The sequence below is a fragment of the Phacochoerus africanus genome, chromosome 15, assembly GCF_016906955.1.
Source record: "Phacochoerus africanus isolate WHEZ1 chromosome 15, ROS_Pafr_v1, whole genome shotgun sequence".
In the NCBI taxonomy this organism is placed as follows: domain Eukaryota; kingdom Metazoa; phylum Chordata; class Mammalia; order Artiodactyla; family Suidae; genus Phacochoerus; species Phacochoerus africanus.
Genome location: NC_062558.1, coordinates 41,942,430 through 42,051,763, shown reverse-complemented (window position 1 = coordinate 42,051,763; position 109,334 = coordinate 41,942,430). Strand labels below are relative to the sequence as shown.

The following is a 109,334-nucleotide window of genomic DNA, read 5'->3' as shown; positions in this document are numbered from 1 at the left end:
TTTTATTGGACTCACACACTAAAAAGTTTAAATGATCCAACACACGAAAATTAAAACAGATTTTGATCCACCATACCAAAATTTGGAGATTTCACATAAGAATCCAGATTCCTGTCTTGAACATCAGGAGAGCCAATGGTACAACAAAATCAGCTGGAGCCGAGGAGCAGCCTCCCTCTTTGAACAGGGCCTTTGTCCCCTACTCTGCCACTGTCTTCCCCTCTTCCTGCTGCTCCCTACACTTCCATTTCCCCACATTTATATTCCCCAGCTGTCCCCTATAGGAAAATAACTTCTGTTCCTAGCCTTATAATAAAGCTGTACTTTTTTTTTTTTTTATGGCCATGCTTTCATCATGCAGAAGTTCCCAGGCCAGGGGTCCAACCCATACCACAGCAGTGACCTGAGCCATAGCAGTGACAATGCTGGATTCTTAACCCACTGAACCACCAGAGAACTCCAAGCTGTGCTTATTAATTTGAATTAACTGGAGTACAATTTCTTTTTGTCTTTTCTAGGGCCGAACCTATGGCATATGGAGGTTCCCAGGCTAGGGGTCAAATCAGAGCTATAGCTGCCAGCCTATGCCAGAGCCATAGCAACAGGGGATCCTTAACCCACTGAGCGATGCCAGGGATTGAACTTGTAACCTCGTGGTTCCTAGTCGGATTCATTAACCACTGAGCCAAGAGGAGAACTCCTGGAGTACAATTTCTATTCCTCACAACTAAAACACTTTTTCTCCTTGCCTTTTTTTTTTCCAATAGCTGCACCTGTGGGATATGGAAGTTCCTGGGCTAGGGGTGAATCAGAGCTGCAGCTGCCAGCCTACCACAGCCACAGCAACGCCAGATCTTTAACCCACCGAGCAAAGCTAGGGATTGAATCTGCATCCGTACAGAGACTAAGTCAGGTTCTCAACCCACTGAGCCACAACGGTTCCAGAACTCCCTAAAACAGCCTTGATGGAACCCTGTGCCAAGGTTTCTATCAACCATCTCTCATCCCACCATCATCGCCTTCCTTCTCTGAGCTAACAGAATTCCAATTTTGTGTTCAAGAGGCTGTGGGGAGTCCTTCTGTGGGAGTAGGCCCTTCCTTCCCCAGCCATAGTAGAGGACTCATGCTGGGATGGGCATGTGACCCAGGTTTGATCAATGTGGAATGATGGTAAATCTGCTGGAGGACTTCCCTTTCCAACTAAAAACAACAGACCTTTCAGGAAGACAACCTTCTGTGACTGTTCCTTCCCCATTTCACATCCTTTGGAAAAAAAATTGATGCTCGGCACTTTGGCAGCCATATCGTGACCATGAGGTTTCACACATAGGGTCAAATGGTCAGCAGGCAGAGGATGGTGGAGAGGAAAGGCAAAACCAAGCTGGGTTCTTGGAGTTTCCATTGTGGCTCAGCAGTAATGAATCTGACTAGTATCCATGAGGATGCAGGTTTGATCCCTGGCCCCGACTCAATGGGTTAAGGATCTGGCCTTGTTGTGAGCTGTGGTGTAGGCCGCAGATTCGGCTTGGGTCTTGCATTGCTATGGCTGTAGTGTAGGCTGGCAGCTACAGCTCCAATTTAATCCCTAGCCTGGGAACCTCCATACCTCTCAGGTGTGGCCCTCAAAAAAAGAAGAAGAAGAAGCCGGGTCCTTGATGACAACTGTTGAGCTGCCTAATTCTCTAGGCTTGTTGTTAAATGAAGAATTAATATTCTAATGGTTTAAGCTGCTATTGACTGGTTTTACTGTTTCTCACAGCCCAAAGTTATCCCAGTCCTTTGATGTTTATTGTAGTAACCAAGGGAGACTGCTGATCTCATCCTTCAAGGCTCTCTGTCGCTTAACATTATTTGAAAATAATGAATACCTGGAGTTCCCTGGTGGCTCAGTGGGTTAAGGAGGTGGTATTGTCACTGCTGTGGCTCTGGCTACTGCTATGGCTCAGATTTGATCCCTGGCCCAGGAACTTCCCCAGCCAAAAAAAAACAAAAAAACAAAAAGAATATTCATTCATATTCATTTCGAAGTCCATCTCTAAGATATTCTTTGGTCTTGCTGCCTGCACATCTCATTGATACTGAACATACTTGAAGTAAGAGAAAGAAAGTAACCATATAACTCTAGCTACCTTTTGACATCTTTTGCCATTTTCTAAAATCTTTCCTAACACCGAGAGAAACTGATGACATTTCCATTAATAGAAAGGGGAGCCTTTGGGTAGTTCAAAAATTAGACACAAGGTCTTTAGCTAAAGGCCTTGTGCATATCAGATGCTTGAGCGACTTTTGTAGCAGCTTTCATATGATTCAATAATATTGATTTTACAAAAGGGCAGGCAATTTAGAAGGCAAAGAGTTTTCAACTTTCATTTCCTCAAGAAACAAAGCCCTCAACTACAAGCCGCTTTACTCCAGCCCCTAGAAAACAATTCTGCCAACCAAGCCCTCCTTTCCCTCTGCAGCCCTCAGCTCCTCCAGGTTATTTGAGGGTGAAAAAGAGTGGACTTGCTCATCCGGCAGTGTCTGGCCAGCTGGAAGGCAAAAAAGACAAGCAAAGGTTGTGGGTTACCCAGGAGAGCTCAGCAGACCAGCAATAATTAGTGCTTTAGCCACTCAGGGTGCAAGGAAATGTGGGTGTCAGAGAGCAGAAACTCTGCCAAACTGCCCCCCTCCCCACTACCTGCCTGCCTGGGCCAGGGGGGCTGCAGCCCATATATTTAGGGACATGAGACTGTTTGCAATCAACCTAGGGCCTGAGCCTGACAAAGTCACCCACTGGGACCTCTTCACCATTGGAATGTGTTGTTTCCAACAACTCAAAAGTCACAATTGGCAGCCAGCTGTGCAACTCTTCCCCCTTGCTGGAAAGATTGTCCCATTAAAGCATATTAAAACACTGAGCTTACCCTGAACAAAGTTGGTGAGACCATTAAGCTGAAGCGTCACTAGGATGCTATGACAAATGGACAAACTTCGACCCTTGCAATGTCCATCACCGATATGTTTTAATAAAGATGAACGTACACGTTTGGCTTCTTTGCAATGTTCACTCCAAGCAGATACCTCCAAGCAGAGGGTCGGTCTTCTCTGGCCTTTGATGGGATCTGGCATCTGTCCCTAGGTTCCTGCCTTCATGATGGGTAAAGGCTCGTGGAAACTAAATCCTAGAGGTGGATGTTGTCTGCTGAGATGCAGGGTCAGCCCTTCCTCTTGAGGCCAATCCCCAAAGCTGGTTGACCTCCCTTCTCTTACTTTGAAAATGCACTTGTTTCATACCTCTGGACCCTCCTGTTCCTCCCCACCTGCAGCATCCCTGCCGTGCGGTCCACCACTGGAAACCCCGGAGCGTCCTCTGTGTAAAGACCAAGCTAGCCCTTGACAGCAGGGGCAGCAGAGAATCTAGGGAGAAAGGATTCCTGGTCCCCTACCCCGAGCGGGTGGTTGGTGTAGCATCTTTCCATTTCTCCATCCACTTGGCCACACACCACGCTCAAAATCCAAAGCGCTGAAACCTGAGTTAACTGTTTTCTTGCCCCAAGAGTCACCAACTAGACTGACTGAGGACGGGGCCAGAAGAGAAGCCCCCAGTGCAGCCTTTGCTGCTTCCAGGGTGTGGGGGGCTGCTTTGGCTGTGGGCTTGGTCCTCACCTCTATTTGCCTTCACCCCCAGTTCCTGGCAATAACAGCTTTCTGAGGTTGTCATCTGGTACAAGCCCAGTCATCTTCCTGGACACATCTGGATCTCCTGGAACCAGGGACAGCAACTCCAGGAGGGGGCCAGGTGGAGGCATGCGGCTCAAGTTCAAATTCATGTCCATCCGCCAGAGTCCCCACTACTCAGGCCCTTGGGGCAGGGGCGCAAACTGAGGGGCCCCTTCCCTGGGAGCTTTTCTCAGACCCAAGAAAAAGCTGCTCAGGCTACACCCAAGTCACCTGCAATTTCAAAGAAGAAAGCCTGGGGCTGGGGGTGCAGGACAAACCTAAGAACAGGTGACAGGTGTCACCTTACTGGGCGACAGGTCTCACAGGGTTTGGGCCTGGACTGTACAGAGATCTTTGGGTGGTTGTTCACCGAGGGTGTGACCAGCTGACTCTGGATGGTGTCTGGCTGGCTACTGGCGTCACCGGGCACTCCTGAAGTGGCAGTTTTCCCATGCAGATCCACAGGTTACTAACAAACCTCCACACACATACAGAAGACCCCCCAGAGCAAAAGCCTCCCCATCCCCGGGTGGATCTCGATGAATATGAGCAGAGTCAAGACACAAAACCTCGTCGGTCCAGGTGGAGTTCTAGGGTGAGTTCTTGATGTCGGCAGTGACGGCTGGTGCCCCAGCAGGGCTCCACCAGCTCCCCACGCTCTACAGCTTCCAAGACCAGCTCAGCCCCGCCATTGGTCACTATTCCTGAGAGCCTGAGTTTGACCTGGCGACACCTGTGCCGTGTGCCCCTCGGCCGACCATCTCCTGGCCCCACTCCCGGTGGCTGGACTCCTGCAGTCCACGGCCTTTGGTCTCGATGGGCAAAAAGCAGGAGGCCAGGGCAGCCAGGAGGCAGCAGCCGCTGTAAACAGCCAGCGTCAAGTACACGGAAGATTCCAGCATCACCTGAGGGAGGGAGACACATGCCGGTGAGGGCATCTCTTCTGAAACACAGGCGCTACCAACCATTCTGATAACATGGAGGATGCCAAGCCCTCTTGGAAGCCCCCTCTATCATTGTCCCATGGAGCCCTCATGACCGCTTTATGAGATAAGCACACCATGCCCCTTTTACAGAAGGAAGAACTGAGGCTCAAAGAGGGTTAAGTAGCATATCCAAGATCATACAAAGACAAAGGATGGCTCAGATTTGAACCCAGATCCCATTAGGCTGAAGAATCTGTTTATAACTACCTTTTATCCCAAAGCAGTGTATCTGTTAACTTCCTAGCTTTATGGCCCCAGGGAAAATCCTGCAGCAGCACTAACTCTTATTCCAAAGGGGCAGAAGAGCCAAAGCCACCTTCTAACAAGAAGATGCCTCATGCAACACCATCATTAGCAGGCACATGGCAAGCTGTTAACAGGTGCTAGTTAATAGTGACACACACTGGCCAAATGCCACGGCAGAATAGAATGGCTAAAACAGGTGTTGGAATTCTACTTCCCCAACATATCCAGAGAGGTGAAATTCTTATAGACAGAATGCTGATGGGCGGTTGCTGGGGGCTGGAGGATGGTGAGATAGGGACTGGTTGCTTAATGGACACAGAGTTATATTTGGGGATGAAGAAAATGTTTGGGAGCTAGATAGAGGTAGTGGTTGCCAGCATCATGAATGCACTGCACGCCACCCTATCATTCAACGGTTAGTTTTATGTTATGTGATTTTTTACCTCGACTTTTATTTGTCATGCCTGTGGCACACGGAAGTTCCCGGGCCAGGGATCAAACCCATGTCTCAGCAGAGATCTGAGCCACAGCAGTGACAATGCCAGATCCTTAATCCACTGAGCCACCAGGAAACACCTACCTCAATTTTTTAAAAAGTGATTAAAAACAGGAACCAAATGAATTGGATAGTAAAAAAGCAAAAAGACCTCAAAATAAGATTCCCCCCTTTACAAAAGGTTTTTTTTTTTTTTTTTTTGTCATTTCTTGGGCTGCTCCCGTGGCATATGGAGGTTCCCAGGCTAGGGGTCGAATTGGAGCTGTAGCCGCCAGCCTACGCCAGAGCCACAGCAACACGGGATCCAAGCCGCATCTGAGACCTACACCACAGCTCACGGCAACGCCGGATCGTTAACCCACTAAGCAAGGGCAGGGATCGAACCTGCAACCTCACGGTTCCTAGTTGGATTCGTTAACCACTGCGCCATGATGGGAACTCCCACAAAAGGTTTTTGTAAAGACACAAAGAGCTGCAAAATCCTGCAATGACACCTCATTATCCAATTCAGAAACCAGGGACAGGATCATATGTTTCCAATGGAGGCATGGGGGCCTGCTTGTTCTCAATCAAATTGGTTTCAGCCATATCATCAGAAAGACAGGAGTTTGATTCCCAGCTCTTCTACCTCCCAGCTGTGTGACCTTGAACAGGTCTCTTGCCCCTTCTGAGCCTCAGTTTTCTCATTTGTGAGTGATACTGCTTCTTTTGTAGGATGGGCTGCCAGGATGAGAGAGGAGGACGCAGACCAAGGGCAGAGCAGCAGCTCAGCTTATAATAACGGCTGCCCTCTCTGTATTTGGGGTGACACCTACCTGAGCAATGAACGGGGTGATGAGAGCGCCCACCCTTGCCATGCCGCTGCAGGTGCCCAGGCCCAGCGCTCGGGTCGCCGTGGGGTAGACCTGAAACACAGCCGCCAAAGTGGCCACACTGAGAAAATGCAGGCCTCTCCTCCCCTCTGGCCCAGGAACAATGGGATTATCCCCTGACTCTGCTGTGGTTGGGCGTGAGTTAGGATGAGTCCTTCAAGGGTTCGGGATTTCATTAAGGGGTGGAAGAGGGGGGTGGGGTGGAGTGGGGGGAAGAGTGGGGTGGGAAGTCTCACCCCAAAGAGGAAAGGAAACTCAACTGAGAAAGAGGGTAAGAGCCAAGCTGGGGGTGGGAACTTGGCAAGAGGGTCCTTCTGCCCTGGCTGGTTCTATCCAAATGGATGAATATATAAGTACTAAATTCCTATTTTTCCCTTCTGTCATGAAGAATTTCAAGCACAGACTGAAGCAGAATAGTATAACCAATCCTCTGTGGCCTGTGCTTCTTTCAGTCACATTCTCTCACTTCCTTCCCTGCCTAAGTTATATGAAGGCAGATTCTAGAGATATCATTTCATCAACTGGGTATTTCAGTACGTGCTACTTTGATTTTTTTCCCCCTCTTTGAGAAAGATTGTGGACTTTCCCGTGTCCATCTTTGAGCTTTTCTAACAGTGTGATTTAAAAAATTTCTTTTGGCTGCACCTGTGGCCTTTTGGAAGTTCCCAGGCCACAATTGAATCTGAATCGCAGCTGTGACCTATGCCACAGCTGTGGCAATGCCAGATCCTTAACCTGCTGCACTGCAGTGGGAACTCCCAGGACGATTTTTAATTTTTATTGATTTTTTTTAGGGCCATACCCACGGCATATTCAGGTTCCCAGGCTAGGGGTGGAATTGGAGCTGTAGCTGCCTGCCTACACCACAGCCACAGCAACACCAGATCCAGACTGTATCTGTGACTACATTACAGCTCATGGCAATGCTGGATCCTTAACCCACTGAGCGAGGCCAGGGATCAAATGTACATCCTCATGGATACTAGTCAGATTCATTTCAGCTAAGCCACGACAGGAACTCCCCAGCATGATTTTTTTTTTTTTGTCTTTTTAGGGCCATACCCTTGGCATATGGAGGTTCCCAGACTAGGGGTCTAATCGGAGCTGTTTCCCCCAGCCTACGCCAGAGCCACAGCAACACCAGATCTGAGCCATGTCTGTGACCTACACCACAGCTCATGACAACACCGGATCCTTAACCCACTGAGTGAGGCCAGGGATTGAACCCACAACCTAGTCGGATTCATTTCTGCTGCACCACAACGGGAACTCCAACCCACCATGATTTTTAATTATTGCACAGAATTCTATTATTTGGATCAATCATCATTTATTTAACCAATTTTTTATTGTTAGGAATAGCCGTCTGGATTAATTTAAGCCAGGAGTCAGCAATTTTTTTCTTAAAGGGCCAGAGTGAATAATTTGGGCTCTGGGGGATTTCTGGTCTCTGGCAACTAAGCAGTTCTGCCACAACAGCACTTGAAGGAGTGTGGTGTGTTCCAATAGAGCTTTATTTTATTTTATTTTTGGTCTTTTTGTCTTTTTAGGGCCGCACCCATGGCATATGGAGGTTCCCAGGCTAGGGGTCGAATCGAAGCTGTAGCAGCCGGCCTACACCACAGCCACAGGAATGCCAGATCTGAACCACATCTGTGACCTACACCACAGATCATGGCAACACCAGATCCTTAACCCACCGAGTGAAGCCAGGGATCGAACCTGCATCCTCATGGATGCTAGTCAGGTTCATTAACCACTGAGCCACGATGGGAACTCCCACCAATAAGTCTTTATAATGAACACTGAATTTCATATAATTTTCCATATTCTTTCAATTTTGCTTTCAACCATTTAAAAACATAAAAACCATTCTTAGCTCCTGGCCTGAACAAAAGAAGGCAGCAGTTTGGATATAGCCCTGGTGTAGATCTTGAGCCTCCCAGTCCCTACAGGGCAGGCAGCCTTTTAGTGTTTCCTGAGGCCCTTCTGGGAGGCTCCAGCAATCAATTCATAAGGCTTTGTTGAGGGGACACCAAGCTAGATGAGACAGTTAAAGAACAGGAGATCCAGGCCTTGTCTACAGGGACCCTGAGTAGGAGTCTCCTTGAGGGTGGCATGTGGCATGACTGAAAATACCAAAGTGGGGCACAGATGCAGAGGGCAAAATGAAGTCAGGAGAGGGGGAAATCTGGGAAGGTTTCCTGGAGGAGGCAGGCTTGGCACTGGGCCTGGAAGGTGAGCTGGAAGACTCTGGAGTGCTATGCAGACCTGAGGGCATGAGGGACAATCTAGACGGCTCCTCCTCCTGGAGTGGCATCTGGTACATACTATTTCTTCCCTCCCTTTGCCCCTATCTAAAATAAGATGAGATAAAATAAATACCAGGCATAACCCATAATTCCTGACTGTGGGAAAATGGTCACGCTCAGACACCATTGTATGAAGTGCCATGTTTGTGCCATGTTTTAGAGGGTGAATTTTTTTTCAATCTCTCTCAACATTTGCAATGTTTATTACAGGTTTTAATTCAGCAATCCTCCACCTTATTTATTCTAAAGAAAGCACACATGGTGCACAGAATAGGTGAAGCTGTTTTCCTCTGCACCGTAATGGTGAAGTTTGAAAACAATTTTGGAGTTCCCGTCGTGGCGCAGTGGTTGGCGAATCCGACTAGGAGACATGGGGTTGCGGGTTCGGTCCCTGGCTTTGCTCAGTGGGTTAATGATCCGGCGTTGCCGTGAGTTGTGGTGTAGGTTGCAGACGTGGCTCGGATCCCGCGTTGCTGTGGCTCTGGCGTAGGCTGGTGGCTACAGCTCCAATTCAACCCCTAGCCTGGGAACCTCCATATGCCGCAGGAGCGGCCCAAGAAATAACAACAACAACAACAACAACAAAAAGACAAAATGAAAACAATTTGAGTATTGATTGATAGGAGAATTGTTATAAGGTTATGATTTGCCCATACTTTACTATATAGTATAGTATATATAATACATATGATATAGTACAATAAAGTATACTGTATAATATATGCCATATAATGTGTATAATATGGTGTATATTATGTATGATCCTTTACTATGCTATATGTTATATATGACATATAATATATTACATACGCTGGAGTTCCTGTCATGGCTCAGGACACTATATAGCATAGTAAAGAACTGTACATAATGATATAGGATATAGATTCACCATATAGTACCGTACAATATGGTATAGCATAGCAATAGTTAATAAGAACAAAGAAGTTCCCTATGTCCTGAGTGCCTTGTCTTCTATCCTCCCTTCCAGAACCTCTCTCTACCCTTCTCCACCTGATTCTCTGCCCTGGGGGCTGACCAGTGTGGACCACAAAGGATTTCTTGGCTCTCTGGCTTCCAGTTGGGTTCAGCTAATGGGAAGCCCCGTGGGAGGGGGGAAGAAGGTGGAAGATGGAGGCCACCATGGTATTTATTCCCCTGCTTCTGCCCTCCCAGGCTGCCTCAGGTCATATTTGTCTCTCAACTAAAGGTCACAGCTTTTCTCCTCACAGCTCCCTCCTGGGACCCTGTTATACACCCTCTGCTCACCCCACAGGCCTTGGGTGGTAGCTGTGTGCCTAGCCTCCTGCACCCCATCATGAGCTCTGGGGCGCTGCTCCAACACTTTTTGGTTTCCCTGAGCCCTACCCCACACCATTGTAATTAGCCCCTTTATTAAACTCATCTGAATTGCTCAGTTGCCCAATGTGATACATGCACTAATATAAATTAGGAAAAAATCTGGGAGGTTATACAGTGAACCATTCAAGAAGGTGGTCTCTGGGAAGGCAGAATGTGGGGGTCCTTTAGACTGCCTTTTTAAAAAAATTTTTAATTATAGTTGACTTACAATGTTCTATCAATTTCTGCTATACAGCAAAGTGACCCAGTTATACATATATATATACACACACACACACACATTCTTTTTCTCACTTTATGCGCCATCATGTTCCATCACAAGTGATTGGACATAATTCCCTGTGCTGAACAGCAGGATCTCATTGCTTAGCCACACAAATGCAATAGTTTGCATCTGCTAACCCCAAACTCCCAGTTCATCCCATGCCTGCCCCCTCCCCCTTGTCAATCACAAGTCTGTTCTCCAAGTCCATGAGTTTGTTTCTTTTCTATAGATAGGCTCATTTGTGCCATATATTAGATTCCAGATATAAATGATATCTGGTATTTGTCTTTCTCTTTCTGACTTACTTCACTTAGTATGAGAATCTCTAGTTCCACCCATGTTGCTGCACATGGCATTATTTTATTCCTTTTTATGGCTGAGTAATCTGAGGTTTTTATATAGCCCTGTAACATTTGGAACTTGCACACTGAACATGAGCTTTTATAAGCAGAAAATAACGATTGAAAGAAAGCCTGAAATAATGAAGGCCTTCAGAGTTCCCACTCAGACTCAAGGACAAATTTCATTCGAAGGAGCCCAGCTGGGTGTTTCTGGAAACAGAGCTACCTCCCACTCTCTGCCCCCACTGCTCCCAGACATCTCTCCTACCTCAGGTGTGTAAACATAGGCTGCTTGGAAGCCTCCAGAAATAAACGCTCTTGCAATGAAGAGTAAAAGAGTGAGCATATTTCTAGAGAGAGAGAGAGAGAGGAAAAAAAAAAAGCAGATGAGCAGGTATTCTTTCTGTCAGCTTCTTTCAGTGATGTCTTATCTGCTCATGTTGACTGTACACCCTAGAAATCGGCCAAGCCCACCTCTACCCAATACGCACTCACACAGGCATGCAGACCCCCCCGCCCCATGCCCTCTCCAAGGGCCTACTCTGATAAGCTTATCATTCTCCAAAGCTCTATGTGGAGACAGAAACACCTGTGGTGCCCAGGGTAGGGACAAGGTTGGGGAGATGTAATATAAACAATCCAGAGTCCAGATAGGACCTAGTGGGAGCAGGAATCGAGCCAGGAACCAGTTGAACCAGGGAAAGTAAACTTCTATTCAGGATTTTCCAAATAATCCTGATTCCCAGTTTTCTGTTCCATTGTTCCCATAATGTCTTTGAACATCGGCTTCTGGATCTAGGCTGCATCTCCAGACCTTCCACAGATTGCTCATCTGTGATTTGGTCTGGGGCCTCTCTGGTCAAGAGAGGCCCAGGCCACTTGCGTATTTTGAGGCTCTTGATAGATGGAAAAGATGGAGAAATGCCAAAAGAGGATTATAAAACAGAGCCTTGAAATATGCAACAGATGAACACTCAATTTAACATGAATTAAACAGCTATGTGCACGACCTCATTGGGAGATGATGTCAAAAGTCTAAATGTGATGATGCAGGAGCAAAATTTGGACCAAAGTGCCCTGGAACCCCTACCTGCGTCAGAGGCCCCAACTTTGAGCCTGATCTTTTGGCCAGTTATGAGGTAGCCAAAAGCCTCAGTCCTAGTGAGGGGCTGGGGGGAGATCCCCAAGGGTTGTATCCACAGCCTGCAGACCCCAAGCTGAGAAACAAGCCTGCTGGCCAGAGAGAGCTGGTTTCACAACCCACCTTCCGACACAGATAAACAGCAGGAGACTGCAGAAGGAGAAAACGACGAAGCACAGGGCCATGGTCTTCTTGCGGCCCAGGCGGTCGATAATCCAGAGAGTCACAAGGACACCTGCAAGGGAGCAGGGGCGCCAGGGGAGGTCGCTTTGACGTGAGCCCCAGTGACCCCTACCTCCTGGTATTCACGCCTTGTGTCATTTCCTTCCCCTGACAGTGGGCTGGACCACAGCCACTCACTTCTAGTAACTAGGATTTGGCAGAAGTGATGGGATATCAATTCTTTTTTTTTTGAGTGAAAAAAAAATTTTTTCTTCTTTTTACAGCTGCACCTGCAGCATATGGAAGTTCCCAGCCCAGGGGTCAAATGAGAGCTGCAGCTGAGGCCTATGCCACAGCCACGCCGACACCGGATCCAAACCACATCTGCAAACTACGACACGGCTTGTGGCAACACCAGATCCTTAACCCAATGAATGAGGCCAGGGATTGAAACCACATCTTCACAGCCGCTATGTTGGCCGTGACACCATATATTGTTCTTAACCCACTGAACCACAACAGGAACTCCACGTCAAAAAAGTTTATATCAATATTTGAATTGATTAGGATGGAAAGACTTAGATGTAAGAGCAATCACCTTTGCTTTACATGCAGGTTGGGCTTTTTAACACCCCACTGATCCTTTCCAGCGTGACTGGTGTTGAGGAACAATTCTCCACAGGGATTTTGTATTTCTGTACATCTTATGAGCAGAGGCACTAGCTGTCCCTTTTTGTTCCAGGCTAGCATCTCAAGGTTGTTGGTATAGCCAACAGCCTTGGAAGAGAGCAATACTGTCTCCTTCTAGAGCAAGATGAAAGTCTGTTTACTGTCCAACATAATAAAGACAATGCCACTCTTCAGGGCAAAGGCAGAGCAGGTTTTTGGCAGCCCATTATAAAAGATGTGGGTTCCCTAGCTTGAGATGTCTCAGCTATGCTGTAAATCCATTGCATGTGTAAGATTCACCCGGATCCTTCCTCATCCTCTCCTTGGGACTCGGGGGGCAAGAAGAGCCAGCACTAACATACTAGGCAGGCTTCTGGCCATGCCTTGAGTAACAGTCTTTGGTCTCTGACCCAGGGGTCTCCTGCCAGCCGGTGTGAAACCGGGTAGCTTCACGCGTTAGCCTTCAAATAGACTAAAATGGCAGCCCTTTTGCAGGTCTCATCAACTTGTAGCTAACGACTGAAAATAAACCCCCGGCTTCCCTCAGCAATGGTATTTGCACCAGGCGGTACCAGGTCGAGCCACATTTCCAGGCTGCCCTGGTCCAGCCCCACCTCGTACAGGTCCCTCACCTGGGAACTCAGAGAGCGTGGTCCACAGCAGGTCCATGTAATCCTCCTTACTCAGGTACTCGCAGGCCAGGCTGCATTTTGCCTCTACGGCCTTCTTCCGGCTGGAGACTGGGAGGTGGAGACAGAGAGGAAGAGAGGCAGAGGCATGCGCAGTCTTGAACCGCACCCTCCTCCCCGCACCTCCTGCCTTGGGTAGGATTTGGCTGGAGCGTCAGGACTGGAGGACAGGCTCAGGGGTCAGACTCGGGTGTGCATCCCAACCAGCAGTGTTACAGCTGCATCTTTCTAAGCCCCAGGTTCCTTGTTAAACTGGGGCTATGGAAACCACAGGGCGAGGTGGCTGAGACTCCGAAAGCAGGTTATGTATAGGAATGTGCTTAGCCTGGAACTGGCACATCTAGGTGCTTAGGGGGCAGACAGATTCTAGGGTGGCCCCAGTGACCCCCGCCTATATTATTGGGCTTCCTTGATCCCACCTTCTCTCTCCCACACTCTGCTCATGCTACTCCATCCACATGGGTCTCCTTGCTGTTTCTTCAGTAAACAAGGCACATTCCTGCCCCAGGATCTTTGCACTGGCTGCTCTCTTCCTCAATTGCAGTTTACATATCCCCATGACTGATTTCCTCACCTCTTTCAAGTCTTCCTTTAAATCATCTCTCCTTCTCATTGAGGCCATCCTGACCACCCCACTTAAAACTTTGACTTATCCACAGCCCTTTACTTTGCCCCACAGTCCTGACCTCCCTTACTTTATCTTTTTTCCATCCCATATCACTTGTTAGGGAATAGACTGAAGGATTTTGAAATGGGCAAAAGGTCCTTGACCCCTTTATAGGTTAGCTCACCTTTCATTATCTTTAAGCTTTTTTAAAAATATAACTTCACCCAGGTTCACAAGGATGGTTCAACATATGCAAATCAATCAACATCATATACCACATTAACAAAAGAAAAGTCAAAAACCACATGATCATCTCAATAGATACAGAAAAAGCATTTGACAAAGTCCAACATCTATTCATGGTAAAAATTCTTACCATGGAGTTCCCATTGTGGCTCAGTGGTTAACAAATCTGACTAGGAACCATGAGGTTGTGGGTTCGATCCCTGGCCTTGCTCAGTGGGTTAAGGATCGGCATTGCCGTGAGCTGTGGTGTGGGTTGCAGATGTGGCTCGGATCCCGTGTTGCTGTGGCTTTGGCATAGGCCGGTGGCTACAGTTCCGATTAGACCCCTAGCCTGGGAACCTCCATATGCCGTAGGAGCGGCCCTAGAAAAGGCAAAGAGACAAAAAAAAAAAAATCTTACCAAAGTGGGTATAGAGGGAACATACCTTAACATTATAAAAGCCATTTATGACAAACCCACAGCAAATACAATACTCAATGGAGAAAAGCTGAACGCCTTCCCACTAAAATCTGGAACAAGACAAAGATGCCCCCTCTCACCACTTTAATTCAACATAGTATTGGAAGTCTTAGCCACAGCAATTAGACAAACAAAAGAAATAAAACATATCCAAATTGGAAGAGAAGAGGTTAAATTGTCACTGTATGCAGATGACATGATACTATATGTAGAAAACCCCAAGGACTCAACCCAAAAACTCCTGGAACTAATCAACAAATTCAGCAAAGTAGCAGGATATAAGATTAACATTCAGAAATCAGTCACATTCCTGTAGACTAATAATGAAATATTAGAAAAGGAATAAAAAACACAATACCTTTTAAAATTGTACCCCCAAAAATCCAATACCTGGGAATAAACCTGACCAAGGAGGTAAAAGACATATGCTGAGAATTATAAAACATGAATCAAGGGAATTAAAGAGGATTCAAAGAAATGGAAAGATATTCCATGCTCCTGGGTTGGAAAAATTAGTATTGTAAAAATGGCCATACTACCCAAAGCAATCTACAGATTAAATGCAATCCTTATCAAATTACCCATTACATTTTTTGAAGTTTTTTTTTTTTTTTTTTGGTCTTTTTGCCTTTTCTAGGGCTGCTCTTGCAGCATGTGGAGGTTCTCAGGCTACGGGTCTAATCGGAGCTGTAGCCGCCGGCCTATGCCAGAGCCACAGCAACACGGGATTCGAGCCGTGTCTGCAACCTACACCACAGCTCACAGCAAGGCCGGATCGTTAACCCACTGAGCAAGGCCAGGGATCGAACCTGCAACCTCATGGTTCCTAGACAGATTCGTTAACCACTGAGCCACGATCGGATCTCCTCAAATTACCCATTACATTTTCACAGAACTAAAACAAACAATCCAAAAATTTATATGGAAGCACAAAAGACCCAGAATTGCCAAAGAAATCCTGAGGAACGAAAACCAAGCAGGAGGCATAACTCTCCCAGACTTCAGGGAGAAGCCACAGTCATCAAGACAGTGTGGTACTGGTACCAGAAAAGACATACAGACCAATGGAACAGAATAGAGAGCCCAGAAAAACACCCAGACACTTATGGTCAAATAATCTTTGACAGAGGAGGCAAGAATATAAAATAGGAATAATATGGTCTTTTCCGCAAGTATTGCTGGGAAACCTGGACAGCTGCATGCAAATCAATGAAACTAGAACACACCCTCACTTCATGCACGAAAATAAACTCAAAATGGCTGAAAGACTTAAACATAAGACAAGACACCATCAAACTCCTGGAAGAGAACATAGGCAAACATTCTCTGACATCAACCTTACAAATGTTTTCTCAGGTCAGTCTCCCAAGGCAACAGATACAAAAGCAAAAATAAACCAATGGGACCTAATCAAACTGACAAGCTTTTGCACAGCAAAGGAAACCATGAACAACAACAACAACAAAAAGACAACCTACAGAATGGGAGAAAATAGTTTCAAATGATGCAACTGACAAGGGCTTGCTCTCTAAAACATACAAACAACTTATACAACTCAATAGCAAAAAAGCCAACAACCCAGTTGAAAAATGGGCAAAAGACCTGAACAGACATTTCTCTAAGGAAGATTTACAGATGGCCAACAAGCACATGAAAAAATGCTCAACATCCCTGTTTTATTAGAGAAATGCAAATCAAAACTACCATGAGATACCACCTCACACTAGTCAGAATGGCCATCATTAATAAGTCCACAAATAACAAATGCTGGAGGGGGTGTGGAGAAAAGGGAACCCTCCTGCACTGTTGGTGGGAATGTAAATTGGTACAACCACTATAGACAACAGTATGGAAGTACCTCAGAAAGAACCACCATATGATCCAGCAATCCCACTCTTGGGCATGTATCCAGACAAAACTTTCCTTGAAAAAGACACATGTACCCACATGTTCACTGCAATATTACTCACAAAAGCCAAGACATAGAAACAACCTAAATGTCCATTGAAAGATGAATGGATTAAGAAGATATGGTACATATACACAATGGAATACTACCCAGCCATAAAAAAGAATAAAATAATGCCATTTGCAGCAACATGGATGGAACTAGAGATTCTTACTCTAAGTGAAGTAAGTCAGAAAGAGAAAGACAAATACCACATGAGGTCACTTATATCTGGAATCTAATATACGGCACAAATGAGGCTTTCCACAGAAAAGAAACTCATGGACATGGAAAGCAGACCTGTGGTTGTCAAGGGGGAGAGGGAGGGAGTGGGATGGACTGGGAATTGGGGTTAATAGATGGGAACTATTGTCTTTTTATGGATAAGCAATGAGATCCTGCTGTGTAGCACTGGGAACTATATCTAATCACTTATGATGGAGCATGATAATGTGAGAAAAAAGAATGTACATATGTATGTGTGACTGGGTCACCTTGCTGTACAGTAGAAAAGTGAAAGAACACTGTAAACCAGTTATAATGGAAAAAAATAAAAATCACTAAAAAATAAAATAAAATATAACTTCACATTATGGAATACTAATACTAATGCAAATGATTCTTGTCTCAAAACTGTATCTGGTGGTGATGCAATTGCTTATTGCCTTAAGCAAGCTGCCAAGTTTTGCCTCTAAGTGTAAATCCATTTCAGCTTTTCTGATTGCCTATACACGTGTCCTTTATTTTAGATTTTTTTTCTTTTTTTTTCTTTTTAGGGCCTCACCTGAGGCATATGGAGGTTCCCAGGCTAGGGGTCTAATCGGAGCTGCAGCTGCTAACCTACGTCATCGCCACAGCAATGTCAGATCTGAGCCACGTCTGCAGCCTATGCTGCAGCTCTTGGCAATGCTGGATCCTTAACCCACTGAACAAGGTCAGAGATCAAACTCTCATACTTGTGGAAACTAGTTAAGTTCTTAACCCTCTGAGCCACAATGGGAACTCCTACATGTGTCTTTTGAATGCTCCTTTGAACCAGCTGTAACCTCTTACTGGTGTTAGCAGACAATTCTCCATGGGTCTCTCACATACTCTGCATGTTTTATAAGTAGAGGCACTTATTGCCGTTGTCCTGGACTATCTTTTCAAGGATTTTAGTTTAGCAAATAGCCTTGAAAGACAGAGAGCATCCCCCTTTGGAGTAAAGGGCAGGTTTGCTTATGGCCTTTGAAGATACAGCTTCTTTCTGCAGAACAAAGAGCAGGCAGGCTTATCATCTGGTATAAAAGATCAGAGTACCTTAAGCTCAGGGTTCCTCTCATAACACAACCCACTTCTCCTTCCCTATCACTTTCCCACCCAAGTATAAGAATGAGATTTTAACACAGGTTGGCAAACATCTGCTTGCAGGCTAAGTCTGGTTCCCCCTGCTTTCTGCCTGGCCTGCAGGCTAAGAATGGTTTTTACATTTATTTATTTATTTATTGCCATACCCAAGGCCTGCAGAAGTTCCTGGGCCAGGGACTGAATCCAAGCCACAGCAGTAACCAGAGCCATAGCAGTGACAACACCAGATCACTAACCCACTGAGCCACCAGGGAACGCCTAAAATAGTTTTTAAAATCAAAAGAAGAATAACATGGAGTTCCCGTCATGGCTCAGCAGTAAAGAACCTGACTAGTATCCATAAGGACACGGGTTAGATCCCTGGCCTCACTCACTGGGTTAAGGATCTGGTGTTGCTATGAGCTTCAGCATAGGTCACAGACATGGCTTGGATCTGGCGTTGCTGTGGCTGTGGTGGAGGCTGGCAGCTGTAGCTCCGATTCAACCCCTAGCCTGGGAACCTCCATATGTCAAGAGTGCAGCCCTAAAAAGACAAAAAAATAAAATAAACAAGAAGAATAACATTTCATGACATAAAAAAGGATATGAAATTCAAATTTGTGGTCATAAAAAAGATTTCCTTGGAACAGAGGCAAGGCTTGTTTCCATATTGTGCTCAGTTGCTTTTTGCCACATGGCAGAGCTGTTTGGTCCATAATCCTAAAATATTTCTTATCTGACCCTTTATAGAAAAGCTCTGCCAATCTTTGCTCTATATATAACATCCAATTGGAGCCCCTGCTTTGCTTAAAAAAAAAATTGCCCTATTAGGGGCAAACAGTTTAAGCTCACTCAATACCAATCCCACATTCACAATGGAACAGCTTCCTCAGGGCGGCTGATTTAAGACTCTCCCACACCTCCCTGTGAGGTGTGACTCTGCTCTCTCATTAAATCCTTATACCAATAAACCAAACCATTAACTCAGATTATAGAAGCTTAACAGGAAAAAGATAATTGGACAAGTCCCACAAACAGGCAAGAACTTGATCCCTCAAGCCCCCATCCTGGGTTCAATGTATTCCATTAAAGACAGATTGGTTTGAAAGCCTAGACATCTCTGTACAGACTTCGCTTTTTACTCATTCCTTTTGTCCAGTGGTTCCCACCTCCGGCTGCACAAAAGAATCACCTGGGGAGCTATTCAAACCCACTCCTGCCTGGGTGCCACCCCCAAAGATGCCACATAAATTGGTCCATGCATTTTTTAAATGGTACCGCCTTGGTTAAAAGCTCCCCAGATGGTTCTGTTGAGTGGCCAGGATTGGGTGACAGTCTGCTCCTCAGACTTAATGAGCATATGAAGATTACTGCTCAGGGTCAGAGCCATAAAACTCAGTGCTGTACATTATGGACCTCCTTTGGGGAAAGAAGATGCGACTCTGCCTTAATGACACCGTTCTCCTGACAAGGTTGTCCAGGTCTCTACAGAGCGTCTTGGAAACCACAGCCCAGCTCTCGCATGTTCAGATTGCACAGAAACGTTCTCCTGGGACCTGTGAGGGCAGACCTGGGGGTTGGGTGCGTGTGTGTGACCTTGTAGTTGGAAGAGGAGTAGGTTAGCTGACAGAAGGCTGTGCTACTCACTGCTGCAGACATCTCCAGCCTGGAAGAGCTCAGTGGTGAGCAGAACTAGTCCATAGTAAGAAAACGCATTGGAAAACCTGCCAGGAAGGAAGTGAGAAAGGTAAGGAAATGAGGGCAGGGATGCAAGCCCCCATTCTCTCTCCCCTCAGGAAGGACTTGCATCGACAGCAGGAGTGGCAGAGACGAGTCTTTTGGCTCAGGCCACGCTGGACCTTTTGGGGGCTGTCCTGGACCCCTTGAGTGAGAAGATGGCAGATACCAAGCACAGTGATGTGCTAAAGGAAAGTGACCTTGTGTCCTTTGAAAGATCAACAATTATATCACAGACAGGCCACCCCTAAGGCTGTTTATTGGCAAAAGGAGGGGAAAAATAGGGGACCAAAATTTGGCAGAACACAGTCATTTTGAGAGATGTCCATAGATGTCAGGGCTTCCGGGTTGAGTTGATCGAGTTGGATAGGGAAGAGGAGGGAAAAGCTTTGATAATCTAGGTATCCCTCACTTTCCCAAAGTTTAATTACTCCACTTTTACAAAAGACCTACATTAGTATGTTTTTGCTCACCGGAAAAAGTCCGAAGGGGATTTTACCTTTTATAAAAAAAAGGCGAAAATCAAAAATAGAATTCAGCCTTTATAGAGGCAGCACTTGACCCAAGCAGTGAGAGTGGCGCCACCAAGCTCCTTCCCCAGGAACTACACTCAGCATATCAACATCAAGCCGCCATAGTGTAGTGTCTGTGAGCAGCTGTGCTTGATCTTCATTTATTTTGTTTCTTTTGTTAGCAAGAGGTGTCCTCAGGTAATTGCTTCTTCACTTTATGCCTCAGCTTATGAAAGGTTTCCTTGGAATACTCTACTTTTGAACAGCAGGGGAAAAAGTGTATGTAGAACTGGGCTCCAGCTCTGTCCCTGCATTCCTGGGAGCTGAATCAACGCACCACGCATTTATTAAACACCTGCTGTGTGTCAGGTCAAGTGTGGAGTCTGCAGACTTCATGGGCATTTCAGATAAGAATGACACAATTAATGCCCAACTGCCCTAGGAACCAGAACACTTGAGTCTATAGGACCAGAATATTCTTATCCTGTAGTACAGTTACATGGGAACGCAGTTATAAGCAGAAGCCAGTGATTCATTTCTTTGGGTTTCAATACGTGCTTGCAAATATAATGATTTCTATGGTATTCTCAAATTCATCTATAATTAATTGCTTAGTGTTTGAGTCACATCAGCCCAACAGAATCACACACATGCAAAGATAGATGCCCTCGATTCTGTTTCCCCACCTTTTAAAAATATCCTGCTGACTCCATCCTTGTACTGGGCACACAGCAGGTATTTAATAAATGCTTGGTAAGTTGATGCAGAATGCGGGGGCAGAGCTGGAGCCCGGTGCTGTGTATTATCAAAGCTTTCCCCTCCCTTTCCCTGCAATGGACCCCTTGGAGGACACCTCCCTGCTGATTAGCACCTCTGCTTGAAGGTGAACAGGAAAAGCGAGAACTGGTTAAAACAGCAGAAAGCCTTAGCTAGACAATTTTTTGTGCACTGTTAACGCTGTGTACATGACTTGGTAGAAAGAGTTGAAAGAAAAAGTTGAAATTTGACCAGTTGTAGTGTAAGGTTACTTACTTACTACAAATGCCCTCGGGGCACTGTGATGGTTGTATTTTAAGAAAAAGCAGAAAGAGGAGTTCCCGTCTTGGCGCAGTGGTTAACAAATCTGACTAGGAACCATGAGGTTTTGGGTTCGATCCCTGGCCTTGCTCAATGGGTTAGGATCCGGGATTGCCGTGAGCTGTGGTGTAGGTTGCAGACATGGCTCGGATCCCCAGTTGCTGTGGCTCTGGTGTAGGCCGGTGGCTACAGCTCTGATTCGACCCCTAGCCTGGGAACCTCCATGTGCCGCAGGAGTGGCCCTAGAAAAGGCAAAAAGGCAAAAAGACAAAAAAAAAAAAAAAAAGAAGAAGAAAAAGAAAAAGCAGAAAGAGATCAGAAGTGAAAGCTCTAAGAATGCCCCTGTTGACCAAATCAGGGGTTCCCAAAATATGGGCCCTGTGCTGCTGGTGGTACCCAAGGCATGGTAAGGAGAGAGGGGGATGGAGATAGCAGAAGTATTAAATCTCACTGTGGGAAAAAAAAATTCTAAGTTTCCTTTCAATTTTTTGATCATCTTTCAGCCTTACGTATGTGCTAATGAGTCCTTACCACCTTCCCCCCTGTCTGTCTCTTAAATACAGCAGCTCAGTGCCTTGGCAAACCATCAATCTATCTACTTTTTACTGTACAATCCCCCCTCAGTGTCAGTGGGGGCATCGGTTCCAGGACTGCCCCCACCCCCCAAAAAAAATCCATGGATACCAAAATCCTTGGATGTTGAAGTCCCTTATATAAAGTGATGTAGTATTTGCACATAACCTGCATCCTCCCTTTTACTTTAAATTGTCTCTGCATTACTTATCATACCTCATACAATGTAAGTGCCACGTAAAGAATTGCAACGACAATGTAAATGCTATGTAAATAGTCATAACTACAATGTTGGTGCACAACAAATTCAAGCTTTGCTTTTTAGAATTTCCTGGAATTTTTTTTCTAAATATATTCCATCTGTGGTCAGTTGAATCCCTGAACGCGGAACCTGTGGCTAGGGAGGGCCAACTGTATTTATTTTTATAAGCAACTTTGAAATATGGTTGGCTGTTAAAATTTTTCCTTAAAGCAGATAAAGTTTCCTTTTGAAAGACATTTATCTGAAAACACTAAGAAATAATAATACGGGCAATAACACAGAAATTGGGAAAGAGATGCTCAGTTTTGCAAATGTTGCCCAAGCTGGAGGAGTTTTCTGAGCTCCGAGTTAAAGCAAAACTAAAATAGGGTGCAGATGAGGGAAATCCAAGCATTAATGAACAGCTCTTACCATATAAACCACAGCAACAAGGTTGTCCATCTAAAATGGGGTGTGAAAAGGTCCCTCATTTTGCCTCGGTCTTCCTGTTTCAAGACAAAGAATGCCATTTACTCTCCTCCCCTACAGATGTGTGGGCATCAGTTGGTGGCCTCTGACCAGCGGATACCCTGAGGCTGGGAGGGGGGTTTCTGGTGGCCTGGACACTCAGGATTGGAAAACTCAGGACTCAAATCCACAGCACTCAGCCATACCCTACCCCCCACCCCCAGCCCAGGGAGGACTCCAACCAGGACTCAGCAATGACCAGAGGTTTGATTCCCCATCCCCATGCCAGCCTGGAATCCTGAGCTGGGAAGCAGACCCCTCAGGCATGGCCTCTCTGAGGCCTCTTGGGTGATCCCATGGACCAGGGAGCAAAAAAATCAGTCCAAGGATTTCCCATCTTATCTCAGAGGTAATGAACCCAACTAGTATCCATAAGGACTTGGGTTCGATCCCTGGCCTCACTCAGTGGGTTAAGGATCCTACAATACTGTGAGCCGTGGTGTGGGTCACAGATGTGGCTCTGATCTGGTGTTGCTGTGGCTGTGATATAGGCCGGCAACTGTAGCTCCAATTCAGTTCCTAGCCTGGGAACCTCCCTATGCCACGAGTGTGGCCCTAAAAAGCAAAAAAAAAAAAAAAGAAAATCAGTCCATAGACGCCTCCCACCATTTCACACCTTCCTCACCCAAGCCAGCTCTAGGTCAGGTGACAAAAATTAATTGACCCACTTGCCAATTTTATTTTATTTTTGCTGTATTTTAATTATTACTTTTTGTCTATTTTTGCTGTATTTTTAAATTATAGTTGTCAATTTTATATAATTTACTAATTTATAAAATCTTTGGTTTACAATGTTCCATTTTTAAAAGAAATATTCTATGATTGTGATTATCTTCTTAGATATATTCAATAAGCACATTTTTCTTAGTAGCAGTTTGAGAAGTGATCACTTACTTAAATGTGCTAAAAGTTATTTTAAGAAGAGTATGGGGGAGTTCTGTTGTGGCTCAGAGGTTAATGAACCCAACTAGCATCCGTGAGGATGCACATTTAATCCCTGGCCTTGCTCAGTGGGTTGAGGATCTGGCATTGCCATGAGCTGTGGTGCAGGCCACAGATGCGGCTTGGATCCCGAGTTGCTATGGCTATGGTGTAGGCTAGCAGCTACAGCTCCAATTTGACCCTTAGCCTGCGAAATTCCATATGCTGCACCTGTGGCTCTAAAAGGACAAAATAAAAATAAAAATAAAATAAATAAAAAATTATGGGTTATAGGTGGTTTAATATACCTGTGAATATTGGCTTCATGAACATAGCTATTTTCATAATATATTCTTTTTTTTTGGCCATTCCCATGGCATGTGGAAGTTACTGGCCCAGGGATGGAACTCGCACCACTGCAGTGGCCTGAGCCACAAGCAGTGACAATGCCAGGTCCTTAACCCACCGAGCCACCAGGGAACTCCCAATATATTCCTAAATAAAACGACAATGCTCATTAATATGCTTAATGAATATATTTGAGAATATGAGGCTCCTGCTCTTTGGGATGTTCCTGACATACCCTGGTGCTTCCCAAAGCAGATCTAGGATATGCCTCCTGGCTTCTATGTTGTCAGACAATGCCTAACACTTTCCTTCAATCTGGTGAAATCCCATGCAGTTCTTTTTGCCTAATATAGAAATAATCAGAAATATAATTTAAAAAAATTCCTTGTAAGGTCTGTTATTTGTTTAAGAGTCTTTGTGATGTTTCTGTAAGCCACTTGGTTCATTGTCAAGGGCAAGGACTGCAGGCTTTAATCTGGCTCCCTTCTCCCCACTTGCACCTGTGGTAGGTGCTCATACATTTTCACCCTGGCAGATTCCCTGATGGTGTTGCCATGGGGAGTGAGGTACCATCCATTAAAGACGTCTACCTAGGCGCAGCTTGGTGCCCTGGATCTAAGCCTATCTTGGCACTCTCTACTGTGGTTTTATTGTCAAGCCTTTGCCAATCAATCACATCAACTAATCCAACTTCATGGGTGCTGAACGACGAAATCGAAGCAGGAGTAATTACAGGACCCATTATCGGATTTTACATCACATTTCTCTAATCATTGGCTGCGTTCTCCAGTGGTACTTTTGGGATGTGGCAGTGAAAACGCACAGATCAGAGTTGCTAAATTCTCCTTGCAGATCCTGCCCACTGCATTCCCACACCCATTCAATGCATACCCGTGAACACACAAACATGCATGCCCCACTTTTTATACACGCTCCCCCATGCACAGGGACACACATACCACAATCAGTCTTCCAGGCACTGACCTGTCTGGAGATGATGAGCTTCCCCAGAGGCATGGGGGCTCCGTTTTCCGTGGCTATCCTCTTTAAGGTGGCAATGGCCTTTTCCTGGTTTCCAGAGAGCACATCATATCTTGCACTCTCTGGCAGCCACTATGGAGACAGGAGACCCAGACATGGCTGGTTAGGACAGAATAGAATGCTTGGTCCCAGACATAATGCTCTCATCTGTGTGTGGAGCCCTTAAGACTAGAGGCTCTGGGGCTCTAAGCCTGACTTCAAATCCTGGCACTGCCATTGATTATAATGGCTCTGTGACCTTGAGCAATAACTTGACCTCTCTGTGCCTCCATTTCCTCACCCATAAAATGGGGATAATAATAGATCCTCCCTCTTAGGGTTGTTGAGAGGATTAAGTGGGATAATCCAGACAAAGTGCTCAGCACAGTGCTTGGGATGGGTTAAAAGGTAGCTGTTATTGTTGCCGGTGCTACTTCTGTAATTTGGTGCTGCTTCAGAGTTCTGGGTGACTGCTGAATTAAATGAAGACTGCCACTAAAAGAAAAAAGTCCACTACTCTTACCACCACCATCACCACCCCTATCTTTCAAGAAACTACACCTCACCTTAGTTTAGCATCATTTTGCAAACTCAGTCTAAGAGGTACAAAGAAATCAGAAAAACCTTTGGGCCTAATAGAATCCCAACCCCAAGTGACTAGATAAAGAGATTTCCATAAAACAAAGAACATCAATCTGTGAAATGAGAGACGGTGAGATTTGGAGTCAGACTATCTGGTTCAAATGAATTCTGTTATTTGCTGTGTGCCTTTTGACAAGTCAGTCAACCTCTCTGGGTCTTAGTTTCCTCAGCAGTAAAATGAGAATGTAGCAGAGATTGCTAGTGCCAATTAAAACGCATGCTTCCCTTTCCATAGTAAAGAGTTGTCCTTGGATCTGGCTTGCCCAGCCAGAAACTACATCTCCCAGCACCTCTTGCATCTAGGCGCTGCCATGCAATATGCTTTCACTACTGGCATATGAGCATTTACTTGGAGGCCCACTGGTTGTAAAGTGTTTCATGGGTTTGGTCTACACATGAAGTGATAAGAGTGTGTTTTGAGCTCATTGCAGGGGAAGTAGGGGTAGTCTATGTAGACCTGACATGGAGAGATCATTTGAGCCCCTGGACCCAGCTGTGCCTGAAGCCAGATATTTAATTTTCTATATCTCTTTTACTCAAACCAGTTCAAATTGGGTTTTTGTCATTTGCAACTTAAGAATCCTAACCATCCCAAATAGAGTCACCTTAAGTGAAGATCTTACAGTGGGGAGGCAGGGTACCACATCCTCCTGATGTCTCCCTCAAAAACACTTCATCAATCTGTCTGGAGGAAACCTGACACCCCATACCGGGTCTACCTCAAGCCCTGCTCCTTTGTGTCATTTCCTGATTTAAAAAGGAATTTTAAGGAGTTCCCTTGGGGTGCAGCAGGCCAAAGATCTGCCATTGTCACTGCAGCAGCTAGAGATAGCTTGGGAAATTCCACATGCCGCAGGCATGGCAAACAAACAAACAAACCAAAAAAATGCCCAATTTTAAAAGTTGGCTTTGGGGAGTTCCTCTTGTGGCTTAGCGGGTTAAGAACCCAACTAGGATCCATGAGGATGTGGGTTTGATCCCTGGCCTCCCTCTGTGGGTTAAAGATCTGGCATTGCTGCAAGCTGCAGTGTGGGTTGCAGATTTGATTCAGACCTGGAGTTGCTGTGGCTGTGGCATAGGCCGGCAGCTGTAGCTCTGATTTGACCCCTAGTCTGGGAACTTCCATATGCTGCAGGTGCTGCCCTAAAAAGAAAAAAAAAAAAAAAACGGCTTTGTACCCTTCTCCATACCCTCCCCACCAAAATACAGCAAATGGCAGGAGATCAAGTAGCCAAAGCTGAAATCTCTTAAGGGATACCTACAAAGCACAGGACAGCGAAGAGGAGGAGCGGGACAGCTGAAAGAAGGAGCAGCCAACGCCAGCCCAGGCTGGGCATCACAAACACAGCCAGGATGACCTCGAACACTGTCCCGATGGCCCAGAACACCTGGCATGGGAGAATGGCCGTCAGTAATGGGGCAGCATTGGTCACCACGGTGAGCAATTCCAGGATCATTGTAGACAAGCTTATCTACATGGGTGAGAGGTCCTTAGGGTTGGGAAAGTCTGAATGGTCATCACTTTTCCTGTGGTCCATATGGGTGGGCCAGGGCCTCCATGTTGTCCATCTCCTGAGGGTGCCATCCACACTGTATTATATTTGCATGGCGCCCCCTGCAGTGTGCTCTTAACCAGTGGGCAGCTCTGGTTAAGGAGATCAATGTGATCAATATTGTGCAAGTCAATAGAGTGATGTACCCAGTGCTTTTTGTCTATTGACATCCACCTCCCTTGCCCAACAGTGCCCCAGCATCCTTTATCAAGAATTGCCTCTTCTCTGTGGTGCTGAATATCTTCTGTCTGCTTCTCTGAGTCCTTCTTCATCCTTTTCAACCTCCTCTTTGTATGGACTGCATTCAGGCTCCCTGTCCTCTGGTTTCACATTGGGTGTAGCCAAAGGGGAGCCCCACAGGAGATTGGAAGAAAGGGGGATTGGGGTGCTTGTTCCTTTGGCTCCTTCCCCACAGGGTGGTCATAGGCTGGCTGGGCTGCTAATCACTCCCTCGCTTTGCCCCCTCAGGGACCTTATAAACAGTCCCTTTACGAAACCCTCTTCAAAGTGTCCTAATGTGAGTATGCTGTTTCTTGCTGCAATCTTGAATCTACAAGTATTGTCCATTCCAAAATACTGTCCTTCATCTTTCCTGTCTGGGAGCCCCCAAGAGCCTTTCCAAATCTCCTTTTGTTTAAAGTAACCACAGTCCATTTCAGTTGCTGAAAACCAGAGCTGACAGTCAAAATGGCTAACAATTTATAGCACTGGCCAGTCAGAATCAACATGGGTTACACACCTCCCCTACCCCTACCAGACTGTACCAGGTGTTAACTCTTTAGTTGCTGGATCACGAGGAGTTCTAGGGAGTCCTTAGAAAGGACAGGTGTCAGGTGATGAGGGCTAGTAAGTGATCAGAGCCAGCTGGCACAGATGCATTTCAATATCTGAAAAACTGGTTCATCCGTACCAGTGTGGACCAACTGACCACCACCCTGATTGGTCAGGGGCAGATGCAATCAGTATGGCTAAGATGGGCTGTGGAGTCAATATGATCCATATAGTTGACATGATCATGGTGATTGGGGAGGGTTGTGACTGTGGACCTCAGTGTCCTACAGGGACAAATAAACAGTACTGCCATTGCATGGAGGAGGGCCATTGAGCTGCTATATATCTGCCCTGAGATCTTCTAGATCATGGTTCAAAAATAGGTCATGGGACCCTGGCAGAGAGAGGGCTTGAGAGAGACTGGCTGGTCCAAGAGACCTTTAAGGCAGCCCATTGGCCACAGAGGTGGACATGAGTGGAGATCTCACACAAGACATGGGTGAATCTGGATACAAATAGAGGTAAAGAAGAGTGATATGGTTAGGGGACGGGAGTTTGGGCCACTCAAGCTACACTGTTCAGCATCAACTCTCAGATAAAAGTCATTTCCAGTTCAAGAAAGATATACTACCTGCCTGTCACTTTTCTTTTTTCAGGGATGGTTGGTTGAATCTTCTTGTCCATCGAAGAATTAATCCATACTGCCTAACAACCATGTTGAAATCAACATAACTGATCCATTTAAATCCTTGCCTACTGAGTCTACTGTATTTTTCTAAACCCCCTTTTCCTTGTCCTATGGCTCAAGATGCCTGGGAATCTCTTGCTCAGAAACAGAGTAATCTCCAGAACACAGACCATCCTCCTTACCTCAATCAGCAAAATGCACTTAGCTCTGGCTTTCATGGGAAGGAATTCAGCGTACAGCGTCACCCTGGGAAAGCAAAAGACAGAAAGGGGGCTAAGGTCAGGCCTGAGTGTGAATATGGCTAGTTTTCTGAATTCCGTGGCCAACATTCCTCCTAGGGTGATCTGTGGACCATTTCTGGGGATGATGGCTAAATATGTAGATCTCCACCCAAGAACTTCAGAAACAGACTCAGGGATGGGATCCTGGCATCCATGTTTTTAACCAAATGATTCTCACATTTAGCAACTCCTGTCATTGAGTATTCCCCACAACCCAGTGAATCTAGGTGAAAAAAGAGGGGTGGGATGATAGGTTACTTCCATCTATTTTCCTATTGCTCAGGTCCTGAATAGTCTTGGAGAAGAGGTCTTTCATTCCATAGGATGTCCCTCATCCTGGGTCCATCTGATGTCTCCTTGTGACCAGACTCAGCCCATGTCTTCTTGTCAGGAACCTCACAGAAATGATGCTGCACTCTTTCCCAGTGCCTCACAGCAGGGACATGATGTCAACTTGTCCCATCACTGGTGACATTAATTTTCACCACTTGTCAGGATCAAGTTTTCTGACAGATGTTTCCATCCGAAAGTTATCAATTTTCCATTTGTGATTAATAAATACCTTGTGTGAGAACTCACCATAAAATCTGAACTCACCAGCTTTAGCATTCCATCCTTTGATGATTTCTGCCTGAATCTACCACCATTACAATAGCAAATTGTATTTATTATTCCATAGCTCCTTCTTCATTTATTAGTTGTCATTCTACTATAAGGAAGAACTTTCTTTTCATCTATCTATCCATCCATCTACCTACCTTCCTATGCATTCATTTCATTAATATGGACTTGTAGGTTCCTGTTTTGTGCGGTGGATTATAATCCATTACTGCTTTTATTTTTTTTTAGTTTTTACTTTTGGCTTTTTAGGGCTGCACCTGCAGCATATGGAAGTTCCCAGGTTAGGGGTCGAATGGGAGCTACAGCTGTCAGGCTACATCACAGTCACAGTAACACTTAGATCTGAGCTGTGTCTGTGGTCTACACCCCTGATCATAGCAAAGGCAGATACTTAACCCATTGAGTGGGGCCAGGGATTGAATCCACACCCTCATGGATACTAGTTGGGTTAGTTACTGCTGAGCCACAATGGGAACTCTGCCTTTATTATTTTGATACTCAGACTTTATTATTTTGATACACAGATCTGGTCAGTGGAAGCCCCTTTAAGCTGGTTCCTATGTCTTTCTGACACATGTCCACCATTCCTTTAGCTCTTTCTTGCCTTCTGGTACAATGAGGTGTCCAGGCTCATAAGTACTTTCTTTGCCCCAACCAATGAGATCAGTCATTTTTCTAAGAAGTTCTGATTCCTTTTGGCAAGGGACAGTATTTAGAAACCAAGATCTGAATGCTCAGTGTGCTCATTGCTATGGGGGTTACCATTGCTTCTAGGCCCTCTCAGTAGAGACAGGAAATCTATCTATCCATCCTTCCTCTGGGTACCTCTGTCTCTCTATTTCTTTCTCTCTGTCTCTCTCCCTCTCCCCCTCCACATGCATACCATACATCTAAAACTATTTCCCTATCTGTGTATATATATATTTTAAAATAATGAGTTCATTCTGATACTTTTAATTCCAACACTTTAGGGTTTTTTTCTAACCTTTACAATTGCCATGTTTGTACTTCTCTTCTCCAACATTGAGAAATCCTGGTGTCGTTATCTTCAAAATATTTCTTATTTGCTCAATTGATTCACTTGTTCACTCAGTATAACCAATGTCTCAACCATAGTGGCTGCCTCATCCATCTACTGCCTCCTCATCCCCTCCCCTCCCTTTCACTTGTTCAGCTAACAGACATGCTGGGAAGAGAAGGAAACTTCCAAACTACTCCCCCATGCTGCCTTCCATTTTGAAAGAAAGATGAGTCCTTCTCTTTCACCTACCACCTAAGCCAGGTATCCGAGCTATTAGATGAACTTGTTACTCTCTTTGCTCCTCATAAGGTAGATGGAGTATAGAGAAGTTAATTTCCAGTAACCATTTTGATGCAGAAGCTGCTGGATCCCTTTACCAGATTATCATAACCACCTACCAGCTGCTGCTGCTAACAGTTCATAAATGCAACCCTCTCTTAGGATTGCTTTTGAGCAATTGGAGCTGCCTCACCCCAGAGGTATCTGAGTTAGTTATACCCTTTCTCTCTAGGGCAGGCTGCAGACTACCCTGCCTCAAGGTAAAACAGACCTTATGAAACAATGAACACTCTAGAGCTCCCTATGGAATCAGGCTGAGTCTAGACATCACTTGAAACAACATCACTTAATTTATTCCCTTCACCTGTCTTGCCTCTTTCACTTTTTTACAGTTTCCTCCTGAGAGCATTTCCCAAATACATCACCAATACAAAAATCTCTGCCTCAGTCTGTCTGCTTCTATGGAGCCCAACCTATGACACCTTTTCCTGCAAAGCATCTAACTTTTTCAATGCTGGTCTCAGCAATACCATTAAGATGTAGAAATAGTTCTATTGCTGGTAAAAGATCTTAGGGTTACAATAAAAGATGCCTCTGTCCAGAGAAGGGAGAATTCTCAGGAACCTCAGAGGAAAGGCTAGGGCTTTAGTAGTTCAGACATACTCCATTTAGAGAAAAGTATGAAGAAAAGCCAATGTCATCTAGTCTTCCTTCACAGTATGAGTGTTTTAGTAAATCCCCTTTCCGCTTTGGTGGTTTGTTTTTTTCCTATCCCTTTCTCTTTTCTTAATCTTGCTGTCTCTGTTTGAACCCCTGAGATCATATGCAAGAATTTTGAATCCTATTTTTCTGTCTTTTTATTGGCCACACCAATGGCATATGGAAGTTTCCAGGCTAGGGGTCAAAGAGGAGCTACAGCTGCCAGCCTACACCACAGCCACAGCAACGCAGGACTGAACCACATCTGCAACCTACGAACATGCATCCTCATGGATATTAGTCAGGTTCTTAGCCCACTGAGCCACAATGGGAACTCCTTGAGCCCTATTTTTTATTGGATTTATAAACAGTATATTTCCACGCCATTTTAAATCCTTTCACACACATATACTCCATCATATTCACAAACTAAATTTTCCTTAATAATAGCTGCTTTTTTTTTTTTTTGGACTTGCCATGTGCCAAACAACTTCTAGATATTTTATGTGAATTTTCTCCCTCAATAAATGTTGCAAGTCATTGGGTAGGTAATTTTAATTCCCACTGCATGTGTGTATATCTTTAATCCTTATTTTCATCTCTAAATCCGTGTCAGATAAGTTGTGAGTTGACCAGGATCATACGGCTAGTAAGTTAGTAAGTAGAAGAGTAAAAAAAAAATTTTTTTTTTTGGCTGCATCCACAGCATATGGCAGTTCTTGGGCCAGGTATTGAATCTGAGCCACAGCTGTGACCTATGCCACAGCTGTGATCTATGCCACAGCTGTGGCAATGCCAGATCCTTAACCCACTGCACCACAGTGGGAACTCCAGAAGAACCAAAATTGTAACCCAGATCTATCTATATTATGCAGCCCATCAAACACTCCCCTATTTGGGTGGTTTCACAATTATAATACATACTTCAGTAGGCATCTCTAGGCTTAAATCTTTGTCTACATGTGGTTTCTTTAGGATAGATTTCCTGTAGTAGAATTTGAGTTAAAGTGTATGCATATTTAAAGCTTTTGATATATATCTCCAAAGTGCTTCCCCCAAACAGTTGTTCCAATTTATATTCCTGTAAGTACCTCTCAACAAAACCCATTAGGAATTTCCTTACGTCAGTTCTGAGAATGGAGACCAAAACTGCAATGGTTGTAAAAGATTACAGTGATTACCATGAATGACTCTGAAATTTTATTCTATTCTCCAAATGGTGTGCTGATATTATTATTATTATTATTATTATTATTGTCTTTTTGTCTTTTTCTAGGGCCACACCCACGGCATATGGAAGTTCCCAGGCTAGGGGTCGAATTGGAGCTGAAGCCGCCAGCCTACACCAGAGCCACAGCAACATGGGATCCGAGCCAAGTCTGCGACCTACACCACAGCTCACGGCAACGCCGGATCCTCAACCCACTGAGCAAGGCCAGGGATTGAACCCGCAACCTCATGGTTCCTAGTCAGATTTGTTAACTGCTAAGCCACAATGGGAACTCCTACTTTTTAAGTCAATAATAAAATAAGAAGCATGTTTACATTTCCTCCACAAATTAAAGTCAAACTACCAACCATGAAAAAATGTGCAGGAGCATATTCTAAGGGCCAATATAATCCTGTCCTTAGATGTCAAGGATTTATTTTTATAATGAACTTAGAGGATGCAGTCTTTATTTTAGGCACAGAAGTAGTACCCAAATGCATTCTCATTGTAAATAATCCTGCAATAGGCAAAGTATCGCATCAATATGGAATAGTAAAAAAATAAATTAAAAAATGCAGAATATATGATGAATCTTCCTCTTCCTCCTTACCCCTACTTCTAACCCCCTTCCCCAAAGCCACAACTAACAGCAATTTGCCTTGTAACCCTCCAGCCCCTTCTCTCTGTACATGAATATGCAAATTTAAAACTGAATAGACATTTTTCCAAAGAGGACATAACAGATGGCAACATACACATGAAAAGATGTTCAACATCCCTAATCATCAGGGAAATGCAAATCAAAACTACAACATCTCACCTCACACCTGTCAGAATGACTATCATCAAAAAGACAACAAATAACAAGCATTGGCAAGGATGTAGAGAAAAGAGAACTGAGCTGTTGGTGGGAATGTAAATTGGTGGGGCCACTATGGAAAACAATATGGAGGTTCCTTGAAAAATTAAAAACAGAACTGCCATATGATCCAGCAATTCCACTCCTGGATATTCGTCTGAAGAAAATGAAAACACTAATTTGAAAAGATACATGCACCCCTATGTTAATGGCAGCATTATTTACAATAGCCAAGATGTGGAAACAACCTGAGTGTCCATCAACCAAAGAATGGATAAAGATGTGTACATACATACACACATACAGTAGAATATTAGCCATAAGAAAGAATGAAATCTTGCCACTTGCAGTGACATGAATGAACCAAGAGGGTGTCATGCTTAGTAAAATAAAGTCAGACAGAGAAAGACAAATACTGTATGATTTCACTTACACATGGAATCTAAAAACCAAAATAAATGAACACACAATAACAAGACAGAAACCCAGTCATAGGTAAGAGAATAAACAGGTGGTTGCCAGGTGGGAGGGGGTAAAGGAGAGGAGAGAATTAGGTGAAGGACCTTAAGAGGTACAGACTACAAAATAAATGAGCCATAGGTATGAAATGTACAATGTGGCTAATACACACTGGAATAATTATATAAAAATAACAATAAATTTAAGCAACATGATATCTTTCTTTTTCCTTCCTTTCCCTTTACTTTCCTTCCTTCCTTCCTCCCTCCCTCAACTTCCTTCCTTGCCTCTTTTCTTCACGCATGTGGTGGGGGTACTGCCAGTGCCTCACCCACCAAAAAAAATGCCCCAATGCTTGCCACTTCCAGGCATGCTGGTCCAACTTCCCATTGCCAGCATCTGCAAATTCTCCCCAAGTGCTTTATCGGGTCTTTAAAGCTTGCTTTACCAACCTGTGTGGCAGACCAGATGAATCAAGGAATTAAACTTCTCCAGAGCAGCTCTCAGCAAATGACAGTTCCCTTGTCCCTCAAATGGGACAATTTTGGAAAATGTGCAGCAGAGAAAGCTACCTGCTCTTAAATCTCAGTGTCAGGATCTATTCCTAATAGGACAATTGGAAATCTTTCCACAGTAATATATGTAGGTCTACCGGATTATTTTTTAACAGCTGCAAGTCCACTGATTAATACTTAGATTGTTTTTAATTTCTTGTTTTTGCAGCTAGTGCTACAAGAAACATCTTTACTGTAATTCTTGCAGCAAATCTTGTGGGATACATCTGGCCATTATTTATAGCAGGTCATTATGAAAAAGAGTTGTTTGAGCTTCATCCAAAGTATGATGATTATTACAATCACATTGAAGAGTCAAAGAATGAGCAATGAAATGAGCAATGCCAAGAAGCAGCTGATACAGGCATAAAATAAATTCCCACTGCAAATAATCTCATTTACAGCTGTTGGCAATTAGAGATTTGCTATTTGGATCACATGCTTGGAAAGAAATGACCTGTGATCTGTTTGGTGTTTCTGCTTGGTCTTTGGGGGAAAGAGCAGTGCCAAGGACAGATTTGCGGGCAAGCTCATTTTAGATACCAATCTGAAGAAATTTCTGAGGCAGTTCTCAGGGTAGAACAGGTAGGCAGCTACCTGGTCTGGTCTTTTAAGAGCGGCTAACACACTACCAAGATGCCAGGGTTGGTTTTTGTTTGTTTGTTTTTGTCTTTTTAGGACCGCACCCACAGCATATGGAAGCTCCCAAGCTAGGGATCAAATAGGAGCTAGAGCTGCCGGCCTATGCCACAGCCACAGCAATGCCAGATCCAAGCCACTTCTGTGACCCACACCACAGCTCACAGCAACGCCAGATCCTTAACCCACTGAGTGAGGCCAGAAATCAAACCTCATCCTCATGGATGCTAGTCAGAGTTGTTTCCACTGAGCCATAAAGGGAACTCCCTAAGATGCCAGTTAAGGCAAGCTTCCATCCCGACCCTGTGGGTAAGTGGCATTTCTGCTGAAATATACAGCCCTGGAAATAAGAAACCATCTGCCCTGGTGCCAGCCTGTGCCCTGTATGTTTTTTGTGAGGCAGTACATGCAATTAGAGGTGATTATTATTGTTTGGCACCTATCTGCATTTTTAAAATTTTCTAAAACAAGTACATATTGTTTGTGATGATAAAAATAAAGTTACTCTGAACTCCTTTGCTTGGATTAAAGTCTCTTCCTTCCTGATGAGCTTCAATAGGCAGAAAATATAACTATTTGGCCACCTAAATGTGATTCCTCTTTATTGTCTTTTTTTTTTTCTTCCTTTTTCTTTTTTGGCTGCACCTGCAGCATGCAGAATTTACTAGGCTGGAGACAGAACATGAGCCACTGCAGTAACAAGCCTGGATCCTTAACCTGCTGAGCCACAAGGGAACCCCTTTTTTCCCTCTTTCTTGTCTTAATTAAAGGGAACAGAACCTGCTCAGAATCACCAGCTCTACATCTCCTGAATCACCTCCAAGTCAGGATCCCGTGGACATTCATGATTTACCAGGACTTTCTGACTAAATAAACTTATAATGCTTTCAAATAGCTGGACTTGGATTTGAACCCAGTTTTGCCATCGGTAGATGGTTTGCAAAAGTGGCCCCGGAGTTCCCCTTGTGGCGCAGTGGTTAACGAATCCAACTAGGAACCATGAGGTTTTGGGTTCGATCCCTGGCCTTGCTCAGTGGGTTAACGATCCGGCGTTGCCGTGAGCTGTGGTGTAGGTTGCAGACGCGGCTCGGATCCCGCGTTGCTGTGGCTCTGGTGTAGGCCGGTGGCTACAGCTCCGATTCAACCCCTAGCCTGGGAACCTCCATATGCCGCAGGAGCGGCCCAAGAAATAGCAACAACAACAACAACAACAACAACAAAAGACAAAAAAAAAAGTGGCCCCACTGTTTTTGCTGCCTCTGTCTGGGCTCCCTTGTGACTCAGCAGCTCCCTCCATCCAGAGTCTATTTCCCATCCCTCCACTCTGGGCCTTCGGACTTGCTTTTGTCTGATAGAATGTTGCAGAAATGTTATGGTGCCGGTTCCAAGCTTTTTGGCTTCTGCTTGTGCTCTTGGACCCTGCCCAGGTGCCATCTGACCTGGTGGCTGGGCTAGCCAGCTGGAGGATGAGAGGCTTGTGGAGCAGAGATGAGTCAGCTGTGGCCATGCTAGCCTAGCAGTTCCCCATCCCACTCACCAGTTGACACATCCTGCAGAGACCAAGACAGCTTATTGAGTGAACTGCAGAATCATGAATTAAGTACATTGTTACTGTTTCAAGCTGTAAGTGCTGGGGGCGGGGGTTGTTACAGAGCAAAATTAACTCTATACTCCACTTATACTATGTGACTTTAAGTAGGTCACTCAGGATCATTAAGTCTCTGTTTTCTCATCTGTAAAATGGGGACAGTAGGGTTGGTCAAAGGACAAGATGAGATAGTGTAAAGAGAGCTTAGCATGGTGCCCCGCACTTGGTAAGCATTCCACTGACATTATTATTATCAGCATCACTATTAATGCCATTGCTTATCACCAAGGATCAATGTGAACACCTACTTTGGGGAAGGAAGAAAAGAAAGAAGAAACAGGAGTTCCAGTCATGGCTCAGTGGTTAACAAATCCAACAAGGAACCATGAGGTTGCAGGTTCGATCCCTGGCCTTGATCAGTGGGTTAAGGATCCAGTGTTGCCATGAGCTGTGGTGTAGGTCGCAGACGTGGCTCGGATCCTGCGTTGCTGTGGCTCTGGCGTAGGCTGGCAGCTACAGCTCTGATTAGACCCGTGGCCTGGGAACCTCCATATGCCGAGGGTGAGGCCCTAGAAAATATAAAAAGAAAAAATTAAAAATAAATAAAAAATTAAAAAAGAAGATTGAAAAAAAAAAGAAGAAACAGAGGGAAAGAAGGAATTAGAAAGGCAAAAATCAGGGAAGAGGATGGATTCCTCCTTGGCCGTATTTGTATTACTTACTGTAGTAATCATTTTATAAGATATGTAAGTAAATTTTTTTTTGGCTGCACCAGCGGCATGTGAAAATTCCAGAGCAGTGCCATAGCAGTTACATGAGCCCAGCAGTGACAACGACAGATCCTTAACCCACTGATCGAGGGGACTCCTGTACACTATGCTGTACACCTTAAACTTATACAGTGCTGTATGTTAGTTACATCTCAATAAAACTGAAAGTGGAGTTCTCTGGTAGCTCAGCAGGTTAAGGATCTGGCATTGTCACTGCTGTGGCACAGGTTTGAAACTTGGCCCAGGAACATCCACATGCTGAAGGCATGGCCAAAGGGGGAAAAAAAAAAAGGAAAGAAAAACATTTTCCATAATATCATTTGAACACAACTTTAATAATTTGTATTTATACTAAAAATCAGAGTACACAATAAGGAATTCTGATGTTTTTTTTAGGGCCACACCCACAGCACATGGGGGTTCCCAGGCTAGGGGTCCAATCAGAGCTACAGCTGCCAGCCTATGCCACAGCCACAGCAACTCGGAATTCAAGCCAAGTCTGTGATTTACACCACAGCTCAGGGCAATGCCAGATCCTTAACCCACTGAGTGATGTCAGGGATCCAACCTGCAATCTCATGGTTCCTAGTCGGATTCGCTTCTGCTGCAGCACATCTGGAACTCCAGGAATTCTGATTGCTGAGCTTTAAAAAAATTATATAGTAAAATCTTCTTCACTTGGTTTTGTGAGGTAGTACAACTGGGTAAATTCCGAATGAATGGAAACTCTTAGTTACATTTAATTACACAAAAATATCTTTGACTAAATGTTTCCAAATAATGAATTTAGGGAAGCCCTTTTTATAACTAGATAAGAGCTTTGCATAACTAAGACATGATTATTTTGGAGTTCCCATCGTGGTTCAGTGATTAACGAATCCGACTAGGAACCATGAGGTTGTGGGTTCAATCCCTGGCCTCACTTAGTGGGTTAAGGATCCGGTGTTGCCCTGAGCTGTGGTGTAGGTCACAGACGCGGCTTGGATCCCGCATTGCTGTGGCTCTGGCATAGACTGGTAGCTACAGCTCCGATTAGACTCCTAGCCTGGGAACCTCTATATGCTACGGGTGTGGCCCTAGAAAAGGCCCCCCCCCCCAAAAAGACATGATTATTTTTACTTAAATAGTTGGAGTGCAAGTGTTGGAAAACCACTGGCTCTCCTGAGTAGCTAAATATTTCTTCTGTAATTTTGTTTGTGGCTTTTATTTGCTCTCCTCCTGGGCAAAATAGCTACTGGGTGGAGTAGTTAAGAGACTATATTTGGAGGGTCAAGTGATATATAAATCTGAGCCATTTACTGTGTGACCTTATATATGTTACTTCTTTAAAGCCTCAGTTTTCTTACCTGTAAATGGGAGGTAATCATATCTACATCTTAAAGTTTGTGAGTTTTAAAACGGTCATGTGTAGGAGTTCCCTGGTGGCCTAGAGAGTTAAGGATCTGTCATTGACACTGCTGTGGTGCAGGTTCAGTCCCTGGTCTGGGAACTTGTGCATGCTGTGGGCGTGGCCAAAAAATGGTTATGTATGTAAAATACATGGTTCAGTGCCTAGAATGTAGCAACATCTCAGTAAACACACAGAAGGGCTATAGGAGCATTAAATAAATGAACAGCTAACTGGGGAGGCATGACATTTGGGGTGTGGGGGTAGGGAGCAGGTAAGCAAGCATGGACCCTCAGATATAGGGTAAAGGGTAAAGGCCTTCCCAGCTGCTCTCTGTCCTTTATTTTATTTCCCTGGTGTCCTGTCCTCCCTCCCTGAAGGCCCCTTCCATTTGCAGTTTTAGGAGGTGGTTTTTTTCTCTTCTAGTTACCCTGCCATTGGAGTCCCATCTGCCTACAATCTTCCAGAGGGTCCTCCACATTTCTGTTCTAGGAACAGCACCCTTTTCTTGCTTTCCAGCACTGTTCAAGATTTATTTTTTGTCTTATACCCTTTATGTCATTTTCAGAAAATGTGGAAGAAGAGGGCATAGAAAAGAATGTTTCTCATGACACCGTCTTGAGCAAGTATCACTGTGGATATTCTGAGTACCTGGTTCCTTTCCCTTCCTTCATATGGAAAGAAAATCCAGGTCGCTCTTTGGAGGCTGGTTCTGCTGCCATCTCCCTGAGCATCCCTGGGAAAGGAATTTATGTGTACTTCTTCTTTTTTCAAATGTTCCAGGGTCAGGGATTGAACTGGCACCATAGCAGTGACAATGCCGGATCATTAAACTGCTGTGCCACCAGGGAATGCCTAATGTGTACTTCTGTGAGCTCATTCCTTCCAGCCGCTAGGGGAAAACTGTCTCCTAGTCAATGAATGGCTCACGAATGGGGCAGTAGCTGTATCTGCAAAAATTCCTGGTGGTGGGCCAGCAGGAGTGGAGCTCATTGGCCGCAAGTCCCTGCCAGCCCAGATTAATGGGCTTGGCTTAATGGCCTCTGCTTTAAGCTCCAGTGGTTTTTAAGCTCATCCCAGATCCACAAGTTCACATCAAATACCTACTCTGCACAGTCCTGGGGGATCACTAATGAACACAGGAGGAAGGGACGGAGTTGAACTGAGAGCCACTCACTGTCCTTCCAACCTTTAAGTAGCAGAAGGAGTCTGGATTTGTTACTGTGTTAGGTCCACACACATCTCCTTTCCTCCACATTTGTTGTTTCCATAACTACACACCGAGTCCATCGTCCATCTCACTGACACCTGAGCCTCTTACCAAAGCTTTCGCCAGATGGGATGCATGATAACATTTATTGTGTGGCTACTAGGCACCATCCTGGGCACTTCATGTGTGTCGCCATTTCATATTCTAAGTGACCCAAGGGGTCGGCATGTTATCATCCCCATTTTAGAGATAAGGAAACTGAGCCATAGAAAGGCTTAATGACTTGTCTAAGGATACACAGCTGTTATGCGATAGAGCCAGGATTTGAACCTGGGTAGCCTGGTTTCAGAGCCTATGATCTAAGCACCCTGCTTTAGCACTAGCATTCTCCTTTGAGATCATCTCCCCCAGACTTCCCCCATTGTGACACTCCAGAGGTTCAAGAAATTAGTCACTGAACTACTGACCCTTGGAAGGCGGGGACTGCAGTAGTGCAACAGCCTGATCCTAGCCACCAATGCCACTCTCACCATTTCTGCTGCCAAAAAACCAGTCTTCTAGCAACGGAGACCAACATGGGGCCCCCAGGATGGAAGCTTCCCTTGTCACTTGGGGGCAAGTTATTTACATCAGACATCTTCTATTTGGGAAGGAGCAGTGATTCATCTTGACTGGAATTGGCATGCGTTCTGGGTATTGGTTTGCCTTTCCTGCCCACAGATCTCAGGCTGCACCATTATCTGAGGGCTTTCAAAGTACTGGACCCACTGACACAGGATCCCTCAGTGCAGAGGACTAAGGGAGCTGATAGAAAACAAAGAAGATGCAGCAGTGGGTGTACAACTATGAGACCCACTGGACCTTTCACATAACATGCCACCTTGAAGCTGCTGGCCTTGGAACAGATCAGGACCCTATGGTCCTTCCCACCCATGTCCTCTGCCTACTTTCTGTCTGTAGAAAAACTTCAGTCAAAGAATAAGCTGAATCAGAGAAGTGAGAAAATGCAGAAGCAAATGAAAACGATCAAACAGGACAAAACAATAGTAGTTTGGTCATTAAGCAAAGTCAAGGAACTTTAGTTCCCCCTCAAGGGCGATAGACAATATTCTGAACCACTACCTGTGAGCTGTCTTTAGATACTGAACTCCCCCATCCCCACCCCAGGAAAAAGTTAACTACATGATGGAACTGCATATCAGACTGCAGCTGTGACAGAATGACAGAAGCTGCCACAATTCTGAGACCTGGCCTCAAAGAAATGGGAAGAAACAGACCTTGAAACCAAAGATGAGCTTTCCTTAAAACAATCAAGATGCCACAGATCAGACCACCGCATGACCAATTTCAAGATGACTGCCAGAGCTGACTGTCCTGTTTTTGCATGTAGCCCCCTTCCCTCCACCTATAAAAGCTCTTCCCCGCTGATTGTCAATGGGGGAACTGGCCTTTGGACAAGAGTCTGCTCCCCGACCCTCAGCCTCACCCCATAGCCGGCCTTCAGAATAAACCAAACTTTCCTTTCCACCAACCTTGCCTCTTCATTAGCTTTGGAAGAGCAGGGAGCAGCCAGACGCCACTCTCCCTAAGTTTTTGGCGCCCAGCGTGCGGCTGTGCTCTCGCGACATCTGGCTCTCCCGGGTTTTCCTCCAGAAGAACTGCCGCCATGACAGCGCCGGGCTGGCCGCCGTGAACCCGCTGCTTGAGGTTACTGGCCCCAACAAGGCGGAGTCGGGGGACGTTCCTAGTAGCTGCCAAAGCCATTTGTTTCAGGGATCCCCCCCCGCTTCTCCCCTGATCGGCACTGGCTGCCAACTTACGCTTTTCTTGGTGGAAGGAAAAAAGATGCACCTGGACCAGCGGACCAGGCCCAAGACATAGTAAGCCCGCCGGTGCGCCCAGCTAACTTCTCCTTTGAGCATGAAGTGCTCTTTGGGCGTTTTTGCCATTTGGTTCCAATGTTTGTCTGCCATTGAGGACTGTTTGTGAACATGAAGTGCTATTTGGGCATGTTTGCCAATTGTTTCTGACATGGGTCTGCCATTGAGGACCATTTGTATTGGAGGGAACTTTGGGACTCCATATAGGTCATCCTCTCAGAGGATTTGGGAAAGTTCTGCCTTCTGGTATGTGAGTGTGTATTCCATCTGTGTGATTGGTATTCTTGTTGCCTCTTGTAAAATGAAAAGTTCAGGTTCAACTCATTAGAAAAATTTAAGCAAAGAAAACTATGACTAAAAAAAAGAAAAAGTTGTTTTTTGTTTCTTGTTTTGGCCTTGCCACTGCACATGGAAGTTCCCAGGCCAGGGATAGAACCCATGCTATAGTGGTGACAACACTGGATCCTTAACCCACTGAGCCACAAGGGAACTCCAAGAGATGATTTTTTTTTTTAACACTGTAAAGCAACAATATTCTTTAGACACTGGAGAAAATTGGTTAAAATGAAACTTTTTGAAATTCTAAAGCTGGTTCTTTTTGCATATACAATTAGAGAAAGCTGGCTTGATAAATTACTATTTCCAGAATTCTGACCTTGAGTGAACAAAAATATGCCTAGGAAAAAAGCTTGAAGTTAACTCTTATCATGTCGAAATACAAACACAGTCCACTCTCTGAGACTTCAGCCTTGGGTTAATTAGTAGAACTTCAAGCTAATCAAAAAAAAAGACTTTTGTCTGTAAACTTATTCCAACCGTTATTTATAGACTAATAAGTTCTATATTGAAATATTTGCTTCATAAATGTTTTAAGACAAAGCTATGAGACCTGTCTGTCTAGATGCATGTATATCTATGTGTGATATTATCATAAATAATAAAACAGAGATACATGGGGTAAAAGCTTTTGGTTAAACACCTTTGCAATATTATGTTTCAGGAATGTTTACTTAACAATAGTTTTTACAAATGCTGGTATAACAAACAATTCAATTATTTTTTTTCTTGGTTTTGTTAAGATTTTAAGGTTTAAAAGTTGTAATGTGTAAAAATGATAAGGGAAGCATTTTGGTGTGTAAAACAAGTAGGATATGCATTGTTGGCGAGAGGAAATATAAGTAATGGAGTTTTTTTTCCTTTTTTGGCCACCCCATGGCATATAGGGTCCCTTGGCTACAGCCAAGCCAGTTGCGGCCTACACTGAAGCTGGAAAAACGCCGGATCCTTAACCCACTCTGCTAGGCCAGGGATCGAACCTGTGTCCTCTTGGAAGCTAGTCAGATTCATTTCCACTGAGCCACAACAGGAACTCCATTTTTGTTGAAAGATAAAAGGAGAATAATTTTAGGGAGTTCCCTGGTGGTGCTGCAGGTTAAGGATATGGTGTTGTCACTGCTGTGCCAAGAGTTCAATCCCTGGCCCAGAACTGGGAACTTATGCAAGCTGTGGGTGCAGGAAAAAAAAAAGTTCCTTTGAGAAAAGAATTTTGTGTGTTGTTAAGATTAGGATTAGATTGAATTTGGGAGTTCCCATTGTGGCTCAGTGGTAACGAACCTGACTAGTATCCATGAGGATGCAGATTCAATCCCTAGCCCTGTTCAGGGGGTTAAGGATCTCGCGTTGCTGTGAGCTGTGTTGTAGGTCACAGATGCGGCTTGGATGTGGCATTGCTATGGCTATGGCTGTGGCCAACAGCTGTAGCTCCAGTTCTACCCCTACCCTGGGAACTTCCATATGCTTCAGGTGTGGCCCTAAAAATCAAAAAAAAAAAAAAAAAAGATATGGGGAAGTTTTCTGGCTTTTGCCTTATTTAATTTGAACTCCAGGCTAACCAAAACAGCCTGTTTATGGCCTATTAAACATACGTTGTACAGGAAGTTCCTGTGTGGTATAGTGGGTTAAGGATCTGGGGTTGCCACAGCTGTGGCATAGGTTGCAACTGCAGCTCCAGTTCGATATTAGGCCTGGGAACTTCCACATGTCGAAGGTGTGGGAACAAACAAATGCATTGACATGCTGTAACATTAAGAAAAAATACATTTGGAAAATAATACAAAGATTCACCTTATTATCCTCATTTGTAACATGTCTACTAATTTTCAACTGTTTGCCTAGGTTAAAACAAAGAAAAAGATAATGCCCTCATAATGCAAAATATTGGTACTAAGTTGGAACTTGAGATGTTTTCCCAATTCTGTGTCCGTTCCCCAAATCTGGCAAGACTATGTCCCATTTCAGCAGAAAGTAGCCAGAGTAGTCATCATCCCACTCCTTCAGAGATGGAGACTAAAGCTAAGTTCCTCTGCCAAGTTTATGATTAACCTCTCTATCCCAAACTTTATTCCCTTCCTTGTTCCATACTTATTCTTCCTCAAGACTGAGGAGTATCAAAGAAAAGGGGGACTAGAGATGGAGGAGGACCCTATGGTCCTTCCCCCACTGCCTTGTCTTTGGAAAAGTTTAGTCAAAGAATAAGTTGAATCAGAGAAGTGAGAAAGTGCAGAAGCAAATGAAAACAATCAAACAGGGCAAAACAATAGTAGTTTGTTCATTAAGCAAAGTCAAGGATCTTTAGTTGCTTCTCAAGGCCTATAGATAATATTCTGAGCCATGTCCTGTGAGCTGTCTTACAGATACTGAACTCCCCCGCCCCTTCCCTGGGAAAGACATTAACTACATGATGATCAGACTGTAGCCATGACAGAAAGACGAAGCTGCCACAATTCTGAGACTTGGCCTTAAGGAAATGGGAACAAATAGACCCTGGAACTGGAGATGAACTGTTTTAACAATCAAGTTGCCTTTGATCAGACCACTGCATGACAAATTTCAAGATGACTGTCAGAGCTGACTATGCTGTTTCTGCATGTAGTCCCCTTCCTCCACCTTTAAAAGCTTTTACCCACTGATTGTCAGTGGGGGGAACTGGCCTTTGGACATGAGTCTGCCCTCCCAACCAGTTGCCAACCTCCGATTTAAAGCATATTTTCCTTTCCAACAACCTTGCCTTTTTATTGGCTTTAGAGTAACAAGGAGTCAGATCCCACTTTGGGTAACAGCCTGAGTGATGGAACAGCCTTTTGGAGGTGCTGTGGAGGCATCAGCTGGCGATGAGGCCCTGTGAGGACAGGGCACTAGCTTTCAGGACGCAGTACACTTTTAACTCAATGACTATGACATGGTCCTGTGGAGAAAGAAGACATGGCTCTAGAAATCAGAGTTGAAGTAGGAGTGGGCTCCACTGCCATCATTCCAGCAACCCACTTAGAAGAATTGGTACTCCCCTTTCCTGCATCGTCTAGGCTCTGTGGGTTTAGACATCTTGGTTCCTAGAGAGAACATGCTTCCACCAGGGGACACAGCAAGCATCCCATTTGATTTTAAGCATGGCTTCCACCCTGTAACTTTGGGTTCCTTGTTTCAAGAAATGAGCAGGCAAGAAAGGGAGTCAGCTTTCTGTCTGAGGAATTGATCCTGAGCATCAGGAGGTGGTAGGGTTACTGTTATCTCCTGGGACACCCACCCAAGTGATACACTGGACATCTCTTGATAATCCTCTGACCAATCTTGGCATTAAATGGGCAAACAGTAGCAATGGCCTGAAAAGGGCGTGATGACTAGGGACCTCAGGCATGGGGTCTGGGTCACCCTACCTCCCTTCCTGTGAGGTATCCTGCATTTCCCCATCTCCTCTGGGTCTTTCCAAATCCTTTTTATCCTTTATAGCAAGGCAGTGAAATGCAGTAGTTAGAGCCCCAGCTCTAAAGTTAGAGGGAGTGGGTTCAGATTTCGACTCTGCCTCTTCTAGCAGTGTGGCCTGGGCAAGTTATCTAGATCAGCAGAAGTGCCAACCAAAGGTGAGGGGGATCTAGAATGGGTGGCAGAGGACAAAGATAATAGGCATCAGTTGTAACCACGAGGCCAGCAGCCACAGTAGTGGCTATACCTTGTCTCACTAGCCATCTTCTTGCAAGTCTTTTTCAGGAAAAAGACCAACCAGAATCCTGGAGGAGCTGTTCCCAGGTGGGGTGAACTTATTATATGATGCAAGCACATCGAAAGGGTACAGGGGATGGACTGTAGTAGACACTGTGATGCATCATCTGGATGCCCCCTTCAGAGCTGAGGCACACAGGCCCTCTGGAATGACCAGGAGTGTCGACTGCTAAGACCTCCGAATTGAGTGCCTTACAGGAGTTGCCTTGGCCAAAAGTAGCTGACTTCCTCAAGGGCATGCTCCCTCCTTGAGGGCAGCCCACATACAATGTGGTTGATGGGAGGGTACAAGGGTCTAGCCACCATGACTCAATTTGAAACAACTCTAAAGGGTCATTCCCACTTTTGACCCCTTACAGAATCAGCTGAGGCCCCAATTAGCTGTTGTAATAGCATTGCAACTCAGCTTCTCCCTCTGTCCCTCCCTGTTTTTCTCACCCCCTTGCAGTTATTGATCCTGATCACGTCTTAACACACAAATCTTTATCTCAGTCTGTTTTGCAGAATGCCAGCCTGTAACAGGGACCCTGTCTGTTTGGCTCACTGCTACATCCCCAGTACCTAACACTGGCCTGTGCCATAGCAGGAGCTCAAGAGACATTGATTGAATGAATGAATAAACTAGAAGGGAACCACCTGGTCCTCATGTAAAGATTTCCTGCATGATTGCAATAAGATTCCTCACCTCCAACCTATCCAGCCCACCTTGCCAGATTAATATTTCTAAAGTACCTCCCCTTCTCAAGAACTTCCTGTGGCTCCTCACTGTCTTAGACAATCTCTTTGGCCTGGCTCAAAACCTTTAATAAGCTTGCCCTGGCCTACCTGTCCCATCTCTGCTTTCAGTTCTCACACATCTCAGCCTAACAGGCTACCTGAGCTGGACCATTAGCCTTTCTCAGACTCAGGACAGCTTCCTCTTTTCTTGAAATTCCCTTCCTGTGAGGTATCCTACATCTTCTCCAGTCTGCTCTGGGTCTTTCCAAATCCTTTTTATCCTCCATAGCAAGGCAGTAAAATGCAGTGCCCCAGCTCTGGAGTTAGAGGGCATGGGTAGATTTCCGTTCTGCCTCTTCTAGCTGTGCCCTCTGGGACAAGTTACTTTACCTCTCTGTTCCTCAGTTTCTTTATCTGTAAAATGGGATTGATAATAGAACTTATTGGGGGGACTAAATGAGACAATCTGGGCAAACTGTTTAGAACAGCACCTGCCCCCTGAAAAACACTAAATATTGGCTATAAACCTCATCCTTTAGAATGGGGCAACACACTTTTTCTGTAAAAGGCCAGATAGTAAATATTTCAAGTTTTCAGGCCATAGAGTCTCTACTGAGACCACGCAACTCTACTGCTATAGCATGTAAACAGGCATAGATAATATGTAAATGGATAGTGTGGCTGTGTTCTCTCTTTAGAGACCCAGTCAGCAGGTTAGATTCAGCCCACCTGTCACCATCTGCCAATCTCTGCTTCAGGATTCCCTTGCCTCCCAGGAGACTTCTTACAACTGACTACTCATGGTATCTTATCAACAGTAGCAACAAAATAACACCTAACTTCGAGATAATTATCTTCATCCCATGTCTAATAGTTAGGTTAGGAGGGGTAAGAGGCAGCAGGCATGGTGGTTAAGAACACGGACGCTATAGGCAAACAAACTTGGGTTCTCAGGTTCACCTGAACCCTGTGTGACTGGGGCAAATGATTTCACCCACGGAGTCTGTTTCCTCAGCTGTAAGACAGATTGCAGTAACTCAATAATGCACCTCTTCTGGGGCTCCTGCACCGTGTCAAAGAGAAATGTCCAATCAATGCTAGATCTATTGTCTTTATTATTATTTCACATCTGTGACCTTCCAGCATTTGTGTTGCTTTTGCTGTTGTTAGTCATGCCAGTGTTGACAATGACGCTATTCTCTGGCTCCATCAGAGCTCCTGGACTCTGTAAGCCCTAGCGTATGTACTATCTTTGCATCCTTCCAAGGCCATGAACATAGTTGACTGGCTGCCTGGCTGGGTGGCCAGAGCGGGGTCTTTACTTACGACTGGGGGACCCCTCCAATCCCGAAGCCCACCAGGCCCCGGAGCACCAGGATCCAGCTGTACACAGGCGCGAAAGCACTGAGGATGCCGTAGTAAAGGGTCCAGAGCACGCTGATCTTCAGCCCCTGCGGAAAAGGAAGACATCCAGTCATAGGGCTTCTCAGCACCTCCGGGCCACATGAACCCTGCCCTTGTTTAATGTCACCAATAGAGTCATAGTAAAGGGTAATCCACACAGCCAAGGGGATGCCAGGAGTTTCCTGCGTGGGTGGTACCAACCTCTAGCGGGAATGTGTGAACATTGTGGGGCATTCTTAATTGCCCCAATGATTGGCACTTAATGAACAAGTCCCAGAGACGTTAGATGTTCCACAGTACACGAGACCGGTTCTGTGTCCTGCTGCACCAGCTCGAATCAAACTTCCTGCCGAACCACCCTGCAGTTGAAAACTGTTTAGGATTATCTGCACTTAGACCTTCACTGTTGTTTACAGATAAACAGGATTTTGGAGGGTGGGTATAGTTTGAATATACACTTAAGTTTTAGGAATGTGACCTCTAGGTAAATCAAAGGAAGATATACCTTGTTTTATCTGGAATTTTACAAAATTGTTCATCATTTCAGAAAACTGTGTCGACAATGGCAACACTGCATATGATATTTGAGTGGCAGAGGGAACACTTCAGTATCCATCTGCATTCATAGGACTTCTATGTGTATCAATGAATAGACTGATCTGCATCTTGTTTCAAAATGCCATATATAGGCAGGGAGTTCCCATTGTGGCTCAGCGGTAACAAACCCAACTAGTATCCATGAGGACATGGGTTCAATCCCTGGCCTTGCTCAGTGGGTTAAGGATCAGGCATTGTCTTGAGCTGTGGAGTAGGTCGAAGACATGGCTGGGATCCTGAGTTGCTGTGGCTGTGGTGTAGGCTGGCAGCCACAGTTCTGATTTGACCCCTAGCCTGGGAATTTCCATATGCTGCAGAGGTGACCCCCCAAAAAAATCAAAACAAAATGCCAGATATGAAGAAAAAGCATCAACAAGATTCCATTAAATCCAAATTTATTTATAATTGGGGTAAAATTTTTCTTTTCTTCTTTTTTGACTGCCCTGCAGCATATGGGCCAGGAATCAGATCCTAGCTACATCACAGTTGTGACCTATACTGCCATTGTGGCCTACACTGCAGTTGTGGCAACACTGGATCCTTAACCCACTGTGCCAGGCCAGGGATGGAAGAAACACCGTGGGAACTCCCAGCTGGGGCAAATATTAACTACTTCTTTTTAGTATCTAGGCAGAGTTGTGTGTAAATATTTGTATATTGAAAGTAAATTTTTCTTTAATTGAAGTGTAGCTGATTTACAAGGCAGTGTTAGTTTCAGGTGTACAGCAAAAAGACTCAGATATATATACACACACACACACACACATATATGTATGTGTGTATATATATATATTCTTTTCCCTAATAGGTTATTAAAAATATTGAATATAGTTCCCTGTGCTATACACTAGGTCCTTGTTGGTTATCTATTTTATATATAGTGCTGTGTATATGTTAATCCCAAACTCCTAATTTATCCCTCCCCACCCCATCCACATTGGTAACCATAAGCTTGTTTTCTGTGTCCGTGGGTCTGTTTTTTTGCTTTTTTTAAGATATAATTATTTTTATTTTTTTCCATTGTAGCTGGTTTACAGTGTTCTGTCAGTTTTTTACTAGACAGCATGGTGACCCAGTTACACATATATGTATACATTCTTTTTTCTCACATTATCATGCTCCATCATAAGTGACCAGACATAGTTCCCAGTGCTACACAGCAGGATCTCATTTCTAATCCATTCCAAAGGCAATAGTCTGCATCTATTAACCCCAAGCACCCCATCCATCTTACTCTCTCCCCCTCCCCCTTGGCAACCACAAGTGTATTCTTCAAGTCCATGATTTTCTTTTCTGTGGAAAGGTTCATTTGTGCTGTATATTAGATTCCATATTTAAGTGATATACAGTATTTGTCTTTCTGACTAACTTCACTTAGTATGAGAGTCTCTAGTTTCATCCACTTTGCTGCAAATGACATTATTTCGTTATTTTTTGACTGAGTAGTATTCCATTGTGTATATATAACACATCTTCCTAATACAGTCATCTGTCGATGGACATTTAGGTTGTTTCCATGTCTTGGCTATTGTGAATAGAGCTGCAATAACATGTGGGTGCATGTGTCTTTTTCAAGGAAAATTTTGTCCAGGTATATGCCCAAGAGTGGGCTTGCTGGTTCTATAGTTAGTTTCCTGAGGTACCTCCATAATGTTTTCCATAGTCGTTGTACCAATTTACATCCCCACCAACAGTGCAGGAGGGTTCCCTTTTCTCCACACCCCCTCCAGCATTTGTTATTTGTGGACTTACTAATGATGGCTATTCTGACTGGTGTGACTCATGGTAGTTTTGATTTGCATTTCTCTAATAATCAGGGATGTTGAGCATTTTTCCATGCGCTTGTCAGCCATCTGTATATCTTCCTTAGAGAAATGTCTGTTCAGGTCTTTTGCCCATTTTTCAACTGGTTGTTGGCATTTTTGCTATTGAGTTGTTTAAGTTGTTTGTATGTTGAGAGATTAAGCCCTTATCAGTTGCATCATTTGAAACTATTTCCTCCCATTTTGTAAGTTGTCTTTTTGTTTTCTTTATGGTTTCCTTTGCTGTGCAAAAGTTTGTCAGTTTGATTAGGTTCCATTGGTTTATTTTTGCTTTTATTTCTGTTGCTTTGGGAGACTGACCTGAGAAAACATTTGTAAGATTGATAACAGAGAATGTTTTGCGTATGTTCTCTTCCAGGAGTTTGATGGTGTCTTGTCTTATATTTATACTGTGATTTTGTTGCTGTTGTTGTTGTTGTTGTTGTTGTTGCTATTTCTTGGGCCGCTCCCTCGGCATATGGAGGTTCCCAGGCTAGGGGTCGAATCGGAGCTGTAGCCACCGGCCTACACCAGAGCCACAGCAATGCGGGATCCGAGCCGCGTCTGCAACCTACACCACAGCTCACGGCAACGCCGGATCGTTAACCCACTGAGCAAGGGCAGGGACCGAACCCGCAACCTCATGGTTCCTAGTCGGATTCGTTAACCACTGCGCCACGACGGGAACTCCTCTTGTCTTATATTTAAGTCTTTAAGCCATTTTGAGTTTATTTTTGTGCATGGTGTGAGGGTGAGTTCTAGTTTCATTGATTTGCATGCAGCTGTCCAGGTTTCCCAGCAATACTTGCAGAAAAGACTGTCTTTTTCCCATTTTATGTTCTTGCCTCCTTTGTCAAAGATTATTTGACCATAAAAGTCAGGGTGTTTTTCTGGGCTCTCTATTCTGTTCCATTGGTCTGTATGTCTTTTCTGGTACCAGTACCACACTGTCTTGATGACTGTGGCTTCTCCCTGAAGTCTGGGAAAGTTATGCCTCCTGCTTGGTTTTCGTTCCTCAGGATTTCTTTGGCAATTCTGGGTCTTTTGTGGTTCCATATAAGTTTTTGGATTGTTTGTTCTAGCTCTGTGAAAAATGTCATGGGTAATTTGATGGGGATTGCATTGAATCTGTAGATTGCTTTGGGTAGTATGGCCATTTTTACAATACTAATTTTTCCAACCCAGGAGCATGGAATATCTTTCCATTTCTTTGAATCCTCTTTAATTCCCTTGATTCATGTTTTATAATTCTCAGCATATGTCTTTTACCTCCTTGGTCAGGTTCATTCCCAGGTATTGGATTTTTGGGGGTACAATTTTAAAAGGTATCGTATTTTTGTATTCCTTTTCTAATATTTCATTATTAGTCTACAGGAATGTGACTGATTTCTGAATGTTAATCTTATATCCTGCTACTTTGCTGAATTTGTTGATCAGTTCCAGGAGTTTTTGGGTTGAGTCCTTGGGGTTTTCTACATATAGTATCATGTCATCTGCATACAGTGACAATTTAACCTCTTCTCTTCCAATTTGGATATGTTTTATTTCTTTTGTTTGTCTAATTGCTGTGGCTAAGACTTCCAATACTATGTTGAATTAAAGTGGTGAGAGGGGGCATCCTTGTCTTGTTCCAGATTTTAGTGGGAAGGCGTTCAGCTTTTCTCCCTTGAGTATTGTATTTGCTGTGGGTTTGTCATAAATGACTTTTATAATGTTAAGGTATGTTCCCTTTATACACACTTTGGTAAGAAGTTTTATCGTGAATGGATGTTGGACTTTGTCAAATGGTTTTTCTGCATCCATTGAGATGACTATGTGTGTTTTTGACTTTTCTTTTGTTAATGTGGTGTATGATATTGATTGATTTGTGCATGTTGAACCATCCTTGTGAACCTGGGATGAATCCCACCTGGTCGTGGTGTATGCTCTTTTTTATATGTTGTTGGATTGGGTTGGCTAAAATTTTGTTGAGAATTTTTCCACCTATATTCATCAAAGATACTGGCCTACAGTTTTCTTTTTTTGCTGGTATATTTGGTTTTGGAATTAGGGTGATGGTGGCATCATAGAATGTCTTTGGGAATGTTCCTTCTTCAACCTTTTGAAAAAGTTTAAGGAGAATGGGTATAAGTTCCTCTATTGTATGGTAGAATTCGCCTGTGAAGCCATCTGGTCCTGGAATTTTATTTGTAGGAAGTGTTTTTATGACATTCAATTTCATTTCTAGTTGTCAGTCTATTCAGTTGATCTGTTTCTTCTTGATTCAGTTTTGGCCGGCTATAAGTCTCTAGAAAGTTGTCCATTTCTTCTAGGTTGTCAGATTTGTTAGCATAGTATTGTTCATAGTATTCTCTCATGGTTTTTTTGTGTTTCCATAGTATCTGTTGTGACTTCTCCTTTTTCATTTCTTATTTTGTTTATTTGGTTTTTTTTCTCTCCTCTTCTTGGTGAGTCTAGCCAGAGGTTTGTCAATTTTGTTTACCTTTTCAAAGAACCAGCTCTTGGTTTTATCGATTTTTTCTATTGTTTGTTTAATCTCTATTGTATTGATTTCCTCTCTGATCTTTATGATTTCCTTCCTTCTGCTGACTTGAGGTTTTGTTTGTTCTTCTTTTTCTAATTCATTTAGGTGGTGGGTTAAGTTGCTGATTTGAGATTTTTCTTCATTGAGGAAGGCCTGTATTGCTGTGAATTTCCCTCTGAGCACTGCTTTTGTGGTGTCCCATAAATTTTGAGTGGTTGTGTCTTCATTATCATTTGTTTTGAGGTATTTTTTAATTTCCTTCTTGATTTCCTCATTGACCCATTGGTTTTTTAGTAGCATGTTGTTTCATCTCCATGTAGTCAGTTTTTTCTCATTTCATTTCCTGTGGTTGATTTCTAGTTTCATGCCATTGTGATCAGAGAAGATACTTGAAATAATTTCTGTACTTTTAAATTTGCTGAGGTTAGCTTTGTGCCCCAGTATGTGATCAATTCTTGAGAATGTTCCATATGCACTTGAGAAGAATGTATATTCTGATTTTTTGGGATGTAATGTCCTGAAAATGTTGATTAAATCTAACTTTTCTAGTGTGTCCTTTAGGATCTCTGTTGCCTTATTGATTTTCTGTCTACAGGATCTGTCCATTGATGTGAGTGGGATGTTAAAGTCCACTATGATTGTATTCCCATCAATTTCTCCTTTTATATCTCTTAGTATTTGTTGTAGATATCTGGGTGCTCCTATATTAGGGGCATATATATTGATGATTGTAATATCCTCTTCTTCTTTTTTTTTTTTTTGTCTTTTTGCCTTTTCTAGGGCTGCTCCTGTGACATATGGAGGTTCCCAGGCTAGGGGTCTAATTGGAGCTGTAGCTGCCGGCCTACGCCAGAGCTACAGCAATGCGGGATTCAAGCTGCTTCTGTGACCAGAGCTCATGGCAACGCCGGATCCTTAACCCACTGAGCAAGGCCGGGGATCGAACCTGCAACCTCATGGTTCCTAGTCGGATTCGTTAACCACTGAGCCACGACAAGAACTCCTGTAATATCCTCTTCTTGAATGGATCCTTTAACCATTAAATAGTGTCCTTCTTTGTCTTTCTTTATGGCCTTCGTTTTAAAGTCTATTTTGTCTGATATGAGTATTGCAACTCCTGCTTTCATCTTTCCATTGGCATGAAATATCTTTTCCCATCCCCTCACTTTCAATCTATATGTGTCCTTTGCCCTAAGGTGAGTTTCTTGTAGACAGCAGATTGGAGGTTTTTTGCTTTTTTATCCAGTCTACCACTCCATGTCTTTTGATTGGCGCATTCAGTCCATTGATGTTTAAGGTGATTATTGATAGATATGTATTTATTGCCATTTTAAACATTGTTTTCCAGTTGATTCTATGTTTCTCTTCTTTTTTTGTTGGATGGTTACCATTTGTTTTATGCTTGAGTACTTTTCTTTTCAGTTTTTTTTAATGTAATGTTCGGTTTTGATTTGTGGTTGCCCTGTTTTTTAAGTATGTTAACCCCTTCCTATATCTGCTTGCTTTAGCCTGATAGTCATATATAGGCTCAAACACATCATTAAAATAAAAAAAGAATCTATATTTTCTTACTTTCCTTCCCCACATTGTATGATTTTGAAGTCTCTCTTTTTTTTTTTTTTTTTTTTTTTTTAGCATCTTCATGTTTAGATCTGTATGCTGGCTTATTTAAGTGATTGCTTTCCAGTTGTGGTTTCCTCCATCTTAATTCTTCTTACTTTTTTTTTTTAATTTAGAGAAGCCCTTTCAGTGTTTCTTTTAAAATAGGTTTAGTATTGCTGTACTCTTTTAGCTTTTGTTTGTTGGAGAATTTCTTTATTTCCCCTTCAATTTTAAATGATATTCTTGCTGGATAGAGTATTCTAGGTTGCAAATTTTTTCCTTTCAGCACTTTAAATATATCTTGCCACTCCCTTCTGGCCTGTGTTTCTGTAGAGAAATAAGCTGATAGCTTTATGGGGGTTCCCTTACAATTAATGCTTTGCTTTTCTCTTGCTGCCTTTAGAATCCTCTCTTTATCTTTAATTTTTGCCATCTTTATTACAATATGTCTTGGTGTGGGCCTGTTTGGGTTCAACTTGTTTGGGGCCCTCTGTGCTTTCTGTATCTTGATATCAGTATCCTTTAGATTTGGAAAGTTTCCAACCATAATTTCTTCAAACATAATTTCAATCCCCTTTTCTTTTTCTTCCCCTTCTGGAATTAGGCATAGATTGGCCCACTTTATGTTATCCCATAGGTCTCTTATATTGCTTTCATGTTTTTTCATTTGGTTTTCTGTTTGCTGTCCTGATTGGGTTATTTCCATTATTCTGTCTTCCACATCACTAATTCGTTCCTCTACATTATTCATTCTGCTCATTATTGCCTTAAGCTCAGTTTTCATCTCTGCAAATGAAATTTCTAGTTTTTCTTGGCTCCTCCTCATATTTTCTAGTTCCTTTCTAAAGGAATCTGCAGTACTCTTTGTATCCTCTCTTAATTTCTTCAGTATTTTCACTGTCTCCCTTTGAACTCATTGTCTGTCAGACTGCAGAGGTGTGTTTCATTGTTGACTGCTTTAGGTGAATTCTGTTGCTTTAACTGGGAATGGTTTCTGTGCTTCTTCATCTTGCTTGTGTTTTTCTTTTTCTGTGAGTTTGGATAAGCCAAACTGTAGTCTTGTAAGGCTACTTCTATGCAAGAGTACCCCTTTGTATTTTTTTGGGGGGGTTACTATTTACTTTTGGTGTGGGAGTTTGAACATTTGCTGTCTCTTTCTTTGGTGTGAGTAGGCTGTTATCCCCAGGATGCTCAGTGTGTTTTCAGGGAGAAGGAGGCAATGGGTAGGGCCAGCAGTCAGGGCCTGGTTGTTGGGCTCTCAACAGCAGCAAGGACCTGCAGGAAGGTGGCACAGGCTATTCCTAGTTGCAAGGCCGTGGGAAGTGGTAATGAGCTCTAGGCAGAGCATTTGGCAGTAGCAGCAGCAGGGTGCATGAGTTCCCAGGGGAGTGAGAGCAACAATAGCTTGTGTTTGATAGCAGCGCCCTCCTCTGAGGTGATTAGAACCACAGGTGGTGCCTGTTCAGGGACCCCCAGTGGGAGCAGGCCATGACCGCTCTAGAATCGGTGACAACTGTGGTGGTTTGCCCCTGCCACCTGCAGACCTTGTATGAAGCAATCAGTCTCACTTAGTCCACATAGGAGGTGCTGCACAGGCTGCTCCTAGTTGTAGCATCCTGGGAAGTGATAGAGATCAGGCGTGCAGGTATTGCCCCGAGTGTTTGGCAATGGTAGCTGCAAGGTGGGTGTGTTCCCGGGGGTGCGAGAGCAACAACAGGTGGTGTTCCGTCACAATGCCCTCCTCTGTGGTGCCCTTGAGGTGAATGGGGCTGCAAGTGGTGTCTGTTCACGGACCCCTAGTGGTGGCGAGCCCCTCCCACCTCGGGAGCCAGAGATAACTGTGGTGATTTGCCCCCGCGTCTCCTGTAGGCCATGCCAGAAGCACCTCGTCCTGCTTAGCCCCCACAGGAGGTGCTGCACAAGCTGCTCCTAGTTGCAGGTTCCTGGGAAGGGACAGTGATCAAGCGTCTGGGCACTGCCCAGAGTGTTTGGCAGTGGCAGCAACAGGGCGAGTGTGCTCCCAGGGGAGCAAGAGCAACAACAGGTGGTGTTCTGTTACAATGTCCTTCTCTGTGGTACCGTCTGAGGTGGTTGGGGCTGCACATGATTTTTATTCAGGTATCCCTGGTGGCGGTGGGCCACGCCTACCTCTGGAGTCAGAGATAACTGTGGCAGTTTGCTCCCACCACCTGCAGACCACGCAAGAAGCACTCTGTCCCACTTAGCCCACACAGGAGGTGCTGCACCAGCTGCTTCTAGTTGTAGGGTCTTGGGAAGGAACAGTGACCAAGTGTCTGGGCACCACCCAGAGCATCTGGCAGTGGCAGCTGCAGGGCAAGTGCATTCCCAGGGGAGTGAGAGCAACAGCGTATGGTGCTTGGTTGCAGCGCCCTCTTTTTTTCTTTTTTGCCAACCCCTGAGGTGACGGGTTGCCAACCCCTGAGGTGGCGCCCACTCACAAGCTGCCAGTGGTGGCAAGCCACGCCTCCCTCTGGCCTCTGAGACGACCTCCGCTGTCTGTCCCTGCCACCTGTAGATCGTGCAAGAGGCACCACGTTGCACTTAGCCCCCTTATGCCCTTAGCCCACACAATAGGTGCTTGGCCTCGGTAGCCCGCACAAGAAGCTCCCAGTCTCCCCTAAACGAGCAAGAGGTTTCTTGCTGCCCTTAGCCTGCGCCAGAGCCGCCTCGCCCTCTGAGAGCCTTCTCTGCGCACGCTCAGTGCAGTTTCCTATGGCCTTCCACCCCTCCTCCTCTTGCCCTCCCCAACAGTGGCGTCTTGCTTCTCCTGCAGGTCCACACCTTCTCCCGGGTTCCCTCTGCTGTGGCATTCCCCTCCTCGGCCCGGTGGCGTACTGCTCCCCTGCCCATGGCGCACTGCTCCTTAGCCCCTCAGGCTGTCCTCACACAGCCAGCCCCAGTCCTCTCCCCTGGACTGACCTCCAGAGCCTGAGTCTCAGCGCCCAGCCCCCACCCAAGCGTCTCAGGCTGTGGTGTCTGGGCCCGTGGTTCAGATGGTCTGTGCAGTCTCACTCTGCTTTGCTGTTCTCAGTCCAGCTGCTGCGCTTTTCTCGGCGACTTATGGTCCCTCTGACTTAGCTGATCTTTCTGTCAGTTAGGTGGCTTCCCAGGATGTGGGTTCCTTTTCTCCTTCGCAGCTCTCTCTCAGGAATGCTATCCTGTCCTGATTCCTTTCCTCTTTCTCTCTTTTTTTTCTTTTGTTCTACCCAGTTATGTCAAGAGTTTCTTGCTCTTTTTGGAGGTTTAAGTTCTTCTGCCAACATTCAGTTGATGTTCTGTGTGAGTCATTTTACATGTAGATGTGTTTTTTTCATATGTTTGTGGGAGAAGGTGAGCACGACCTCTCACTCCTCTGCCATCTTGCTCCACCCCTCTGGAGCAACTTATACATAAGTTCATTTGTATCTCTTTTTTTATATTTCACAGATAATTATCACATGATATTTGTCTTTCTCTGCTTCACTTACTTTACTTCTCTAGGTCCATCCATGTTGCTGAAAATGGCGTTATTTTATTATTTTTCATGGCTGAGTAATATTCCATTGTCTCTATATATCAAATCTCTTTTATCCATTCATCTGTTGCTGGAAAGTAAATCTTATTTTATTAATTACTTCCTTTAAAAATTTTGTCCCTTATGTCACAGGGTATTATAACTGATTTTTTTTGTCTTTTTTTGTCTTTTTTTTTTTTTTTTTGTAGGCCTGTACCCACAGCATGTGGAGGTTCCCAAGCTAGGGGCTGAATCGAAGCTACAGCTGCTGGCCTCCGCCACAGCCACAGCAATGCAGGATCCGAGCCATGTCTGCAACCTACACTACAGCTCATGGCAATGCTGGATCCTTAACCCACCAAGTGAGGCCAGGGATCGAACCCTCATCCTCATGGATAGTAGTTGGGTTCTTTAACCACTGATCCATGAGGGTAACTCCCTGATTTCTTTTTCTTTAATTGTGTATGTGGCCAGGTTATTTTATTTTTGAAATTATTTCTAGAGTATTGGGGCACTATTTTAAATTTTTATAATTTTTTTAAAACAAAGGGGACATTGTACATGATGGGCTTGAGAACCTAGAAACATGATACAGCAGGACAAATAGGTGCATATTCCTGGCATGTTACTTACCCTTAGAGAGTGAGAAAAAATTAAGGGTGAATATAATTTAAAATACAGTTTTTCTATCACAGTGAGCACCAAACATATTATGGAGAAGAATGCAAATTTAATGTGAATTCTTCCACATGAGATCTCATGGGCCTCCCTTTCCAGCACCCCTCTGACATCTGCAGAATTGAGTTCACCCACATGCCTGCCTGGGGATGCTTCAGGGAGAAAGTGTGAGACATACTAATTTTAGCTTTAAAATGAAAATGAACTAAAAAGGACTAGAGAGGAAATGTGGAGGTCTACCAGATGATTTCAGGTCTTTTGGAAAATGATTTTAGAAGGTGGAGAGAATATTTCAAATAACTTTGCACCACCTTGAGAGAAAGTGATTTCATTTTAATCTTCATTCTTCTAATTATGCCCCAGAGAAGGTATCCTCGTGATGCTGGTCTGTCTTTAACACATTTTTAAACACCTGCTAATCTTTCTCTTTAACAGAGAGGGTGGAAGGGCAATCATACCAGCTAAAATTTTATATTGTTTTGTTTTCATTGTATTTATTTTTGCAGATGTTTCCTACTTAGGGCAATTGCTATTGATTTCCTACTTAAGATTCTATCAACTTTCCTCTTCCAAAAACATGCATTTAAGGTTTTTGTTTTTACAAAAAACATGTTGATATAAAAGATATTAAGGTTATTAAGAGAACAGGTAGAGCAGGAATTACTTAAGTCTAGGCAGATCTGGATCTATTGTGATAATAAATAATAAGGCAACCTTTCTGTTCCTCTAAACCCGGGGCTATGATATTGGTAGCTGCCACATATATACTTAGTTCCTTTCTTTGGGCTTAAGTGAACTTAATAGAGACTTTCTTCCTTGGAACACAAGGATTCTTGAATCAGAAACAAGACATCATTAGCTGCAGAGAAAATAAAAGGACAGAGGAAAACAGGGTAGGAGAAGAGGAAAGGTGAGAGAGGAGGGCACCCAGACTGGCACATGGGAGCTGAGACTCCCTCGTGGGGCTGTCTGGGAGCTGTGTTATCCCAGTAAGGTCACCTGGTGCCCTCAGGCCCGGCAATAGGCAGGCAGGCTGACCTGTCCTGTTGGGTCACAACAGACTGCAGCTGGCTCTGCATTTGCCCACTGATGCCAGGGCTTTCCAGCTGCCCAGAAAATGAGGACTCAGCACCCATTTGGAAGTACTGTCATGGCTATTGCAAAGGCATGGGCACTGCCAGCAAAACCCATCCAAGCACGGCTGGGGGACTCTGCAGAAATGTCCTTTGGGCTTCTCACTAACTACACTTGTCATTCAGCCTAACATCTGTTCTGCCTTTTAGATTGTTACCTCTCCTTTCCTCCCTTCCTCCCATATTTATTAAGCACCTCCTATATACCAGGCTCTAGAGATAGATGCATAGACATTATACATTCATTAATTTGCTCATTTAATTATTCATTCAACAATAAACATGTAGGAGTTCCCTTCGTGGCGCAGTGGTTAACAAATCCAACTAGGAACCATGAAGTTGTGGGTTTGGTCCCTGGCCTTGCTCAATGGGTTAAAGATCCGGCGTTGCCGTGGGCTGTGGTGTAGGTTGCAGACGCAGCTTGGATCCTGCATTGCTGTGGCTCTGGCGTAGGCTGGCGGCTACAGCTCCAATTAGACCCCTAGCCTGGGAACCTCCATATGCCACAGGAGCGGCCCTAGAAAAGGCAAAAAGACAAACAAAACAAAAACAAACAAACAAACAAAACCCAATAAACATGTACTGAGTGCTTGCAGTATGCCAGACACTAGAGATACTGATATATATATTATTCATTCATTCAGTATACATGTATTGAACACCTGCTGCATGCCCAGCACTCCAGGTCCTGAAATATGTCATGCATTCATTCTCCATGCACATATTGACACCTTGCTCTTTGCTAAGCACTTGGGCTTTGTCCTGGGCTACAGCAAACAACATGACAGCCAGAGTCTCTGACTTCATGAAACTTTCATTTGCATTTTATTTTTTTTTAAATTTTTTTATTTTGGTCTTTTTTTCTTTTAGGGCTGTGCCCTTGGTATATGGAGGTTCCCAGGCTAGGGGTCCAATCAAAACTGTAGCTGTCGGCCTACATCACAGCCACAGCAACTCAGGATCTGAGCCTCATCCGCAACCTACACCACAGATCACAGCAATGCCGGATCCTCAACTCACTGAGGAGGCCAGGGATGTAACCCATGTCCTCACGGACGCTAGTTGGGTTTGCTAACTGCGGAGCCACAACAGAAACTCCTTCATTTGCATTTTAAATCACTGGTATGTCATTACACTGGATCCTCACAGTGGCCTTTGGAATGAGGTTATTATTTTCATTTTCACTTTACAAATCATCACAGAGAGAGTCAAAGGAGTTGAGTGATTTGTTCAGGATCAGCAAAGTCAAAACTGGAGCCAGGATTTCCCCAAAAGCTGTACTTTTTTTTTTCTTCTTCTTCATTTTTGGCCACCCCTGAGCATATGGAGCTCCTGGGCCAGGGATCAGACCTGAGCTGCAGCTGTCACCAGAGCAGCAGCTGGGAGTTCCGCAAAGCTGTACTTTGAATGAGCCACTCCCCTCCTCCAGAACCTTTGATGGTTCCCCATTACCCCTGGCAGAGAATGTACATGCACAATGCAGGTGTAGTGCAGGGAGAACAGGTGGGCTTGGATGAATGAAAGAGAACTCACCCTGCTTTGCCAGCCCCAGCTCCAGCCAAAAGTTAACATCACCGAGTGTGGATCCCAACCTGCCAGATAATCCAGCTCTCCAAAAAACTGCAACTCTTTTTATTTTTTACACAAAACATGCCTTTTTTTGAAAGGGAGGCAACAGATTCAAAGCATTGCATCAGATAAATCAAACACATCTGGGGACCCCATTTGGCTCATGGACCACTTGTTTGCAACCTGTAGCCTGAGAAGGGTTCACACTCCTGCTGGAAGAAGCTGAAAGTCTTGCTGCCATTTGGATGCCAGGCCTGCAACCTCAAAGGCGCGTGCTGATCTCATTGGCATGAGCATTGCTCAGTCACCTGCAGGGCTGTCTGACTTAAGCACTGCTCAAGTACAAGGAAAACAGTCACAGGAGGAAACCTGAGGATTGTGACATGAGAGGCCTTGTGCCTTCCATCTACCTCCTTTTCCTCCTTAGAGATAACATGGTCCTATATAGCCTTTGAACTAGGTGACAACCTGATCATATTCTAAATTGTTTTTCTTTGAGTCCCAACCAATAGTAGTTAACCACTGATCACAGGCCAACCATGCCTCAGTAAATACTGCTCTAAGTGTATTATATACATTTTCTTATTTAATTCTCCCAGCAATCCTTTGAGCTCCTACTATGGTCAATCCTATTTTGCAGATGGGAAAACTGAGGCTGAGGGAGGTGAAGCAACTTGCCCAGAGTTACCTCACTTGACAGGGGGCACTAGGATATGAACCTGGATGCTTTTATCTCCATCCTAGCAAGGCCACACAGCCACAGTTGCCTTTCCTTTCAAGTGCCCAGGCAGCAGAAACTTCTGTAGGAATCAAAGTGGCTCACTGAGTCCTAACCCCATATGTGATTCTCCTGCAAAGTCACGCAGCGGACACCCTCACAGAAACCTCCCAGCTGGGCCAAGGCAGATCAAGGAGCTAAGAGGAGGTTCTCCCAGCTTGCCAAGGCTCTCCAGCTGCCTGGCTCACCCGCTGATCCTGGAGGAGTTCTGGGGAGGGAGGCTTTATAATTAGAGCCAGATCCATCCTCCCTGAGGTTGGGCCAGAATTACATACTGGGGAGGAGGTGGCTCTGCAATCTGGGGCCACTTTCTCTCTCTCTCCAATCATGGTCACACAAGTTTTCCACTGGGCGTGGAATCTAGCAAGCTGGTCAGGAGAACTGGAGAAATCCTCCACAGGCAGCCCCTCGGGCTTCATCTATTTGGGGCGAATGAATGTTCAACTGATCAGCTGAATTCCCGGGAATCATTCCATTACATCTCCTAGCAGCCAAGGTCAAGGTGAAGGATGTGAACTCTGGAGCCAGCTACATGTGCCTTTTAACTCTGTCCTTGCCATTTATTGGCATGGTGAACTTGGCAAATACTAGGAAGAATGATGGAAATTGATGAAATATTTCCTCTGTGCCAAGAGCTTTTGTTATAAGCATCATTTACTCCCCACAAAAGCCCTGTGGGGGTAGACTATTGTCCCATTTACAGATGAGGAAACTGAGGCACAGAGAGGCTGAGTAACTTGCCCAAGGTCATGCAGCCCGTAAGTAGAAGAGCTGGGATTTGAACCCAAGCAGCCTGACCTTATAGTCCATGCTTTCCCAATGATGTTATAGTAAGATTCCATTTGCCAAATGAGTCCCTTAGGTAAATACTGAAATGAGGGTTGAGTGGTCCTAGGTGATGGAATAAGAAGATAGAGAACTAACTCTTCACAGCACTGCACCGTGGCACTGTCTGTGCATTCACTCTGGATACCTAGTTTCTCAACCCTGGCACCACACATATTTGGACCTGGTGTTTCTGTCTGGTGGGGACCGTCCTGTGTACTGTGGGTTATGGAGAACAATCTCTGCCCTCTACTTGCTAGATGCCAGTAGCAAACCTCCCCCAGCCAGTTGTGACAACCAAAAACATCTCCAGATATTGCTAAGTGCCCCCCGCCCAACATCCTCCCCCCCCCAACGCCTCCCCCACCCCACATTGAGAACTGCTGTTCTAAAGGGTGCCAAAATGTGTTTAGAACTCAAGATTCAGTAAATGGCATTACTGAACACCCATCTATGAATCTTTTTAAAATCCAAACAAAGAGCTTTCTCCTCTAACATGAAGACATCACTATTCTATGGGGCTACCTCCTGGGAACACCTTAAGAAACACTGCCCTTGGTGGCAGAATAAACATTCTTTTCCAGGGGAAATCAAGATCCTATGCTAATGATCTTCTTGGACTTTGGGGGTAAACAAAGAACATTCACCAGCAAAGTCAGCTGCCAGTCTGGATAGGACAAGAGAGTGGCAGAAAATGGAAAAAAGGAGATTTCTTATCCATCCAGCTAACTCAAGAAATATTTATTGAATTCTTGCTATAAGCCAGGTGCTGTGTCAGGCACTGGGGCCACTTCAGTGAACAGGCACAGCCCCTTTTCTCATGGAGTTTACTAAATTTACTGGCCACCATTCTGTCCTGCACCCAAGGCAGACATCACTAATCAATCACAGTCCTGTCCCATTGAGCCTTCTGACTCCTCAAATCCATGTGCCCACTCAAATGATTAAAACAGATACAAGGGATAAAAACCCATTTGCCCTTCATTTTGGGGATTCAATAAATGATAACTGTTAATATCAGCTATTATCTCATCCACCATCCTTCAATACAAATAAGAAAACAGGCCCAAGAGGAAAGAGTGGTTTGCTTTAGATACACAGTGGCAGATCCAAGGCCCAGGTTAAGGTATTTTTACTCCTTTCCCTCTGTGTTCCTTATGGCAATTGGATAACAGAATCGGTGGCACAGTAAAATTCCTCGTTATGGTTTCCTACATTTTTGGGGTGCATATGCATATTTGCCTCAGGAGAAAGTAAATAAAAAGATATTTTTTAGCCAGAGATAGAGGAGTGGGTTGCCCACCCCCACGCCCAGTCTGCTCAAGAAGAAGCCACATTAAGATCTTAGAAGAGCTTTTTCCTTTGATTATTTTAAGGGCCTGATGATTAATGAGGTCCAGCCTCAGACAGCTGCAGTTTTACCGTTTCTTTAACTGCTGTTAGTTCCACCAAAGAAATGGCCCTATTTTAAGAGATGCCTCCCTTTTCTCCCTTCCTTCCTCCTCCCTCTCTACCTTCCCGCACTTTCTCTCCCTTCCTCCCTCTCTCCCTTCCTCCACTTTTTCCCTCCCTCCCTTCCTCTCTACAGCTCTCTCACTCAGCTCTTTCTTCCAACCAGAAAATCACTACAGCAGTGACTCATACCTTCCAGAAATAAGAGGTGGGTTGTTGGGCAACCCAATCGAAAAATGGACAGAAGACCTGAATAGACATTTCTATAAAGAAGATATACAAGTGGCCAACAGGCACATGAAAAGGTGCTCAACATCACTGATTATTAGAGAAATGCAAACCAAAACAACAATGAGGTACCACCTCACTCCAGTCAGAATGGCCATCATTAACAAGTCCACAAATAACAAATGCTGGAGAGGGTGAGGAGAAAAAGGAATCCTCCTTCACTGTTTGGAAATGTAAATTGGTACAACCACTATGGACAACAGTCTGGAGGTACCTCAGAAAACTGAAAAAAATATATAGAACTACTATATGATCCAGCAATCCCACTCCTGGGCATATATCCAGACAAAGCTTTAATTGAAAAAGATACATGCAACCCTATGTTCATTACAGCACTATTCACAATGGTCAAGACACGGAAACAATCTAAATGTCCACTGAGAGATGAATGAATTAAGAAGATATGGTATATGTATGCAATGAACTACTACTCAGACATAAAAAAGAACAAAATAATGTCATTTGCAGCAACACGGATGGAACTAGAGATTCTTACACTAAGTGAAGTCAGAGAGAGAAAGACAAATACCATATGATATCACTTATATCTGGAATCTAATGTGTGGCACAAATGAACCTACCTACAGAAAAGAAACAAACTTATGAACATGGAGAACAGACTTGTGTTGCCAAGGGGGAGGGAAAGGGAGTGGGATGGACTGGGAGTTTGGGGTTAGTAGACACAAACTATTGCATTTGGAGTGGATAATCAATGAGATCCTGCTGTTTAGCACAGGGAACTATATCTAGTCACTTGTGATGGAACAGGATGGAGGATAATGTCAGGAAAAGAATGTATGTATGTATTTGTGTGTATATATATACAATGGAGAGAGAGGGGGTTAGAGAGAGAAAGAGAGAGGTGGGTTGTTGAGGGAAGAGTCTATAAAGCTGCCGTCTAAAAATCAGAGTAATCCAGCCTCTCTTCTCTTTGGAAGACCAGGGGAGTCTTTCCTACTGACCTCTCCAGCCCCTGAAACCATCCAAGATCCTCTGGACTGCAATAGCTACTGTTTCCCAATCTTGATGCCTCTGTCCCTGCCACAGCCACTTCCTGGCAGTTTTGTTTGTCATCGTCTCCCAGGTCTCTGCAGGCCCACGTGTTTTCTGTCCAGTTATGGTAGGAGGGGCTGCAGTCGAAGTGCACTTCCTGGAAAGAACTGTTCAAACACTCATTCATTCACTGAACTAAGATACATTGATTAAGCACCTACAGATTCAACCCACAAGACAAGGATGTAGCAGTTCTGGTGCAGCAGAAATGAATTTGACTAGGAACCATGAGGTTGCAGGTTCAATCCCTGGCCACTCTCAATGGGTTAAGGATCCTGCGTTGCTGTGGCTTTGGTGTAGGCCAGCAGCTGTAGCTCCGATTAGACCGCTAGCCTGAGAACTGCTGTGGGTGCAGCTCTTAAAAGAAAAACAACAGCAACAAAAAAGACAAGGGTGTAGACTTAGAAGGGGTGAAAGAACCCCGCTCTGTGACATACAAACCAGGTGGTGGCCTTGGACAAGTTGACCACTCTCTGTGTCTTGGTTTCCTTTTCTATAAGATCATGGTGCTAATAGTACTTACTTCAGTGGTTGTTATGGGGGGTGGATGAGCTAACTCTATAACATGCTTGGTGTAGTGCCTGCCGTACAAAGCACTGTTTTAGTTTTCATTTATGGCATGCTGACTGAAGTGGATTTCACCTGTCATCTACCCAGCCTCCATGTCTCTCTTTCTCCTTCCTAACAGAATTCAAATATTGTGCTTTCTGGCTCCAGTAGTAGGTTTTAATTAGTCCAAGCCAATAGTTCTCAAAGTGTGGTCCCTGGACCAACAGCATCAGCATCACCTGGGAACATGTCAGAAATGGTATCATTGCAATGTCAGCTCACATGTGATCTGCACCTAGGATATGCCTGGCACCATACAAAGTGATTCACACGTGTGACTTCAATTAACCCTCCAATGGAGAGTCTGTTATTTTCTTCTTTATGTATGAGAAAACCGGTGCTCCGAGAGGTCAGTTCACTTGCCCAAGTTCACACAGCTAGGAGTGGCAAAGTCGGGACTGAATCCAAGTCTATTCGACTTCAGAGCCCAAGCATGTAACCACTACATCATCCTGCCTCTGGAGAAACTGAAGGCTGAGGAGGAGAGTCCAAGAAAGAGAACAATAAAACAATTGGGGCATGCAATAGTTCAGAACGTGCATGCCTAGAATGGTGGCACTTCCTGAGCAGGATGCTTAACCAAGTACAGCTTGCCTGAATCTATAGAGATCTTGTCTCCCATAAGGCCAAGTTTATAGTGTGAAAGACCATGGCTTCACATGCAGAGAGGATCAAAGAGCCCAAATGCACTCCAGTGAAACAAGAGTCGCATAAAACACCAAGGGGACCATCAAAGCCACGACGTAACAGGTAAGACAGAGCTCAATGCAACTCCAGACCTGTAAGTTCCCTTCTTCCTTCTTGCTTGCAAACCCCTTTCATGTCATATCTCAGGCTGGGCTTCCCCCAAAGCCTAAAGACAAGGAATCTAGTACACATAGTTGATTTAGGTGGTGCTCCCAGGAGAGGTGGGGAAGGCAGCCAATTCAGAGAGCCTTAACGAGCAGGTATCTCCGGTGGGCAGTGGATCTCAACCCCTCTGGGATTGAAGCATTCCCTTACATGAAGGGAATGGGGATGTGCCAAAGGGATGGGGGTGGGTACTATCAGGTTCTTCGACCCTCTGAAATGCACATGCTTGGGCCCCACTAGGAGTGTGTGACTTCAAGAGTCTATAACCTCAGAGTAATGTCTTTTCTCTGTCCTCAATATCCCTGTGAATTAGACCCTGACTCGGTGGTCAAGTTTTGCTATGTTGTCAGTGTCATCACGGAGATAACCCAGAGGACACCCACTCAGGAGAGGTCGCCTTACTGTTTTCCTGCCATACTGGTCCGAGATGTTTCCCCAGAGAGTAGAGCTGGACATCATACCGACAAAGACCACCTGTGGGGGGAAGATAGTTTCTGTTAGACAATGACACGGAGCAATGCAAAGAAAAGGAACACCAAATTGAACCCATGATGTCACACTCTTTTAAAAAGTGAACCAACACTGACTGAGATTTTTCTAAGATGTAAGCACTGGTCTACGTGCTTTCTGTTACTGCTTAAGCCTCACAACAATCCTTAGGGCAGATGCTATTATTATCCCCATTTCATAGATGAGGAAACTGAGACTTAGGGAAGTCACAAGGCCAGGTACACAGGTCTAAGTTTTGCAGCCGGAACTGGAATAAGGCTATATGGCTGCAGAGCTAGTATTTTACCAATCTCTCATAGAACCCAATAAATGTCTTGCCCTATGGCTAAGGAAATGTTCAGGGTTGCAAGGTAGAGTTTGGAAGATATGAAAACAGGAGACAGGGGGTTGGAGTGGGAGCTGTAAGCTATTAGCAAGAGAAAGCACCCACTGTGTGCTGAGCAAAGTCCTTGTTCTGTTGATAATCCTTGATCAGAACTGCTGAGGGATGAATGACCATGCACATTTTGTAGATGGGCAGCTTGAGGCTTAGAAGGGGTAAGAAACCTGCTTTTAGTCCAGGGAGGAGCAGGGAGAGACAGACCTTAAACCCAGGGAGCCTGACCGGAGCTTTCATTACTGTTCTATCTTTAGCAGGGCACACAACGTTAAATGGTTTGTATACACGTCTTACCCAATGCTCACAGCAGCCCTACAGAGTGGGTGGTATTATTATCCCCATTTTACAGATCAGGCAACCGAGGCCCAGAGAGGGGACAGCACTGCCTAGCATGGTCTGAACCCAAGAGCATTCCTTCAGGCACATCCCACGGGGGTGGGCTCCAAACAGGCTGAACAGAAGCATTCCAAGGGAAAAGCAGATTTGGGTTTTTGTTGTTGTTGTTGTTGTTTGTTGTTGTTGTTGTTGTTGTCTTTTTAGGGGTGCACCCACAGCACATGGAGGTTCCCAGGCTAGGGGTCCAATCGGAGCTACAGCCACTGGCCTACGTCGCAGCCACAGCAATGCAGGATCACGTCTGCAACCTACACCACAGCTCACGGCAACACTGGATCCTTAACGCACTGAGCGAGGCCAGGGATCAAACCTACAACCTCACAGTTCCCAGTCGGATTTGTTTCCACTGCACCATGACGGGAACTCCAGATTTGGATATTTTTAAAGGCATTAATTTCCACATCCTCAACTTCCATATAGACTCTTTCTAGAGAACAGGTTAGGCGTTCTCTGCCCCAGGCTCCCTTTCTCAGCCTCCCCTCCCACTCTCCTCCCTACCCCATCCTTTCAGCGCACCTCACAGCACATTTCTTTGAGGCTAAACCCCCCAGGATGCCTCCAAAAGGACACGGATGACACAGTTACTAATCCTCTCACAAGTCATCTAGATTCAGTGGCCATTTTATTATTTTTAACCAAATTGCAGGAGAGCCTGATCAAGCTGTCAGCAATTTAGATCACTAAAAATAATTTTTCATAAGCGACTGCTGTGCTCTTCAGCATAAAACTTGGGAGTGTTGAAAAAATCAAGTGGCATCAGTTTATTGAATTATTACACAACTCCTTCAATTTCCCCCCACCAAAACTTTTTATATGAGAACAAAGACTATCATATTCATATCTATTCAGTAAAAATGAAAAATAGGAATACCATTGCGGCTGAACCCTGTCTCATTTTAGCAATAATTAATGATTCAGGAGTACATGACATAACTGAGAAACAGTCTGTACCCCTCATTAAGAGGTGCATTCCTGATCAGAAATCACTTAAGTTGAGCAATTGTTTATCAGTTAATTATATCTTGTTCTGATCTGTTTATTACCAAAATCACCATGATAACTTACTGCAGGAGAAAAATTTTAATACTTAGAACCTTATGATCTCAGAAAATTAAAAACAGTAATTTAAAATGTATGTATTCTGTCATAAAAAATTATGATAGGATGACACATGAAATACTTTCAAGCACAGTAAAATATAATATAAAAATTGTATGGAGAAATAGAATGAAAATACCAGTCCAAGAGGAAAACAACACAATACAAACTTTCTAAATCCTTCTGCAGAGCTTATTCACAGTATTTTTACACAAATGATGATGTGTAGCAGATAAATATTTCAATTCCATGGACACATTCAAAAGAGTGATACAATTTTATTTAAATTTTTAATATTTCAATACACCCGAGGGAGTTCCTGTCGTGGCTCAGGAACAAATCCAACTAAGAGCCATGAGGTTGCAGGTTCTATCCCTGGCCTTGCTCAGTGGGTTAAGGATCCATTGTTGCCATGAGCTGTGGTGTAGGTTGCAGACGCGGCTCGGATCCCACATTGCTGTGGCTCTGGCATAGGCCGGTGGCTACAGCTCCGATTGGACTCCTAGCCTGGGAACCTCCATATGCCGCGGGAGCGGCCCAAGCAATGGCAAAAAGACAGAAAAAAAAAAAAATTTCAGTACACCCAAAATTATATCACCTGTAACTATAATTTTAAAATTTTAATGTCAATTTTAAAACTTGTAGGAGTCCTGGGGGCTGCATAGTTTTTTCGCAATTCCTTTCTAGATTAGCTCAAGCAAAAGTATTTGATGTTTACTGTTTTGGGGTAAAGTGTTGCCTTACATGCTAGGTGATATCCTTACATTCCTAAAGAATTAAGAATTCCAGAGGAGGATTAAGATGGCAGAATAGAAGGACTGGAGCTCAACTTCTCTCCTAAAAACAAATTCACAACTAAAAGTTGAGCAATCCCCACCCAAATGGACCGGAAACCTTAAAAAAGATACCCTACTCCAGAAGAACAAGAGGAGGCCACATCAAGAGGTAGGAGGGGCGATTTTACGATATAAACAACCCCATATCTCCCAGGTGGGAAGCTCCACAGACTGAAAACTAACTGGTTCACAGAGAGAGACTCACCTACAGGAGTGAGAGTTCTGAGCCCCACATCAAACCCTCACGTGTGGGGATCCGGCACTGGGAGAAAGAGCCCCTGGAGCATCAGACATTGAAAGACAGTGGGGCTTGTGCGCAGGAGCTCCACAGGACTGGGGGAAACGGAGACCCCATTCTTAAAAGGTGCACACAGACTTTCACGTGCACTGGATCCCAGGGCAAAGGAAAGTCTCCATGGGAATCTGGGTCAAACCTGACCACAGTTCTTAGAGGACCTCCTGGGAAAACAGGGGTGAATGTGGCTTGTTGTGAGGGAGGGACATTGAAAGCAAAACTCTCGGGAATATTCAGCAGCGTGCCTTTCTCTGGAGGTGGCCATTTTGGGAAAATCTGGCCCCACCAGATCTTCAGTGCTGAGAAGCCCCAGGCCAAACAACAATCCAGGTGGGATCACAGCTCCACCCATCAGTAAATAGGCTGCCTAAAGACCCCCATGCACACAGCCACCACTAAACTCATCCAGAGGCAAAGCCCCACCCACTAGAGAGATAGGAATCAGCTCCACCTACCAGTGGGCAGGCATCAGCCCCTCCCATCAGGAAGCCTACAGCAAGCCCCCATACAGACTTCAGCCACAAGGGTGGCAGACACCAGAAGTAAGAGAGGCTACAACCCTTTTATCTGTAAAAAGGTCACCACACCAAAAACCTATAAAAATGAAAAGACAGAGAACTATAACTCAGATGAGGGAGAAAGGAAAAAACCCAGAAAATCAGCTAAGTGATGAGGAGATTCTTATCCTCCAGGAAAAAGACTTTAGATTGTTGATGCTGAAGATGATGCAAGACATTGGGAATAAACTGGAGGCAAAGGATGGATAACTTACAGGAAACACTGAGCAAAGAGATACAAGATATAAAACTTAAACAAGAAGAGATGCAAAATACAATAACAAAAAACTCACTAGAAGCAGCTAACAGCAGAATACAGGAGGCAGAAGAAGGAATAAGCGAGGTGGAGGACAGACTAGTGGAAATCACGGATGTGGAACAGAAAAGAGAAAAAAGACTGAAAACAAATGAGAGTCTCAGAGATCTCTGGGACAATATTAAACGCAGCAACATCCGTATTACAGGGGTGCCAGAAGGAGAAGAGAGAGAGAAGAGGACAGAAAAAACATTCCAAGAGGTAATAGCCGAAAACTTCCCTAACATGGGAAAGGAACCACTCACTCAAATCCAGGAAGGGCAATGAGTACCATATAAAATAAACCCAATGGAGTTCCCGTCGTGGTGCAGTGGTTAACGAATCCGACTAGGAACCATGAGGTTGTGGGTTCGGTCCCTGCCCTTGCTCAGTGGGTTAACGATCCGGCATTGCCGTGAGCTGTGGTGTAGGTTGCAGACGCGGCTTGGATCCCGCCTTGCTGTGGCTCTGGCGTAGGCCGGTGGCTACAGCTCCGATTCAACCCCTAGCCTGGGAACCTCCATATGCCGCGGGAGTGGCCCAAGAAATAGCAACAACAACAACAACAACAACAACAACAACAAAGACAAAAAGACAAAAAAATAAAATAAAATAAAATAAACCCAAGGAGGAATACACCAAGACACATATTAATCAAACTGACCAAAATTAAAGACAAAGAGAAAATCTTGAAAGCAGCTAGGGAAAAGAAACAAGTAACATACAAGGGAACCCCAATAAGATTATCGGCAGATTTTTCAGCAGAAACTCTGCAGGCCAGAAGGGAGTGGCATGATATACTTAACATGATGAAAGGAAAAAACCTCCAACCAAGATTACCCAGCAAGGCTCTCATTCAGATTTGAAGGAGAAATCAAAACCTTCACAGATAAGCAAAAGTTGAGAGAATTCAGCAACACTAAACCAGCCTTAAAACAAATACTAAAGGAACTTCTCTAGGCAGAAAAGAAAAGACAGCAACAGGAAACAAAAATTCCACAAATGACAAGGCTCCCCAGTAAAGGTATATATACAGTAGAGATACAAAATCATCCATGCATGATTATACCACCAAAATCAGAAATCATGAGAAGAGGTGGGTACAAATGCAGGACACTGGAGATGAACTTGCAATTAAGAGAACAACTTAATCTCGTATACATATAGACTCATATCAAAACTTCAGAATAACTGCAAACCAAAAATCTACAATTGATACACAAACAAGGAATCTCTGAAGAAGAAATATATCTCGTAGTAAATAAGCACATAATCCACTATGAAGGGGGTCATTTGACATCATTCTTGGAATGCTGAAGTCTTCTTAGATCTGATTCTGATTTCCTCTCCATCAAAGAATTTATGATAATTATAATTAAATAATGCAACTGTACAATTAAATAATATAGTTCTACAATGGTATTATTAATAACCATTTCTCTCCATGGTACAATGTAAAGTCTATAATGTCTTGTTTATCATATTACCTAGAATGGTGTAATGCCTTTATTGAAGAATCAATGAGATGTAACAAATTGTGAGGACATATTTATATAGTTACACTGTTTTTTAACCACCTTATGCATTTTATATTTTACTTATTTTCAGAGGGTGTATTATTTTTGTCATTCTTACCAGTTATTCTTTTTATTATGCTATATAAAATATTTAATGGTACATAAGGCTTTCTTCTTTATAAATTTTAGTTGCATAATACACACAATTTTAATATAATGCTAATTTTTAAAGAAAAATTGAAATGTAATAGATAATACTAAATAGTAAAGATGAAAGGCATACAAAATGGGATAAAGTATAGAATAAATTTCCTATTTGTCTCAGCATATTTTCCATTCCACTTCTTCAAAGGGAGTCGCTTAATATGTTTCTTAAGATCCATGATATAATAATCTGTGTGAATGTAACTGTGTTTAAATATATGTATTTTATTTTGAAAAAAAAATTTTTAACAGGCATTCTTCCTAAACCATGCAAACCAATCACTAGATATTATTGAAGATGAAAAGAAAATTGTATACAGTGATGAATATATTTGCTTTGGAATTAGTTAACTAGCTAGTTACCTACAATTATAAAAGAGCTATGAAGATACAGCTGAAGGGTAAGATTTAAAATGTTCTTTAATTACTGTATGATAGATAGTTTCTTACCACTATGCACTCAGAATTGTCAATTCAAACTGTTTCCAATTTGAATTCTACCAAGTTTTCTTAATTAGCTTCTAACAAGATTTGCTTCATTAATGGAGTTTTTATTATTGTTGTAATTAAAAATAATTATGGAATATGTGCACACTCCTCAAATAAAAAAATTAAAAAAAAAGAATTAAGCATCCCAGTAAATACATGTTTTCCCCATCCTTAGTCTCCCAAGGGAGACTAGGCACAACAGAACACTGGTTATATATCACAGTAATTACAGTAACCCACACAGGTATTTCCTATGACAACAATGATGGTCAGTCTTGTCATTACCTACATCATGCAGTTAAAACAGCTCCCCTAGTGCTCGGATTTTTTCTGCAGAAAACTTGGCCGTAGAACTTCACTGCTTTACTAGCCCATAAGTCAAACCTGATACCAGAGGGAAGTGATCCAGAACAGTGTCTGGGGTCAGGGGCTCTGAGTTGGCCTGGCCGGGGTTTCAATTCTGCCTCTGCCACTGATAAGCTGTGTGAGCTTGGGCAAGCCATTGCACCTCTCTGAGTCTTAGTGTCCTTGTCTGTAGAAGTGGGAGTAATAGCATCTCTTTCATAGGTTGAGAGGGTTAAAGAGGTTAATCGTGGAAAACCCTTAGCACAGAGGCTGGCATATAAGAAGTGCTCGATAAGTGATGGTTTAGGAACCAATGACAAGGGATCAGAAATGCCCCATGTCGCAAAAACAAAAACACAGACCTGTGATTTTCCCCTATGGGTTATTTGTGAGAATGAGGAATAGAAGAAATAAGTACTATTTATCCAGCCTCTACCATGTGCTAGGCACTGTGGGGATTTGGTTGACCATCCACAGAAAAACAGGTGTTATCATCCCCATTTTGCAGATGATGTAATAGAGCCAGAAAGTGCCTCATTCGAGGTCATACAATTCATGGTAACTAAACCACAAAACCCCAGATATTTGTGCTTTTGAAGTTCTTGAGCTGCATGACCTTATTGCTAATAACAGACCAGGGCTGTTTGTCAAAAGCACTCAGGCTATTCTAGAATAGTTGTCCATAGAAAAGCAGTATTCTGGGAGACATTACTAGTTAGCAATGACCTTGCCGCTGGCTAAGCTGTATGACCTTTCAGAAGTGACTTAACTTCTCTGTGCTTATTTTCCTCAGCTCATTATTGTTCCTACCTCATAGGGTTGTGAGGATTAAAGAGCACAAAGTATATTGTGCATATATTGTATACACTGTATACAAAGCCATTTGCACTGTAAATGATCAATAAATATTAGCTTTCCTGAGTATCATTATTAGTATTCTCTTATCCAGCCTGCATTCCCCTCCCTTTTAGAAAATTATCATTGAACTACCTCTCACAAAAATTAAGAGTTCTGCCTCACACTCCTTCGAGCCCTAGTTCCAGGGAGCAGCAGCCCCTATAATTCATTGAACATATACCAAGTGTCAGGAACTGTGTTTCCAATCCTCAAGTCACCCTCATGTGGGAAAAACTGGCATTTCCGTTTTGGAAGAGAGAGGCTTATAAGGTTTAAGTGGTGCACTCAGGTGGGTTCCAACTTCCTGGCAATTGAGCAGATGTCTGGGACCCCTGGATGGGGTTAGAGTTGGGTGCAAACCTATCAGGATAGGTGGGGTGGAGAAAGGAGAAGGGAAGCTGAAGTCAGGGCTTAATTATTTTCTGCTGAGCCCTTAGCAGCAGAGGAGAAGGGGGACATCCTACAAACCCCCCATGGGGGACCAGACTGTGCAAAACAGGAGAGTGCTGCTAGCTGCCTACCGAGGTCAGCAATGCCACTTGCCAGCTGGGGAGCCGCCACTCACAGTGCAGCTGTGGTGCAAGGATGCTCAGGATCATCATCTCCATGGCGTCGGCCATCTGCAGGGAGGAAACAAACGTCATGAGACCAGGATGCTGTCTGGTGCTGGGGACATCTGGCCCCTCACCAAGTCTACCACCCCAAGTGAGCATGTAGAAAATCCCTTTTCTTATTCCTGCTAAGTGCCTTCCCACACGTCAAAACCCACAGAGGAGTTTCCCTTGTGGGTCAGTGGAAACGAATCAGACTAGTATCCATGAGGATGTGGGTTCAATCCCTGGCCTCGCTCAGTAGGTTAAGGATCTGGCATTGCCGTGAGCTGTGGTGTAGGTCACAGATGCGGCTTGGATCTGGCATTGCTGTGTCTGTGGTGTAGGCTGGCAGCTGTAGCTCCGATTCAACCCCAGCCTAGGAACCTCCATATGCCACAGGTGCAGCCCTAAAAAAAGGCAAAAATAAATAAATAAATGAATTAATAAATAATAAACAAAACAAATCCCGCTGAAAGCTCCACTAAGGAACTGACAACTAGACATTTAACATTGTGTGTATGCCAGAATAAAGTGGGAAAATACCACATTTTAAAAATCAGAAAAACATTTTTTTTTGTCTTTTGTCTTTGTTGTTGTTGTTGTTGTTGCTATTTCTTGGGCCGCTCCCGCGGCACATGGAGGTTCCCAGGCTAGGGGCTGAATCGGAGCTGTAGCCACCGGCCTACGCCAGAGCCACAGCAACGCAGGATCCGAGCCGCGTCTGCAACCTACACCACAGCTCACGGCAACGCCAGATCGTTAACCCACTGAGCAAGGGCAGGGACCGAACCCGCAACCTCATGGTTCCTAGTCGGATTCGTTAACCACTGCGCCACGACGGGAACTCCAGAAAAACATTTTTATAGAGACAGACAATCATCTTTTATGGCTCAATTAAAGACTAGTTTGTCTTTTGTTTACAGGTCATTGCTTTCCCAGGCCAGGGATCGAACCTGTGCCACAGCAGTGATCCAAGCCACAGCAGTGACAATGCCGGATCCTTAGCCCACTGAGCTGCCAGAGAACTCCAAGTATGACTTTAAATATGGAAGAAACTAGGAGAGAGCATGAATGCAGCATCCCCCCCAAATTATGTAATTGAGTTCCCATATTTGGGGAAATTGCAGGTGTTAGCACATCTAGATTGCAATGGATAAACCTCACCCTGGGAAAACCACCTTCATGATCATGGTATATATTAATATATTAAAACACTAGGAAGCCCCCGTAATTAAACATTGTGGTACCTTTGCAGGATTAAACAGAACAGTGGGTCAGAAGTGAGAGTCCAGAAGCAAACCCATGTGGCCATGGGAATGTGGTGCACAATAAAGGCAGCTTTGCAAATTAGTGGGGAAAATGATGGGAAGTTGTCCATTTGGAAAAATATGTAGTTAAATCACAGTCTTGCGCTATTCACAAAAATCCATTTCAGTTGTATTAACGGTTTAAGATGCATTATTAGGTAGATTAAGGGATTTTTAACAAGGGATCCTGAGCCCCTTAAAGCAGAAGGTACATTTTGATATGTGCATGTTTTTTCTAGAGTAAGCCTCACAGATGACATCATAATCTCACAGTGACCCTGAGCCTCAAAGGGTTGAGAACCGCTTCATTAGCTGGAAGCTTCAACCCTTCCTTAAGGGCAACTGTCAACAACACCCAACTCCCTCCATGCACAGACCTTCATTATCACCCAGGGTCACTCAACCGAAACTCTGTTGATTCCCTATGCTGGGGGAACTGTGTCCTTCCTTGTAGACCATGGAAACCCATCGAGCAGCATGGATGTTCCTTGGAGACTGAAGGTGATGTCACTGTCCCCAGAGATACTTGCCCAAGCCAAGCCGGTGAGAACAGACAGCTTCCATTGAAATTTTCCAAAACCAATGGCTTCCACCGCATCTTCCACCATGAAAGTATCTGGGAAGGAGAAAAGGGAAGTAGAGGAAGGAATCAGTGCATTTTGCAGTTGTCCTAGTGTGGGGAGTTCTAGGGGGCTCCTTGGCCAAGCTCTTTAAAGACAGCCCATTCTGCTTCTAGAATTTGTCCTAGAAAAACCTTCCAGCAAGTGTGAAGGTGTATTTTGCTACAAAGGCCACTGCAACTTTGTTTCTACAAAAGGAGAAATTGGACAGCCCAGAATGTGTGTCACTAGGGAATTGGTTAAATTATTTTGTACATTTCATATAAATGTTTATATTTCTACATTATTAAATATAATCCATCTATTAAAAATGTGAAGATAGAGAAAGATGCATGCAATATATTGTTAATTAATTTTTAGAAAAAGCAAGATGAGTCAGGGAAAATAAGATTGAGTATCCACAGAGTCATCTGTCAGCATTCATTTTTTTTGTATATTTTGATGATGTCTGAATGCTTTCCAGATAAACACATATTATTTGTATGCCCAGAAAAAAATGATATAATTTATAAGCCATAAGTATTTTGCAAAAGACTAAATACAATGTGGTGTTCTGAATTGATTTCTGCAAGAGCACTGCTGGGAAAACTGGTGGAATCTGAATAAAATTTGGAATTTAGTAAATAGTATTGCACCCATGTTGATTTCTTAGTTTTGACAAGTATACTATAGTTAGATAAGATGTTCACTTTAGGGGAAGCTGCATGAAGAGTATTTGAAACAATAAAAAGAGAGAAAAAAAATATTTAAAAAAGAAAAAAGTATAGAGCATTCGTTGTACTGTGCAATTTTCCTGTAAATCTAAAATATTCTAAAATTAAAAGGTAACTGAAAAATAAAAATACTAAAGGAACAATGCTGGGTGGCCCTCCTGTGAGCTGTCTCTGAGGATCTTATTAGTCTCTATTGGGAGTGGTCATCTTATTGGAATTTCAATCATGGGCCTCTTACATCAATCATAATTTTCTTCAGGAGTGTGAGCTGGTGTCTATCATGCCAGCAGGGTATGGGTTCCTTCAGCAAAAGTACTGAGGAGAAAGCAGAGGGAGTCCTATCACACTGTCACTAATAAGAACAGTAATAGTAATAATGGTGTATGTATTGAGTACTCACTGTGTGTTAGGCGCTGCACTAAGAGCTCGGTGTACATTATCTTTTTTTCAGCCACACCCACAGCGTATGGAAGTTCCTGGGCCAGGGATCGAATCCAAGCCACAGCTGCAACGTACATACTACGCCACAGCTGTGGCAACACCAGATCCTTAGCCCACTGCACCACAGCAGGAAGTCCATGATGTCCATTTTCTTTAGTCCCTGACACAATTGTAAGTTAAACTCAGTCTTAGCCCAGTTTTACAGAGGAGGACATGGACTTGCCCAGTGTCAACACAGCTGGCACACTGTAGATCTGAGTATTGAGCCCAGATCAGCCTGAGCCTGAAGTCACTGCTTCTAACCTCTGCCTCTCCTCTCCCTCCAGTCATTGCCTCCTTAGATCTGCCAACAACAGGCCTTGGGCTTAAGCCAATAATCCTCACCCATGCTGGGAATCTGGGGCCTTTCTGGAATGCATAGAATGTTTTTGTCCATTAGCATCAGGCAGTGAGGGGAGACAAGGTCCCCCAGCCCCACCTCAAAGTCTCTTATTTGACTCTCTATTCAGAGGGAGCGCAAGGTCCTGGATAGGAATGTGGACTCTGAGGCCAGATTCCTGGGTGTAAATCCAGCTTGGCTGAGTTCTAGCTGTGTGACCCTGGGCATGATACTTAATCTTTCTGTGCATCAGTGTCCTCACCTGCAAAATGGGGAACATGATTGTAATAGTTCCAATTGGAACTGTTGAGAAGATTAAAGGTGTAATATGTGTAATGTGCTTAGAACAGTGCTTGGCACAGAGTAAAATCCTCAGCCTGTGTCAGCTGCTCTTAATCACTACTGTCATCTTCACAATCACCATCACCCATCATCATCGTCATCACTCCATCATTATCACCACATTATCATCATCACCATCATCATCATCATCATTGTGGCCACTGTCCATCATTAGTCAATGATGTTGACTGGCAGGGATTGTGATGTAACCCTGCCTACTAAAGAAAGCCATGTAAGTCCAGCCCACATTGCCAGTACCACCCCTGGATCCTCCAGGCCCTCCTACCTGCCCCTTCACAAGATCCCTCTGAGCACACCACCTGGAGGGGCAACACTGGTGCCTCAGAGCCCCTGACTATGGCCTGGGCTGATGCCCCAACTGCAGAGCCCCCTCACCGTCAGTGGGATTGGCAAACTCCTTGGGCACAGCTGCCCCATCATCCAGCTCGACGGCCTCTAGGCCTGCACGGACCCCTTCAATCTGGACCTCATGCTCTCCCGAAGCCGTGTCGTCTTCTGACCTTGCACTCTCGCCTGTGCGACGGAATTTCACCACCCTAGAGGACAGAGCAAATCTGGTCATGATGGCTAGAATACCTCCTCGACAGCCTTGCTGCATAGCTTGTGTGCCCAAGACAGGTGAAAACTTTCTCTTGTGGTCTGGGGAGTTGAATGGGTTAGGGTGGGTGTGGGGTTGGCATTTTTGTTGAGTTGGACTGTGGGGAGGGTGACAACTTTTTAGAGTTATGTATCAGGGCTGCCATGTACAGTCAGACAGGTTGGGCCCCACACAACTGCAGGAGGAATGCTGTTAACACGGGTGGCTATGTGAATGAGGATACCTTTGTTCTAGACCTAAATACTATTTCAGAATTTAGACTCATCTATCTGTATCTAATGGAAGTATCGATTTGGTTGCCTGAGGGTTACATTATGCCTACAAAAAGTTGGCCTCACAGTAGGTATGTGTATGTATATATAATTATTTCAATAATATATATATTATTGAAAGCAGATGCCAAAGTTTTAGAATTCTAAAAATCTAGATTTCTGATATGTCTTTAAAAAGTAGAGTATCTGGCCATTTGGGGCCCACATTCTTACAAGGGACCAATCTGCTTAGACCAGGGCAGTGTGCCCCCTATAGATGAGACACACAATCCATAGTTGACCACAGTCTCATCCTCTCTGAAAAACCTCCAGCCCTGCGGGTCTCTTGCTACTTATCTTTATACTCGCTCTGTGTTCCTCTCACTTGGCCCTTGGCCCCCTTTGGCCCCATGGGTATTAAAGTCTGAGATCCCATGGACTCCATTCTCAGTGCAATCAATGCATTCCTTCACACTGTGCGATTTTTTTTCTTTTTAAATTGTACCAGAGTATAGTTGACTTATGATGTTGTGTTAGATTCAGGTGTACAGCAAAGTGAATCAGTCACAGATATAGACACATCCATCCCTGTTCAGATTCTTTTCCCATATAGGTTATTACAGAGTATTGAGTAGAGTTCCCTCACTACTTAATCTATTTTATATGTAGTGGCCCACTGCTATTTCTTTTCACTCTGGGAAACTCCTTGGTTTCTCTGAGTAGGAATTTCTTTATCTGGGGCTCAGAGGCTACCTATCTCCTTCTAATTTCCTCACCTGCAAATATGAAACTCCTGCTATCTGCCAGCCCGTGAGTGGGTTTTAGGGTCACAGCATAACAGGAAAGATGGGTCCCTATCCTCCCAGGAGAGAGTCATATTGATTGAGTAATGCTCATTTCCACTGGGGCTTTGAAAAAAGAAGTTTGAGATGACGTGGGCATTAATGGCAGAGGGCTAGTGAGAGACTGGAAGCAAATTTGGACTACATATATATATGGAAAAAATATATATTTTTCCATATATATATATGGAAATTTTTTTTCCTGTGCCTGAGGCATGTGAAAGTTCCCCAGCCAGGGATCCATCCCAGGCCACATCAGTGACCCAAGCTACAGAAGTGACAACACTGGATCCTTAACCTGCTGAGCCATCAGGAAACTCATGGACAACATTTTTAAAAAGTAGAAATGGAGAAATTTCTAAGTAAAAAATATTGCTATAATTATTATCATAATCAACTATTGAATCATTCTACATATTTCACAAAGAATAACTGGTGCTCTGGCATAAGAAGAGTAAGTCTTCAGATTTCAGACATCTAAAGAATATTTCCTGCTTGTGAATTTGGAGAAAAGACAGATGAAATCACAGCAATGTGTAAATACCTGAAACACAATTCAGTGGCAAGCCTGGGCTTAGATATGCCAATCGTCAGCTTGTCTTGGGTTGAAAGTGTGGGGCAGAGAGTAGGGCACAGCGTTTGCAGGCAGGCCAGCTGGGATTGAAGATTGGAGCAAACACTCATCCCATTCACCACCCCCACCATCACCACCACGCCCACCACCATCAGGCAGCGCCTGTGCCTCTTTGGAGGTGTTGCTTCCCATACACTTGTTCTACACAGCAGCTCTGTGAGGTTGGGATTATTATCACCATTTTACAGTCGAGAAAACCAAGGCCCAAGTAGTCTTGGGTCTTATGATGATCACATAGCTAAAGGGTACAGAGCCAGGGTTCAACCTCAGGCCTGTGTGATCAAAACCATGTGTTTCTGGCCAAAGACAGGATACCATTCAAACCCTGCCGTAACTTTCCATTTACTCAATTTTTTTCCCATAAAAGTATCTTATTTTGAAATATTTAAAGCTTGCAAAATTAAACAGATAACAATGAGAGAAATATCTTTGCTTCTGCTGTCCAGCTTAAGAACTAGACAACTGGTTGGTTGAACCACGTGAAATTGCCAACATTTGATCATAATTCAGTTGAAGCCACTGTGCCTCCTTTCTGATCTCTGTCTCCCACATCTTCGCGGGGAATACTCTTCTTTGATCTGGGGTCTTTGCATGCATCATTGTTTGATTTCACCCTCACAATAACCCTGAGAAGCAGTGGCCATTATCATCACCACTGGATAACATATACCTATAGTCACTCTGAGCCCCAGTTTACCCTGTCCATAAATTAGATGTAATAATTTTTTCATAGGTCAGATTCCCTAGAAGCAGAGCCTAAAATGGGAGTCTTCTTCTTTTTTTTTTTTCCCACTGTGGTAAAATACACATAACATAAAATTCAGCATTTTAACCATGTTTCAGTGTCGAGTCCCATGTCATTAAGTACGTTCACAATGTTGTGAAACTATTACCACCATCCAGTTCCCACCTGAAACTCTCTACCCTTTAAACCCTCACTCCCCATCCCCCTTTCCCACCAGCCCCTGGTGAGCACAATTCTATTTTCTGTCCCTATGATTTTAACTGTTCTAGGTGCTTCGTAGAAATGGAATCATACAGGATTTATCTTTTTGTGATTGGCCTATTTAACTTGGTATAATATCCTCAGGGTCATGTGGTAGCACGTGTCAGAATTCCCTTCCTGTTTTATTTTATTTATTTTTTTATTTTAGTCTTTTTAGGACCACACCTGTGGCATATGGATGTTCCCAGGCTAAGGGTCTAATTGGAGCTATAGCTGCTGGCCTACATCACAGCCACGGCAATGTGGGATCCGAGCTGAGTCTGCAACCTACACCACAGCTCACGGCAACGCTGGATCCTTAACCCAGTAAGCAATGCCAGGGATCAAACCCGCAACCTCATGGTTTCTAGTCGGATTCGTTAACCACTGAGCCATGACTGGAACTCTCTCCCTTCCTTCCTTTTTAAAGGTTGAATAATGTTCCATTGTATAAATAGACTGAATTTGTTCATCTACTCACCCGCCAAGGAACACTGGGTTCCTTCCACCTTTTGGATATTGTTAAAATAATGCTGCTATGAACATGGGTATTCAAATACCTGTTTGAGCGTCTGCTTGCAATTCTTTGGGGGGGGGGGAAGTCTATACCCAGAAGTGGAATTGCTGGATCATATGGTCATTTTATGTTTAATTTCTTGAGGAAACATCTTATTGTTTTCTACAATGATGCACCATTCTACATTGCCACCAGCAATGCACAAGGGTTCCAATTTCTCTACATCCTTGTCACACTTATTTGATAGTAGCCATTCTAATGAGTGTGATGCGGTAGCTCATGGCAGTTTCGATTTGAATTTCCCTCATGTTGTCTTCATGTATTTCATGTGTTTAGTGGTCATTTGTATATGTGTTCTTTGGAGAAACGTCTATTCAAGTCCTTTGTCCATTTTTAAATTGAGTTATTTGGGATTTTTCATTGTTGAGTTTTAGGAGTTCTTTATATATTCTGGATATCAATCCTTATCAGATACATGATTTGCAAATATTTTCTCCCATTCTGTGGGTTGCCTTTTCACTATGTTGATCACATCTTTTGATGCATAGAAGTTTTTAATCTAGATTTAGTTCAACCTGTTTTTACTTTTAGCCCATGCTTTTGGTAATAGCCAAGAAATCATTGTTAACTCCAATGTCATGAATCTTTCCCCTGTTTCCTTCTAAGAGCTTTTCATATTTAGATCTTTGATCAATTTTGAGTGGAATTTTGTATATGGTGCAAGGTAACGGCCCAACTTTATAATTTGCATGTGGATATTCAATTTTCCCACCTGAAACTCTCTACCCATTTAACACTATTTGTTAAAAAGACTGTTCTTCCCCCATTGATTAATCTTGGCCCCTTTGTCAAAAATCATTCGATCATATATGTGAGGGTTTTATTTCTGGGCTCTTTATTCTATTCCATTGGTCTATATGTTTCTCCTTATGCCAGGACCCCACTGTCTTCCTTGCTGTAGCTTTCTGTTTTGGTCTTTCTTTGGCCACACCTGCAGCAAATAGAAGTTCCCAGGCCAGGGACTGAACCTGCACTACAGCAGTGATCTAAGCCACTGCACTGACAATGCCTGATCCTTAACTCACTGTGCCAAAAGAGAACTCCTATGTTGTGTTTCAAAATCAGGAAGTTTGAGACCTCCAATTTAGTTCCTATTTTTTAAGATTGTCTTGGCTATTTGATGTCCCTTGAGATTCTACATGAACTGTAGGATGGATTTTCTAGTTCTGCAAATATGAGATGGTGATTCTCGGGCAAGTAACTTATGGAGGAAGTACTCTCAAGAGAAACCCGTTGGGAACTGAGGGAAGCAGGACAAGGCAGGAGGAAAAGCTAAGCAAGGATGTGCTTTCTGCTGCAATCTGATCCTACGGGTGGGGTGGGGCCTCTGGAGTGTGAAGTGTAGCCTGGAGATAGTCCCAGTCAGAGGTCTGGGGGCTCAAATCTGTCAGTCCTTGGCTGTGCCACCCCAGGGACAGAAGGCATAACTTCCCAGGTATTCCCAGGTGAGGTGACACCCCTCAGCGAAGGGCAGTCCTCTGGAGGTGACTGAAGCTGGGAGCTGGAAGCAGCCAAGGTGATCAGCAGGTGGAGGGTGACCAGCCTGATAAAGGAAATCGGAAATGGGCATGAACAATATCTGCTACAAATAAGCCTCCCTAGAGTTATTATGTTAACTAATTTTAAAGCACTATACACATAGGAGAGATGAATCATTGCATTTCCTTCCCTCATAGTTCTTAGATAATAGCCTCAAACCATGCAGCTATTTATTGAGCACTTGCTGTATGCTAAGAGCTATGCTAAAAGCCTTTTACATGACCTCCTTTTAGTTATCCTGAGGATCAACCTAGGAAATAGGTTGATCATCCCCACTTTACAGATGAGAAAATAAATGCTTAGAGCGGTTAGGGCACTTGCCTGAGGTCACACAGCTTGAAAGAACTGGGGCTTCAGCCTGGTCGTCTTTGGTATGAGAGCCCTGGGTCCTAATCACTGAGTGTCAGGGGCTCTCCCAAGTAGTCATCTGTGTCTGGGGAATGTGTGGGAAGTCCACACTCAGATGGCCTGTGTTCGTGGGCTTGGCAGATGGTGGATAATGGTGTGATCTGGAGCAGAAATCAAAAGGCACAGCTCGATTCCAGCCTGGCTGACAGCTCTTCAGATTGTCACCTTTGTGCAGGGGTTCTTGAACTGGACCATGCCTCAAAACCCCAACAGAACTGATCACAACACAGAAGTCTGGGCCCCACCCCAAGAGGGGCTGATTGAGAAGGTCTCCACTGTAAACTGAGATTTTGCATTTCCAGCACATTCCCAGGTGGTGCTGCTGTTGCTGATCCAGGGACTGATTTAGTGCCTCAGAGGCAGACAAATGATTCTGCCTCCCCCTCCTCCCACCATCACGAAGCCATCAAGCCGACGGATGGAGCCCCTGACTCTGTTGGCTGAGTTGGATGCCTGCAGCTTACCTTCCTCTGACAAAAGTGCCACAACCCCGGCGGCAGTGGACTCAGACAAATGTCCCTGCCATCTGGAGTGGGGCGTCCTTTGTAGCTGGAAGGCAAATGTCAACTGAGAGCAAAGGCTGGGAGACAGACTGCCTTGGGCCTGGAAATCTGGGTAGCAGTTGGAATCTGGGGCTTCATTTCAGCAACACTTGCACAGCAAGAGCACTGTTTTATTCAGAGTATGTATTTATTTGGGGTAGCTTTGGGGCATGATGCTGATGGAGATTATTGGGATGTTCTGATGTCAGTGCCTCCAAACTGAATTTCAAATAACCACCCCCAACCATACTGGATATTTGCCAATATCCATGGGGTAAATACTCCCACCACGACCCAATTTTAAGCTCTCAATGGTTATATTAGCAGGCTCTGAGATTTCCTGAATATTTGACAATTAATCTGCTCTCTAGACCTGCTATGAGCTGTCTCCAACAACAACTGTAAAAAGTCCTCAAGTCACTGTCACAAGCTACAACACAGATGAACCTGGAAACATGATGCTGAGTGAAAGAATCCAGACACACAGAGTCATGTATGTATGACTCCACTTATGTGAAGCAAATTCAAAGAGACAGAAAGCAGATTTGTGGTTGCTACCTGCTGGGGAAAGAAGAGTGGGGAGTAAGTACCTACTGGGTACAGAATTTCCTTTTTTGGGATAATGAAAATGTTCCGGAATTAGATGGAGGTGAGAGTTGCATAGCATTGTGCAGAGCATGTTCACAAAAGCGCTATTCATGATGGTCCAAAGGTGAAAACAACCCAAGTGTCAATCACTAGATGAATGGATAAACAAAATTCGGTCTAGATATACAATGGAATATTATTCACTTCAAAAAGGAAGAGAAGGAAATTCTGACACATGCTATAAAATGGATGAACCTTGAAGACATTATATTAAGTGAAATATGCTAACCACAAAAAGACAAATACTGCATGATTCCACTTATATAAGATGCTAAGAGTAATCAAAATCATAGGGACAGAGGAATTCCCGTCGTGGCTCAGTGGTTAACAAACCCAACTAGTATCCATGAGGACTAAGGTTCGATCCCTCACCTCACTCAGTGGGTTAAGGATCCAGCGTTGCCGTGAGCTGTGGTATGGGTCACAGACGTGGCTCGGATCTGTAGTTGCTGTGGCTGTGGTGTAGGCTGGCAGCAACAGCTCTGATTCAACCCCTAGCCTGGGAATCTCTATATGCCGCAGGTGTGGCCCTAAAAAGACAAAAAAAAAAAAAAAAACTCAAGAGAGGCAGAAAGGAGAATATTGGTCACTACGGGCTGGGAGAGGAAAGAATGGGGACTTGGTGTTTAATAGGAATAGAGTTCCAGTTTGGAAAGATAAAAAAGTTCTGGAGATGGATGCTGGTGATGGTTGCACTATAATGTGAATGTACTTAATACCACAGATCTGTAGTCATAAAAATGGTTAAAATGGTAAATTTTATGCTATGTGTATTTTACCATCCCCCCCCCAAAAGCCTGCTAAACCCTCAAGTCTTAACACTGCCGTGGATGTTAACTTCTTAGCGAAACAAGCCAAACAGAGAAAGACAAATACTGTATGTTATTACTTATATATGAAATCTAAAAAAAGAAACAAACTAGTGAATATAACAAAAAAGAAACCTACCTACACATATAGAGAACAAATTAGTGGTTACCAGTGAGGGGGGGGCAGCAAATTAGGGGTATGGGATTAAGAGCTATAAACCACTATGTATAAAATAGATGAGCAACAAGGATATACTGTACAGCACAGGGAATATAGCCAATACTTTATAATACTATAAGCGAAGTATAATCTTTAAAAATTGTGAATCACTATATTGTATACCTGAAACCAATATAATATTATAAATCAACTATACCTCAATTGAAAAATTTTATGTGCATGGAGTTCCCACTGTGGCACAGTGGGTTAAGGATCTAGCATTGCCACAGCTCAGATTTGATCCCTGGCCTGGGAATGTTCATATGCCGCAGGTGTGACAAAAAAAAAAAAAAATCTGTGTATGTATCCACATGCATTTTATGTTTTTATATAACTAATTATAATTAGTATGTAGTTGTTTACAAATATATATATATATATATTTTTGTCTTTTTGTCTTTTTGTCTTTTGTCTGTTGTTGTTGTTGCTATTTCTTGGGCCGCTCCCGCGGCATATGGAGATTCCCAGGCTGGGGGTTGAATCGGAGCTGTAGCCACCGGCCTACGCCAGAGCCACAGCAACGCGGGATCCGAGCCGCGTCTGCAACCTACACCACAGCTCACGGCAACGCCGGATTGTTAACCCCCTGAGCAAGGGCAGGGATCGAACCTGCAACCTCATGGTTCCTAGTCGGATTCATTAACCACTGCGCCACGACGGAACTCCCAAATACATATATATTTTAAAGTATAAATAAATATGTATTTATATAATATCTGTGGATGTATAGATCACTACATAGATATCCTGCACATCGTGAGAAATGCTACAAATAAAATAAACTGGGTACAGTGGGAGGCTAGCGGGGGACAGGGTATGTGCAGGTGACATTCCAGCTCTGTAGCCCAGCAAGGGGTGGTACGAGGTGGGTTTCAGGGAGGTAACAGCAAAGGAGTAGGACACCTTGTCTGTCTCCAAGAAGCAATCCCCAAAATATAAGAAGCTCCCCAAGGTATTTGTAGAAGATAGGAATATAGAGAATTATTGGGCAAAGGAAGGAAATCAACAGTTAGGTACCTTATCAATTCCTTTTCAGGGGTGAAGGGAAGTTTGATGGCTCGCCCTTGGCCAGCCAAGGGACAGCTAAAGAGGAAATGGCTATGTGGCCTGACACTCTCCCTTTCATCACATCCTCTCCTCCAGGACGTCCAGGGTGCCATGCTTCCTCTATGACTAACATCGACCACTGCAACCTTTGGGGAAGGTAAAACGTGGTATCTTTCCAATTTTTTCAAGGCTTTGTGCTCCCACCCACAATTGTGCTGGCAACTCATTGTGGGTATAGACATGGTAGGCAACCTTTTACCCTACAAATAATGGGCTATATGGATTGTTAGCTTGCCATGTGCCAATTCCAGTGTTTGTGCTTTGAGTCGATTTTCTTATTTTTTCTCACTTTCATTGTTCCTATTTTACAGAGGAGGACACTCAAGCTCAGAGGTGCTGGGAGCTTGCTCAGGGTTACACAGCAGGTGTCTAAGAGGCTTCGGCAAAGCTATCTGACTTCAGTGTCCCCACTCCCAGCCACTCTACTGTATCCTCTTCTGGTGCTAGCATGTTCTTTGCAGATTTGCTGTGATAACACAAAACTAAAAACAATCATCAGGAGAGGAGTAATTAAGTAGATGATGGTGCAGCCATTAAAGAAAATATTTAAAAATTTATTTCTGCTGATCTGTATCACAATAGCCGAGGGTGGAAACAATGACGTGTCCATCAGTGGATGAATGGATAATATGTCTATCCACAGAATGGAATATATTCAGCCTTAAAAAAGGATGGAAATTCTGACCCATGCTACAACATGTATGTAATTTGAAGACATTTTGCTAAGTGAAATAAGCCTAACACAGAAGGATAGTTATTACACATGTCCACCAATATGAGAGAAAGCCTAAAATAGTTCCGTTCACAGAGCAGTGGTCACCAGGGGCTGTTGGAAGGCGAGGGGAATGGAGAGTTAGTGTTTAATGGGTTCAGAATTTTGGTTGGGGAAATGAGGAAACTCTGGAGATGGATGGTGGTAACAGTGGCACAGCATTGTGAATGGAATTCATACCACTAACTGCACAATTTAAATTACTGAAATGGTAAATTCTGTTGTGTATTTTAATGCAATAGACACACACACATACATACAAGCTGGTTGTAAGAACCAACGGGAAAAGATTTTGGGGCTCATTATTACGTTATTACTAGACTATGACCCTGTGATTTAGGTCCTCAGAAGAATTAAGTACCAGAGCCTCCAGTATTCCCTAAGGACTTCTTTTCTTTTTTTTCTTTTTCTTTTTTTTTTTTTTTTTTTTTTTTTTGGCCTTTTTAGGGCTGCACCTATGGCTTGTGGAAATTCCCAGGCTAGGGATCAAATCGGGGCTGCAGTTGCTGGCCTACACCACAGCCACAGCAATGCCAGATCTGAGCCATGTCTGTGACCTATATACCACAGCTCATGGCAACACCGGGTCCTTAACCCACTGAGCGAGGCTGGGGATCGAACCCCCGTCCTCATGCATACCAGTCATGTTTGTTAACACTGAGCCACAACAGAAAATCCATTCCCTAGGGACTTCTTAGAAACGCCAAGACTCAGGCCCTGACCTAGATTGACTGAAACAGCATCTGCGTTTTAACCAGGTGCCCAAGGAATTTGTGTGTATGTTCAATGTGCTCAAAAATATCTTTGCTTTAGCATTCCCACTGTGGCAAAAGGGATCGGCAACCTCTAGGGAGCACTGGGATGTAGGTTTGATCCCAGGCCTGGCACACTGGGTTAAGGATCCAGCGCCCTAGGTGGAAACTGCCGCTGAGATCTGATCCCTGGCGTGGGAACTCCATATGCCGCAGGGTGGCCAAAAAGAAAAAAGAAAAAGGATATTTTTGCTTCTACAGTCAAACACTCTGGAAGGATACTTAAGAAGCCTAAGAGCGGTTGCTTCTGAGAAGGAAGACTACATGGGAATAGGGAGTTTTGAGGGAAAGAATTCTTTTCATTTTTAATTTTGGATACTTCTGTAGTTTTTGAATTTTTTACCTCATCCAAGTCACCTTTCTGTCTTGAGCATGGAACACAGGCCATTGTGATATCTGACTTTTAGGAAATACCTCAGTTCCCTGGAGTTTAAACCAGGATCTGTTCTCATTCCTTCTCTGGCAATCCGCTAGGAGCCAGAGCCCTTCATTTATTAAAACTTGTTTTAAGACAGACATAAAGAAAGACCTTTGACATTAAATTATACTCAGAAAGCCAGACTACATTTTGAATTGATTGGGTTCCTAAAAGCAGTTATCAACTACATGAGCCAAGATTTCCCAAGGGGGGAAACGTAATATGAAAGAAAAAGAAAATAGCAATGGCATATGTTGAATATATGAGGACTTCAAAACAGGCTGGCTCACAATTTCTTGGCATTTGTTGTGTATATATAGCATATAATTTACCAAAATAGCAGGGAACATTTATTTTACATAATTTTGCTATTGAAAGAAGAGAAGTGCTTGAGGAAATAGCTGTCAAGCTAAAGATTTTGCTTGTACCATCACGTAATTCATTTCTGTACCTTAAATTAGAGTCTGAGACCTGATTAGGGGATTTTAGATAAGGAAGATTTTTTTTCTCTTTTCACCTGAGCTTCTGGACATTTATCCCCTGCGTTCATGAATCCATTAGACTGAAAAGGAAGCTTATACCTACTTGTGATTATCACAGGGGAGTATTTAATGTCCTGCATGGAGAGAGGGTTTGTCGTAGAAAGAAGAGCCCAACTCTGCAGACAGACTGATTTGGGTTTGAATCTCTGGCCTACACCATTCAGTAGCTATGAAGTTAGGTTGCCTTATATCTCTGGGTCTCAGTTTCCTGCTGATAGAAGGGAGATGGTAATTCCTATCTCACAAGATTGCCATGGAGATTAAAGGAGTCCATAGAGAGAACATCTCAAAGAGCCTGGCACCATCCTTTGGCATTTCAATAAATGTTTGTTGAGTGCTGACTACGTGCTGAAGTCTGGGAGACAAAAGGAGAGAAAAGACACCTTCCCTCCCTAGTTGGGAAGATGGTTAATAGACAGTAAACAAAGAAATAATTATACATTTGCAAGTGGATGAATCTTGAGAGGGAAACAAATAGGGTGCCAAGATAAAGAAAGACTCGTGGGAAGAGCAGTCAGGATAGACTTCCTTGAGGTCTGAGGACCAGGAGAGCACTACACGGATGGGGGAGGAGGAGAGAGAACAGCCAGCACAAAGACCCAGAAGTAGGACCAAGGAGTAGAGGTCAGAGAAATAGGCTGAATCAGATGGTGCTCTGGAGACCACAGTGAGGACTTCTCATGTTATCCTGAGACCAATGGAATGCCCATGGAAAGCTTCAAGTAAGAGTGAGAGGGTGGGAGACAATCAGAGTTGATTTTGAGAAGATCACTCAGACACATTTTTCCACAAGAGAAGAAACAGATTGTGGAACCTGTGTTTTAAACCACAGGTTTTTTTACCATTATTTAGGTATGGCAAGGCCAATAGATCAAGAGATGATTGCCACTGAAAAAATTAGACTCTGTTATATACTCACACAATCCAAGACGAAGTGTATGCCACATCTGGTGGAGGTTGCCAAGTGAGACAACACCAGGGTCGGTAAAGAGGCAAGAGTGATGGGAAAAACTGGGGCAAGAGACTTTACTGCAGTTCCCAAGGGAAGGAATAGATGAGGCAGGGTAAGCAGGCTCAGGATTGGCTAATTTGAGTATTTTCTCCAGGCTCTGAGCAAAGGGGCTGTCCCTGCTTGTTTGGTATCTGGCCCTGAAGTGATTAGGTCAAATGGATTTGTGGCTCTGGATTGGTTTGTTTGCATATGAAAGGTGCACTGGCAGGCAAATTATTTACCAATTAACCCTGTGAGGAGAGCGCCCTCCAGGATCTGCTAGGTCCCAAGATGCCAAAACATCAGAATGCAGAAAATAAAAAGCATGATTAACACACAAAGATGGGGAGAGGAGGCAAGGAGATGGAGGAGGCTGTATGGTCAGCTGAGAAATGATGGTGGCTTGGGTTGGGGGGTGGATTACAGCAGGGTGGGAGGGGATTACAGCAGGGCAGAGAGGGGGGTTCTAAAACTTTTGTTATTCATCCTTCCCCTACCCTGACTCCCACACTCTTCCAGTCCACAAAGAGTTTTCACAGGGAGGCCTGTCTGCAAAGTTAACCAGCAAAGGGCTGAGTTATAATGTGTTCACATGTTTGGGAAACTCAGTCAGCAAAACTGATGACCAGCTCCCCTCAGCTTTGTCCCAGGCACTCAGCTATTTGTCATACTGGGACTTCTTTGGAATCTGAAACCTACTGACAAATGGAGTTAGATGCTGGACCTGGAGCTGCAGACACTGCCAAGGTCACTGACAAATGGACTTGCTTTGTCTCCTTTAAGGCAAGACCAGTGAATTTGCTGATCTGCCTAATTTGGGAAGGGTCTTTCTCAGGGGTCAGAACCCCTGTCTTCAAATATTTGAAGTTCTTTCACGTGAACGAGGGTGCTTGTTCAAGGTGGACCCTGAGAAGAGAGTTTGAACTTCTGGATATAAAGAGGGGAGCAGATTTCAATTCAGTACAAGGAGCCTTCTCAGGAAGAGAAGTCCAGAGATGAAAAAGTGCTTTAGAAGTTCTCTTGTGTGGTGCAGTGGGTTAAGAATCCGGCCTTATCACTGCAGTGGCTTGGGTCACTGGGGAACTTCCATGTGCCATGGGTGTGTCCAAAAGAAAAAAAAGGGCCGCTTTAGATGGCAGGGGGCTCCCCTTCATGACAGGTGGTCTAAGAGAGGCAGGTGTCTGCATGAATGGACTCAATGATATTTAATATGCAGCACTCAGCATACCAAGGGCAAGCCTAAGTCTACGTATACTTATATATACTGCATATAATACACAAATAGCATATCTTATATAATCTTTTTCAACAACCCTAGGAGGACAGTGTTGTTAACATACCCAGTTTATAGACAAATAAACTGAGGCTCAGCGAGTTTACACCAGTTGGTCCAGGTTCCCTAGATAGAATATAGTGTTCTAGGTTCTTGGCCTGAATAGCTCCAGAACCCATGATCTTTTTTTTTTTTTTTTTTGGTCTTTTTAGGGCCACACCCAAGGCATATAGTTCCCAGGTTGGGTCAAATTGGACATACAGCAGCCAGCCTACACCACAGCCACAGCAACGCAAGATCTGAGCCACATCTGTGACCACAGCTCATGGCAACGCTGGATCTTGAACCCACTGAGCGAGGCCAGGGATCAAACCTGCATCCTCATGGATGCTAGTCAGATTCGTTTCCACTGAGCCATGATGGAAACTCCAGAACCCATGATTGTAACTGAGTAACAGATGCTTCTTTAACTGAGGCCAAGAACAACCCTAGGGAACCAATTAAAATGTCAATTCCTGCCCATTCTTCAGACCTTTGCATTTCTGCAGAGCATGGCCCGTGAATCTGAGTTTTGACAAGATGTTTATGGTGGCCATGGGTATTTAGAAGCTGCTACTTGGATGCCCTGTTGCCTGGAATTGGAAAGATGAGGTAGGAGAGATTGAATGTGACAGCTTTTAAGGCCCTTTTCACTCCTGAATGTCTAGAGGTCTATAATTAAAGGAAATTTTAGTTCTCTGTGGAGTTTTTTTGTTTTTGCTTTTGTTTTTTGTATGTTCCTGCCACTGCCATTGACCTGAATAGCACTGAGCTTGTTCCCTGGATAATGGACCAATAGCTTATGTTCTAGACAAAAGGCAATGATCACAAACAAATAGTTAAAATCTGTTAAGCCCTCCCATGTGCTGGTAGATGTGGTAAGCATTTTATGAGCTTTATGACCTATGAGGTAGGTGCTATTATTACCCCCAATTTACAGATGATGAAACTAAGGCCTGGAGAGGAAACTTGCCCAAGGTTACCTTCCAAGTCAGCAGGAAAATCAGAATTCAAATCCAGCTCTGCTTGAGCAGAGAGCCCACATACTTAATCATTCTGTGATGTGGGCTCAGTGGAGTGGATGGGTAACTTCCTGTGGGAACTAGAAGCTTGTGCTACAACTTTCCAGGCAGTTTGCAACTTATTCTTATATCTTTTGCAACTTCTTCACTCACTCCTTCATTCAAGGGCATGCAGTGAGGACCTTCTAGGTGTCAGACTGCATTCTTGCCTTCATGGAGCTTATAGTCTTTTACCAAAGATACACTGAGGATGGAGGAAGGGAACACACATCAGGTCCCCTTCTTGACTAAGGTCAGATAAGTGAGGTTTAAAGAAAGGTCTGGAGTTCCTGTCGTGGCACAGTGGTTAACAAGTCCGACTAGGAACCATGAGGTTTCAGGTTCTATCCCTGGCCTTGCTCAGCGAGTTGAAGATCTGGCGTTGCCATGGGTTGTGGTGTGAGTCGCTGTGGCTCTGGTGTAGGCCAGCAGCTGCAGCTCCAATTGGATCCCTAGCCTGGGAGCCTCCATATGCTGCAGGTGCGGCCCCAGAACAGACAAAATAAAAAATAAATAAATAAATAAATAAATAAACAAATAAAATAAAATAGAGGTCTGAAAATGCTCTGAAATAAAGAAACGGAATTATTTATTGTCTAAGCTAGAACGCTTTAGAGCAGTGGTTCTAACAAGGGGACCCTGGCAAAGCCTGGAGACAGCTGTGATTGTCACATCTTGGGAGGTGGGGTTGATGACTGTGACATTCTATGGGTAGAGGCCAGGGATGCTGCTAAACATCCTGTAATGCATAGGACAGTGCTTCATGACAAAGTATCATCTGATTTAAATGTAAATAGCATCGAGGTTAAAAATGCCAGGTTTAAGAGTGAAAGAGATGCTGTTAATAATTACACCAGAACAACCAGTATAAACCAGATGGTAAAAGGCACATCCATCTAGAGAACTTTTTTTTTTTTGTCTGCACCCGCAGCATGTGGAAGTTCCCAGGCCAGGAACTGAACCTGAGACACAGTTGCACCCTGTGCCACAGCTGCGCTCTGTACCACAGCTGCAGCAATGCAGATTCCTTTTTTCAAAAATATATATTTTATTTTATTTATTTACTTATTTTTATGGCTGCACCTGCAGCATGTGGAAGTTCCCAGGCCAGGGCTTGAATCTGAGCCACAGCTGTAACTTATGCCACAGCTATGGCAACATCAGATACTTAACCCAGTGTGCCAGGCCAGTAATCAAACCTGCATCCCAAGGCTCCAGAGACCCCGCAGATCCTGTTGTGCCACAGTGGGAATTCCTGTAGAATTTTTAATGATGGTCATTCTGATCGGTATGAGGTGGTACCACATCATAGTTTGGATTTGCATGTCTCTAATAATTAGCAATGTTGAGCATTTTTTCATGTGCCTCTATGTCTTCTTTGGAGAAATGTCTGATTAGGTCTTCTGCCCATTTTTTGACTGTCTGTTACTGAGTTGTATGGAACTTGGGGTTTTAAAAGACTGTGGTGGGTTAACCTTGAAGATTCCTAGGCTAATAACAATAATTCCCTACTTTTTGCCTGAACCAGCTGACAGCGAAGCTCCATCTCTCCTCCTTGGCCAGGAATCCTTCCCTTTTGCCCCAGGGAGCCTCAGGGGCATGGGAGGCAGCATGGAATCTCACATGTACTTTAGCCTTCTACTCTGGTCCTATCTTTGTGCAGCAGTCTCCTCATTTAGAGGAAATAAAACCTGTTTGCAGCTCTTTCTCTAGAACCCAAAATGAATCCTTACGGGTTACCAGGGGTCCAAAGAATTTGCCTGGGACCATTTCAAGAATGCAGTCATGTGAAAGTAAGTCAAACTGCATTCTTCCAACCTCCCTAATTTAATGGCAGGGGATGATGGGGAGCAGAAGGGCAAATATGATGAGACAAGGCTATGTCTGATTTTTTCATGGGGACCCAATGGTTTAGCTGCTAAAACTTAATAATGGTGGCCCCCACTGTCCAGGAGAATGATTAAGCTGATGGACAGATTTTTCTGATTTTTCATTCATAAAGTTTTTATTTAATCCTTTGGCATGTATATACTGGTCTCTATGGGAATCAGATGGGACATATATGGGATACATTAGACCCCTGCATATGAAGCTGGTAAAGGAAGATAGACACTAAACAGAAAATAAGTAAATTATGTGGTATATTCAAAGGTGATAAGTGCTATGAAAAAAAAGAAAAGCAGAACATGGCACTGGAGGATGGGGTAAGAGGGCTGCAATTTTTTGTCAATTGTGATAAAATACACATAAGATAAAATTTACCATTTTAACCATTTTTAAAAGTACAGTTCAGTGGCATTAAGTATATTCACAATGTTGTGCAACCATCACCACTGTCCATTCAATTCTTTTCATCTTGAAAATTAAAATGACTAGTTTTCAAGAATTACATGGATCCCCCATACTCCCATTCTCCAGCCTCTGGCAAGTGCCATTCTACTTTATGTCATCATGGTGCCCAGGAAAATTGTTGAATGAATGAATGAATCAATCAATCAATCAATCAAGGTAGTCTACAAAACCTGTTTTTGAGAAATCATCCTAGGAGTTCCCGTTGTGGCTCAGTGGAAACGAATCGACTAGAAACCATGAGGTTGTGGGTTTGATCCCTGTCCTCACTTAGTGGGTTAAGGGTCTGGCATTGCTGTGAGCTGTGGTGTAGGTCGCAGACATGGCTTGGATCCTGCATTGCTGTGGTTGTGGCATAGGCCAGCAGCTATAGCTCTGAGCAGACCGTAGCCTGGGAACCTCCATATGCCATGGGTGTGGCCCTAAAAAACAAACAAAAAAAAAAAAAGAAAGAAAGAAAAAGAAATCATCCTAGAAAGAAGAGGCCCAGAAAAATCTGACTTGCCCAAGATCGCACAGTAAGACAAAACTAGACACAAAAGCTCAGCCTCCTGAATGTCCTGTACATGGCACTGTACCTGAGTTAAGAGCTGGTGAAAGGTAAAGGTTGTTTGTTATCTCAAATGACCCATCCTAGAGCTGTGTGAAAGGTGCCCCAAAATGCAGATGAGATCAGGTGCATTCAGGTGGTGGTATGGCCGTAGACAAAAAGCGCCTCACAGTGCAAGACAAGACTATTTTCTTAGACACCCTCACCCTCTTCCCCTCCCCTGCACTGTAACTTACTTAGTGGCTTACAGTCTAACAACACTTGGCCTTCCAAGGAACTGAGACTGTTCCAAGGTCCACTCTTGCCATCCCTCTACAAGGCAATCTTATTTTTTATAAAAACCATATTGCTCTCAGGAAGTCTGTTGCTAGCAATCTGTAAATAATATACACAGGGTATTGTTTAAAAAACACCTAAGTCATGATTTGTCACCCACTCAGATTCACTCGGCTGTTGCTTTTTTTTAATAAGTTGAGATTAACATGTTTCAGGGCTAATTTCGACATCATTAAAATGTAATTCAGGGTTTGCAGATTACATTTTTGAGAAGTCCAGCATAAAGAGCCTACTTTTTTTTTTTTTTTGGTCATGCCTGCAGCATGCAGAAGTTCCTGGGCCAGGGATCGAACCAATGCCACAGCAGTGACAACGCCAGATCCTTAATCTACTGGGTCACCAAGGAACTGCCATAGTTTGTTTTTATAAATTATTATTCAGGTGTAATAAAAATAATAGTTAATATGTGTTAAGTTCTTTGTATCTGCCAGACATTTAGCACAATTATTTCATTTGATCTTTCCAATAACCATATAAATTAAGTACAATTATGATTCCCATTTTATGGCTGAGGAAACTGAGTTTCAGAAAGATTAAGTCACTTGCTCAAAGTCACATGGCCAGGAAGTGGCAGTCAAGATTTGAAGCCAAATTTGTCTTATGCAAGAGCCAATGCTCTTAACCAGTACACAATTTGGCCTCTCTAGTAGATATTATATGTACTTATATATAAAAATCAGAAAAAAAGAATTTGGAAACAATACCGGGGTTTGGGAAGAGAGAGACTAACTTTTATTCTTGTGCTTCTTTTTGAACCTTATTTACCCTATGCATATATTATATTATTAGTATATATTAGTATAAAAACTAAACTAATTTTAAAAATTAAATAAAACTTACTAGTTTTTTAATTAAGGAAGAAATTGTCACTATAGTGCCATATCTATATATTAGCAGATGAAATATGCATAAATCTTTGAGTATCTTGCAAAGTTCACATGCTCTAACAGCATTTGAAATTTCATCCTAGTAAAACTGAAGTTCCAATATATTCTTATTCTGTGTACCAAATTTCATTTTTTAGCTGCCGAATTATTTTTTATTTTGAGATAACAGGTTGGTTCTTAAACATGATATTTACTTTCAGTGAAAGTGGTATGGTTTCTTTGAGAAATATGCCCTCAGATATGTACATCTTTATGTATTCATAGATGAAGTCTGGATACTACAACTGAGTAAGTATCCTTTAGCATTTTTGAAATAATGCTGTATTACATAACATATGCTATTTGTGGATCAATTAATAAAAACTTAAAGGTAAAAATTTAATTAATTAAAAATTTCACTGAAAATTAATTTTACACAGATTAAGAAGTAAACATTACAATACCCTCCATTGCTTAGCACCTCAGAGAGCTGTATCAGTCACACTAAAAGTCACTTGGGAGAATTCCTTAATGGCTTAGAGAGAAAAAGATATTGAGTCAAGAAAATACATACATACTAACAATAATGTACCCTTTCCAACAATTCCAAATTGAATCACTTTTACCATTTTGCCAAATGGCTAGTGCCTATTAAAATGAAAAGGAAACCCCTGTTAATGTTCTTTTTAATGCCCTAGCATACTCTTGGAATTTGCTTAACAAATCACCATCAGCTTACGGTAAGAGAAATTCGTAAGCCCTCTACAAGGCCCCTGTCCTTTCCACTGCTTGATTCCCTCAAAATTGCCAGAGCAAATTTGGCATCCCTGAAAAATTCCAAGCTTCTAAGTAGTGTATTTCTGAGTTCCCAAGGATAGCCCTGACAGTGAGTCTCACTCCAGCCAGCTGTTACAAAGCCTTTCATTCAGGAGAAGGCAAGAGGTTTCAGCAAGGATGTGCAGCCCTCTCATTCACACACTTCATAAACAAGACTTTGCCAAAGACTCCTCTCTAGGAAGGGATCCCCGCTCTTTAGAAACCAGTTTGCAATATTACTGTCATTCCCTTCTAAAAGACCTTGCAGAAACATTAAGAATTTCACAGCATAGAAGAAGGGCTGGAAAGGACCCATGTCATTGCATGGACTCATCAATTCAGTTCACATTTCAAAACAGCAGCTAATGTTTTCTTAAAACACAGATCTCTAAATCCCTTTAGGATTGAGAGCAATTCAAAGGAAAAACATAACACATGTAGTCTCCATAAAATTCTGACGGATCTGAAAAATCGGACTGAGTCAGAGATACAGAGGGTGAGCTGGTGGGGTAGGAATATGGCTTGTCTCCTCCAGGCCTAATTCTCTCCTCTTGAAACAGTTCCCTTTAAATTCAAGAAGCCATGCAGAGAGGCCCCCCTACAGGTTTTCGTTTTTTAAAGGAAAGCCTATCTGCCTCTCACTCGGCCCCAGGATACTCACGGCAGCTGCCTTAGCTGGAATAAGTCCTCCTCCATGTCCGCGCTGCGCCAGGACGAGCCCTTTTCATGGCCCTTACATGGTGGTGGTGGATGACGAGCCGCTCGAGGTTTCAGCACCGGGGTGCTGGACAGCTCCCGCGCCTCTTCTTCCCTCGGTGGCAGCTGTTCGGGGGAGGGAGCCGCCAGGGACCAGCCCACGAGACAAAGCCGCCGCCGCCAGGAGACCGCGGCGAGAGTGGGCGGAGAGGAGGAGGAGGAGGGCAGAGCAAGCTGCGCGGGGAGAGGGGGCGGGGAGAGCCCTTCTGGTTAGCGGAATTTACAGGCTCTCTGTGGCTGGTGGTATTTTACTGGGTTGCCTGTAGGGCACACCAGCCTGTGAAATGGCTGTCTAGGTACCAATGAGCTGTCTTTGGTTGACGACGCCTCTCTAAATGTTTATTTGCAGGAATTCATTAAGGTTGTTATCGGTATAATATTCCTGCAACACAGGCTGCTATAGCAAATGTAGAGAACGAAAAAAAATTTTTTAATGTATTCATGCATTAAAGCATTGCTTATTGAGTACCTACTGTGTGCCAGGCACTGTAATAAGCACTGGGCATGTGACAGAGAACAAGTTAGACATGACATTGTCACCACAGGACTGAAGGTCTTGTGAGACGAATCAAGAAAAAAAAATGTAAGTGGAATAGGAGAAAGCCAAAGATCACTCATTTACGCAGCATTCGTGAGTGATTTCTACAGTCCTGAGGAATCAGAGATGAATAAAAACAAATCCTTGCTTTCAAAATCCTCCTGAGTTCAGTGGCTCATCAGTCCTTGATGAATTCAGTGTCTCTCCCATCCCCCTTCCACTAGACCGTGTCTCCCTTCCCTCTTTAGAACTTAAGCTCCATAAAGTTTTGCTGATGTACCCCCATGGACCTGGAAGAATAAAACTTTATTTTTGGACACTGAAATTGGAATTTAATATTCCTCGCTACACTCAACCCCAGGACTTTACACTTGGGAGACCCAGTAAATGCTTGTTAAACTGAAAACAAACATCCTTCATTGAAGGAGATTCAGTATCTACGTGAAGCTGTGGAGGGTAGGGATACAAATTTATATCAGAGTTGGCAATTTGGAGGTCTATTGGTAAAAGTGCCATCTCATTCTGGTTTGCCCAGGACTTGAGTTTTAGCATTGAAAGTTCCATGTCCTGGAAAGTGCTGAGCCCCAAGCAAACCTTGACAGTTTGTTACTTTACAACCATAAGCCAGATGCAACAAAGAGATGCCTGAAGGGTTCTGAGTAGCCTGAAGGATCAAAAAGAATATTTCAATTGCAAGACTTAAAACTGTAAAACTCTTAGATAAAATCATTAGATCAGAGTTCTTATTGTGGCTCAGCAGGTTAAGAACCCACTAGTATCCGTGAGGATGTGCGTTGGATCTTGGGCATGGGTCGCAGATGCAGCTGGGAACTGGCGTTGCTGCGGCTGTGGCATAAGCTGGCAGCTGCAATTCCAATTTGACCCCTAGCCTGGAAACTTACATATGCTGCAGGTGTGGCCCCCCCCAAAAAAAGAAGAAAAAAATTATTGAAATCATAGGAGTAAGTCCTCATGACCTTGAGTTAGGCAATAGTTTCACAGACATGGCATCAAAAGCATGAGTGACAAAAGAAAAAAATAGATATGCTGAACTATATCAAAGTGAAAGTCTTTTATGCTGCAAATGATGCCATCAAGGAAATGAAGACAGCCCACAGAATGAGAGAAAATATTTGAAAATCATATGACTAACAACAGACTTACATTCAAAATATGTGAAGAATTTGGAGTTCCCATCATGGCGCAGTGGAAATGAATCCGACTAGGAACGATGAGGTTGCATGTTCGATCCCTGGCCTCACTCAGTGGGTTAAGGATCTGGCGTTGCTGTGGCTGTGGTGTAGGCTGGCAGCTGTAGCTCTGCTACAGCTAGGCCACTAGCCTGGTAACCTCTGTATGCCGTGGGTGCGGCCTTAAAATCTTAAAAAAAAAAGTGAACAACTCTTACAACTCAATAATTGAAAGACAAATAGGAGTTCCCTGGTGGCCTAGCTGTTAAGGATTCAGCATTGTCACTGCCTCGACTAGGGTTTTGACCCTGCCCCAGGAACTTCCACATGCTGTGGGTACGGCCAAAAAAAAAGAAGATTAAAAAAGAAAGACAAAAAAAAAATTTTTCAAAAAAAAAAAAATTGGAGTTCCTGTCGTGGCTCAGTGGTTAACGAATCCGACTAGGAAACATGAGGTTGCAGGTTCGATCCCTGGCCTTGCTCCATGGGTTAAGGATCCGGCATTGCCGTGAGCTGTGGCATAGGTCGCAGACGCGGCTCGGATCCCGCGTTGCTGTGGCTCTGGTGTAGGCAGGCGGCCAAAGCTCCGATTCGACCCCTAGTCTGGGAACCTCCATATGCTGCAGAAGCGGCCCAAGAAATGGCAAAAAGACAAAAAAAAAAAAAAGACTTTTTAAAAAAGACAACCCAATTGAAAAATGTGCAAAAGATATGGAGTTCCCATTGTGGCTCAGCAGTAACGAACCTGACTAGTATTCATGAGGACTCGGTTTTGATCCCTAGCCCCACTCCGTTTGTTAAGGACCTGACTTTGCTGTGAGCTGTAGTGTAGGTCACAGATGCAGTTCTGATGTGGTGTTGCCGTGGCTGTGGTGTAGGCTGGCAGCTGAGGCTCCCATTCGATCCCTAGCCTGGGAACCTCCATATTGCTAAGGGTGCAGCCCTAAAAAAATTTAAAGAATAAATAAGTAAATAAATAAAAATGGGCAATGAATATGAATAGACATTTCTTTCAAGAAGATATATAAATAGCCAATATGTTCTAGAAGAGAGGCATAAGCTACTAGTCATTAGGGAAATGAAAATCAAAACCACAGTGAACTATCACTTCACACCCACCAGAATGGCTAGACTCAAAAAGACAGACAATAACTAGTTCTGGTGAGGACGTGGAGAAATTGGAACCCTCATACACTGGCAGGTGGGCATGTGAAGTGGTGCAGCCACCAAAACACTTTTGTATTTCCTCAAAAATTTTAACACAGAGTTACCATATGACGTACCAATTCCACTCCTAGGTATATACCCAAAGGAAGTGAAAATATATGTACACACAAAAACTTGTACATGAATGCTCATAGCATCATTTTTTCATAAAAACAAAAGGTAGAAACAACCCAGATGTCCATCAGCTGATGAATGGATCAAAATGTGGTTTATCCATACAATAGAATATTATTCAGCAATAAAAAGAAATGACGTACTGATTCATGCTATCATATGAATGAATCTTAAAAAATTATGCTAAGTGGAATAATCTAGACACAGAGGGCAACGTATTATGTCATTTCACTTACATGAAATATCCAGAATAGGCAAATGTATAGAGACAGAAAGTTGATTAGTCATTGCCTAAGAGTGAGTTTGGAGAGCAGGGAATGGGGATTGACAGCTAAGGCATGTGAGATTTCTTTTAGAAGGGACAAACATGTTCTAAAATTAGATGATGGATATTCTCTTGTGGTGCAGTGGCTTGAGGATCCAGTGTTGCCGCAGCTGTGGTACAGGCAGCAACTGCATCATGGGTTCAATCCCTAGCCCAGGAACTTCAAAGACAACAACAAAAAAGTATAACAATGCTTTCACACCCCCCTGAATATACTAAATACATCAAATTGTACACTTCAAAAGGGTGAATTGGTACGTGAATTATATCTCAATAAAGCTGTTCTTTTAAAAAAAATTACCTTTAAAATTGGTCACCAATTTTTCCAACATTTAAATTAAGAGATTTTACATCATAGGATTATCAGCTTCTTGGGCAAAGGGTGAGACAGCATTCCTTGATTGGATCTGCCTTTCTCTCTGTCCACTAGCACCTGGGGTCTCGAAGCCGTATTCAGGCTACAGTCAGCCCAGAGCAAGCTGTGCATTTATATTCCCTTCCTGCTTGTGCAGATTGTTGGGGTATATACCTTCTGAAAACTGGAAGAACAGTGCTCAGTATGGAATGGGCATTGAGGGAGTTCCCATTGTGGCTCAGTGGTAACGATCCTGACTGGTATCCATGAGGATTCGGGTTTGATCCCTGCCCCTGCTCAGCGGGTTAAGGACCTGGCATTGCCCTGAGCTGTGGTATAGGTGGCAGAAGCGGCTCGGATCCTGTGTGGCTGTGGCTGTGGCTGTGGCTGTGACTGGCAGCTGTAACTCCAATTTGACCCCTACCTAGGAACTTACATATGCTGCCGGTGCAGCCCTTGAAAAATAAAAAAATAAAAAAAAATTTTTTAAACTTAGGGAATTAATTGCTAAAATGTTTTCTTTCTTAGAAATGGGGTTATATTTTTCTAAAGTGGTGGTTTTCTCCTTTTGGTGTGGGTCAGCATCCCCCAGAAAGCTTGTTAACACACAGATGGCTGGGCTCCACTCCCAGGCCTGGGGTGAGGCCTGAAAGTTTGCATTTCTAATAAGTTCCCAGGTGGTATCAGTGTTGCTGGCCTGGGAACCACACTGATAACCCTTCTTCTAAAGGTATATCTGGATGGGATTATCAGACAAGAAAAATATGGCTCTGATCTTTGAGACATCACTGAGCAGATAGGAATATTATAAAGGCAGTTGCTTCCAGATAACCACATTATCCATCTGTCTGGGAAATGGGGGCATGCCAAAAGCCATATGGGTTTTATTTCACATCAGAGTAATGCATCATGATTTCCACCCCTCCTTAGATTCTTAAAACAAAAGTGAATATTTTAAAATAGAGGCTGGACTCGTGGCTGTCTCTTAGCTTAAAATACTGAATATAAAAAGCAAGTGTTATGTACAATCCTGCAATCAATTATGTTCTGAATTCCTTTTTTTATCAGGACAATATTCTGTGATTTCTAAAAATGGCATTTGGAGTTCCCATGCTGGTTCAGTGGAAACAGCTCTGACTAGTATCCATGAGGATGCAGGTTCAATCCCTGGCCTTGCTCAGTGGGTTAAGGCCTTGCTCAGAGTGTTGCCATGAGCTGTGGTGTAGGTTGCAGACATGGCTCGGATCTGGCATTGCTGTGGCTGTGGTGCAGGCCAGCAGCTGTAGCTCTGATTTGACCCCTAGCCTGGGAACCTCCATATGCCACAGGTGCGGCCCTAAAGAGATGACCAAAAAAAAAAAAAGGCATTTAATTTTTAAGAAGAAAGCCCATGGATTTAAATTTATAGAGATTTATCTTCTTTTCTTTGGAATTAAAACTGGATTAAAAAAAATGAATGGGAGAAGTTCCTGCTGTGGTGCAAGGGGATTGGCAGCATCTCTGGAGCCCTGGGATGCACGATACATCCCGGGCCAGGCACAGTAGGTTAAGGGTTCTACTTTGCCACAGCTGTGATGTAGGTGGCTTCTTTCTAATCCTTGGCCCTCGAACCCCTCGGGGTGGCCAAAAAAGAAAAAAAAAAACTGAAAGGGAAAAATAAACCATTGTTCATAGATCCCTGCTCTGCCAGCCATGTTGGTAGGATGGCACCTCTTCCTGGAGTCACTCCTAGGTTCCTGGCATTGTGCTAGAAGATGTTAAGTACCTCCTGACTTTGCCACAGGAGCCAGCAGAAAGGGGATGCTTGGCTAGGAAGTTAATGTATAAAAATGTAAAGGCATGCAACTTCAAAGAGGAGTTCTCTTGTGGTGCAGTGGCTTGAGTTGCTGCCATGGCATAAGTTCGATCCTTGGCCTAGGAACTTTTGCAGGCTGCGGGTGCAGCAAAAGAAAAAAAAAAAAAAAAGACTCCCTTGGTCACATGTTCAATGCTGCCATGAACTACAAGATGTCAAATCTACAATTAGAAAGGCCTGAAGAGAGCAGAGAGAACATCTGTGCAGCTGACTCAAAAGACAAACTCTGAAACTCTCTTAATAAAACCGTGATAACTTAGATGATGTGTTTCCAGAGGGATATGAAATAAGCAAGAGGCAGAGGTGCATCAGCAGTCCGTAAACATGAACAGACCTAGGGAAAAGGTTATCAAGCAAGAGTCCAAGGTCTAAGTAGTCATCAAAGATGTGGTCTTTGCACAGTATTGTGACTTGTACCCTATGTTCTTGTTTGTCTTTGCCTTTTGATTTTTTTGTTTGTTTGTTTTTTGTCTTTTTGCCTTTTCTAGGGCTGCTTCCCACAGGGTATGGAGGTTCCCAGGCTAGGGGTCTGATTTGAGCTGTATCCGCCAGCCTACGCCAGAGCCACAGCAACACAGGATCCGAGCAGCATCTGCAATCTAAACCACAACTCACGGCATCGCCGGATCCTTAACCCACTGAGCCAGGCCAGGGATTGAACCCTCAACCTCATGGTTCCTAGTCGGATTCATTAACCACTGTGTCACAACGGGAACTCCCGGCTTTTGATTGTTTGTTGTGTTCTAGGTGTGAATCTCTTTGAATTTGCCCTCTTTGGAGCTTACTGATCTTCTTGAATGTGTAAGGTTATTATTTCTCATCAAATTTTGGGAATTTAGAACCATTATTCAAATGTTCTATCTGTCCTTTTCACTTTCCTGTCTATTCTAGGATTCACATTATGCATATGTTCGTATCTGAGGTTCATTTTTCTTCATTCCTTTTCTCTTTCTGTTTCTCAGATGGATAATCTCAATTGATCTATTTTCATGTTCATTGAGTCTTTCTTCTGCCCAATCTGCTGTTGTGTCCCAGTAGTGAATTTTTTTTTTCTGTCTTTTGTCTTTGTTGTTGTTGTTGTTATTGCTATTTCTTGGGCCGCTCCTGCGGCATATGGAGGTTCCCAGGCTAGGGGTTGAATCGGAGCTGTAGCCACCGGCCTACGCCAGAGCCACAGCAACGCAGGATCCAAGCCGCGTCTGCAACCTACACCACAGCTCACGGCAACGCCAGATCGTTAACCCACTGAGCAAGGGCCGGGACCAAACCCGCAACCTCATGGTTCCTAGTCGGATTTGTTAACCACTGCGCCACAACAGGAACTCCCCAGTAGTGAATTTTTAATTTCAGTCATTTTCAACTTCAGAATTTCTATTTGGTTTCTTTTTATAACTTTTTTTTTAGAGCCACACCACGGCACATGGAGGTTCCCAGGCTAAGGGTCCAATCAGAGCTGTAGCCACTGGCCTACACCACTGCCATAGCAGCGTGAGATCTGAGCTGCATCTGTGACTTACACCACAGCTCATGGCAATGCCAGATCCTTAACCCACTGAGCGAGGCCACGGATTGAACCTGCGTCCTCGTGGATGCTAGTCAGATTCATTTCTGCTGAGCCACAACAGGAACTTCTTTTTGTAACTTCTATTTCTAAACACAATATTATAACTCAACTATACACCAATAAAATTTAAAAAAATCCTATCTCTGTATTAGTATTCTCTATTTAGCAAGACATTGTTCTTCTTTAATTTTAATTAATTAATCTTTAATTTTATTCTGTTCTTTTCTTTAGTTCTTTGTATCTGATTTACTGTAGCTCCATGAACGTATGTAAAATAGATTTTAAGTCTATATCTGGTAAGTTCATTATCTGGTAACTGTCCTCAGGGATGGTTTCTATTAATTTTTTTCCCTCTGTGTATAGGCCATATTTCCTTAATGATTTTCATGTCTAATAATATTTTTGTTGAAAACTGGACATGTTAATATTATCTGGAAATCACACCCTCTCTCCTCCTTGGGATTTGTTGTTACTGCTGCTTATTGTACCATTTCATAACTCTTTTGCACTAATTTGTAATTTCAGTCAGTGGCCTGTAAGTATGGTCACTGAAATCTCTGAGTTTAGTGATCAGCTAATGACAGGATAGAAATTTTCTTAAATGCCTGGAACTGATAAATCTCTGTCTTTGCCAAGGGGTCGTGTGTGTGTGTGTGTGTGTGTGTGTGTGTGTGTGTGTCGAAATCTCTCAGTCTTTTCCAAGGGGTCCTGTGTGTGTGTGTGTTGGGACACACCGTCAACACAGCCAAGTAGTTGAAAACTCTGCCTTAGCCTTCACTTTCTGCTTGCGCAGAACATTAAGGACAGCCAGAGATAAGAATTTAGCACCTTCTCAGGTCTTTCCTGAGAATGTGCACAGCTCTGCCCTTCTTGATGCCTAGAAATATATTGGGAGTTTTCAAAGCCCCTATAAATGTCTCATTCCTTGGCTTCTCCTTTTAAGTTTTTTGTTAGTCTACTGTTTGCCATAACTGTTATTCATTCCTTGGTAGCTGTGGCATTAAAGCACTTTCCCATAAATATTTCTGACAAACGTTGCTAGGGAGAAACTTTTAGCACTGGGCAGACTCTAACCATTGAAGCAGGTCAAACAAAGACAAGTCTTTCAAGTGACGTCTTCCTGGAAATCACCAGACAGGTCTAATAATGACAATTTTCAGGGGAGGACTTTGAAAGAGTACCAGCTCTGTTCTGCCCCTTCCAATGGGTACCAGCCTGCACTGGTAATGTGGGCTACTATTTTTAATATTACTGCCAGTTGGAGAAGGAAGACTGGAACTGTAGCAAGTTAAAAATGTTACAAAATTTACTGTTCTTACTGAGATTCAGCCATTTTCTTGAATAAATGCTCATCAGGTTGCTGCTAGCCTTTTGGTTACTTTCCAGAGTTCTGAAAAAGTTGATTCTGATCATTTTCTGATCTTTCATTGCTTTTATGGAGGAGCTAGTTTTCATAGGTTCTATCTCTGTTTTTGTTGCTGATGTTGCACCTCACACATTCTTTTTATATTCCTGTACTTTGTTTTGTTTTGTCTTTTTATCTTTTAGGGCTGCACTGGTGGCTTATGGAGGTCCCCAGGCTAGGGGTTCAATTGGAGCTGTAGCCGCCAGCCTACGCCACAGCCACAGCAATGCAGGATCTGAGCCTAGTCTGCAACCTATACCACAGCTCACGGCAATGCCAGATCCTTAAACCACTGAGTGAGGCCAGGGATCAAACCCGAGTCCTCATGGATGCTAGTCGGGTTTGTTAATCACTGAGCCACGACAGGAACTCCCATACTTCTTCACTTATAATGATGTTTGATTAGTCATTTCTGCAAGTAACTTTTTAATGTCTATC

At 43.7% G+C, this 109,334-nt stretch overlaps 1 protein-coding gene and 1 pseudogene across 1 annotated transcript; both read right to left on the bottom strand.

Moving 5' to 3' along the window:
* Window positions 1–2,989: 2,989 nt before the first annotated feature.
* SVOP (SV2 related protein) lies at window positions 2,990–100,443 on the bottom strand. Its single transcript, XM_047761116.1, has 16 exons — window positions 100,229–100,443; window positions 79,958–80,118; window positions 77,597–77,682; window positions 75,688–75,786; window positions 67,751–67,822; window positions 47,995–48,119; window positions 28,621–28,684; window positions 26,689–26,814; window positions 24,749–24,877; window positions 22,400–22,473; window positions 19,475–19,551; window positions 13,184–13,291; window positions 11,844–11,955; window positions 10,848–10,929; window positions 6,246–6,335; window positions 2,990–4,607 (listed from the first exon to the last, which is right to left on the bottom strand). The coding sequence occupies exons 1-16, from the start codon at window positions 100,261–100,263 to the stop codon at window positions 4,401–4,403; spliced, it is 1,647 nt and encodes a 548-aa protein (XP_047617072.1). The 5' UTR covers window positions 100,264–100,443; the 3' UTR covers window positions 2,990–4,400.
* LOC125117149 (uncharacterized) lies at window positions 76,816–76,969 on the bottom strand (annotated as a pseudogene).
* Window positions 100,444–109,334: the final 8,891 nt, after the last annotated feature.

Bases quoted from the DNA above. Each gene is read 5' to 3' on its own strand.
- SVOP (XM_047761116.1), bottom strand. From the start codon at position 100,263: ATGGAGGAGGACTTATTCCAGCTAAGGCAGCTGCC. The intron at 13,292-19,474 runs GTGAGTAGCACA...TCCACCTCCCAG, and splicing joins GGCTGGAGATGTCTGCAGCA to TCTCCAGCCGGAAGAAGGCC. The intron at 10,930-11,843 runs GTGGGTTGTGAA...CTCTCTCTCTAG, and splicing joins CTGTTTATCTGTGTCGGAAG to AAATATGCTCACTCTTTTAC.